Source organism: Oncorhynchus kisutch, linkage group LG15 (assembly GCF_002021735.2).
Source record: "Oncorhynchus kisutch isolate 150728-3 linkage group LG15, Okis_V2, whole genome shotgun sequence".
In the NCBI taxonomy this organism is placed as follows: Eukaryota; Metazoa; Chordata; class Actinopteri; order Salmoniformes; family Salmonidae; genus Oncorhynchus; species Oncorhynchus kisutch.
This window is the reverse complement of record NC_034188.2, coordinates 51283063-51427241: the sequence shown is the minus strand read 5'-3', so window position 1 is coordinate 51427241 and position 144179 is coordinate 51283063. Positions and strand designations below refer to the sequence as shown.

Here is a 144179-nt window from a genome sequence, read left to right as displayed (position 1 = left end):
GAAATGCTTACTTATAAGCCCTTAACCAACAGTGTAGACCTTACTGTGAAATGCTTACTTACAAGCCCTTAACCAACAGTGTAGACCTTACTGTGAAATGCTTACTTACAAGCCCTTAACCAACAGTGTAGACCTTACTGTGAAATGCTTACTTACAAGCCCTTAACCAACAGTGTAGACCTTACTGTGAAATGCTTACTTATAAGCCCTTAACCAACAGTGTAGACCTTACTGTGAAATGCTTACTTACAAGCCCTTAACCAACAGTGTAGACCTTACTGTGAAATGCTTACTTACAAGCCCTTAACCAACAGTGTAGACCTTACTGTGAAATGCTTACTTATAAGCCCTTAACCAACAGTGTAGACCTTACTGTGAAATGCTTACTTACAAGCCCTTAACCAACAGTGTAGACCTTACTGTGAAATGCTTACTTATAAGCCCTTAACCAACAGTGTAGACCTTACTGTGAAATGCTTACTTATAAGCCCTTAACCAACAGTGTAGACCTTACTGTGAAATGCTTACTTACATGCCCTTAACCAACAGTGTAGACCTTACTGTGAAATGCTTACTTACAAGCCCTTAACCAACAGTGTAGACCTTACTGTGAAATGCTTACTTATAAGCCCTTAACCAACAGTGTAGACCTTACTGTGAAATGCTTACTTACAAGCCCTTAACCAACAGTGTAGACCTTACTGTGAAATGCTTACTTATAAGCCCTTAACCAACAGTGTAGACCTTACTGTGAAATGCTTACTTACAAGCCCTTAACCAACAGTGTAGACCTTACTGTGAAATGCTTACTTACAAGCCCTTAACCAACAGTGTAGACCTTACTGTGAAATGCTTACTTACAAGCCCTTAACCAACAGTGTAGACCTTACTGTGAAATGCTTACTTACAAGCCCTTAACCAACAGTGTAGACCTTACTGTGAAATGCTTACTTACAAGCCCTTAACCAACAGTGTAGACCTTACTGTGAAATGCTTACTTACAAGCCCTTAACCAACAGTGTAGACCTTACTGTGAAATGCTTACTTACAAGCCCTTAACCAACAGTGTAGACCTTACTGTGAAATGCTTACTTACAAGCCCTTAACCAACAGTGCAGTTCAAGAAGAGTTAAGAAAATATTTACCAAATAATAAAAAGTAACAAAATAAAATAGCAATAACGAGGGGGGGGGGGGGGGGGGGGTCAATGTAATAGTCTGGTGGCTATTTGATGAATTGTTCAGCAATCCCAACTTCTCCATAGAGTTCATGTGTCACACTCTGTGTCCTTCCACACTAGCTGTCTGTTAAAGATAAACATGTTTTACCCTCCCTCCCTCCCACCACCCATTTTGTTTTGCCAACTTTTGCTTGATGTCAAGTAAAGTATTCCAAACATAGGTCATGTATTTTTGAGGGTTGGCACATGCAGCCTTCCCCTGAAAAACCCTTAAACATACATTTTGTGAAAGTAATAACGTAATAACAAGGTTGTGCATTTCAAAGAACATTAACATCTTTGAGTTTTCCATTACACCACAAAGGGTGCAGAGTCCTCGGTTGAGATGTAAAACAAGGTCTTGGATCAGACAGCGGCTCGTCAATTTGTTGCATTAGAGAGCTTAGGGCAAACGGCTGGAAATGCAAGAGATACGTTCTGACACAATCTTCTCTAGAGAGACATGGAGTTGACTTGGGACTACTGTTTCAGCTGCATTTCCCACAGTCCCTGCCAGCAATGCTTCAAACGCTGGAAAACCTTTTTCCGCTATGGTGGACAAAGAATAATAATTCATTAACCAGTCAATCAATCACAAGCAGTGTATATTACTGCTATATGTGTATGTGCTCTGCATAGGCTTGCTGATACACACAGTCATGTCTCTCTGTCTCTCTTTTGGTCTCTCTCGTCTGTTTGTAGGGAAGGTAACAAAGGTCATGCTCTGCCACTCAGGCCAGGGCCCGGTTTCTTCAAAAGCATCTCAAGGCTAAGTTAAATCTCAGAACCATAGGATCCCATGGTTCTAACGATGACCTTAACCTTAAGATGCTTTTGGGTGGCAGAGCATGACCTTTGTTACCTTCCCTACAAACAGACACTGTGGCATCGGCAGGAGACAAAAAACACAAAGTTCAATAGATGCTCTTTCATGTGCATGTGTGTCATTACACAGGTGTGTGTGTGTGTGTGTGTGTGTGCGTGCGTGCGTGTCTCTTTGTATGTGTGTGAATCTGCTTGCATGTTGTGTTCATGATTAACGTGACCCTAATGCGACTGACGTCAATCAATAAGACAGTGAAGAAATCAACCAAATCGGATCCATCGATCTTCCCCCTGTCAGTCTACATGAGACAAAACCTCCAGCAACCCTCTGTGCCTTTCCCTTCTCTGCATTGTGATACACATAATGATACGCCACACTGAGATGCACTCTGCACACTGGCAATGAATCTGATGAAGTTAAATCTCTCTCTCTCTCTCACTCTCTCTCTCTCTCTCTCTCTCAATTCAATTCAATTCAATTCAAGGGGCTTTATTGGCATGGGAAACATGTGTTAACATTGCCAAAGCAAGTGAGGTAGATAATATATAAAGTGAAATAAACAATAAAAATTAACAGTAAACATTACACATACAGAAGTTTCAAAACAATAAAGACATATGTCATATTATAAATACAGTGTTTTAACAATGTACAAATGGTAAAGGACACAAGATAAAATAAATAAGCATACATATGGGTTGTATTTACAATGGTGTGTGTTCTTCACTGGTTGCCCTTTTCTTGTGGCAACAGGTTACAAATCTTGCTGCTATGATGGCACACTGTGGAATTTCACCCAGTAGATATGGGAGTTTTTCAAAATTGGATTTGTTTTCGAATTCTTTGTGGATCTGTGTAATCTGAGGGAAATATGTTTCTCTAATATGGTCATACATTGGGCAGGAGGTTAGGAAGTGCAGCTCAGTTTCCACCTCATTTTGTGGGCAGTGTGCACATAGCCTGTCTTCTCTTGAGAGCCATGTCTGCCTACGGTGGCCTTTCTCAATAGCAAGGCTATGCTCACTGAGTCTGTACATAGTCAAAGCTTTCCTTCATTTTGGGTCAGTCACAGTGGTCAGGTATTCTGCCGCTGTGTACTCTCTGTGTAGGGCCAAATAGCATTCTAGTTTGCTCAGTTTTTTTGTTAATTCTTTCCAATGTGTCAAGTAATTAACTTTTTGTTTTCTCATGATTTGGTTGGGTCTAATTGTGCTGCTGTCCTGGGGCTCTGTAGGGTGTGTTTTTGTTTGTGAACAGAGCCCCAGGACCAGTTTGCTTAGGGGACTCTTCTCCAGGTTCATCTCTCTGTAGGTGATGGCTTTGTTGTGGAAGGTTTGGGAATCGCTTCCTTTTAGGTGGTTATAGAATTTAACGGCTCTTTTCTGGATTTTGATCATTCTCTCTCTCTCTCTCTCTCTCTCTCTCTCTCAACCCTTCCCCCTCAAACTTTTCCTATCTCAAAATTTCAAGCCAAGCTAAACTCTTTACATTGGCAATAAACCCAGAATCTGATAAGGAAATCTAATATTGCATTTTCTCTCGCCCTCTTCTTCCCTCTATTCTGTCCCTCGGGTTGGGTTAAATGCAGAAGGCACATTTAAGGTGAAGGCAGTCAGTTGTACAACTGACTAGGTATGCCGCTTAGGCTGTGTCTGATCTGCAGACATTCCCCAGCAGACGTAGCATGCATTGTGGTCAGGGATACAAGCAGAACATTAATTCTAGCCTGCAGGCTCTCAGCTGGGCCTTGTTCACTGTAGAGGCCTGCAACTGCCTGTGTGATGCATTACATCACTCTCACCCTGCATGACATCAGTGGCATAATCACTGAAGATGACTTCCAGGTTGTTACGGTAGATGAGAGTTTGTTCCCAACAACTTACCTGGCAGAATACAGGTTAAATTAATCAACAAATGGTGGGCACCGAGGGATAGGTTAGCACTGCAGTGCACATAACAATCACATTTGTTTTATACTTGCAAGATGTTATTGAGTTAAGTTGAAAAACCCTCCTTTTTCATATCCCACACATGTGCCAGTTATGAGTTTAACATACTCTAGCTGAAGGCTAGAGTACATTTGTCTGGTGCATTATGCCTTGACTCTATGCTATTGTGCCCAGAAACCTGCTCCTTTTACTCTCTGTTCCGAACATGCAAGACGGCCAGTTCTTATAGCCTTTAGCCGTACCCTTATCCTACTCCTCCTCTGGTGATGTAGAGGTTAATCCAGAACCTGCAGTGCCTAGCTCCACTCCTATTCCCCAGGCGCTCTCTTTTGATGACTTCTGTAACCACAATAGCCTTGGTTTCATGCATGTTAACATTAGAAGCCTACTCCCTAAATTAGCTTTATTCACTGCTTTAGCACATTCTGCCAACCCGAATGTCTTAACCGTGTCTGATTCCTTGCTTATGAAAACCACCAAAACCCCAGAAATTTCCATCTCTTACTATAACATTTTCCGCCAAGATAGAACTACCAAAGGGTGCGGCGTTGCAATCTACTGCAGAGATAGCCTGCAGAGTTCTGTCTTACTATCCAGGTCTGTACCAAAATAATTTGAGCTTCTACTTCTAAAAATTCACCTTTCCAGAAACAAGTCTCTCACCGTTGTTGCTTGCTATAGACCACCCTCTGTCCCCGGTTATGCCCTGGACACCATATGTGAATTGATTGCCCCCCATCTATCTTCTGAGCTCGTGCTTCTAGGTGACCTAAACTGGGACATGCTTAACACCATCATACAATCTAAGCTTGATGCCCTCAATCTCACAGAAATGATCAATGAACCTACCAGGTACAACCCCAAATCTGTAAACACGGGCACCCTCATAGATATCATCCTAACTAACTCGCCCTCCAGATATACCTCTGCTGTTTTCAACCATGATCTCAGCGATCACTGCCTCATTGCCTGCATCCGTAATGGGTCTGCGGTCAAACGACCACCCCTCATCACTGTCAAACGCTCCCTAAAACACTTCAGCAAACAGGCCTTTCTAATCGACTTGGCCGGGGTATCCTGGAATGACATTGACCTCCATCCCGTCAGTAGAGGATGCCTGGTTACTCTGTAAAAGTGCCTTCCTCACCATCTTAAATAAGCATGCTCCATTCAAGAAATGTAGAACCAGGAATACATATAGCCCTTGGTTCACTCCAGACCTGTCTGCCCTTGACCAGCACAAAAACATCCTGTGGCGTTCTGCATTAGCATCGAATAGCCCCCGTGATATGCAACTTTTCAGGGAAGTTAGGAACCAATATACACAGGCAGTTAGGAAAGCTAAGGCTAGCTTTTTCAAACAGAAATTTGCATCCTGTAGGACAAACTCTAAAAAGTTCTGGGACACTGTAAAGTCCATGGATAATAAGAGTACCTCCTCCCAGCTGCCCACTGTACTGAGGCTAGGAAACACTGTCACGTCCGATAAATCCACAATAATTGAGAATTTCAATAAGCATTTTTCAACAGCTGGCCATGCTTTCCACCTGGCTACCCCTACCCCGGTCAACAGCCCTGCGCTCCCCACAACAACTCGCCCAAACCTCCCCCACTTCTCCTTCACCCAAATCCAGATAGCTGATGTTCTGAAAGAGCTGCAGAATCTGGACCACGACAAATCAGCCGGGCTAGACAATCTGGACCCTCTCCTTCTAAAACGATCTGCAGAAATTGTTGCAACCCCTATTACTAGCCTGTTCAACCTCTCTTTCGTATCGCCTGAGATTCCCATAGATTGGATAGCTGCCGGGGTCATCCCCCCTTCAAAGGGGGAGACACTCTAGACCCAAACTGCTACAGACCTATATCTATTCCACCCTGCCTTTCTAAGGTCTTTGAAAGCCAAGTTAACAAACAGATTACCGACCATTTCGAATCTCACCGTACCTTCTCCGCTATGAAATCTGGTTTCAGAGCTGGTCATGGGTGCACCTCAGCCACGCTCAAGGTCCTAAACAATATCATAACCGCCATCGATAAGAGACATTACTGTGCACACGTATTCATCGACCTGGCTAAGGCTTTCGACTCTGTCAATCACAACATTCTTATTGGCAGACTCAACAGCCTTGGTTTCTCAAATGATTGCCTCGCTTGGTTCACCACCTACTTCTCCGATAGAGTTCAGTATGTCAAATCGGAGGGCCTGTTGTTCGGACCTCTGGCTGTCTCTATGGGGGTGCCACAGGGTTCAATTCTTGGGCCGACTCTCTTGTCTGTATATATCAATGATGTCGATCTCGCTGCTGGTGATTCTCTGATCCACTTCTACGCAGACGACATTCTGTATACCTCTGGCCCTTCTTTGGACACTGTGTTAACTAACCTCCAGATGAGCTTCAATGCCATACAACTCTCCTTCCGTGGCCTCCGACTGCTCATAAATGCAAGTAAAACTAAATGCATGCTCTTCAACCGTTCGCTGCCCGCACCTGCCCGCCCGTCCAGCATCACTACTCTAACTTAGAATATGGGGACAACTACAAATAGAGTAGGTGTCTGGTTAGACTGTAAACTCTCCTTCCAGACTCACATTAAACATCTCCAATCCAAAATTAAATCTAGAATTGGCTTCCTATTTCGAAACAAAGCATCCTTCACTCATGCTGCCAAACATACCCTCGTAAAACTGACCATCCTACCGATCCTCAACTTTGGCGATGTCATTTACAAAATAGCCTCAAACACTCTACTCAACAAATTGGATGCAGTCTATCACAGTGCCATCCGTTTTGTCACCAAAGCCACATATACTACCCACTACTGCGACCTGTATGCTCTCGTTGGCTGGCCCTCGCTTCATACTCGTGGCCAAACCCACTGGCTCCAGGTCCTCTACAAGTCTCTGCTAGGTAAGGCCCCACCTTATCTCAGCTCGCTGGTCACCATAGCATTATCCACCCGTAGCACGTGCTCCAGCAGGTATATCTCACTGGTCGCCCCCAAAGCCAATTCTTCCTTTGGCCGCCTCTCCTTCCAGTTCACTGTTGCAAATGACTGGAACGAACTGCAAAAATCTCTGAAGCTGGAGACTCTAACCTCCCTCACTCACTTTAAGCACCAGCTGTCAGATCAGCTCACTGATCACTGCACCTGTACATAACTCATCTGTAAATAGCCAATCCAATCTACCTCATCCCCATACTGTATTTATTTATTTATCTTGCTCCTTTGCACCCCAGTATCTCTACTTGCACATTAATCTTCTGCAGACCCTACCATTCCAGTGTTTAATTGCTATATTGTAATTACTTCGCCACCATGGCCTATTTATTGCCTTACCTCTCTTATCCTACCTCATTTGCACATGCTGTTTATAGATTTTTCTACTGTATCATTGATTGTATGTTTGTTTATTCCATGTGTAACTCTGTGTTGTTGTATGTGTCGAACTGCTTTGCTTTATCTTGGCCAGGTCGCAGTTGCAAATGAGAACTTGTTCTCAACTAGCCTACCTGGTTAAATAATGGTGAAATAAAAAATAAAATGCATTTTTAAAAGACCCCATGACCCCCCCCCCCCCCCCCCCACATCATCTGCAATGAGATCTCTCCCTATGATAGTGAGTAGGTCATTTAGTTCACCACCACTCCACAACAGCACACCCAGCAACCAGAGTCACTTTAAACATAAACCAGGAGTTCAGGAGGGCCACAGAATCATTACAAAAAGCGCAAGGACAGCTAGATGAATTGGAGGCCAAGGCTTCGATGCCTGTAGAAACAGGAACACTGTCCTCCCAGAGGAAGGGTCAATGAAAACATCGGCCTGCCTACCTGCACAGCCCTAGGCTCACAGCTAACCAGAGACAGGAGGAGGCTTGTGATTGGCTGAGACAAACACGCCCGCTTCACCACACTTCCCTCTCCACAGTCATATGATACAGCCTAGAGGACCTCTGCAGTTTTTGTCACTCCCACGCCTACTAATCTCTTTCCATTTCTATTATTCACATGAGAAATGAGCAGACAGAAATGTGTGTGTTAGAAATGTGATCGTCTAATGGAAATAGAAAGAACAAGAATGACAGACTATTACTCTCTCCATCCAACTTGTTTTCCCCTTTCTCTTCTTCCATGTCTCTCTCCCTCTATTTGCTCATTATCCAAAAAAAGAACAAAGCAGGAGGAATGAGAGAGAGAGAGAGTGAAGGAGATTGAACAATTGAAGGAAGAGAACTAGAGATTGAATACATAGCAGCACTCTTCCCCCAGCTGGAAATATCATGTGCTCATGACATGCATGTGCTCTGTCTAACTTTGGCTTTTACAAACAGCCGCCACAAAGTCAGTCAGCAGGTCTGTAATTAAGTCTTTATTTGTTGTAAACTTTGTTTGTACATTCTGGGGTGTATGTGTAGCTCTGATACCTGGCCCTGGAAAGCACAGAGTCTCCCGTCTCTTTCAGGGTGAGGCCACATGACCGGACGTGTTGTGATTGGTATTTGTATTGGCAACGTGGCAAAGTCAGATACTTCATACCCATTTTTCACGGCCCTTGTTAGGTGACCAGAGTGGTATACTAAGAAGCAAGCTAGATCTCCTCAAGCTTTAATAAAGCTATCCAGCTTCAGATAGCTTCACATTCTTCATCCGTACTAAGGCAGATATTGCTAGTCCTCCTTCCGCTAACTTTAGCAGGCTTGTAACTGCGAGTTCATGTCGCACGTGGCTAGTTGAATACCAAACTCTTCGTTAAGACAATCCTGAAATATCAACCCATGTGCGGGTCAGTGCCACCTTTTCTATTTGTCCCAAAATCAAAATGAAAGAAAAGTGATCTTGCAAATAAGGTACTTACTGTATTTTGATAGGAACGCAGACATCCAAAGTTATTATTAGTATGTTAAACAACAATGTAAGCAATACGGGTGCCAGCCGGAAAATGTGCTAGGGCGGAAAAAGTTTGTGCAAGTTCTTTACTGATTGGAGATGCGCAAATGTCTGCATATGTAACAGTATAACTTTAAACCGTCCCCTCGCCCATACCCGGGTGCGAACCAGGGACCCTCTGCACACATCAACAACAGTCACCCACGAAGCATCGTTACCCATCGCTCCACAAAAGCCACGGCCCTTGCAGAGCAAGGGGAATAACTACTTCAAGGTCTCAGAGCAGGTGACGTCACCAATTGAAACGCTAACTAGCCGTTTCACATCCGTTACACTCACCCTCCTTTTGACCTCCTCCTTTTCCGCAGCAACCAGTGATCCGGGTCAACAGCATCAATCTAACAGTATAACTTTAGACCGTCCCCTCGCCCATACCCGGCGCGAACCAGGGACCCTCTGCACACATCAACAACAGTCACCCTCGAAGCTTTGTTACCCATCGCTCCACAAAAGCAGAGCAAGGGGAACCACTACTTCAAGGTCTCAGAGCAAGTTACGTCACCGATTGAAACACTAACTAGCCGTTTCACATCCGTTACACATACTTGATCTGGTGAAGTGCTTGGGCTCTCTTCTTGTCAAAGAGAGAAGTTTGTCTGGCTCATTGAAGCCTCAAACATAAATTGTCCACAACAGTGAAATGGGTTACTTCTATGTGAATTAACGAGGAGGCGGAACACACCTCAATTCAAACTGTTTGAAAATAAAACTTGTTTGAAAATAATTGGAAATTGACAAGTTGAAACATAGATAATCGATCATTAGCAGGCATGGTTCAACGCCTTGGTTTGAGGGCAGCGCAGGTTAACTGTCCTGTCAAATAAAAATCACATGCTGGAACAGTGAGTGCATTCTGACATCAAGCGCATAAAAAAAAACTCATCCTGGGGGCGACCATTAGAGATATTTGGAGATAATCGACCTACCAGGGTGTTTACAAACGCTACAGGAACAAGAACATCCACATGTATTGATCACATTTGAATTAATACTGTATAACTTTTTTATCTAAAGCTGTATCCGTACATATTGGATGCAGTGATGACAATAGTGGTTATTTCCAGGAAAGCCAAAGTTCCAAAAGCTGGGCCTAAAATAGTGTATAAGAGATCACACAGAAGATTTTGCTGTCACTCTTATGTGGATGATGTTAAAAAAGATTTGTCGGTCTGATGTGATTAATAAAGAGCATCCAGAGGCTGCACTTGATGAATTTATGAAATTGCTTCTTCCAATTATTGATAAACATGCACCTGTTAAGAAACTGACTGTTAAAACTGTTAAGGCTCCGTGGAATTGATGATGAATTATGGTATGGTATGGTTGAAAGAGATGGTGGCAAAAGGTGTGGCTGATAAGTCTGGCTGCACATCTGACTGGCTGAGTTACTGAAAATTGAGAAATGATGTGACGAAACTGTATTATGAAGTCAAGATCATTGATATAAAGAATAATGGAGAATTTTTATATTAAATGAAATTATGGGTAGAAAGACAAATTCATCTTTCATCAAATCAGATGATTTATTCATCACAAAACCATTTGATATTGCCAATGATTTTAATGATTACTTCATTGGCAAAGTGGGCAAACGTAGGCAGGAAATGCCAACAACGAACAATCAGCCATTGTACTCATGCATCAAAAAACAAATAATGAAAGAAAAACATTGTTAAGTTAGAATTTTGTAAAGTTAGTGTGGGAGAGGTGGAAAAAAATAGTTTTATCAATCAATTATGACAAACCTGGCATTGACAACTAAGATGGAAAGTTACTGAGGTTGGTAGCTGACTCTATAGCCACTCCTACAGTATCTGCCATATCTTTAATCTGAGTCTAGAAGAAAGCCTTTGTCCTCAGGCCTGGAGGGAAGCCAAAGTAATTATGCTACCCAAGCATGGTAAAGCGGCTTTTACTGGTTCAAACAGCAGACGTATCATCTTGCTGCCAGCTCTTTGCAAACTGTTGGGGAAAAATGGTGTTTGATGAAATACAATGCTATTTCTATGTAAACAAATTAACAGACTTTCAGAATGCTTATAGAGAAGGGCACTCAACATGTACTGCACTGACACAATGACTGATGATTGTTTGAAAGAAATTGATAATAAGCAGATTGTGGGAGCTGTACAGTTAGGTTTCAGTGCAGCCTTTGATATTATTGACCAAAACCTGTTGATGAGAAAACGTACAGTACCAGTCAAAAAGTTTGGACACACCTACTCATGGCCTCCACAATCTACAATCACCCGACCTCAAACCAATTGAGATGGTTTGTGATGAGTTGGACCACAGAGTGAAGGAAAAGTAGCCAACAAGTGCTCAGAACTCCTTCAAGAGTGTTGGAAAAGCATTCCAGGTGAAGCTGGTTGAGAGAATTCCAAGAATGTGCAAAGCTATCATCAAGGCAAAGGGTGGCTACTTTGAAGAATCTAACATTTATTTTGATTACATTTTTTGGGGGGTTACTACATGATTCCATATGTGTTATTTCATAGTTTTGATGTCTTCACTTATTATTTTACAATGTAGAAAATAGTAAAAATAAAGAAATAACGAAAAACCCTTGAATGGTTAGGTTTGTCCAAACTTTTGACTGGTACTGTATGTATTATGGCTTATCCACCTGTGCAATATCGTGAATTCAGAGCCACCTATCTAAATATAATTCAGAGGGTTTTCTTTAATGGACGCTTCTCTAATGGCAAATGTTTAAAGTTTGGTGTACCATAAGGCATCTTTCTTTTCTATTTTTACCAATTACTTGCCACTGGCATTAAACAAGTCATGTGTGTCCATGTATGCTGATGATTCAACCATATACACATCAGCAACCACCGCTAATGAAGTGACTGAAACCCTGAAAAACTTGTAGTCTGTTTTGGGTGGCCAGTAATAAACTGGTCCTGAACATCTCTAAAACTAAAAACATTGTATTTGGTACAAATCATTCCCTAAGTTCTGGCTGTTGCACAAGTTGAGACTAAATTACTTGGCGTTACCTTAGATTGTAAACTGTCATGGTCAAAACATATAGATTCAATGGTTGTAAAGATGGGGAGAAGTCTAGCCATAATAAAGAGATGCTCTGCTTTTTTGACACCACAGAACACAAAGCAAGTCCTGCAGGCTCTAGTTTTATCTTATCTGGATTATTCTCCAGTCACATGGTCAAGTGCTGCAAAGAAAGACCTAGTTACGCTGCAGCGGGCCCAGAACAGAGCCACACGTCTTGCTCTTTATGTAATCAGAGGGCTAATATTAATACTATGCAGGCCAGTCACTCTTGAGTTGAGGAAAGACTGACTGTCACTTCTCGTTTTTATAAACAACATTAATGTGTTGGAAATTCCAAATTGTTTCCATAGTCAACTGACACACAGCACTGACACACACACACACACACAGCACTGACACACACACACACACACACACACACACAGCACTGACACACACACACACTCTTACCCCACCAGACATGCCACCAAGAGTCTTTTCACAATCCCCAGGTCCAGAGCAAACTACATGTTAATGTTTTTAAATGTGTGTGAACTGTAAAGTATTTTGTCTATAATGTCGGACCCCAGTAGGACCATTGGCGTCAGCTAATGGGGATCCTAATAAATCAAGCAAACTGTTAGACATACACCACCTGAATATTGATCTTCATTGGATTTTTCTTGAAGGTTAGGTGATTTCAAGTGATTAGTCCTACTATAAAAAGACACAGTAGTTCCCTCAAATTACAAAATGTTTGTGTTCTTACCTTGAAAGCAGTCTATGGACAAGGACACAGCAATCTATGATTTGGTTCCCCACTGCCATCAACCATTAATATTACATATGTCCTGTGCAGAGCCATGATGTATTGGTGACACTCCCCGGCATGTGTCACATCCAACTTTCCATCTGAGAACAGGGATCAATCCCTGCTTCCAACATTCCCACTGTTTCTAGCATTTGCCTGTCTCCCTATCTAATTCAATTACTGTCTGAATATAGTGTCAAACCACCTACAAAATATGTTTAATAAAATATTAGCCTACTTCAAATTTAATCCCCAAAAACATCTCAAATGAACTAAATCGTGGAATTCTGAGTGTTCATGTAATGTTCAACGCATCCTGAATACACCTGACCTGTGGATTAAAAATAAAACAAATCCCACCCTGGTCAGAGGCCTAAGCCATGTAACAAATATGTAGAATTGCAGTAAATGAGCTATAAAACAGTAACATTTTCCTGATGGAGGACCCCCAGTCCCCCCTCTAGTGGTGGTGCCAGGGAGCAATGAAATTCACATAGCAAATCTCACTCCAAGCTTTCTTAAAAAGTTGTCAGCCCTGTTTTTGCATTGTGGCCGTACACCTACAATCCATAGAAGATTTGGAACCTCTTACCCTAGCAATTTGACTGTTGAACTCATGGGTACACTGGCAGCAATGGCTTCCAGTCGACTTGAATGGGAACTGCCATTTATGGATTATATGTCTACAGTTGGTTGTGGCTGTCATTTCAAAATACGATCGTGTGAAAAACTTAGTTTGGAAAGCAAATGTTGTCATTACTAAATGTGCAATGTGCAATTTTTTTTTTTTACAAACACAAAAAAAACCATTTGATTAATAAAATATTTAATCAGGGCCTCCCGAGTGGCTCAGCAGTCTAAGGCACTGCATCACAGTGCTCGAGGTGTCACTACAGTCTCGTGTTCGATCCCAGGCTGTGTCACAGCCGGCCGTGACCGGGAGACGCATGACACGGCGCACAATTGGCCCAGCGTCGTCCGGGTTAGGGGAGGGTTTGGCTGGCCGGGATTTCCTTGTCCCATCACGCTCTAGTGACTCCTTGTGGCGGGCCGGGCGCCTACATGCTAACGTCAGTCGTCATTTGGACGGTGTTTCCTTCGACACATTGGTGTGGCTGGCTTCCGGGTTAAGCGAGCAGTGTGTCAAACTGGGGAGACAAAGGGGTAAAAATACACAAAAAATAAAACATATTTTTAATCAGTCGTCTTCCCCAGACGAAGGGGATGACGACACAATATTTGTGAGAGGGAGAGAATCTAATTTCATTGGTCCTCAACTTGTGGCTCAGACACATCATTCAAGATAAATGGTGTTAGCCCTGAGTTAAGGCGTCAGGATGCTTCAGTTCGGCTGGTGCCTAGCCGAACTCGGCTAGCTGAATGAACAAGCTAGAAAAATGAGAAAAAGCGGCAATAGTACTGTTGAGACACAGTAGACAGTATACACTTCCTCAAAACAGTCCGAATTAATCTAAGATAACTCTAGAAATGTGTTATTAATTTAGAAGTTTTGGCCGAGGAGATCTTAGTCGAGCAATTTTACATCTAAGTAATAAATGTGGATTAAAAAACGAGTCGACTCCCGTTGAATGACAACAAAGACTTTATTGGAGAATCCCTACTGTTGACCAATCACCGACGAAGTGGCGTAGACTTCAGCTCAGAACTTCTGCTTGCCTCCTGAAAAAAATGCTGTGTTTGCAAACAGCCCCCAAAAAAACTTGCCGAAGTCCAAAGCGAACAAAAACATCAAACAATATCGTCATAATACAGTATACGCACAAACTCTTTCGAACTGGTTCGGCTGTGAAGCATGCGGACGCCTTTAGCCTGTAACGGAACAGGTTCGTTCGGAAGGATTCGTCGCCATAAGAAGTTGAACTGGTTAAAAAAGTGATCCACTTTCGTGGTTTTTGTTATCGCGAGTTGAACTGAGACTTGACCAAAATGACCCCGCTAACTCCTCAAACCTGATTCGTAGCATAGGGCTCTAGGCATTTATAGGCGACGAGCAAACTTTAGAACGTAGGTTGAGAATTCACTCATTTGCAACACAAGAATACAAACATTATATGGTAAATACACCAAAGATGCAGACGACTGTTATATATGTGTGGACGACTTTTAACAACAGTGAACTGTTACTACTGTGCATGTACTTGGTTGGGGGTATAGGCTGACTTATTTGACTTCAAAACAGGAAATGCTGTACAAATATCCGCAGGTTTAGCTAAGACCCTCCATTCACTAAAAGTTCAGTTAAACCAACAGGATAGAACTAGAGTAGAGGGGGAGGGGGGGGGGGGGGGGGGGGGACCAGGTCCTCTCTGGTATGGAGAACATGTTGGTGTCACTGAGTGTACCTAGGCCTTTGGTCTATATAGGTTTCTAGGGGAGTTCTACGTTTCTTTAAGGGGATCTTTGGGACAGAGACTCAGAACGTCTTTATTGTCCCATTACGTCAGTAGGACAACTAAAGGCGTTTTTCTAGTGCGGATATGAAGTACTCAACAAATTTGTTCAAAATGTTTGCATATTAACCTGACAGTACAATATTTGGGCAGCAGCCAGCACATTCTGATTAATAGCAGATGCAACACATCAAGGTGGAAAGAATTTGAGCACGTGGAAGACTGGGAGGAGATATATTCTGCTGACCTAATCATTTATATCTAAACACACGTATATCTGGGTTATCATGATACAGATTGTTTGAGTGATTGTGCGTTACGGCAAAATTTAGGATTTCCGCCTAAAAAGACGTCCCAAAAGTATTTTTTTTTGGATGAGATGGCGATAAACAATAACTAGTAATGCTGCATAGTTCTGGAAAGTTTTGGAACTAAAAATAAATCACGCTGATGACAGGTAGCCCTTTGCTGGGGGAAAGGAGTTCCAATGACGGGCCTTACGCCCCTATGAGTCGATGTCTCTCATTAGCATAATACACAACTCCCCATCAAGATCCATCTGTTTAAGTTGGAGGTCTCAGTTTGTTTGCAAGGGCTGCGTCTCAATCCACCACATCCAAGACATGTCTCCTGCCTAGTATTTTGATGGTGGCCTAGAAAACAGGTTCCAATGACGGGCCCTAAGGGTAGTAGAGCTAGCTGGTGGTGGTGGGGAGGTGGAAGGTTGTCCAAAACTGTTGCTGAAAATCAGCAAGTGAGAGAACATGAGTAAATTGACGTCGGAATTACATCCCAAGGTTTCCGACCCGTTGGTTGAGAGAGAGGAAAGTGATAATTGCAAGAGTGAGCCCATGGGTTACAAAGCAGCGTATGGAATCTGCATTATCGTGCCGTGCTTAAAGGCTAAAGGGATATACGTAGGTGGATGACATTACGCACATGGCTAATAGGAAGAGGAGAAGAACGAGACTCTATGCTGATGACACGTTTGCATTCATTCCCGCTATGCCTGTATAAAAGGAAATAGACTGTATTGTAATGCTGCTTGATGAAGCTCAACAAGCATTCAGACCAGCCTTCCTGATTGAACTTTCCTGAACTACATTTGCGTGTAAACAGAATGAATGTCTATTTAACATCATGGTGGGCAGCACCTCTCTGCACCAAGCTCTCTGGTCCACATGTCTCCACGGTGATGTCGAGGGAGCTGAGCCAGGCTGTTATAACCACCAGCAGTATCCATGGTGATGTGTCCCATGGTTGTGTCCCAATCCAAAGGCACCTACAGTACCTTAGTAGATAGCACTTTCCCAGTAGGTAACTGCCATTTGGGACGGGATTCAAAGGCAGCGTCATGTGACAATGCATTCGCATTCTGCCCGAGCGCAAAATGTTTGTTTTCATTGTAGCCACTTTAGCAGCTTGAGCAACTCGGTCTAGCAATTCAGCAATCCCAAAATGGAAATATCTGACACAAATAACAAGTAAACATGTAACAGAATCAATCTCCTCGGTACCTGTTCATTAATTAAGTTGACACTGACCAGAATAAATTATCCTACGGTCTAAGGTCCTCCTCTCGCATATTGCTTAGTCTGCTGAGATGTCATTTTGGACAGACAAGCAAGCTTGAGTGCATGATAAAGGATAAGATTTTTGTTAGACAGCTAAATAAGATATTTTTCTGACGGTTTAAGAATGATTAATAGCTGGAACAGTGGTGTTTTACTGTGAAGCTAATATTGCATTCGAGCTGCTAATGTCTTTTCTCATGCACAAGAGCAGAGCAACTCTGTAGTTCATATTCTGTACATTAGGTCCCATTACGAAGGGAAGACAGACTCAACTGACTAAATTACTGGCAAATGATTCTCAAAAAAACAAAAGAACAAAAACAGGGTACTAGCTCTAAATTAGCCTCAACTGGCAGAGTTGCTCTGCTTTCGTTCATTAGTACTGACTGACAACAGTAGACGTTGATATAATCAATGCTGTCTTGTACTGTGACATGTTATTCATGTCCAGTCAAGGCCCTTTCTGTAAAAATATGCTTTGACTGAGCAGTCGTTTCCCAGAACAGTCCATTTCACAAAGTTATTCCTTATTCTTCTGGAAAATGTTCTCCCAAGCTGAGACTTGTGTCTCTCTCCCCCTCTTCTTCCCTCCCTGTGTTATGGGACAGCCTCCCTGGCGAAGGATAAATGGGATGCCGTCTTCAAAATTGCCGGAATGAAGGCACCTAAGAAAGTAGCATTTGAAGGTACCTTTAGATTGGAACATGCCAATTTTGACGTCCCGCCTAGAAATGGTGCCTCAAAAGGCAGCATCCTTGTCGATTTGGACACAGCCAGGATCTCATCTTTACCTTGGAACACCATCTCCGATGGTCTGGTCCGACAAATCACAAAGTAAGTGTGTGTGGGCATGTGTGTGTGTGTGAGCATGGGCATGTGTGTGTGTGTGAGCGTGGGCATGTGTGTGTGTGAGTGTGGGCATGTGTGTGTGTGAGAGTGGGCATGTGTGTGTGTGAGCGTGGGCATGTGTGTGTGTGAGCGTGGGCATGTGTGTGTGTGAGCATGGGCATGTGTGTGTGTGAGCGTGGGCATGTGTGTGTGTGTGTGAGCGTGGGCAGGGGGTCTGGGACTAACATGTTAGTTACATTTCCATCCATTCCATAATACTGGGGATAAAGGGCTGAGGAACTCATTTCTTCATGTGACCCACTGAGCCCGTTTCATATCCTGTCATTAGGCACGGTTAGGAAGGGATTCTGCTCAAAATGAAAAGAAGACAGACTCAACTGACTAAATGACTGGAAAATGATCCTCCATATCCTAGAACAAGAACAGGGCACTAACTCTAAATTAGCCTAAACTGAGACTGCTCTGGGAACCGACTGTTCAGTCAAAGCACATTTTTACAGAAAGGGCATTGACTGGACATTAATAAGATGTCACAGTACAAGACAACATTGATTTCTCAATGTCTACTGTTGTCAGTAAGTACTAGTGCACAAGAGCAGGGCAACTCTAAACATTCACTCTGTAAACATTTGCAGCCTCCACGTCCACGCAGACCTGTACAGGGCCTGGTGTGAAGGCTGATGCTGTAAAGAGGAGAGGTGTCAATACATGCAAGGTGAGTGACGACGCATAGTTGTCTGTGGAGTGCTTGTAGGGTGTTTGGTCGAGGAAGGAGACGTTGTTGCTTGTGTTAAGTCGGTTGAAAGACCATATGCAGATGTACCAGTCTCTCCAACTCTTTTGGTGGAAAGTTAGAGGGGTGTAGTGTGGAGTGTTAGCTCAGCAATGGGGTTAACTAGGTAGGGAAAGGGATGGGTCTGGGAGTGAGGGGCTCACCAGTGGCCCAGAGTGGGGTCAGCCTGTCTAAGCGGCCCTGTGTGGGAGTCGGCCAGCTACATAACCTGATCTGTCGTGATACCCGCATGCATACCGACATATTTACACACACACACACACGTTAATGTTTTTAAATGTATGTATGTAAAGTCTTTTGTCTATAATGTCGGACCCCATGGGAGAAAGTGATGTAAACGATGCCTCAGAAAAGAAATCACTTTTCACCTGATTATCTGGACATAAAAACCTGTCACCATGGAAACTACAGCCATGACCTTAAAGGTCATGGTTGACGTTGTGTTTTCTACAGACCCAAGATATTCATCTATATCAGGTTGACATACAGTATTAATGGATGCGTTTGCTGCGGGTTCATTCTGACTTAAATCTTACAGAATAAGGTTCATGAGCAGAAGAGAAGAAAAGGTTGTGAAAGTGCAGCACACACACATGCATGCCCTTCTCTCTCTCCAAGGAGATATGGTTGTGGATACAAGGGTGTGTTAAATTACACATGAGTTTATAGTCCTTTAAAAAGTGAGCACAGTGTTCCGTTGAATTTGGGAGCATTGGCCAGTGCTCTGGAATGTGTGGAATCGAGAAAAACAACTTCAAGTGCCAATGGATGTTCCCTTTCCCCAAACACATCATGACAAAACGGACTATGTGTGGATATCGTTAGGATGAACAGGTAGAAAATAGAAAGAGCAGCAGCCCATGCTCAAGAAGAAAAACACAAACATTAAAATTAGGACAGGATAGAAGATAATCCTCCTTAATGCCTAAAGTTGAAGTCGAAAGTTTACGTACACCTTAACCAAATACATTTAAGCTCAGTTTTTCACAATTCCTGACATTTAATCCCAGTAAAAAAAATCCCTGTTTTAGGTAGGATCACCACTTTATTTTAAGAATGTGAAATGTCAGAATAATAGTAGAGAGAATTATTTATTTCAGCTTTTATTTCTTTCATCACATTCCCAGTGGGTCAGAAGTTTACATACACTCAATTAGTATTTTGTAGCATTGCCTTTAACTTGTTTAACTTGGATCAAACGTTTCGGGTAGCCTTCCACAAGCTTCCCACAATAAGTTAGGTGAATTTTGGCCTATTCCTCTTGACAGAGCTGGTGTGACGGAGTCAGGTTTGTAGGCCTCCTTGCTTGTACACACTTTTTCAGTTTTGCACACAAATGTTCTATAGGATTGAGGTCAGGGCTTTGTGATGGCTACTCCAATGCCTTGACTTTGTTGTCCTTAAGCCATTTTGCCACAACTTTGGAAGTATGCTTGGGGTCATTGTCCATTTGGAAGACCCATTTGCAACCAAGTTTTAACTTCCTGACTGATGTCTTGAGATGTTGCCTCAATATATCCACATAATTTTCCTCCTCATGATGCCATCTATTTTGTGAAGTGCACCAGTCCCTCCTGCAGAAAAGCACCCCCACAACATGATGCTGCCTCCCCCATACTTCACGGTTGGGATGGTGTTCTTCGGCTTGCAATATTCTCCCTTTTTCCTCCAAACATAACGATGGTCATTATGGCCAAACATTTTTGTTTCATCAGACCACAGGACATTTCTCCAAAAAGTACGATCTTTGTCCCCATGTGTAGTTGCAAACCGTAGTCTGGCTTTTCTAAGGTGATTTTGGAGCAGTGGCTTCTTCCATGCTGAGTGGCCTTTCAGGTTATGTTGATATAGGACTTGTTTTACTGTGGATATAGATACTTTTGTACCTGTTTCCTCCAGCATCTTCACACGGTCCTTTGCTGTTGTTCTGGGATTGCTTTGCACTTTTCGCACCAAAGTACATTCATCTCTAGGAGGCAGAACAGAACGCGTCTCCTTCCTGAACAGTATGACGGCTGCGTGGTCCCATGGTATTTATACTTGCGTACTATTGTTTGTACAGATGAACGTGGTACCTTTAGGCGTTTGGAAATTGCTCCCAAGGATGAACCAGACTTCTGGAGGTCTCCAATTTATTTTCTGAGGTCTTGGCTGATTTCTTTTGATTTTCCCATGATGTCAAGCAAAGGGGCACTGAGTTTGAAGGTAGGCCTTGAAATACGTGCACAGGTACACCTCCAATTGACTCAAATGATGTCAATTAGCCTATCAGAAGCTTATAAAGCCATAACCAAATTTTCTGGAATTTTCCAAGCTATTTAAAGGCACAGTCAACTTAGTGTATGTAAACGTCTGACCCACTGGAATTGTGATACAGGGAATTATAAGTGAAATAATCTATCTGTAAATAATTGTTGGAAAAATGACTTGTGTCATGCACAAAGTAGATGTCCTAACTGACTTGCCAAAACTATAGTTTGTTAACAAGAAATGTGTGGAGTGGTTGAAAATCAAGTTTTAATGACTCCAACCTAAGTGTATGTAAACTTCCGACTTCAACTGTACATACTGTATTTTATACCATCTATTGCATCTTGCCTATGCCGCTCGGTCATTGCTCATCCATATATTTATATGTATATATTCTTATTCCATTTCTTTATTTAGATTTCTGTGTATTAGGTAGCTGTTGTGGAATTGTTAGATTACATGTTAGATATTGCTGCACTGTCAGAACTAGAAGCACAAGCATTTCGCTACACTGGGAATAACATCTGCTAACCATGTGTATGTTGACCCATAACATATGATTTGATTCATGAAAATAATCAGGGGTGAAAAGAGAATGAGAGGGTGGGTGGAAGGCAGAAAGACAAGGCTTGAATGAGCGGTTGAGAGCAAAAGAAAGAGAGAAAAGACCGGGGTTGGAGAAGGCGGTAGAATACCAGGTAGGGCCAGATGTCCAAGTGTTTCATAGTCCTCTCGGAAGCCCGTCTAAGGCCTCTGCCACTGCTTCACAAAAAACAGGAGGCACTCCAGCTATTTGACGTATGCAGGATGTTCATCAAAGTAGGATTCAGAGCCAAACGTCACATTTCCTGATTTGCACATCTCAGGGCCATAGCACATACTAGTGCCAGTGTTTTGTGTGCCTCCTCTCCATGCCTGCCCGTGAACAGAATTCCAATGCGTGACTGCTAGCACTTACTCTGGTTTGCGTGTCACTGTGTAGCGTTCATGTCAGTTCATAGTGACATCAAGACATACAATGGAATCATAACCCACTAGTGCTTACTAAACAGTGGTGCATGCATAGAATTAGGAATTTGAATATTAGAATGGACCTTGACCCTATCATAAGAAGGTTAAGGTCAGTCATTTTGGTCAGGGAGTTGGTCAACCATGGTTAGCCTATGCTCTGATAAGATAGCGTAAAATAAAATCATGATTTTGAAGTCTTTTTCTGCACTGTATGTTTATTAGCTAGCTAGCCAGACAGTTTTAGAGGAATGAGTACACACATTTTTTCAAATTAGCTGCCAATATGCCAACATTCCATTCTAACAATGCAGTCAATCCCCAGCAATACACTGTCTGAAATCAATTGATTATAGGACTTGGACAAGTTGTAAATGCAACAAGTGCTGATTTTGTATCATATAATAGCACTCACAGCTTTCTAAGAAAACAAAAACATTGACATGGTCTGTTAATATATATTTTAGAGGCTATATATACAGAAAATTGTTATAAAACTTGTATAAACTGTATGTGACAATCTTATATGTTGAGAATAATTATATTACACAGTGGTGTAAAGTAGTAAGTAAAAATACTTTAAAGTACTACTTAAGTAGTTTTTTGGGGGGTATCTGTACTTAATTTTACTTCACTACATTCCTAAAAATAAAAAGGTACTTTTTACTCCATACATTTTCCCTAACACCCAAAAGTACTTGTTACATTTTGAATACTTAGCAGGACAAGAAAATTGTCACACTTATCAAGAGAACATCTCTGGACATCATTACTGCATTTGATCTGGCGTAAATTATGTCTGAGTGTTGGAGTGTGCCTCTAGGCTATGTGTCAATTAAAATAACAAGAAAGTGATTTATACTTTTACTTTTGATACTTAAAGGAAAATTCCACCCCAAAACTATATTTTGTTATTTGTTTCATTAGTCCATTGTTAACATAGTCTCAAAATACAGAAATCATCCACGTTTGATTCATTTTGCATCCTATGATGGTGCGTTTTGAATCATATGTTGCAAAATGCATCACACGGGATGATTCCTGTATTTTGAAAGTGACATATCTTGAAAACTTGAGTGCTGACCAGCCAAACATTTTTGGAACTATGTCTACATACTACTCAAGTATGACAATTGATTCCTTTTTCCACCACTGCTTTTCCACCATTTCTGATATATCAGATGTCTTAGGTCTACTTTGATGATTATGTCTCTACTGCCATGCATTCTTACAGTTTTTCACTAAAACCCATTGGCTGAACAAAGTTCTCAGTTGCCTGGACTCATTTAGCTAATTATACAGTCTTTTGTCAACACCTTAAACCATTTCACATGGTAAAACACAATTTGCAGATCTCACTTAGTCTTTTCAGCAAAACTCTAAAAACATTCTCATTCTCCAAAACACATTCTGCACTCTGCACATGTCATCCATTCTGCACATGTCATCCATACTGGTAAACACAAGTGGCAACAATCAAATACAAATAGAGAAGACATGTCATTGATTGAACACGACCACTCAAAATTGATTAAACCCGTTTCAAATGATGCGACACAACCAATATAAGCCAGTTCAGAGAGCAAACAGGTTGTTGAAGGTGGGAAGGAGAAAGTCTGAGAATGGATAATGGAGAATGGATAGAAGAAACAATGTGAGAGGATGAGGACGAGTGCGTATGCAAGGTGGGCGACGAGGAGGAGGAGGGCAAGAAAGAGGAAGAGGAAGAGGAGGAAGAAGAGGAAGACAAAGAGTGGAAATATCTGATGAAATTCGAGCAACAGTTATAGACCATGTTCTTGTCCATGTACTGACAAAGAGGGAAGCAGGACTTAGAGTGCAACCCAATTTGAGCCGATTTTCTGTGTCCACCATAATAAGGACATTCAGAGAAGAGAACAGGTATAGGATACTACTGTCTTTTTGTAATTGCAAATTTACTGTATTACACTATATGCAGCTGTTTCAATAGACATGTGTAAAGTTAATCACTGTATGTATTGTACTGCATGAATATGTTTTGGAACTGCACAACTACTTTTTGTAGAATTGCAAGGCTGCCACATGCAGGTGGAAGGACAGCTATATTCACTCGGAAGCAATAGGCCGTTATAGTTGGCATGGTCCTTCAAGATAATGCAATACGACTCAGAGAAATCCAGGAACGAGTGATACAAGACAACACACACTTCCAGGGAATCGACAGTGTGAGCATTTCCACAATTGACCGTGTCCTCCATCGTAACAGGATGCGAATGAAACAAGTATACAGAGTACCTTTTGAGCGCAACTCACCAAGGGTGAAAGAACTGCGAGCTTAGTATGTGCAAGTAAGTGTACATTCAGAAACATTTACTGTAATCAAGATTGTCTACAGTACTAACACATACTATGTGAATGACATTACTCTTCAGTACATACAAGGTATGTGAATCAGAAGCCTAATTGTACTCTACAGTATAGCACTGTCTCTGTACGACTTAAATAAAGTATATTGTATTTCTACACCGACAATATTTGACTTGGAATCCTTGGACAGACCCCGTGAGTTCATCTTTGTCGATGAAGCAGGCTTCAATCTAACAAAGAGGAGAAGGAGAGGCCGAAACATGTTGTTGAAGTCCCTGGTCAACGAGGTGGCAATGTCACAATCTGTGCCGCTATTAGCAACCATGGTGTTCTACATCACCATGTTACACTCGGGCCATATAACACCCAGCACCTTCTAAGATTTATTGCCAATCCAAGAGATATTTTATTTGAGCAGCAGGTTCAAGAGCAGCAGGGTCAAGAGCTAAATGAGAATCCCATTCCCATCTATGAGATTGTCCCACACTATGTCAGTTTCCACTGAGCTGCTCAGGTAAGGGAATGGTTTAACATCAATGGGCAGTTTATGAACTTGTACCTCCCTCCATACTCGCCTTTCCTGAATCCGATTGAGGAGTTTTTCTCCTCTTGGAGATGGAAAGTGTATGATACCCAACCCTACACCAGAGTACATCGGCTGCAAGCCATGGATTTAGCCTGTGGTGATAGAAGTGAGGAATCGTGTCAGGGCTGGATATGGCACACAAGAAGCTTCTTCCCCCGTTGCCTCAGGAGGGACAATATTGCTTGTGATGTCGACGAAGTGCTCTGGCCTGACCCAGCCCAAAGACAAGAAGAAGCACATTGATCACATGTTTACTCCTTTGATTTTTGTCCCTTTTAGTATTGTATACTGTAGTACAGTGCATGGTAGGCTGTATACTGTAGTACAGTGCATTGTAGGCTGTCTACTGTAGTACAGTGCATTGTAGGCTGTATACTGTAGTACAGTGCATTGTAGGCTGTATACTGTAGTACAGTGCATTGTAGGCTGTATACTGTACAATGGACAACTTGTATGGCCCTGAACATTGTGCTTTCCATTTATTAACAGTACTTACTGCTTAATAGATTGATTGGTTGCAGGTTCATATCAACAAAGAATTACAGTATCTGTCACGTCCTGACCTTAGTTCCTTTTTTATAGCCCTATTTGAGTTTGGTCAGGGCGTGAGTTGGGGTGGACATTCTGTGTTGTTTTCTGTTTTGTGTTTTCTGCACCTGACAGGACTGTTTTGTTTTCGTTCATTCTCTTGTTATTTTGTTTTGTGTTCAGTTGAAATAAAATGACGAACACTTACCACGCTGCATATTGGTCCGATCCTTCCTACTCCTCCTCAGAAGAGGAGGAAAACCGTTACAGTATCACAGAGACAAAGGACAAGTTTGTGAGATGCAGGGTACAGTACTGTAAAAATAAGGGTACAAGGAGGAGGAAGAACAAAACAAAAAATTTGCAAAGAGCAAAGCAGAGTAGTAATTTCTCATACATTTTGAGCTACTATGATAGAACATGTTTTCGTTCATCAAAAGACAATGACGGAAAAATAGGAATATTTTTTTAGATTAAAAATGGACTTCTCCCTGAGAATTGTATGTTTTGAACAATGTGTTTTCTATTTTTCGGTGTATTGTTTACTGACTGCTTGAGAGCCGTGTTTGATTTTGAAAACGGGTAAAACTGTTCTGAGGCGAATGTTTCATTTTGCGAAAGGAGTCAGAGGTTATGTAAATAGTGCCTGAAGATGAGGTTTTGTGTTGAATGTTTTCAGAAAACGGAGCAAGGTTTCCGAAATTGCGTTTTAGCAATTGAGAAAAACTGTAATAGACTGGTTTGGATTTCTCCCTCACCAATATGGCTGCCATTTTCACCCCATTCTGGAACTTTGAGGATTTATGACATAACCCCTTTAGTAATTTAATAGGATCTTTATGGTTGCATTTGTTTATACGGACCCATGCACATGCGTACACACACACACAGAAACAGATGCACACACACCAACTACTTCATGCATTCTAATCCTATTCCAAGGCCATTAAACTGATGGTGATAATCCACCTTTAGCCACCTGCATCAAAAGTAGAGTATTGCATGATTACAGAAACACCTGCACTGACACTAACAGAGTACTAATAGTACTAACAGATTACTAATAACAGTCACTGTAGATGGACCTATGTCAAGTACACTTAAGTATTATTTTAATATCCAATGAAGGCCAATTCATTTGTTTACGTGGTTGGAAAACCTTAAAAACACCTTTCTCTGTTTTCCCAAACTGACAAAAATACTCCGCATATTGACAACCTATACCACTGATATTGTTCCTGAATGTCACTTCATCCATTGTGTACCAATATGGCAGGAATGCAGCATCCACACAGACTGTCTTTGAAGCTCTGTTTTTAAAAATATTTTTTTTTTACATGCGGGCAGTATTTCCTCAATAAAGACAGAAATGCAAAGTCATCACTCTAAATCCCTGTCTTTGAATCCAGATTGAAAGCGCCGAGACACAAGCACGCTAACATGCATGCAAACACACACCTCTGAATGAGCAAGCCCTAAAATAAGGATGAGTGTTTTCTTCCACAGTGCACCAACGGTTATGTGAGTAGAGAGAGAGTGAGAGTGAGAGAGAGAGAGAGAGAGAGAGAGAGAGAGAGAGAGAGAGAGAAAAAAAAAAGACAAAGAGAGAGCTGGACCATAGGTCCTAATCAACAGAAACCCACAAAGTGGTACTGAAACAGACAACAACAGAGATATTATGTCAACCCACAACTCACTGAGCCAAAACAGAAGAAAAATATCAGTAAAACAATATGTCCTCTTCCTCTCTCCCTCTGTAAAGAAAAAGGAGGCATTTCACAATGAAATTCCACACATTTGATGGGGACATTTTCCTATCTTACACTCTGAACGACAACAGCTTGGACATCTCTTTCCCCTGTTCCAATCTCCCTCTGCGGCCATGGCCTTGCTGTGTCTCTGTCATAACTCCTAAAGTCCCATCAAGTTTCAGGGGAGAGATGTTCCGTTTCCAGGGAAGATTTACTGTAGCACGGGACTTGAGTCTTCCACTGCATCAATCAGATACAGACACACTGCATCTATGGCTGCTGCCAGGGTTGGGGAATTTACTTTCGAAATGTAATCCGTTACAGTTACTAGTTACCGGTCCAAAATTGTAATCAGTAACGTAACTTTTGGATTACCCAATCTCATTAACGTAATCTGATTCAATCAGTTACTTTTCGATTACTTTCCCCTTAAGAGGCATTAGAAGAAGACAAAAATGTATGTTACCAATTGAACGACATCTATCGCAGGATAAATCAATGTTAAAGTTTACATAGCTGGCCATATATGGATGTTACGTTTTACTTTATGGGTTGGTTATGGAGGCATCTAAGCCCTAGCTTTTTACTACATACAATAAAATGATTAATTATATCTTTACACTAATATATAATGTATAAATCCAAAAATGCATGTAGCAACTACAGATTACCCCTTTAAATCTATCAAATATTTGCGAGTTTGAACGTGTCCTTTTTTAAAATCTGGATGAATTAGAATGAGCAATAAAAGCCCCACTTTTATTCCATAGGCTGGGATCCTTTTTTTCAATGCTGATGTGAATGTCATTGAGAAAACAGAGAAGTGTCAAAGATATTTAAAAGTAATCCTCGAAGAAATCATCTAGTTTTTCCAAAAGTATCTGTAATCTGATTACAATATTTTTAGCTGGTAACGTAATGGATTACAGTTACCGTTTTTTGTAATCCCTTACATGCAATCCGTTACTCCCCAACCCTGGCTGCTGCATGGGCAATGGAGCTGGGATATGTGATTTGTTACGTCACAGCACGGGTGTCAGATCACCTATGATGATCTACAAATAATTAGTGTCGCTCAGAGACAGACAGACAGACAGACAGACAGACAGACAGACAGACAGACAGACAGACAGACAGACAGACAGACAGACAGACAGACAGACAGACAGACAGACAGACAGACAGACAGATAGATAGATAGATAGATAGATAGATAGATAGATAGATAGATAGATAGATAGATAGATAGATAGATAGATAGATAGATAGATAGATAGATAGATAGATAGATAGATAGATAGATAGATAGATAGATAGATAGATAGATAGATAGATAGATAGATAGATAGATAGATAGATAGATAGATAGATAGATAGATAGATAGATAGATAGATAGATAGATAGATAGATAGATAGATAGATAGATAGATAGATAGATAGATAGATAGATAGATAGATAGATAGATAGATATAGATAGATAGATAGATAGATAGATAGATAGATAGATAGATAGATAGATAGATAGATAGATAGATAGATAGATAGATAGATAGATAGATAGATAGATAGATAGATAGATAGATAGACAGATAGACAGATAGACAGATAGACAGATCCAGGGTGCGTGTGTTGACCACAGATTAATAAACGGATGGGACTGGACACAGAGTTAGATGCTGAGGACAGTGACAGTACAAGTGAATGTCCTTTATGAGTGTGCTGCTGAACTGAAACTCTCGATTTAGGCTGTCACGGTACAGATGGTGCAGCCAAACAGAAAGAACACAAAACAATCCCTTCTGGGGTGTTATGAAAACACTTCCAATCTGATTGAAATTCCTCTACCTGGATTGAAGTTCATCACTGTCATCTTCATAACATCTATTCCCCAAGGACCTGAAGCTGGTAACAAGACATGACACAGTAATGTTGTCGGTGATATGTGATAACAGATGCGATAATGATTGGAACCAAAACCTGCATACAAATGGCTTTGCATGGTATGGTGTGCATGTAAGGTTGCCTGGCTACCCAAACTCGGCCAAACGCCATGCCCACGAATGCTTCTTCTCTGAAATGACTATGGATTTGAGTGCCTCCTCTGCAATATCTAGCACAGAAACACATTGTAACTGTTCTGATTGGTCCCAGAAACTGTTGGGTTGGGCCAGAGCCAGAACACACGTGGGTAAAGCGGCGTTTGGAAAATGTGTCATTGGCTTTGATACTGTGGGTTCGAGACGATCCAATCGCTTATGACTTTGTTTTGTACAACACCCCTCGTTTTGACGTCACCACAAACGACTTAAACGACGGCAGTCTCAGACTGAAGTAGGTAGCGAACACAGAGCAGCGGAACAACTCAGTTTGAGTCGTCAGGCAACGTGTAAGGTGGGTTACAGGGCGCTCGGTCGGAGGGTGAGAGTAAAACATCCCCTGACAACTCTCCCCCCGCACCGACTAGAAAGGAAACTCCTGCTATGAAATCAGGTTGCAATTCACAGCTGTGTTACATTAAAGTGAGAAAGAAAATGAATCACCGTAGGATAAGGGGAAATAAAAGCCGCTTGATGGCCAAGAAACAGAAAGGCTTTCCAGAAACATTACATTGCAAAACTCCCTGAGTAATCAGGCAAACATTGATCTTCCAGGAATTGCATCAGTGTTTGCCTGTAAATGGATGAAGAGGAGACCCAAGTTAGACCAATGAATAGTGACCTATGTAGGCGTGTGCATGTGTGTGTGTGTGAGTGTGAGTGTGTGAGCGTAAATGTGAGTGTGCATGTAGCAGTGGGGACCGGTGGGAGTAGCTATAGGAGGACCGGCTCATTGTAATGGCTGGAATGGAATTATTGGAACGGAGTCAAACGTGGTTTCCGTGTGTTTGATAACGTTCCAATTCTTCCATTCCAGCCATTACAACGAGACCGTCCTCCTATAGCTCCTCCCACCAGCCTCCACTGTCACGTTGGCACGTTTGAGAATGTGGTCTAATATCTAATATATGTGAATGTATTGAGTGAGCGAGAGAACGATTCTGAATGTATGAACAGATGCAGATTTTCCTCTAGGGGAGAACACCGACACTAAAAGCCTTCTGTACACAACAACAGGGAAAATTCACTCACTCACACACATACGTACCAAACACACACCCATGAGCTGTCTTTACCTCCCCTCCACCCACAATCACACATAAATATAACATAAAATTGGTCAATAAAATGCATGGGCGCAACTTTGGTTTAGAAGTGGGGGTGCATGTTTTAAAAAAATGCCCAGTCGGATAAACACTACAAACAGCCTACCCGACCGCTCGGAGGCATCTGCATGGTCCTAAAGCACAACCGTTGCCTCGTTTTGTATCACATTCCAATTATAAAACTGGGGGGGGGTCAAAAATGAAATTTCAGAATGTCACCAGTGAAAGCTGCGCCCCTAATAAAATGCGTCATTAGGCTTTGTAGTCAACTAACAGTTTGAGTTTCATCACAAAATCAAACAGACATCATCAGAACACTAGGCTGCATGGGGTATACTAGCTATTCCGGTAGTTTAGTTTCTGTGACAAGAGGCTTGACATCCAAACTTTTGTCGTCTCGCCCTGTCCTCTAGTGGACATGTTATGTACCTATAGCAGAATTAAATTGGCTTCACTTGAAAAATAGGAAATATGTATGTCCTGTTTTCCATAGAAATTCTCAGTTTTTGTCATGTGATTTTGTCAAAATCCTGCTAATCCTGAAAAGGCAACGCAGACTGCCCAAACCTAACTACAAAACCTAACATTTGTATTTAATATGTGCACTTATTATGATTATCTGTGTTGATTAAATCAAAATGAAATGAAAATAAAACACAAGGAATTAACCAAAATGATTTTTTTCTTATGTACATCCTCCTAATTAGTATTTGGTTTACAATTAAACTCATCTGTTCTTCAAACTGCTGCGGGATGAGAACTCACCAGAAGGTGGCATAAGAGAGCAGTACAACACAGTGCTCCTGACCAAGGCTTGCTTCTGAACTACCTGTATTTCCTTTTCCATGTGGAGGCAGTAATACACTATAGAGCATCTCTGTGACACTCAACAACGGGGCGCATTCAGCAGAACACAATGTTGGCCAACATTCAGATAGAAATGTATTATGTAGAACAAAAATGCCTCTCTGGAATGTAGAATAATATCATCTCTATTCAAATCAAATGTATTTATATAGCCCTTCTTACATCAGCTGATTTCTCAAAGTGCTGTACAGAAACCCAGCCTAAAACCCCAAACAGCAAGCAATGCAGGTGTAGAAGCACGGTGGCTAGGAAAAACTCCCTAGAAAGGCCAAAACCTAGGAAGAAACCTAGAGAGGAACCAGGCTATGAGGGGTGGCCAGTCCTCTTCTGGCTGTGCCGGGTGGAGATTATAACAGAACATGGCCAAGATGTTCAAATTTTCATAAATGACCAGCATGGTCAAATAATAATAATCACAGTAGTTGTCGAAGGTGCAGCAAGTCAGCACCTCAGGAGTAAATGTCAGTTGGCTTTTCATAGCCGATCATTAGGAGTATCTCTACCGCTCCTGCTGTCTCTAGAGAGTTGAAAACAGCAGGTCTGGGACAGGTAGTACGTCCGGTGAACAGGTCAGGGTTCCATAGCCGCAGGCAGAACAGTTGAAACTGGAGCAGCAGCACGGCCAGGAGGACTGGGGACAGCAAGGAGTCATCATGCCAGGTAGTCCTGAGGCATGGTCCTAGGGCTCAGGTCCTCCGAGAGAGAGAAAGAAAGAGAGAAAGAGAGAATTAGAGAGAGCATACTTAAATTCACACAGGACACCGGATAAGACAGGAGAAGTACTCCAGATATAACAAACTGACCCTAGCCCCCGACACAAACTACTGCAGCATAAATACTGGAGGCTGAGAAAGGAGGGGTCAGGAGACACTGTGGCCCCATCCGATGATACCCCCGGACAGGGCCAAACAGGAAGGATATAACCCCACCCACTTTGCCAAAGCACAGCCCCCACACCACTAGAGGGATATCTTCAACCACCAACTTACCATCCTGAGACAAGGCCGAGTATAGCCCACAAAGATCTCCGCCACGGCACAACCCAAGGGGGGGCGCCAATCCAGACAGAAAGATCACGTCAGTGACTCAATCCACTCAACGCACCCCTTCTAGGGACGGCACGAAAGAGCACCAGTAAGCCAGTGACTCTGCCCCTGTAATAGGGTTAGAGGCAGAGAATCATAGTGGAGAGAGGGGAACCGGCCAGGCAGAGACAGCAAGGGCGGTTCGTTGCTCCAGAGCCTTTCCGTTCACCTTCACACTTCTGGGCCAGACTACACTCAATCATATGACCCAATGAAGAGATGAGTCGTCAGTAAAGTCTTAAAGGTTGAGACCGAGTCTGCGTCTCTCACATGGGTAGGCAGACCATTCCATAAAAATTGAGCTCTATAGGAGAAAGCCCTGCCTCCAGCTGTTTGATTAGAAATTTTAGGGACAATTAGGAGGCCTGCATCTTGTAACCGTAGCGTACGTGTAGGTATGTACGGCAGGACCAAATCAGAAAGATAGGTAGGAGCAAGCCCATGTAATGCTTTGTAGGTTAGCAGTACAACCTTGAAATCAGCCCTTGCCTTAACAGGAAGCCAGTGTAGAGAGGCTAGCACTGGAGTAATATGATCACATCTTTTGGTTCTAGTCAGGATTCTAGCAGCTGTATTTAGCACTAACTGAAGTTTATTTAGTGCTTTATCTGGGTAGCCGGAAAGTAGAGCATTGCAGTAGTCTAACCTAGAAGTAACAAAAGCATGGACTACTTTTTCAGCATTATTTTTGGACAGAAAGTTTCTGATTTTTGCAATGTTACGTAGATAGAAAAAAACTGTCCTTGAAACAGTCTTGATATGTTCGTCAAAAGAGAGATTAGGGTCCAGAGTAACGCCGAGGTCCTTCAGTTTTATTTGAGACGACTGTACAAACATCAAGATTAATTGTCAGATTCAACAGAAGATATCTTTGTTTCTTGGTACCTACAACAAGCATCTCTGTTTTGTCCGAGTTTAAAAGTAAAAGGTTTGCAGCCATCCACTTCCTTATGTCTTAAACACAGGCTTCTAGCGAGGGCAATTTTGGGGCTTCACCATGTTTCATTGAAATGTACAGCTGTGTGTCATCAGCATAGCAGTGAAAGTTAACATTATGTTTCCGAATGACATCCCCAAGAGGTAAAATATATAGTGAAAACAATAGTGGCCCTAAAACAGAACCTCGAGGAACACCAAAATTTACAGTTTATCTGTCAGATGACAAACCATTCACAGAGACAAACTCATATCTTTCCGACAGATAAGATCTAAACCAGGCCAGAACTTGTCCGTGTAGACTAATTTGGGTTTCCAATCTCTCCAAAAGAATGTGGTGATCGATGGTATCAAAAGCAGCAATAAGGTCTAGGAGCACGAGGACAGGTGCAGAGCCTCAGTCTGACACCATTAAAAGGTAATTTACCACCTTCACAAGTGCAGTCTCAGTGCTATGATGGGATCTAAAACCAGACTGAAGCATTTCATATACATTGTTTGTCTTCAGGAAGGCAGTAAGTTGCTGCACAACAGCTTTTCTAAAATTATTGAGAGGAATGGAAGATTCGATATAGGTGACATTGATGATTGATTGATGATATGTCTATTAGTCTATTGATGACATGTCTATCAGAAACGTTCAGATAGAAATGTATTATGTAGAACATGGCCCAGGTAAGCGGGCCATGTTCCACATCTCTGTTGATGACATTTCTATCTGCAAAATCCCAAATGTTAGTGTACTGAGCATGGCCCAGGTAAGTGAAGAGGTGTGCTGAATAAGAAAGAAGGCCCATGTTAAAAATACCAAACCACAAAATATGGTTACACCCGCATGCTCGCGCACATGCACACGTACACGCACACGTACACACACACACACGTACACACACACACACGCACACTTATAGCTCCATTTCCTATACTGTTGGTGTGGTCCAAGCAAGCAAGGTTCCCAAGATCCTTTGCAGGACAAATTGTATTTCCTGGGGGAGTCTTGCCTAATATAGTGACGTCACATACACTACCGGTCAAGGTTTAAGAACACCTACTCATTCAAGGGTTTTTCTTTATTGTTACTATTTTCAACATTGAAGAATAATAGTGAAGACATCAAAACTATGAAATAACACATGGAATCATGTAGTAACCAAAAAGTATTAAACAAATTCTTTTCAAAAAAAGCCACCCTTTGCCTTGACAGCTTTGCACACTCTTGAGATTCTCTCAACCAGCTTCACCTGGAATGCTTTTCAAATCAGTCTTGAAGAAGTTCCCGCATGTGCTGAGCACTTGTTGGCTGCTTTTCCTTCCCTCTGAAGTCTGACTCATCCCAAACCATCTCAGTTTTGTTGAAGTCGGGGGATTGTGGAGGGCAGGTCATCTGATGCAGCACTCCATCACTCTCCTTCTTGGTAAAATAGCCCTACACATTCTGGAGGTGAAATGGGTCACTGTTCTGTTGAAAAACAAATGACAGTCCCACTAACCGCAAACCAGATGGGATTGCGTATCGCTGCAGAATGCTGTGGTAGTCATGCTGGTTAAGTGTGCCTTGAATTCAAAATAAATCACTAACAGTGTCACCAGCAAAGCGCCCCCACACCATAACACCTCCTCCTTCATGCTTTACGGTGGGAAATACACATGCGGAGATCATCCATTCACCCACACCGCGTCTCACAAAGACACAGAGGTTGGAATCAAAAGACTCCAATTTGGACTCCAGACCAAAGGACAGATTTCCCCCGGTCGAATGTCCATTCCTTGTGTTTCTTGGCACAAGCAAGTTTCTTATTATTATTGGTGTCCTTTAGTAGTGGTTTCTTTGCAGCAATTCGACCATAAAGGCCTGACACACACAGTCTCCTCTGAACAGTCGGTGTTGAGATGTGTCTGTTACGTGAACAATGTCAAATATTTATTTGGGCTGCAATAACTGAGGCTGGTAAATCTAATGAACTTCTCCAATGCAATAGAGGTAACTCTGAGTCTTCCTTTCCTGTGGCGGTCCTCATGAGAGCCAGTTTCATCATAGCGCTTGATGGTTTTTGCGACTGCACTTAAAGAAACTTAAAGTTCTTTCATTTTTCCAGATTGACTGACCTTCATGTCTTACAGTAATGATGGACTGTTGTTTCTCTTTGCTTATTTGAACTGCTCTTGCCAAAAATATGGACTTGGACTTTTACCAAATAGGGCTATCTTCTGTCTACCCCCCTTACCTTGTCACAACAAAAATTATTGGCTCAAACGCATTAAGAAAGAAAGAAATTCCACAAATGTACTTTTAACAAGGCACATCTGTTAATTGAAATGTATTCCAGATGAATACCTCATGAAGCTGGCTGAGAGAATGCCAAGAGTGTGCAAAGCTGTCATAAAGGAAAAGTGTGACTATTTGAAGAATCTCAAATATGAAATATTTTTTGATTTGTTTAATACTTTTTGGGTTACTACATGATAAAGAAAAACGGTAGTGTACTTAAAGGAGAACAAGGCTGTATGTGTTGTGTGTGTGCGAGTGTGTGTGCGTGCGTGAGTATGAAGTGGGAGGTGGGACGGCAGCTCATGGAAGCTCTCTTCCTGCTATTGATAACATTTCCCTGTCTACTGGAGCATTAAAAACTCTGTTCCCACTACACAGCCACCAGCAGTGAAATACACCATTATAAACACAAGCTATCAGGAAATGATTAAACTCACAAACACACCCATGGAAACAGACACAAGGCACATACACACACACACACGCACAAAGATGTTCTCACACCAAGTGTATGATGTAGGTTCAATTCAATTTCCATTGTAATTCATGTCAAATGTATAGAAATAGACAACAGCAGCTAGCTGACAGAAGAGAGCCTGCTGATGCTGAACTTTGACATCTGATCTACAGCCAAAACAAAGTTGTGAAAGCAGGAAGGAATCTCAGCTTGACAACAGGCAACAATGTAGGGCTGTGGCTGGGCCATAACATATCTGCAATGCTTGGACAATGTTTCCATTAGCCTACATGTTTTATTAGGCTATATATTATTATTCGTTTTGATGTCTTCACTATTATTCTACAATGTAGAAAATGGTAAAATAAAATAAAAACCCTGGAATGAGTACGTGTGTCCAAACTTTTGACTGGCACTGTATATTGGTACACTTGTTTCTAGTTACCGAAATGGCTTTGACAGAAATAAAATACAGATTTACACAGATTTATTTTATAAAGTAGCGTGTAGGCCTATGTGGTGAAAATATTGTCAGTGAGTATCAAAGGAAAAATCCACAGATATTAGTCTATTGTTGATACAGTCCCAACATATTTTGCATGGCAGCAGTCAAGTTTTCAAGATATTAGATTTTCAAGACGTAAAATGCAACATCATCACGATGCTGCTTTCTGCTAGTGACATTGTGTGTCTCAACAGTCAAACGATGTGGCAAGTGACACTGCTTGAAAGTCCGTTATCTTGAGACTGTATCAACAGGGGATTCATGGAAATATACCTAAAGATTGTTTTTGAATGGAGTTTTCCTTAAGCCTGAAGGCTGTGGAAAGTCCCTAAGGAAAGCCACATACCATGTACACCACTTCCTAATGGTCATGAGTGTCAGTCACAGAGTTGCTGACCTTGTAACCTATGACATCACGCTTTGTTTGGATTTCCCCATTGATCCCTGTGTCTAGCCTGTAGGCTTACACTATCAGGCATATCTCCTCTCTGGACTTTGCCTTATTGTCTCTCCATCACTCTGTCTGGTCTGTGTGCAAGTCTGTCTGTCGGTTTTTCTGTCTGTATTGTCCTGTAAGTATTGCACATGTGCCTACCTGTCTCTCTCTCTCTCTCTCTCTGTGGCTGCTGAGGTGTGAGGATGGACAGTGAGGCTGGTGACCCAGTCACTTCACAAGGCCCCTGCCCGCACCCATTGCTCCTGGAAAATGGTAGACGAGAGTGGCATGCTCTGTGGTGACAAAACACCTCTCTGTCTTTAATCCCACAGAGTGGAGCACTAATCCACAGGCCACAGGGTCACATTCTCTCACCTCCTCCTTCAACACATATACAGTGGCAAGAAAAAGCATGTGAACCCTTCGGAAATACCTGGATTTCTGCCTAAGTTAGTCATACAATTAATCTGATCTTCATCTAGGCCTCAACAATAGACAAACACAGGCTGCTTAAATTAGTAACACACAAACAGTTATACGTTTTCATGTCTTTATTATTTTTTATGTTTTAAATTTCACCTTTATTTAACCAGGTAGGCAAGTTGAGAACACGTTCTCATTTACAATTGCGACCTGGCCAAGATAAAGCAAAGCAGTTCGACACATACAACGACACAGAGTTACACATGGAGTAAAACAAACATACAGTCAATAATACAGTAGAAAAATAAGTATATATACAATGTGAGCAAATGAGGTGAGATAAGGGAGGCAAAGGCAAAAAAAAACACACATCCAAAAAAATTGTGGCGAAGTAATTACAATATAGCAAGTAAAACAATGGAATGGTAGATTTGCAGTGGAAGAATGTGCAAAGGAGCAAAATAAATAAATAAATACAGTTGGGTGGAGAGGTAGTTGTTTGGGCTAAATTATAGATGGGCTATGTACAGGTGCAGTAATCTGTGAGCTGCTCTGACAGCTGGTACTTAAAGCTAGTGAGGGAGATAAGTGTTTCCAGGTTCAGAGATTTTTGTAGTTCGGTTCAGTCATTGGCAGCAGAGAACTGGAAGGAGAGGCGACCAAAGGAAGAATTGGTTTTGGGGGTGACCAGAGAGATATACCTGCTGGACTGCGTGCTGCTATGGTGACCAGCGAGCTGATGTAACAGTATAACTTTAGTCCGTCCCCTCGCCCATACCCGGGCTCGAACCAGGGACCCTCTGCACACATCAACAACAGTCACCCACGAAGCATCGTTACCCATCGCTCCACAAAAGCCGCAGTCCTTGCAGAGCAAGGGGAACTACTACTTCAAGGTCTCAGAGCAAGTGACATCACAGATTGAAACGCTATTTAGCGCGCACCACCGCTAACTAGCTAGCCGTTTCACATCCGTTACACTGAGATAAGGGGGGACTTTACCTAGCAGGGTCTTGTAGATGACCTGGAGCCAGTGGGTTTGGCGACGAGTATGAAGCGAGGGCCAGCCAATGAGAGCGTACAGGTCGCAGTGGTGGGTAGAATATGGGGCTTTGGTGACAAAACGGATGGCACTGTGATAGACGGCATCCAATTTTGAGTAGGGTATTGGAGGCTATTTTGTAAATGACATCGCCGAAGTCGAGGATCGGTAGGATGGTCAGTTTTACAAGGGTATGTTTGGCAGCATGAGTGAAGGATGCTTTGTTGCGAAATAGGAAGCCAATTCTAGATTTAACTTTGAATTGGAGATGTTTGATGTGAGTCTGGAGGAGAGTTTACAGTCTAACCAGACACCTAGGTATTTGTAGTTGTCCACATATTCTAAGTTAGAACCGTCCAGAGTAGTGATCTTGGATGGGCTGGCAGGTGCAGGCAGCGATCGGTTGAAGAGCATGCATTTAGTTTTACTTGTATTTATTGAACACACCGTGTAAACATTCACAGTGCAGGGTGGGAAAAGTATGCGAACCCTTGGATTTAATAACGGTTTGACCCTCCGTTGGCAGCAATAACCTCAACCAAACGTTTTCTGTAGTTGCGGATCAGACCTGCACAACGGTCAGGAGGAATTTTGGATCATTCAGTTCAGCAATATTCTTGGGATGTCTGGTGTGAACTGCTAACTTGAGGTCATGCCACAGCATCTCAATCGGGTTGAGGTCAGGAGTCTGGTCAGAACTGGGCCACTCCAGAAGGCCTATTTTCTTCTGTTGAAGCCATTCTGTTGTTGATTTACTTCTGTGTTTTGGATCGTTATCCTGTTGCATCACCCAACATCTGTTGAGCTTCAATTGGCGGAAAGATAAGCCTAACATTCTCCTGCAAAATGTCTTGATAAACATGGGAATTCATTTTTCCGTCGATGATAGCAAGCTGTCCAGGCCCTGAAGCAGCCCCAAACCATGATGCTCCCTCCACCATACTTTACAGTTGGGTTGAGGATTTGATGTTGTGTGCTATGCCTTTTTTTCTCCGCACATAGTGTTGTGTGTTCCTTCCAAACAACTCAACTGTAGTTTCATCTGTCCACAGAATATTTTGCCAGTAGCGCTGTGGAACATCCAGGTGTACTTTTGCAAACTTCAGACGTGTAGCAATGTTTTGTTGGACAGCAGTGGCTTCTTCCTTGGTGTCCTCCATGAACACCATTCTTGTTTACATATCGTAGACTTGTCACTAGGGATGTTAGCATGTTCCAGAGATTTCTGTAAGTCTTTAGCTAACACTAGGATTCTTCTTAACCTCACTGAGCATTATGCGCTGTGCTCTTGCAGTCATCTTTGCAGGACGGCCACTCCTAGGGAGAGTAGCAACAGTGCCTGAAGGTACCACTATCATCTGTACAAACAATAGTATGAGTATATATTGACTTTGTTGTCCTTAAGCCATTTTGCCATGGTCATTATGGCCAAACAGTTCTATTTTTGTTTCATCAGACAAGAGGACATTTCTCCAAAAAGTACAATCTTTGTACCCATGTGCAGTTGCAAACCGTAGTCTGGCTTTTTTATGGCGGTTTTGGAGCAGTGGCTTCTTCCTTGCTGAGTGGCTTTTCAGGTTATGTCGATATAGGACTCGTTTGTGTGGTCCCATGGTGTTTATACTTGCATACTATTGTTTGTACAGATGATAGTGGTACCTTCAGGCGTTTGGAAATTGCTCCCAAGGATGAACCAGACATGTGGAGGTCTTTCCCATGATGTCAAGCAAAGAGAAACTGAGTTTGAAGGTAGGCCTTGAAATACATGCACAGGTACACCTCCAATTGACTCAAATGATGTCAATTATCCTATCAGAAGCTTCTAAAGCCATGACATAATTTTCTGCAATTTTCCAAGCTGTTTAAAGGCACAGTCAACTTAGTGTATGTAGACTTCTGACCCACTGGAATTGTGATACAGTGAATTATAAGTGAAATGATCTATCTGTAAACAATTGTTGGAAAAATGACTTGTCTCATGCACAAAGCAGATGTCCTAACCGACTTGCCAAAACTATAGTTTGTTAACAAGACATTTGTGGAGTGGTTGAAAAACGAGTTTTAATTACTCCAACCTAAGTGTATGTAAACTTCCGACTTCAACTGTAAGTATTTCTTAGCGATTACATTTATTTTTGATACTTAAGTATATATAAAACCAAATACTTTTAGACTTTTACTCAAGTAGTATTTTACTGGGTGACTTTCACTTTTTTTTACCTGAGTCATTTTCTATTAAGGTATCTTTACTTTTACTCAAGTATGAGAATTGGGTACTTGTTCCACCACTGCAACTACACATATGTTTGCTTCATCACAAAACTGAAGAGCAACGTCTGTTCAGCAATGTTCCCTCAATTCTTTCGTTTTTGGGGCCCTTGTGCAAATTTTAGGTCTTTTGTGAGCAGAAACTTGAACCATGTGAGAATTTTGTGCAATTTCTGGCGCACATTTACAGTGAACACTGAGGCTGTACCCTTACAGTTTAAGACAGTAGCCAATAGTCTATTGTGGCTATTTGAGCATAATGTCGGCCTCGTGGCCTACCAACAAAACACATAACATTTTCACATGGAAATAGCTTAGATTTCTATGATATAGCCTACAGTAGCCTATATGCGCTGTTCAATGCAGGCCTACATTGCATGATACTTATAAAACGTTTTTACATTATAAAGGGCTTGACATTAATTAATGATTTGTTTACTTAGTCTGTAACACATTGGGCCAAATAGATTACTGTAAATTGCTCTGTTGTATGATTTAAGAAACCACTTTACAAAAAATATATATTATTACCATACAGACAATTATGGTAATAGATGTAGGCTACCCCATTGCTGACCTATACTTATCTAGAACGGAGCTGATAACTCGCTAACTTGAAAAGAATGTCAACAACTGTGCACACAACCGGCTCTGATCTGAACTGTTCTGAATGACGTGTCCATGTGCACGTGTAACTGACAGGCTCGTTCATGGACAGGAGAGGGCGAGAGAGCAGAGAGAGAGAGAGAGAGGAGGAGGGGGGGGGGGGGTAGAGAGAGATGCTGGGGGAATTACCAGCGGAGAGACACGGGTGGAGAAATGGAGCGTACTTTTTGGTTATTGAGGGGGACCTACTCTGACTCCCGCAGGCAGAAGCGGTAGTTCTCTCCCAAGGACAAGCATATGTTTCCAAATTCCACCCTGGGTGGTGGACATATCTGGATATTAATTAGCTAAACATAAATGAAAATCGCCTGGAACGACAGCAAGGCAATCCCGGAAATAACAGACGTACCCTCAGCCGGTCACGTAGGCTGCGCTACTGGAGCTCTGCGTTCCAGATAGGTAAGTGTTCAACCAGCTGACAGATAGTGGGCTATATTTTGCCCGGGTTACTAGTATTCTGCGCTTTATTGAATTGATTTCAAAGTCATAGCTAAACTCACTCAAATAATCCAATATAGGCTATTTGTATCTTGGGAGGAATACATACACGTGTAGGCTATATTTCTAAGTTATAGGCTATGAATACCGGCTAAACACTAAGTAATACGAATGAATAACAAGGTGGAGTGGCATGTGTTCTTCAGAGTAGCTGCTCTCACAGTGTGCTTACCCCCTTCTTCGTGACGTGGGGAATTATTCTTACAGATATCCGTATCATTACGTTTTAATGTGTTATTGCCTGAAATATTTCATAAAAATGAAGACGCTTTACACAACCCATTTTTGTAAGCGACCCTTGCGTTGATATTTTCGAATTGAATTGGTGTAACAAATCAATTCCTATTTAACTACCCGAGCCACGATAGATCAATGTCTGAATGTAATATATGATTCGAATATTATATAAGAATATTTAAAGCAATTTTGACATATTTAAAGTTTGCCAATAAAATGTAGGCCACGTTACAAAAGATATTAGGCCTACAATTAAATGTGTCTAGCAAGTTTCGGGTCCCTTACAGGTTTCTTAATTTAGGGAGTGTGAATAGCCTAGGCCTGGTTTGAGAATTAGTCTGCTTTGTGTTTAGCTGGGCTATTTCGTCCCAAGCCTGTGGGCGATACGATTAGCCTACTTATTGTGGACTAACGGTAATCACAGTCAAGTAATTATTGTATTATTTTGTTTTAGAAACATCATCTCAAGCTTCAGAATATCAGAAAACATTTCAATAGAAGACAAATGTGAAAATATTTCAAGAAAAACCACGAATGAAAGAAACTGAGGCATATTCGGAGCTATTCGGACTTTTTAATATGAAACTTTCCAACGCTGCGGCACCGCTCCTCTCTCGCAGACTCGGCAGTTGTACTACACACCCTCTCGCACAGTGGCTCTGGTAAAAAATGAGGCGAGGACGTGGGCTACGTGCACATCCAGCACTAGACGAGATGAAATGGAGAGCTTGGAACACACGGACCTTTTAAATCCAAGCTCTTCCCACGGACATCGCAGTTTTTCAGCCTCGCATGAGAGAGTGACTAACGGTGAACACATATTCGGAGCTGCCGAGCATCACCCTTTCCAGACCAACATGGGACTAAATGGACTAAATAGATACTGCCCGGGCATGGCGCCTGTTGGGAGCGCCACGGCTGCGGAGTTACTGTCAGGTATGGCTTCCAAAGCAAGCTCTTCCGGAATCATGGTTTTAAAGAAGCAGCCGAATGCTGGGCTGCCGTTCTATAACGGCGGGATCGTGTCTCCGTCCGCAACCATTGAGGGCAGCCACAGTGGGGTATTGGCGCAAACTCCCAACGGTTGTCCTCTGCAAGTGAGGGGGGTGGGGGAGACACCGAATGGCCTTGCGCAACCTCTCGGAAACAGAGCACGCCTCCTGGAGAATGGGGACAGAGCACAACATGAGAAATGTGCTCTTCTAGTGAAGAGGGCCAATGGTGACCCGCAGGTCAAACCGCACCATCGGAAGCGGAGAGGCGGGGAGAACCGGGACATGGGTCTGGAGATGCCCAAAGGATGTGGCTTGTCAGCGGGGTCAGGTCTAGGATCTCTAGGTATGATGTTCTACGGACCAGGAGAGTCGATAACCCCGGACTGCAAACGGAGACTAGTGGCGGAGAGCGACATTCACAAAGCAGAGCCCTCCAAACCAGGCAAAGCGGTTCCGCTCGCTGCTAATGGCGACAACAGCGTCAACAATAACCTTAGCAACCACAACCACGGCGCCACCCCTCACCCCCCTTTGCCCGCCCCTCACAGCAACAAGCTGCACCACAATGTACACAAGGTGACACAGCTGAGCACAGGGTCCGTTCCAGACCAGACGTCCCCAGTAGAGTCCAACAGCATCCCGTCTCTACGGTTACAGGCCGGGGAGGGCTGGTCGGCGGAGCATATCGCCCAGAAGTACATCGTGCCTTGTATGAATTCCTACGGTATCTGTGTGAAGGACAGTTTCCTGGGGCCACGGCTGGGTGAGTCGGTGATGGGCGAGGTGGAGAGTCTGAATCGCAGTGGGAAGTTCCGGGGGGGTCAGCTGGTCAGCCAGAGGAGCATCCCTTCGCGGAGTATCCGTGGAGACCAGATCGCTTGGGTGGAGGGGCACGAGCCAGGGTGTGAGGGCATCGCCACGCTGATGGCACACATCGACGAGGCCGTGATGCACAGCGCTGCCAACGGGCAGCTGGGGGACTGTGTCATCAACGGGCGCACCAAGGTGAGTGAACAGGGAGGGCGGCGGGAGGACCGAGGTGGTGGGTTTGGGGACAGGAAGGGATGGCGTCATCAGTGGGAGCACCAAGAGGAGGGGAGACGGGGGGGGGGGGGGGGGGGAGCTGGGGAAGAGAAATGTAGAGAATTGTGGAAGGGAACAGTGTGAGCTGGGGACTCAATGTCAGCAAATGCCATATCCTGCTGAGAGGAGGATGAGGGGTGAGGAGGAGGGGAGGCTGACTGAAATAGAAAGGATTAGTACCAAAATCATCGTTTATATAATTCTATTCTATAGATAGGGGGTGATTAGCTACGGAGTCCCATTTTGATGACATCATCTATTGTGATGTTGAGCTGTCACTGTCATCTCACTGATAAAGGGTGAGTATGTAATCCCATCTGTTCTGCTCCCTGTCTGATTCATTGTGATAGGGCCACGCCCTCAGGTAAGTGGGGCCATAGCTGTCCTATATGCCCCTAACTTCTCCCATGCCACTGTGTATGCCAGTATGCCCCTATTGTCATGCCACTGTGTATGCCAGTATGCCCCTATTGTCATGCCACTGTGTATGCCAGTGTTTCACTAGATTCGAAGGCAACTCTTTCAATCTATATCTCTCACCCGTACACAAACAAGGTATTCTTGTGGCTTGGTTTGTTAAGAGTGTGTGTGTTTGGTTAGTTGGTGTCTGTTTGGATGGCTGTGTACAGTATGTTTGACTGTTTGCTCTCCTAGCCAATCGTAGCTATTTGTATGGCCATGTATGTATGCGCTTGTTTGGATTGTTTATGTCTTTGTGCGTTTTGAGAATGTGAATGTATGAAAGAGTGGTTATTTTTTTACCTTCCTTAGCATAGCATTAAACTTTGATTTTACAAGCTTAGACAATGGCCAGACATGACAAACAGGGTTGAACATTTGAATTGAACTCAGTGAATTCAGGAAGTAAACAAACAAACAAACAAAGACAAAAATAACATTTTCAAATGAGTAGTTTCTCCTTTTAGGTTTATTGAGAATTCACTAAAAAATAAAATGCCCTTTTCAATTGTTGAATTGGAATTTCAGTTTACTTCCTGAATTGACTGACTTCAATTAGAATTGACTTCAATTAGAATTTAGTCCAACGTTGATGACCAAAGAGTGGTAGTTGATTTTGCCCCATCCCTACAAGCCATACAGAGGCTTGTTGGCTGCAGTGCTGGAAGCTGTCAGTGACCTTGCTCAGTGACGCAGGTCTGGATATTTGAGCCAGGTTATGTCACGGTCCTACATCGGTCTCACCCACTCTCACTGCATTCCCCCAGGTTTCCACCCCACCCTGAACCAGTTTCACAGCCCACTCAGCCCTCTCCTAAAGCAGCGTTCAGACCTATCTAGTCCTTGGTTCAACTAGACTAGAGCATGGTTTGAGTCCTGCATAAGCCGCAATACATTATACTGAATATAACCCTATGTGTTTACTGTAAGTCGCTTTGATATAATCTGCTACCTTGTGACTATGTTAAATTAACATATTATCTCAGTTGTTCACTACTGCACCTTGACCCCAGGGTCTGCCTCTTACCAGTGGTGTTAGCCATTGCAGAACTGTCTAGACTCTGTCACGCCACATTTAGTCTAAGGAGGTTGGAGTGGAATATTTAATAGGAATATTTATAGTAGCAAAAGTAGTGGTGGTGGGGATAGTAGTCATTCTAGAAGTAGTAGAGGGGGTAGTTGTAATAGTTGTTGTAGTCTTAATAGTAGTAGTAGCTGTAATGTACTGTAGGGTAGTTATAGTTGTGGTAGTTGTAGTCTTAATAGTAGTAGTAGATGTAATGTACTGTAGGGTAGTAATAGTTGTGGTAGTTGTAGTCTTAATAGTAGTAGTAGCTGTAATGTACTGTAGGGTAGTAATAGTTGAGGTAGTTGTAGTCTTAATAGTAGCTGTAATGTACTGTAGGGTAGTAATAGTTGTGGTAGTTGTAGTCTTAATAGTAGTAGTAGCTGTAATGTACTGTAGGGTAGTAATAGTTGTGGTAGTTGTAGTCTTAATAGTAGTAGTAGCTGTAATGTACTGTAGGGTAGTAATAGTTGTTGTAGTCTTAATAGTAGTAGTAGCTGTAATGTACTGTAGGGTAGTAATAGTTGTGGTAGTTGTAGTCTTAATAGTAGTAGTAGCAGCTGTAATGTACTGTAGGGTAGTAATAGTTGAGGTAGTTGTAGTCTTAATAGTAGTAGTAGCTGTAATGTACTGTAGGGTAGTAATAGTTGTGGTAGTTGTAGTCTTAATAGTAGTAGTAGCTGTAATGTACTGTAGGGTAGTAATAGTTGAGGTAGTTGTAGACTCACTAGTGGTAGTAGTTAAGCAATTCCATGGTAAAGCAATTATGCTGAGACTAGAGGTCGACCGATTAGGATTTTTCAACGCCGATACCGATAATTGGAGGACCAAAAAAGCCCATACCGATTAATCGGACACTTTTTAATTTAAAGAAAAAGTGTAATAATGACAATTACAACAATACTGAATTAACACTTATTTTAACTTAATATAAAACATCAATAAAATCAATTTACCCCCAAATAAATAACGAAACATGTTCAATTTGGTTTAAATTATGTAAAAACACAGTGTTGGAGAAGAAAGTAATATGTGCCATGTAAAAAACTAACGTTTAAGTTCCTTGCTCAGAACATGAGAACATATGAAAGTTGGTGGTTCCTTTTAACATGAGACTTCAATATTCCAAGGTAAGAGGTTTTAGGTTGTAGTTAATATAGTATTTATAGGACTATTTCTCTCTATACCATTTGTATTTCATATACCTTTGACTATTGGATGTTCTTTTATTTATTATTATTTTTTTTAAATATATATTTTTATAGTATTATATACTATATATATACTGGCAATACTCAATCCCACTCCTCGCCCCTACCTGGGCTCGAACCAGGAACACATCGACAACAGCCACACTTGAAGCATCGTTACTCATCGCTCCACAAAAGCCGCGGCACTTGCAGCGCAAGGGGAATAACTACTCCAAATCTAAAAGCGAGTGACATTTGAAACAGTAATAGCGCACACCCAGCTAACTAGCTAGCCATTTCACATTGGTTACACCAGCCATTAGGCTGATAGGCTTGAAGTCATAAACAGCGCTGTGCTTGCGAAGAGCTGCTGGCAAAACGCATGAAGGTGCTGTTTGAATGAATGATTACGGGCCTGCTGCTGCTCAGTCAGACTGCTCTATCAAATCAGACTTAATTATAACATAATAACACACAGAAATATTAACCTTTGGTCATTAATATGATAGAATCCGGAAACTATCATTTCGAAAACAAAACGTTTATTTCAGTGAAATACCGAACCATTCTGTATTTTATCTAACGGGTGGCATCCCTAAGTCTAAATATTCTTGTTACATTGCACAACCTTCAATGTATGTCATAATTATGTAAAAATCTGGAAAATTAGTTCGTAATGAGCCAGGCAGCCCAAACTGTTGCATATACCCTGACTCTGCGTGCAAGGAATGCAAGAGAAATGACACAATTTCACCTGGTTAATATTGCCTGCTAAACTGGATTAGTAGTTATAACTAGTGATTATGATTGATTGTTTTTTACAAGATAAGTTTAATGCTAGCTAGCAATTTACCTTGGCTTCTACTGCATTCGCGTAACAGGCAGGCTACTCGTGGAGTGCAATGGTTAGAGCGTTGGACTAGTTAACTGTGCGGTTGCAAGATTTGGACCCCTGTCGTTCTGCCCCTGAACAAGGCAGTTAACCCACAGTTCCTAGGCAGTCATTGAAAATAAGAATGTGTTCTTAACTGACTTGCCTAGTTAAATAAAAGGTATAATTAAAAAAAAAAAAAAAAAAAAATCGTAAATCAGCGCCCAAAAATAACGATTTACGATTGTTATGAAGACCTGAAATCGGCCCTAATTAATCGGCCATTCCGATTAATCGGTCGACCTCTAGCTGAGACTCACATTTTCCCTTTAAAATGCATACCAAACAAAAACCATTGATTTCAAACTTTACTTAGAAACATTTTCATGCAGAAAGTTTTACAATGACGCATTACATGAAAAACTGTATCCGATACAAAGTTTGGTAACCGAAAGAAAACTGGGATTTTACCTTAGCTCTGTTATCAAGCTTTGCATCAGCACAGTTTTTCCTGTAAATGTGTTTTTATTGATTTACTGTGTAAATTGTTCAAAAGTAGTCTTTGAGCTTTGAAATCAATGTTTTTTAGGGTAGTAGTAAAAGTTGTAGCGTTAGAAGTAGTAGTAGCTTAAGGTAGGGTAGTAGTAAAAGTTGTAGCGTTAGAAGTAGTAGTAGCTTAAGGTAGGGTAGTAGTAAAAGTTGTAGCGTTAGAAGTAGTAGTAGCTTAAGGTAGGGTAGTAGTAAAAGTTGTAGCGTTAGAAGTAGTAGTAGCTTAAGGTAGGGTAGTAGTAATAGTTATAGCGTTAGAAGTAGTAGTAGCTGTAAGGTAGGGTAGTAGTAATAGTTGTAGCGTTAGAAGTAGTAGTAGCTTAAGGTAGGGTAGTAGTAATAGTTATAGCGTTAGAAGTAGTAGTAGCTGTAAGGTAAGGTAGGGTAGTAGTAATAGTTGTAGCGTTAGAAGTAGTAGTAGCTGTAAGGTAAGGTATGGTAGGGTAGGAGTAATAGTTGTAGCGTTAAAAGTAGTAGTAGCTGTAAGGTAAGGTAGGGTAGTAGTAATAGTTGTAGCGTTAGAAGTAGTAGTAGCTTAAGGTAGGGTAGTAGTAATAGTTGTAGCGTTAAAAGTAGTAGTAGCTGTAAGGTAGGGTAGGGTAGTAGTAATAGTTGTAGCGTTAGAAGTAGTAGTAGCTGTAAGGTAAGGTAGGGTAGTAGTAATAGTTGTAGCGTTAGAAGTAGTAGTAGCTGTAAGGTAAGGTAGGGTAGTAGTAATAGTTGTAGCGTTTGAAGTAGTAGTAGCTGTAAGGTAAGGTAGGGTAGTAGTAATAGTTGTAGCGTTAGAAGTAGTAGTAGCTGTAAGGTAAGGTAGGGTAGTAGTAATAGTTGTAGCGTTAGAATTAGTAGTAGCTGTAAGGTAGGGTAGGGTAGTAGTAATAGTTGTAGCGTTAGAAGTAGTAGTAGCTGTAAGGTAAGGTAGGGTAGTAGTAATAGTTGTAGCGTTAGAAGTAGTAGTAGCTGTAAGGTAAGGTAGGGTAGTAGTAAAAGTTGTATTGTTAGAAGTAGTAGTAGCTGTAAGGTAAGGTAGGGTAGGAGTAATAGTTGTAGCGTTAGAAGTAGTAGTAGCTGTAAGGTAGGGTAGTAGTAATAGTTGTAGCGTTAGAAGTAGTAGTAGCTGTAAGGTAAGGTAGGGTAGTAGTAATAGTTGTATTGTTAGAAGTAGTAGTAGCTGTAAGGTAAGGTAGGGTAGGAGTAATAGTTGTAGCGTTAGAAGTAGTAGTAGCTGTAAGGTAAGGTAGGGTAGGGTAGTAGTAATAGTTGTAGTGTTAGAAGTAGTAGTAGCTGTAAGGTAAGGTAGGGTAGTAGTAATAGTTGTAGCGTTAGAAGTAGTAGTAGCTGTAAGGTAAGGTAGGGTAGGGTAGTAGTAATAGTTGTATTGTTAGAAGTAGTAGTAGCTGTAAGGTAAGGTAGGGTAGGAGTAATAGTTGTAGCGTTAGAAGTAGTAGTAGCTGTAAGGTAAGGTAGGGTAGTAGTAATAGTTGTAGCGTTAGAAGTAGTAGTAGCTGTAAGGTAAGGTAGGGTAGTAGTAATAGTTGTAGCGTTAGAAGTAGTAGTAGCTGTAAGGTAAGGTAGGGTAGTAGTAATAGTTGTAGCGTTTGAAGTAGTAGTAGCTGTAAGGTAAGGTAGGGTAGTAGTAATAGTTGTAGCGTTAGAAGTAGTAGTAGCTGTAAGGTAAGGTAGGGTAGGGTAGTAGTAATAGTTGTATTGTTAGAAGTAGTAGTAGCTGTAAGGTAAGGTAGGGTAGGAGTAATAGTTGTAGCGTTAGAAGTAGTAGTAGCTGTAAGGTAGGGTAGGGTAGTAGTAATAGTTGTATTGTTAGAAGTAGTAGTAGCTGTAAGGTAAGGTAGGGTAGGAGTAATAGTTGTATTGTTAGAAGTAGTAGTAGCTGTAAGGTAAGGTAGGGTAGGAGTAATAGTTGTATTGTTAGAAGTAGTAGTAGCTGTAAGGTAGGGTAGGGTAGTAGTAATAGTTGTAGCGTTAGAAGTAGTAGTAGCTGTAAGGTAAGGTATGGTAGTAGTAATAGTTGTAGCGTTAGAAGTAGTAGTAGCTGTAAGGTAAGGTAGGGTAGTAGTAATAGTTGTAGCGTTAGAAGTAGTAGTAGCTGTAAGGTAAGGTAGGGTAGTAGTAATAGTTGTAGCGTTTGAAGTAGTAGTAGCTGTAAGGTAAGGTAGGGTAGTAGTAATATTTGTAGCGTTAGAAGTAGTAGTAGCTGTAAGGTAAGGTAGGGTAGTAGTAATAGTTGTATTGTTAGAAGTAGTAGTAGCTGTAAGGTAAGGTAGGGTAGGAGTAATAGTTGTAGCGTTAGAAGTAGTAGTAGCTGTAAGGTAAGGTAGGGTAGGGTAGTAGTAATAGTTGTAGTGTTAGAAGTAGTAGTAGCTGTAAGGTAAGGTAGGGTAGTAGTAATAGTTGTAGCGTTAGAAGTAGTAGTAGCTGTAAGGTAGGGTAGTAGTAATAGTTGTAGCGTTAGAAGTAGTAGTAGCTGTAAGGTAGGGTAGGGTAGTAGTAATAGTTGTAGCGTTAGAAGTAGTAGTAGCTATAAGGTAGGGTAGTAGTAATAGTTGTAGCGTTAGAAGTAGTAGTAGCTATAAGGTAGGGTAGTAGTAATAGTTGTAGCGTTAGAATTAGTAGTAGCTGTAAGGTAGGGTAGGGTAGTAGTAATAGTTGTAGCATTAGAAGTAGTAGTAGCTGTAAGGTAGGGTAGGGTAGTAGTAATAGTTGTAGCGTTAGAAGTAGTAGTAGCTGTAATGTAGGGTAGTAGTAATAGTTGTAGCGTTAGAAGCTGTAGCTGTAAGTTAAGGTAGGGTAGTAGTAGTGGTAGTTGTCATAGTGGTACTGCAGTAGTTGTGGATTTAGGCTAGCGTGCGAGCAGGGTACCAGTTCCAAGGTTGACGGTGTGTGTGTAAGTTAAGGTAGGGTAGTAGTAGTGGTAGTTGTCGTAGTGGTACTGCAGTAGTTGTGGATTTAGGCTAGCGTGCGAGCAGGGTACCAGTTCCAAGGTTGACGGTGTGTGTGTAAGTTAAGGTAGGGTAGTAGTAGTGGTAGTTGTCGTAGTGGTACTGCAGTAGTTGTGGATTTAGGCTAGCGTGCGAGCAGGGTACCAGTTCCAAGGTTGACGGTGTGTGTGTGTGTGCAGTAGAGATGTGAGGGGTATCAGCAGTACCAGTGTTCAGTGGGTAGGAGCTGTCAGAATACGTTTGGGATATACACCTCACCTGGGCTGCAGTCAATACCACCCGTGTGTGTGTGTGTGTACACTACATAATCAAACCATAGCTGTGAGGTGACCCAGTCGGCGAAGTAAAGAGAGACACCTTCCTCCCACAGTGATGTACTTTGTGTAATACCCAGACACCATGTGTTTTAACAGAGATGTCACTCTCCCAGACATCAGCCCTTCGCTCCTCTGTCATGGAACTGACTATTATGCTTCTAGGTCAAATGTTATGCTTGCTCTGCTCCATAAGTGTGGCAGGCAGGCAGCTGATGGTAAATGGGTTAGTTAAGTCAATGTTGCTACCTATACTGTATGTTTCACACCCAACTCCTCTAATCTAGCCTCGGCATACTGTGCCATCTTGAATGGAAAGAATGTTGTGTGTTAAATAGTGTAGTTGAATCAATCAATTGAGGGGGTGGGTGAGGCAAAGGTTAGACTGAGGAACAGAAAGGGAGGGAGGTGTGCTGCTAATTTACAAGGTGATTGTACCAGCAGTTCTATTCTCACTAATTTACAGTTGAAGTCGGAAGTTTACATACACCTTAGCCAAATACATTTAACCTCGGCTTTACACAATTCCTGACATTTAATCCGAATAAAAATTCCCAATTTTTAGGTCAGTTAGGATCACCACTTTTATTTTAAGAATGTGAAATTATTTCTTTCAGCTTTGTGAAATTATTTCTTTCAGCTTTTATTTCTTTCATCACATTCCCACTGGGTCAGAAGTTTACATACACTCAATTAGTATTTGGTAGCATTGCCTTTAAATTGTTTAACTTGGGTCAAATGTTTCATTTAGCCTTCCACAAGCTTCCCACAACAAGTTGGGTGAATTTTGGCCCATTCCTCCTGACAGACCTGGTGTACCTGAGTCAGGCTTGTAGGCCTCCTTGCTCGCAGATGCTTTTTCAGTTCTGCCCACAAATGTTCTATAGGATTGAGGTCAGGGCTTTGTGATGGCCACTCCAATACATCGACTTTGTTGTCCTTAAGCCATTTTGCCACAACTTTGGAAGTATGCATGGGGTCATTGTCCATTTGGAAGACCCATTTAACTTCCTGACTGAAGTCTTGAGACGTTGCTTCAATATATCCACATAATTTTCCTCCTCATGATGCCATCTATTTTGTGAAGTGCACCAGTCCCTCCTACAGCAAAGAACCCCCAGAACATGATGCTGCCACCTCGTGCTTCACGGTTGGGATGGTGTTCTTCGGCTTGCAAGCATCCCCTTTTTTCCTCCAAACATAACAATGGTCATTATGGCCAAAGAGTTCCATTTTTGTTTCATCAGACCAGAGGACATTTCTCCAAAAAGTATGATCTTTGTCCCAATGTGCAGTTGCAAACCGTAGTCTGGCTTTTTTTATGGGGGTTTTGGAGCAGTGGCTTCTTCCTTGCTGAGCGGCCTTTCAAGTTATGTTGATATAGGACTCGTTTTACTGTGGATATAGTTACTTTTGTACCTGTTTCCTCCAGCATCTTCACATGGTCCTTTGCTGTTGTTCTGGGATTGCTTTGCCCTTTTCGCACCAAAGTACGTTAATCTCTAGTAGAAAGAATGCATCTCCGTCCAGAGCGGTATGAGGGCTGCGTGGTCCCATGGTGTTTATACTTGCATACTATTGTTTGTACAAATGAATGTGGTATCTTCAGGCGTTTGGAAATTGCTCCCAAGGATGAACCAGACTTGTGGAGGTCTACAATTTTTTCTGAGGTCTTGGCTGATTTCTTTTGATTTTCCCATGATGTCAAGCAAAGTTTGAAGGTAGGCCTTGAATACATCCATAGGCACACCTCCAATTGACTCAAATGATGTCAATTAGCCTATCAGAAGCTTCTAAAGCCATGACATAATTTTCTGGAATTTTCCAAGCTGTTTAAAGGCACAGTTGTCTTAGTTTATATAAATTCTGACCCCCCAAAATTGTGATACAGTGAATTATAGATGAAATAATCTGTCTTTAAACATTTATTGTGCATGACACAAGTCATTTTTCCAATGTAGACTCTGCGATGCTGGCCTTTTAGGCAGAGTTCCTCTGTCCAGCGTCTGTTCTTTTGCCCATCTTTATCTTTTATTTTTATTGGCCAGTCTGAGATGTTACTTTTTCTTTGCAACTCTGCCTAGAAGGCCAGCATCCCGGAGTTGCCTCTTCACTGTTGACGTTGAGACTGGTGTTTTGCGGGTACTATTTAATGAATCTGAAAGTTGAGGACTTGTGAGGCGTCTGTTTCTCAAACGAGACATACTAATGTACTTGTCCTCTTGCTCAGTTGTGCACCGGGGCCTCCCACTCCTCTTTCTATTCTGGTTAGGGCCAGTTTGCGCTGTTCTGTGAGATCTTGTGTACGAGATCTTCAGTTTCTTGGCAATTTCTCGCTTGGAATAGCCTTCATTTCTCAGAACAAGAATATACTGACGAGTTTCAGCAGAAAGGTCTTTGTTTCTGGACATTTTGAACCTGTAATCGAACCCACAAATGCTGACGCTCCAGATACTCAACTAGTCTAAAGAAGGGCAGATGTATTGCTTCTTTAATCAGAACAACAGTTTTCAGCTGTGCTAACATAATTGCAAAGGATTTTCTAATGATCAATTAGCCTTTTAAAATGATAAACTTGGATTAGCTAACACAATGTGCCATTGGAACACAGGAGTGATGGTTGCTGATAATGGGCCTCTGTACGCCTATGTAGATATTCCATTCAAAATCAGCCGTTTCCAGCTACAATACTCATTTACGACATTAACAATGTCTACACAGTATTTCTGATCAATTTGATGTTTATTTCTGATCAATTTTAATGGACCAAAAAAATGTGCTTTTCTTTCAAAAACAAGAATTTCTATGTGACCCTGAACTTTTGAACGGTATTGCATAGAATAAAATAAAATAAGGTGCAAAATGCAGAAATAGTTTGCCTATTTTAGGTTTGCGACAAAACAAGCAATTTATAGTGTGGAGCATCATTGTACCATCTAAACCGCTGTGAAATATCTTTTCAGTAACCCAAAATATTGTATTTTTAGCTGTTTGAAGCTGGTGCACAAAACCTAAAGTTAAAAAAAACTCAATTTAAAAATAAATAACAATTAAATTAATTAAACTTAAGGGAAGCATAGAAATAGCGCACATAGAACATATCTACTGCTTCTTAGACCTGCTTTCAGTGAGAATGACAGATCTATAACTCACATTTCAATGTGAATTGAAACAGTTACATATTGTAGCTTTTAATAGTTTTTATTTATTGTTTTTTAAATCACAACAGAATCACAAAATATACATTTACCCCCTTTCCCCAATCTGAAACTTGCTTTCCTTTTCCTATGTCGATCTGTACGTAGCTCCAATCTGTATTAGCCTACAGTCTATATGGTTCAGTAAGTACCATGTCCCCCGCTTTGGTTTCTCTCTATAGTTGTATATTCTTTCCCTTGTCCTTCTTTCTCATTGTTCCCTCTCCCCCCCTTCTCTCTTTCTGTCCTCTCTCCCGCGTCTTATCAGCCCCTCTCTAGCTTGTCTGCCAACTATTTCCCCTCCGTTTCCTTGGTAACGGGGCCATACAGAGCATAGCACTGCAGTGTGTGTGTGTGAGAGAGAGAGAGAGAGAGAGAGAGAGAGAGAGAGAGTGTGTCCAGACTAATGCCACCAATAGCACCAGCTAGAGCTCAACCCAATGCGCACTCGGCAAACACACACCAGCTCGAGCTGCATCCAAGCACAACGCAGCAGCGCCGGTATATCACCAGAAAAGAGGCCGAGAGAAAGAGCGGCAGAGAGAGAGAGGGATGAATAGATCGGGGGAGAGAGAGAGAGTAGTAGATGAAGAGAAGGAAGAGGGAGATATGTTAGGTAGGGAGCGACGGAGGTGCTTATCGAAGGTGTGAGATGAGAGGAGGTATAGAGGGGTAGACGGAGCGCGATGCGGCAGCCGTATCGTAATGAGTGTCTGGTGCAGCGTGCCCTCAGATGCCCCTCCCAGAGAGCCAGCCACGCTGCTGCACACAGGATCAGCCAGGGTGATGCTAGCAACTAGCATTTTGCCTTGCACACACGGTGCAGTACCAAGCTAGCTGCTAAGACAAAGAGATATCTAAGACCAAATGATGAGAGCTTCATATAGGCTTTAAGGTACTGAGCGGATCACACTGCTTTCACTTTCTGTCCTTACCCATTCCGTTTACAGAAGGCTGAAGGATAATGTAACCATTGCACTTGAATGCAAAAATAGTTTTAAAGAGTATTTACTTTTCTCTGGGTGGCCTCTTAGGAGATTTTAGTGCTTGTTGTTTCTCCAGGGAGAATAGGCTTTGGATGGGCCTGGTTGGTGTGATCTCATCTTATTTTGGAGAATTGCACAGCAGGGGTTGATGACTCATACTGACTCTGAAGGCAGTCCGGGAATCTGCTTTGGTGTCCTATGCTAAACATTAACCCACCCACCTTTTTTTCAAGTGATTTTCACATACAGAGAGCACTGGCCAAATGCATTTCATCTTGGGTTTGACATGGTGTGTCACTGTTTGTCTCTGTGTTAGTGTGTGAATGCCTGTGCGTTAAAGATTGTGTTTGTTTGCGTGCAATCTCAAGATGTCGCTGACAGTAAGCCGGCTTGGTTGGGTATGTGTTTGCATGCAGGGTCACTGGTGGTTAGTGTGATGTTCTGATGTACAGGGCAGGGGAGACAGTGTAGGAACATTTTAAATAGAGAGTGTACATAGTGTAAATGACTGCTTTGCCATGTTACCGGGGGAAGCGCGCTCACACACACACACACCCTCAAGCCTGTGGTTAGTGTGACTCACGCAAGATGGGGGGGGGGGTACATCACCCGGCATGACTCAAGGCTGATCAGTTTTTTTTCTGCTCGACACTTGACATATTAACAAGTATACACTCAGCCACAGTGGAGGGAAAGTGATTTTAGTATGGAAACTGTGAGAAGATTAGAGAGGTGAGGAGAAAGATGGAAATATAATGAGATTTTAATGGATGAATATCCAATCGTTTCTGTCACTAGAAATAAACCTGTAACAGTGCACTCCTATTTTCCTCCAAGAATTCAGACAGGCATGGTGCATTACATCATCAACTCATGTCAGCTCAGCTGGTTATTCAGGCCCGAGACGGAAGGCTTACAGTAGGTCCACAGAGAGCCATAGAACCCAGTGAGGCTCCGTCGGTCCTTAGCTCAGCCTTACTGACTCATCAGGAAACACACAGGCCAGCTGAGCACACAGAGTTCACCTCAGTCTAACACGTGTCATATTTATCATGCGTCTGATCGACTCAGAATTTGCCAGCACCGCTCACCTCAGCCCAGTCCAGTATAACTCACACAGGCCTACTTTCAGCTAAGCTCAGCCTGGCAAATCCCCAGCCCATCCCAGCCCAGAATACACCAACCTATCCCAGTGCTAGCTAGTTAGCGTAGCACTACCCTGACGCCCACCCCTCTCTCCTGTCTGTCTGTGTGTCTGTCTCGCCAGCATCAGGCCCTGTATTTGTTCAGCCCTGCCCCCCTCCTGCCTCTGTCCTCAATGCCTCTTATCTGCTGGCAGCATGCTATGCCTGCGTGCTCAGCCATTTATTTTCCTTTCCAGGAACAGCCTGTTCTCTCTCTCTCTCTCTCTCTGGCCTTCATCTTGGCAGGCAGGCATGCGGGCTGAGACAGAAGGCAACGCTATTAGGGCATTAATGCTGGTGCCAGTGGTGCCCATTAGATTGGCAAGGAAGCGCAGAGAGATTGAAGAAGGCTGATATGATCGCGACACGTCGGGTCACGCTTGTCATCACGCTGTTTGACTGACTCGGAGGGCTGGGAGCATATGGAGAGGCAAGCGACTGGGATGCCGTTGTTGGGGGACGACGTTTGTGACATTCGTATGCCGGTTTGACTGCTCTGGTTTGGACTGTCTCATGTCTATGTGAGCGCTGGTGTACAATAACTTTGTTTTCAGCTGTGTGTGTGTGTGTGTGTGTGTGTGTGTGTCCTCCAGGCCAGGGCTGTGCTGTGGCACGGTACATGTTAATGGTTGTTAAGTAGGGTCATCAAGACTGCGACAGTTGCACATGCTCTCAGGCCAAGAAAGACGACTTGTAAAAGACTACACGCTAATACATACAGTGGGGTCAGTGCAAGCATCAAACATCTATTGGCTCGATGTCTACCTCTATAGTGCTTTTTCCCTTTTTGTTCCGTTTACATTTTTGTAAGGTTACTGAGTGAGGTTAGAGGACACGAGGTTACAGGATGTGACTATTAGCGACTAAAACGTTCTGGAAGCGCTTGACAACATATAAATGTTTACCAGCATTTCTCTGTGCCCCTGACACTGATTGCTTAGCAACAGAGCAGAGTGAATGGAGACGGTGGGATTTTTCATCGCAATCCCACATCAAGAGCTCTGCCACGGCGAAAGTCAGATCGCTTTGCAAGTGCCTTGGAAAGACCATTTCTTTCCCAGAATGCAACACCGCCACCCATGGTGCTGATGACGTCACATTTCCCAGAAGCAGCATGGCCCACTAGGGGATCTGACCCTGGCGTGAACACCGTTGACTAACTGTAAGCCTCGACCCCTCTCACCCCCCCCCCCCCCCCCCCCACACACACACACCCGTCTGTCAAAACACAATACATAAGATTTGAGCAGCCAGCCCTGTTCTGAGTGTTCTTACTGTACTGATTAGACTGTATATGTTCACTTGCCAAATCCTTAATCAAGTCTTACTTACAGCTCATGTCCTGTGTGTTATACACAACAATGTTATCAGTTGAATTATGTAGCCACGTTCAACAGTCCCAGTACAGTAAATCACTGTATTACGGTCATGGTCGGTCCTCTGACTCCTGGAGGGCCTTCAGATGAGCTCTGGCCTGTCTCTGGTGTGTGTGTACGTGCGTGCGTGCGTGCAGGACTTGTTGGAGGGTAGAGATCAGCGGGCTGGGGCTGGAGTCAGAGGTTAATGAACTCCCACAGCATGTGAGCGTCGTGCGGTAATGAGGCGAGACAATGGCGGGCCGGCAGGCTGGCCAGAGAGTCACACACACCGAAGGGGGGGGGGACACTTGTACTTTGGCCTGTATCACTCTTCCATAATGAGACTGAGCCAGATTTCATGGTTTGACTACAGATGGGCGTATTTGCGTGTCATTTTGGTTTCCTGTGACTGTTGGATCTGATTATTGAGGTGTGTGTTTGACACAGCTGCTCTTCACTGGTCAGTATGTAAAAAGGCTGACCGACACTGTGTTGGATTGTGTGGGTTTGAAAGTGAAGGATTTTGTCGTCACTTTCTATTGAAGCTTCTGGGCTTTTGCCACTTCAAGGGGTGACACTGAATGATACTATGTTCTCTCCCTGCTCGCTCCTCGTTGTTTGCTGATAACTGAGCCAATACTTGTGTAACCGAGCCTAGCTGGAGTGAAAGAGGAACGCAGTCCGCCGCTCTTCACCAGTGTTTACTCCTCCCCCTGGTACTCGGTGATGGGCTGGGAGAGGGAAAGAGAGAGAAGGGATCTATGGAGGGACGGAGGAGAGGAGAGGGACGGTTAAGACCGAGAGAAAAGAAGATATCGTTATTAAGAGAAGGGAAGACTAGGTGAGATGGAGAACAAAGGGAGGGCGGAGAGAAAAGACGGTTGAAGAGTGAGACGAGAGGAAGAGAGGAAGTTGAGAGTAAAACGAAGGGAGAAAAGGTTGTTGTTTTAGAGCCGGTGAGGGGATGAGGTGTACTGTACTCTCCAGGGTCTGATGAGTTCTGACCTGTATCGTGATAAAGTATCAGTGCCCGGTCGGAACACCACGTCACTGGGACCCTGAGGGCTCAGATTCCTACACACACACACAACACACACACACAACCCCAACCTGACCCAAATAACCTCCCCAGCAGAGATACAAAGGCTAGGAGACCGTAACATAAATAAATGTTTATGCTCTTCTCTGTGCATATTCTGACTTTAAGCATGAGGATAGCGTGCTATTGGAATAAATGTAGACATGTATCTACAGATTCGCCATATTCAGACCTTGGTGTGTTTCTGTAGAGCTGACTAAGACTTGTGGCCAGTTCTACGGACACTAGTCCTGGACTAAAAAGTAAGTTCAATTGAGAATCTTTTGAAAATGCTTTTTAGTCCAAGACTAGTGTTAATCTGTGTCCGTAGAACCGGCACAGGGGCGGCAGGTAGCCTAGCGGTTAGAGCGTTGGGCCAGTAACCGGAAGGTTGCTAGATCGAATCACTGAGCTGACAAGGTAAAAATATGTCGTTCTGCCCCTGAACACGGAGGTTAACGCACTGTTCCTAGGCCGTCATTGTAAATAAGAATGTGTTCTTAACTGACTTGCCTAGTTAAATAAAGGTAAACAATTCATTCAAATCTGTGTCTGGGAAACCACCCCTTGGTGTTCTAGAGGTGTTGGATCGGAGCCTTTTTGTTACGCAGTATTATTATTAGGATTAGTATTGAACAAGGTCGTTCACCGTGTGTGGTATTGGATTTGGACATGATGTGCTAATATGGCTACGTTTACACAGGCAGCCCAATTCTGATCATTTCCCCCCCCGCTAATGAGTCTTTTCGCCAATCACATCAGATCTTTTTCCAGAGCTGATCTGATTGGTCAAAAGACCAATTAGTGAAGAAGAAAACAAAAAATATCTGAATTGGGCTGCCTGTGTAAACGCAGCCTATGTGATACGTGGCGTTAGTGTCAGTGAGCTTTTCACATAGTTGCGTGCAGCAGAGGAATGTGTACTCCCAGGCCCATTCAGACACACACATCCCTAGAGAAGCACATGGACACGATGTGCTTTAACACAGCCTTGCCTAGCAGGGGGAAATGCCAGCCAGGGGCCATTGTTACTCTACTAATACTCAAAGGACTGTTTCCAGTCCAGTACAGATGAGGTTGGAACATTAGCTGAGTAGTTACATGCTCACTGTCCTGTCCTCCACAGGACCAGCTAGTTAAGAGTTTTGAAGTACCGTCTTGTGAAGACGATGGCCCATCTCTCTCTCCGCATTAAAGTTTTTAGAACAGTCAGGGTTTATAGTAATGTGTGACCCGTAATGTAGAATTGTAGCCGGCCGACACAGCAGTGTTTAAGTCACAGAGAAATCACTGGGACGCTGACTGTCTCTATACAGAACCACGGGACTGTGAGTGAGTACAGTAACCTATATGGTTCCCCATGGAGTGGAATTTCATCCCTACGAACAACCAGTGAAGGGGTTAAGTAACCGTACACACAGCAGAGCCTTACTACTGCCACTGCTCACCTCCTAAAGCCTCTTACCTGATTGGTGGGTAAAGGGTTCCGCCCACTGATGATATGGTACAGGCTCAATGGAATGGGGGTGGCAACATGGCTGCCATACCCGGCCATCATGGCTTAAAGGTACAGCGTTTAGTTTCACAGCGCAGTGCGTGCTTCACACCCAGTCTAGTGTCTTAAAGGGGAACTGTGCCTAACGTCTTAAAGGGGAAATGCACTTTCTGATTTGGCCTAGTTTTTTAGCTTGCTCCTCAAGAAATGCTGGCGGCCATGACAGAAGCCAAACGTGAGTTGGCTTATGGTGGGGTTTGATGTGGGTGTGTTTCTTGGGTGTGTCCTTGCCCCCACCAACACACACCATAGTGTACCACAGTATGAGTCATAATACCCATAAAACCTAGCAATCAAACAGGGAAATGGTTCCAATACTTCTTTCCACCGTACATTTTTTTGCCATAGGAGATTTTAGAAACACTTAAAAATAAGGGCTGTGTTTTGTGTAGGCTTACCCTGGCATGACGATTTGATAATCATGTAAATCTCTCTCGGACAAGTTGACTTTTATCAGTATATTCGGCTCTATTTACTCTCAGATTCGAAAATGCTAATTAGCATCAAAGTAGACATGCAAAACTACAAATCCCTGCAAGCTCCTGCATGTCATCTCTAGCTGACTATTCTGTTCCCCACTCAATCACAACAAACACTTCTCCTGCAGGTTGAGTTCAATAACTACAGGCAGATGTATGGTGAGATAGATATGCTAAACGGTGTTCTGATAACTTTCAAATGTGGTAACAGTTCCATGTAGAATGGTGGTCAACAACTCTTTTCTGAGTCAAGATCCCTTTCATTAGTCAACAAGCAAGCCGAGATCTACCGCTCAGATCTCTTTTAAATGTCACATTAACCTAATAAAAACAGTTCTGTAGGAATGAGATTTGCGCAGTACATTATCACAGCATATTAACTATATGCCTGCTAATATTGTTCTTCTCAGACCATATTATATTTCAAAATAAAAGATGTTTCCGACTTGAAATTCCGTGTTGGATGAAACGCACTGAATTCGGAAGTATGACATTTCCGAGTTCCCAGTTGTTTTGAACACAGCATTGGTCTCAGCGGAGGGAGAGAGCAGCAGAGGGGTCCGTCTTTCACAGTCCCTGCTCTCACCTTCCTTTCCCCTAGTGAGATTGACCAGAAAGAGGGGGCACCGTCTTCCACCTGATGGCGAAACTCGAGTCGCACCTCATCTGCCTCATGCACAAATTCATGTTGTTTCTGTGACCCCAAAGTTAAATATTCCTTGCTACTAAAATAGACACGAAGAGCTGCTGATAATAATAATAACACAGGGCTATCGATACACTTGACTACTCATTTCATTGCCGCTGCAGTGGAAGTAGGGAGAAGCACGTGGTATGTTTTGTAATAGTGTTGAATAAAAACTTAGTCCATGAACTCACTCATAAAAACTGCAGCACTTTGCTGTATTCTTTGACAGTCTCTCGTATCAAACTTTGCTGGGGTGGTGGAAGCTGTTGGCACGGTGATTTGGACTATCCGATTGGCCAGCGCAGTAGGCACACTCGATTTAGCCACAGATAACACTTTGCCTACCCGGTTCACAGGGCTTCTGAACAATAGCGCACCACAAATACAAAAAAAAAGGAACGCAAGCCTTTGATGTTGGCTTTTCTACAGAAATGTTTGGTGATCGACTAGGAATGCCTTGAAGATCGACCAGTCGATCGCCCGGTTTGTGACCACTGATGTAGAATAAACAACCCTTTACATAATACCATAGAAGCAGTGTCATCTTTCATTGTCATGCCCAGCTGATACAGACACTGTGCCTATCTGCATTTTGTCTGGTGGTAATGGGGCTACCTTGGCAAACATGTCAGAGTGGTCATACCTTCCTTTGTGGTGTCCCATATACAACAGGAGTTCCCTGACCCTGGTGGAGAATATACAGGTTGTCTTCCTCCCCATATCGACTGACACCAATTCAATAATTTAAAAAAAAGACAATACGTAAAAATTGTCTAGTTGTCTGCCCATCTGTCAGTCTGGACTTCATCTTGTTTCCATGTGCTGGCTCCATACATGTTTCTAGGAACACTGTTCAGTTAGGCCTTTACGATGGCATGTCCTTTCCATTTGAGTCGAGGGAGACTGGCAACAATAGAGGAGGTGTCCGAAGGTTACTGGTGTCACATTACACACTTTTATTCTTGTCTGACAAGCTGTGAAAATGCCAAGTGAACAGTGAATAAAATCATTTGGGGAGGTTGCTAAACCATTGCAATCACATTGCTGGTTATGATACCCACCTTTGCTCCTTCTGGTAGGTCCCAGCATCCATCCATGACCAGGGGATCAGTCGGGAACCCAGCTGTGCACTTTGTCTAACAGAAAAACAGGGTCAACGATTGTCATCATCCCTCATTTATAAACATTCTGGAAGCTAATTCTAAGCTTTACATTTGTAGACTGACTGGGTCCAGATTGGATTAGATTCAGACCGGTGACGCCGTTACACTATCCAACCAACTGTGACATGTTTTATAATGGTCCTGGGTTGGTTTAAGTTTGTTGCTGCCAGTTAGTACACAGTTGAGATGAGTTAGCTAGTTAGTACCAACATAGCTGCATCCAAAATGAATTTGTGCTCTAGACATGGCTTGTACTTCAGAGGCTAATGCGACTGTTCAGTGTAAATTACACTAATTTAGAGTGGCATGGAAATAGAATGGCATTGCTTAAGTAGGTAAATAAGTAGGAAACAACTTTGCCATAAGATGTCATTATGTTGCCATTAATGTTAGCAAAAGTTTGTCAAAAATAGCTAGCTAGCAATGCTAATGTTAGCTAGCTAATATACGGTGGTCGCCTAAATCTTAGTTAGCTGGCTAAACTTATACTGCATCGAAAGTCAATCTGGCAACATCACAATCATGATGATCGTGATGGTGATGTTATCGTGTTTCATAGGCAAAACCTACCTCAATACAACTCGGATAACGTTAGCTAGCTAGCTAGTTAGGTAGCTATCTAGCTAATGTCAGCTATGCTGGTGATAATAATAATATTTGACCTTTTATATAACTAGGCAAGTAAGTTAAGAACAAATTCTTATTTACAATGATGGCCTACACCAGCCAAACCCGGACGACGCTGGGCCAATTGTGCGCCGCCCTATGGGACTCCCAATCACGGCCGGTTGTGATACAGCCTGGATAGTGATAATGATTATCAAAATATACATAACCAGCAGTCTGTCTAGCTACCAGTATACTCACCACCACTGGTGACCAACGAAATCCAACCACCTATTCTGCATGATATAGGGTCCTTCGGCAGGGCATACAAACCATAGTGGTTAGCTGGGGGGGGATGTAACAACCGAGCCCCATTCAATAAAGAAAAGCGAAGTAGGCGGAGGTGCAATTTGCACCAAAAGGGGAGGTAATTTGTTGACATAATTGTATTCCAAACCCAACCTTCATTTGCTCGCACTGAGGTCCCAAACACCATTTTAGACGAGACTGACCTTATGATCATATTTACAATTTGTAGTCAATTTTGACACTAGAATAAATGTTTCTGACTCATATCGATGCAGTTTAAGGGAATTAGTTGTTTTTTTAGGGGCAGTCACTCTTTTAAGGGCAGTCTTGAGAGGTGTGTGTTCTTACTGTAACCGACTGTTAAACATCCCTGCCTTCTCTCCTCAGGCTATGGTGGCCTGTTACCCAGGTAACGGCACGGGGTACATCCGTCACGTGGACAACCCTAACGGTGACGGCCGCTGCATCACCTGCATTTACTATCTCAACAAGAACTGGGATGTCAAGGTACAATAGAAAATTGAGTCTCATACATCAAGAAATAAGTCTCTCATTGTTGCTGTTTGTTATAGACCCCCCCAGCCCCCAGCTGTGCCCTGGACACCATATGTGAATTGATTGCCCCCCATTTATCTTCAGAGTTTGTACAGTTAGGTGACTAACTAAACTGGCATATGCTTAACACCCCGGCCGTCCTGCAATCGAAGCAAGAAGCCCTCAATCTCACACAAATGATCTAGGAACCTACCAGGTACAACCCTAAATCCATAAACACGGGCACCATCATAGATGGCATCCTGACCAACCTGACCTCTAAATACACTTCCTCTATCTTCAACCAGGATCTTAGCAATCACTGCCTCATTGCCTGGGTCTGTCAAACGCTCCCTAAAACACTTCAGCGAGCAGGCCTTTCTAATCGACCTGGCCCGGGTATCGTGGAAGGATAAAGACCTCATCCCATCAGTAGAGGATGCCTGGTTATTCTTTAAAAAGTGCTCTCCTCATCATCTTAAATAAGCATGCCCCATTCAAAAAAATGTAGAACTAAGAACAGATAAAGCCCTTGGTTCACTCCAGACTTGACTGCCCTTGACCAGTACAAAAACATCCTGTGGCGTACTGCATTAGCATCAAATAGCCTCCGCGATATGCAACTTTTAAGGGAAGTTAGGAACCAATATACACAGTCAGTTAGGAAAGCAAACCGAAATTTGCATCCTGTAGCACAAACTCCAAAAAGTTTTGGGATACTGGAAAGTCCATGGAGAATAAGAGCACCTCCTCCCAGCTGTCCACTGCGCTGAGGCTAGGAAACAATGTCACCACCAATAAATCTACGATAATCGATCATTTCAATAAGCATTTTTTCTACGGATGGCCATGCTTTCCACCTGGTTACCCCTACCCCGACCAACAGCTCTGTACCCCCCACAGCAACTTGCCCAAGCCCCCCCCCCCCCCCCCCCCCCACTTCTCCTTCACCCAACTCCAGATAGCTGATGTTCTGAAAGAGCTACAAAACCTGGACCCCTACGAATCAGATGGGCTAGACAATTTGGACCCTCTCTTTCTAAAATTATCCGCCGCAATTGTTGCAACCCCTATTACTAGCCTGTTCAACCTCTCTTTCGTATCGTCTGAAATCCCTAAAGATTGGAAAGCTGCCCCCTATTTAAAGCGGGAGACACTCTAGACCCAAACTGTTACAAACCTATACCTATCCTGCCCTGCCTTTCTAAAGTCTTCGAAAGCCAAGTTAACAAACAGATCACCGACCATATAGAATCCCACCGTACCTTCTCCGCTATGCAATCTGGTTTCCGAACTGGTCATGGGTGCACCTCAGCCACGCTCAAGGTCCTAAACGATATCATAACCGCCATCGATAAAAGACAGTACAGTGCAGCCGTCTTCATCGACCTGGCCAAGGCTTTTGACTCTGTCAATCACCGCATTCTTATTGCCAGACTCAACAGTAGGTGAACTCGCCTGGTTCACCTACTGTCAAATCGGAGGGCCTGTTGTCCGGACATCTGGCAGTCTCTATTGGGGTGCCACAGGGTTCAATTCTCGGGCCGACTCTTTTCTCTGTATATATCAATGATGTCGCTCTTGCTGCTGGTGATTCTCTGATCCACCTCTACGCAGATGACACCATTCTGTATACTTCTGGCCCTTTTTTGGACACTGTGTTAACAAACCTCCAGACGAGCTTCAATGCCATACAACACTCCTTCTGTGGCCTCCAACTGCTCTTAAATGCAAGTAAAACTAAATACATACTCTTCAACCGATTGCTGCCCGCCCGCCTGACTAGCATCACTACTCTGGACGGTTCTGACTTAGAATATCTGGACAACTACAAATACCTAGGTGTCTGGTTATACTGTAAACCCTCCTTCCAGAATCACATTAAGAATCTCTAATCCAAAATTAAATCTAGAATCGGCTTCCTATTTTGCAATAAAGCCTCCTTCACTTTTGCTGCTAAACATACCCTCGTAAATCTGATCCTACCAATCCTAGACTTTGGCGATGTCATTTACAAAATAGCCTCCAACACTCTACTCAACAAATTGGATGTAGTCTATCACAGTGCCATCCGTTTTGTCACCAAAGCCTCATATACTACTCACCACTGCGACCTGTATGCTCTCGTTGGCTGGCACTCGCTTCATATTCGTCGCCAAACCCACTGGCTCCAGGTCATCTATAAGTCTTTGCTAGGTAAATCCCCGCTTTTTTTCAGCTCACTGGTCACCATAGCAACACCCACCCGTAGCACGCGCTCCAGCAGGTATATTTCACTGGTCATCCAAAAAGCCAACTCCTCCTTTGGCCGCCTCTCCTTCCAGTTCTCCGCTGCAAATGACTGGAACGAATTGCAAAAATCACTGAAGCTGGAGACCTAAATCTCCCTCACTAACTTTAAGCATCAGCTGTCAGAGCAGCTTACCGATCATTGCACCTGTACACAGCTCATCTGTAAAGGCCACCCAACTACCTCATTCCCATATTGTTATTTCTTTTTGCTTTTTTTCACCCCAGTATCTCTACTTGAACATCATCTGCACACCTATCACTCCAGTGTTAATGCTCAATTGTAATTATTTCGCCTCTATGGCCTTTTTATTGCCTTACCTCCCTAATCTTACTACATTTGCACACACTGTATATATATTATTTATATTATGTTATTGACTGTATGTTTGTTCATCCCATGTGTAACTCTGTGTTGTTTTTGTCGCACTGCTTTGCTTTATCTTGGCCAGGTCGCAGTTGTAAATGAGAACTTGTTCTCAACTGGCCTACTTGGTTAAAATACATCTGATATACTGTACTTTACAGTGCCACCAGCTTTTCCTGCCTCTCTAACCTCAAGGCTATGGATAAGACACTGTGCATCCAACAGGAAACCTATTTGTGTGTGTGGTCAGGTTCAAGGAGGTCTGCTGCAGATCTATCCAGAGGGGAAGAGTGTGGTGGCCAACATAGAACCGCTGTTTGACCGTCTGCTTATCTTCTGGTCCGACCGCAGGAACCCACACGAGGTTAAGCCAGCCTACGCTACACGGTGAGTAACCACTGTGACCACAGATGCAGCCACGCACCCAAGAAAGGGTATATACGGACACGCTTGGTGCCCAAATTGATGACGTATGTCGCGTAGCTGAGAGTCGAGGACGGATTGGCTTCAGTCAGTTCCGTCTGTCGTCCTGATGAGCCCTTCCCAGCCAGCTAATTTATGCATGTAGCTAGAAAGTTCAGTGAGAATTTTAAACTTGTCTGCCGAAGTTATGACTTGGGAGAGTGTTCCGAATCTTTTTTTGTAGACGTTAATGCCGTAGTTGCACATTTTCGGTGAAAACCATGCTTTACCTGTCAGCGTATCCAATATCAGGCCAGGATATCTAGCTACTTCCCTCTCCGCACTGCCATACAGCAGTGCTCGTCGAGCTGGGGCAAAGGACATTGTGTGCAACTCTCCCCGTTGAGCAGTAACGTTAGACTGTATCATGGTGACATCCAGATGGTTACTACCGAGGCAGTATTACAAGTTCTTCTTGTGTAGGCTGCTATTCTACTCTAAGTAAAATCAAGTGGGATGGAACAAATTGGCTACATGAACTCCCTCCAGCAACGTGGTACAGCTGCCGGATGGGAAGCAGCTACATAGCACCTCAATACAACACCGTTGCAATGGTCATTTGCACCTGCTTGTCGTCACGTTAGCTAATTGGCTTGTCACGGTGACATTCAGATGGTGACCAACACTACAAGTAATTTCTCCCTCGCCAATCAAAATCACTGTTGTTGCCAGCATAAATTAGCTAGTTCCGAAGGGCACATCAGGATGACTGACTGAACCTATCCACTCGACTCAGCTACGTGACATACGTCATCAGTTTGGGCACCAGGCGTTCCCGTATGGCCTCTCCCAACACACACACACACACACACACACACACACACACACACACGCACGCTGACATAGACTCACACTGGGTCAGATAGGTGACACAGTATGTACACTTACATAGTCACTGCATGCTCACTAAGACGCACTGTATTCAATCACACACACACACAATTAAAAACTGTAATATCTTGTGTTTCACCGAGTCGTCGTGGCCGAACGACGGCATGGATAAAATTCAGCTGGCAGGGTTTACGCTGAATCGGCAAGATAGAACAGATGCCTCCGGTAAGACGAGGGGTGGCGGTCTGTGTAGATTTGTAACAGCTGGTGCACAAAATCTAATATTAAGGAAGTCTCGAGGTTTTGGCCCCCTGAGGTAGAGAATCTCATGATAAGCTGTAGACCACGTAGCTGTCTATTTACCACCACAAACCGATGCTGGCACTAAGTCCACACTCAATGAGCTGTATAAGGCCATAAGCAAACAGGAAAACGCGCATCCAGAGGTGGCGCTCCTAGAGGCTGGGGACTTAAAGAAGTCAATAAAGAAGTGGTCCGATGACGCAGATGCTAAGCTACAGGACTGTTTTTCTAGCACAGACTGGAAAATGTTCCGGGATTCTTCCGATGGCATTGAGAAGTACACCACATCAGTCACTGGCTTCATCAATAAGTTTATTGATAGCGTCATCCCCACAGTGACCTTACGTACATACCCCCCCCGGAAGCCATGGATTACAGGCAACATGCTGGTTGGATGTGACGGGGCTTACAAACTATTACAGACTACAAAGGGAAGCACAGCCCGAGCTGTGACACGAGCTTACCAGAAGAGCTAAATTAATTATATGCTTTCTTTGAGGCAAGCAACACTGAAGCATGCATGAGAGTTTCAGCTGTTCCAGACGACTGTGTGATCACGCTCTCCGTGGCCGATGTGAGTAAGACCTTTTAAACAGGTCAACATTCAGATGGATTACCAGGACGTGTACTCAGAGCATGCGCTGACCAACTGTCAAGTGTCTTCACTGACATTTTCAACCTCTCCCTGACTGAGTTTGTAATACCAACATGTTTCAAGCAGACCACCATAGTCCCTGTGCCCAAGAACACTAAGGTAACCTGCCTAAATGACTACTTACCCGTAGCACTCACGTACGTAGCCATGAAATGCTTCGAAAAGCTGGTGATGGCTCACATCAACACCATTATCCCAGAAACCCTAGATCTACTCCAATTTGCATACCGCCCCAACAGATCCACAGATGATGCAATCTCTATTGCACTCCACACTGCCCTTTCCCACCTGGACAAAAGGAACACCTATGTGAGAATGCTTTTCATTGACTACAGCTCAGCGTTCAGCACCATAGTGCCCACAAAGCTCATCACTAAGCTAAGGATCCTGGGACTAAACACCTCCCTCTGCAACTGGATCCTGGACTTCCTGACGGGCCGCCCCCAGGTGGTAAGGGTAGGTAACAACACATCTACCACACTGATCCTCAACACGGGGGCCCCTCAGGGGTGCATGCTCAGTCCCCTCCTGTACTCCCTGTTCACCCATGACTACGTGGCCAAGCACGACTCCAACACCATCATTAAGTTTGCCAACGACACAACAGTGGTAGGCCTGATCACCAACAAAGATGAGACAGGTCATGAGACAGGTCAGAGACCTGGCCATGTGGAGCCATAATAACTACCTCTCCCTCAACGTGATCAAGACAAAGGAGATGACTGTGGACTACAGGAAAAAGAGGACAGAGCATGTCCCAATTCTCATTGACAGGGCTGTAGTGGAGCAGGTTGAGAGCTGTCAACATCACTAACAAACTATCATATTACCCCTAACGAAAATGAAAAATTAACAATAATAATCATGGTCCAAACACATCAACACCGTTGTGAAGAGGGCATGACGAATCTTATTTGGCATGGGTCCTCAGATCCTCAAAAGGTTCTACAGCTGCACCATCGAGAGCATCCTGTCTGGTTGCATCACTGCCTGGTATGGCAACTGCACGGCCTCCGACCATCTGGCACTACAGAGGGTAGTGCGTACGGCCCAGTACATCACCGGGACCAAGCTTCCTGCCATCCAGGATCTCCCTTCAGATGAAGGCCCTAAAAATGGCCACATACTCCAGCCACCCTAGTCATAGACTGTTTCTCTCTGCTACTGCATGGCAAGCGGTACCGGAGTCTAGGTACAAAAGGCTTCGTAACAGCTTCTACCCCCAAGGCATAAGACTCCTGGACAGCTAATCAAATGCCTACTCAGACTATTTGCATCCCTCCCTCCCCCCTCTTTTACACTGCTGCTACTCCTTATTATCTATGCATAATCGCTTTAACTCTACCTACATGTACATATTACCTCAATTACCTCAACTAACCCGTGCCCCCGCACATTGACTCTGTACCAGTACTCTCTCTATATAGCCTCGCTACTGTTATTTTACGGCTGCTCTTTAGCTATTCGTTTTTTAAAAACATTTTTTACTTATCCATTTTTTTACTGAACACTTATTTGTCTTAAAACTGCATGGTTGGTTAAGGGCTTGTAAGTTAGCATTTCACTGTATTTCACTGTGTATTTCACTGTGTGTCTACACCTGTTGTATTCGGCGCATGTGACAAATACATTTCATTTGGATGTGTGCCACATGGTTTGAACATAACCACATCCACTCACCACCCCCACACTTCTTCTCTCTGCCGAGCCCTTACAACCTCTAACCCACTTTACTTCCTTCACACACAGCACAGGACAGTATATGTTCACTAAAGGCTCCTAATGTTGTTGGGGAAACTTTGACCTGCTCTATTAAAGGGATACTTTGGATTTGTCAGATGAACTCATTGGATACCATTTTTATGTCTCGGTATCCAGTATGAAGGAAGTTAGAGGTAGCTTAGCGACTCAATGCTACTTAGCGTTAGCGCAATGACTGGCAGTCTATGGTATCTACTAGCATGCACTAACGCTAGTTAGCAACTTCCTTCAAAACTGCACGCAGAGACATAAGAATGGTTTCCGCGAGTTCATCGGACTCTGGAGAAGTAGATAAAAGGCTTTGTTGCCAAAATCCCGACGTATCCCTTTAACAGATTATAGATCCACTCTCATGCTGATGATCCACTGTTGAGAGAAGTATGAACTCAGCCAAAGCCTATTCAGACTCCTGCCTGATGTTGTGATCATGCACAAGATTGTTTTCATCTACGTGCTGAATCCTGGAATGCATTAGTCAGAAGAACACCACAAAAATGTGACACGTCATTGGCTTGATTCTAGTTCATTAGTTAGTCCTCTCCTCTCTGTCTGACAGCTGGGGGGTGAGGTGGGGCTCAGGACAGGAAGAACGTATTTCCTGACTGGGATTGGGTTCAGGGGTGGAGGGAGGGAGGGAGGAGGGCGGTAGGGGGGCAGTCGTCGGTTCAATTGCAGCTCTCGGGCTTGAGGGAGAGAGACAGGAATAAACAACACAACCCCACTGAGAAGCCTCACAGGAGAGGCAAGAACCCTCACTTAACCCTCCACTGCCAGAGGCAAGAACCCTCACTTAACCCTCCACTGCCAATACAGTATACTATGCATTTGGAAAGTATTCAGACCCCTTGACTTTTTCCACATTTTGTTACATTACAGCCTTATTCAAAAATGGATTAAATTGTTTTTTTTCCCTCATCAATCTACAAAAACGTTTTTTAAATTTTTTATGTTTGCTAATTTATAAAAGACGGAAATACAATATTTGCATAGGTATTCAGACCCTTTACTCAGTACTTTGTTGAAGCACATTTGGCAGTGATTACAGCCTCAAGTGTTCTTTGGTATGACGCAACAAGCTTGGCACACCAGTATTTGAGGAGTTTCTCCCATTCTTCTCTGCAGATCCTCTCAAGCTGTGTCAGGTTGGATGGGGAGCGTCGCTGCACAGCTATTTTCAGGTCTCGCCAGAGATGTTCGATCGGGTTGTAGTCCGGGCTCTGGCTGGGCCACTCAAGGACATTCAGAGACTTGTCCCGAAAGCCACTCCTGCGTTGTCTTGGCTGTGTGCTTAGGGTCATTGTCCTGTTGGAAGGTGAACCTTCGCACCCAGTCTGAGGTCCTGAGTGTTCTGAAACAGGTTTTCATCAAGGATCTCTTTGTACTTTGCTCCATTCATCTTTTCTTTGATCCCGAATAGTCCCTGATGCTGAAAAACATCCCCACAGCATGATGCTGCCACCACCATGCTTCATCATAGGGATGGTGCCAGGCTTCCTCCAGATGTGACTCTTGGCATTCAGGCCAAAGAGTTCAATCTTAGTTTCATCAGACCAGAGAATCTTGTTTCTCATAGTCTGAGAGTCCTTTAGGCGCCTTTTTGTAAACTCCAAGTGGGCTGTCATGTGCTTTTACTGAGGAGTGGCTTCCGTCTGGACACTCTACCATAAAGGCCTGTCAGATGGAGTGCTGTAGAGATGGTTATCCTTCTAGAAGATTATCCCATCTCCACTGAGGAACTCTGGAGCTCTGTTAACGTAACCATCATGTTCTTGGTCACCTCCCTGACCAAGGCCCTTCTCCCCCCGATTGCACAGTTTGGTCGGGCGGCTTAGCTCTAGGAAGAGTCTTGGTGGTTCCAAACTTCTTCCATTTAAGAATGATGGAGGCCACGGTGTTCTTGGGGACCATCAATGCTGCAGAAATGTTTTGGTCCCTTCCCCAGATCTGTGCCTCAACACAATCCTGTCTCGGAGCTCTGCGGACAATTCCTTCGATCTCATGGCTTGGTTTTTGATCTGACGTGCACTGTCAACTGTGGGACCTTATATAGACAGGTGTGTGCGTTTCCAAATCATGTCCAATCTATTGAATTTACCACCAATCAAGTTGTTGAAACATCTCAAGGATGATCAATGGAAACAGGAAGCACCTGGACTCAATTTCGAGTCTTACAGCAAAGGGTCTGATAACTTATGTAACTTTCTTTTTTTTTATACATTTGCAAAAATAAAAAATAAACTGTTTTCACTTCGTCTTTATGGGGTATTGTGTGAGATTGATGCGGGAAAAAATGTATTTAATCCATTAGAGAAGGCTGTAACGTAACAAAATGTGGAGAAAGTCAACGTGTCTGAATACTTTCCCAAATGCACTGTATAGCACAAGCCTCTCCTACTCTGTACTGTACTATACTGTACTGAATTGGTCTGTACTTGCTCCTGAGCTGAGAATCTGTGTTGTCAGTCTGATCAGATCTGTGTGTTACAGCTATGCCATCACTGTCTGGTACTTTGATGCCAAGGAGCGGGCCGAGGCCAAAGAGAAGTACAGATTGGGTGAGTTACAGTTCTGACTGTCTGACTTACATGTAATAGTGTGCCTGAAACGGTTTATGCACTTTGTACAGTCCACTTTTCAAACAGTATTTAGACTCGTCTCCTCTGCCATTTCTTGTTTCCATAGCAACCGGACAGAAAGGTGTTCAAGTGCCCGTCACTCAAAACAACAAAACCTAAATCCCGTCCAATCCCGTCCAACCCCCCCCCCCCCCCCCCCCCCCCCACGAGTGCTTTCTGGATGTGCATGTGCCTACCCGCGCTGCTATTGGACATTTTATTCTGAGGGGAGACGCTGTAAACCTAGCAGGCCCTGCCCACTCTGTCTCTTGTCAGTCGTCTGAAACAGCTCTTGATTGGCTGTGAGGAAATACGGCAGCATCTGATTGGGCGGTTGAGGGAAAGGGGGCGGAGATGGAACACGGTGGAATCAGTTGGTGAGAAGAGCGAGGCAGGGTCAGACTAACTCAGGTGGCGTAAGGGCCGAAGAGGATGAAGATGACTCATCTTCATCAGAGAAGTTTTAAAAAATAATTTGAGACAAGAAACCGATTGGACCGGCTCTTGTTTTTCAGTTTTTGCCCTTTCAATAATCATCGCTGTTTATATTATAATCAGAAAGCAATCTTCTCTGCTCAGCTCAGTCAAAAGATGAGGGCATTTTGTCCAATCAGAAAGCAGGCCTAAGGAGACAGGAGCACCCTCTGTATGGTCGGAGGAAAACGATTGCATCCGGTTTTCAGGGGAAATGGAAAGCGAGCCTGTGACGCGACTTCCACTTTTGGACGTTAGCAATCTTAACTCCTCCTCCAAATGTACTAGATTGGTTCAACAGTGCAGAAGAGAACCTCCCCCAACATTTTTTTTCTTTCTTCTCTACCATCAGGTTAGAACAGGACAGTTAGGGAAATGTGTTTGGAGGTCCTGACCATCACACACATCGTGACACATCCAGCATGTTGCCTCAGCTACATCCAGCCATCAATCAACAACGCGCCGTTAAAGAGGAAGTGACCTCACAGGAAATGATCCTTTACATATCATACAGCAGGGTGGCATTCAGCTTCTCCCAGCAGTCATGTTGCTGGAGAAACTGTTAGGGTTAGCCACCTGCCACCAGCGTACAGAGAAGACTGAAGACTCTCTTTAACGCAGAGAAGACTGAAGACTCTCTTTAACGCAGAGAAGACTGAAGACTCTTTAACCTAGAGAAGCATGAAGACTCTATTCAACTCGACTTTTAACTCGACTAGTCCAACAGATAAAGTGCTTTCACGGCCTCCTCAATAATGTTTGTTTGTTCGTGCGACAGCCAGTGAGAATCGAAGGGGTGTGCCATGTCGGGAACGCAATGTAACAATTCCAAGAACGTGTTTTTGTTTGTGAAACGTTTTGAAGGCGGCGCCGACGCAAAGCTCACACAGACACTTCCACAAAAACACTGGAACCTGTGCAAGCCGTCAGTGGGTCGGGTCGAAACAGGGTTTGCTGAATGTTTCTAGGGTGTATTTTGTTGACGTGTGTACGACTGTGTGCATCTGTGTACGTGCGTGAGGGAGTGTAAAGAAGATGTACTGTACAAGCAAACCTGTTTCTAGTACCTTAGTGGTCCCAATTGCACCTGTATGCCCCAACCCTACTGGTACCAAGACTAGAGGCTGCATCAGCACTATCAACATCACCTACAGTGCATTCTGGTCTACTCACACATACAATCGATTGGACACGGTTTACCACGACATCTGAATTTAACCTGACCCCAAACCCTCAGTCAACCTTGTTCAATTCCACAGAAGCAAACGTTAATGCACAGGAGGGTCTGTGTGAAAGACCAGAAGTCTCCACAAGAATAGTAAACAAACAGAAATTTGACCAACTGGGGACATTTTGTGAGTCCCCATAAGTATAGTTCTACGGGGTTAAGGTTTGAATTATGGTTAGGGGTTAAGGTTAGGTTTTGGGGTTATGGGTTAAGGTTAGGTTTTGGGGTTAGGGGAGGGAAAATAGGATTTTGAAAGGGAATCTGTTTTGTGTCCCCACAAGGCTAGTTAAACATGACTGTTTGTGCATGTGTGCACCCTGGCCTTGAATGGGGGTGAGGATGCGCTTGACTTTGTGTGTGTGTGTGTGTGTGTGTGTGTGTGTGTGTGTGTGTGTGTGTGTGTGTGTGTGTGTGTGTGTGTGTGTGTGTGTGTGTGTGTGTGTGTGTGTGTGTGTGTGTGTGTGTGTGTGTGTGTGTGTTACAGACTGGGTAAGAGAGAAGTAAAAAATATCACTTTTCAGAAATGCTATCTGTAAATGATAACAATGGAAATGTAGAAAATGCTTTTATGCTGTGGATAATATGGTTATTGAGATGCAATAGTAACAAACAATGAGAACAAAAAAAGTTGCCTAATTTTTTTTCTGAATTTTGCAGTATTTAATTAAAATGTGTTTTTGTATAAGAAGACTTGTTATTTTGCCTTCTTGAATATGGAGTACTGCTTTCTGATTCTGGACAGTCACTGATATCACACAGAGCATGGACCTTCACACTGTGGACGTTCAGGGGAATTATGGATGCTATTTACACACACACACACACACACTGAGGCCATACAGTAAGAAGTCCAATCTCTAACCACAATTCTGCAGCCATTTCCTCTCCCAGACCTGTCTCAGCAGGAGCAATGGAGGAAAGAACAGGGAGGTATAACGATGGAACGAATGGCAAGAGACAGAGAAACCGAGAGAGGAATACAAAACTGTGGTAAGGTTGGCAGATTGTATGTCACTAAAGAGTTGAGGAGATTACAATGTGGTCACACATTGCAATCGCACATTGTTTTGAAGAACGGAGTGAACTCGAGGGTTCCATTCCAAATGACACCCTATTCCCTATGCAGTGCACTATTTTTGACCAGTAGTGCACAAGGGAATAGGGTGCCATTTGGGACGTAGTCTATGAGATCCCCTTAATCTGCCCCTCCCCCTATACTAACCCCATACCTGCTCCTCCCTCTACTACCTCGTTTCATAACCCCAATGCTCGTAGCCTCAGCCCCCTTTATGTAACCATATCAGTATCACGTATCTACCAACACGGCTGCTACAGTATGTGCCAACATAAATCCACTCACACACACACACAAAGATGCACACATGGAGAGACACACACAGCGAGAGAGCGAGACACACACCCACACATCATTTGGAAGATTAACACAGCCACACAAACACACCAAGACAATGGTTCGAGTGCCTCTCACTTCTCGTCTGGAAAAAAAAACTTCATTCACATCCACTTATTTTTCTGCTCACTCCTGGAGCCAGTCCAGAAGTATATAGTCACCACACAAGCGCCTCTTCTGATAACCACAACTTCAACACCTCACTGCTCAGTGTTCAGGGCCCATCTCCCAAAGCATCTCAAGAGTAGGAGTGCTGATCTAGGATCAGTTTAGCCTTTAAGATCATATTCATGAGATTATAAACTCATCCTAGATCAGCACTCGTACTCTGAGGCACTTTGTGGATACTGGGGCCCAGACATCCAGACCAGCAGGCTTGCCTTGTTGAATGGACTGTTCCTGTTGGAATAGTACCGTGGTGTGTTGCCCTTCAATTATCACAGTATAAAACCATTTACTGTTTGCACTTCCATTTTAAAAGCGTGATCAGCATAAAGTAAAGCCTGGCATCTTCTCTTTCACAGAATTTAGCAGACGCTCTAATTCAGAGCGATTTACAGTGGTTTTGATACTGGTCCTCCGTGGGAATTGTAAGCCACAACCCTGGCATTGCAAGTGCCGTGCTCTACCAAGTGAGCCACACAGGACACCCATTTAGTCTAACCCAGGATGTTGACTGCTGAGAGGTCTAGGAGGTATGTTCTGTACTGGAGCACACTTCTGCCATTTTCTTCAACTAAAGAGGTTCTCCCACCTAAAGCTTTCACCAACTTCATATATTCATTCCATTTCTCTCGGTTTCTAATCAGATTTCCTCCCGTCCCTCCCTAGCCCTGAGCATTATTCAGGTAAACGCTAAAACTGATCTTAAAGCTGGTGTGTGTGTGTGTGTGTGTGTGTGTGCGTGTGTGTGTGTCCAGCATGGTCAGTAGTAGGGTGGCGTGACTGAGACCAGAGTGTCAGCTGCTCATCACATCAAAGGGTTGTTGGCCTTCCTGAAAGCCCCTTGTCAACACACACACACACACACACACACACCCTTGTTCCTGAGACCCCCCGTCTGCCTCCCCGTGCTCCTCACGCTAAACAATTGTCAGGTAGGGCGGGCATGGTCGGTCGGTGTCCCCAAGGACTGCAGGGAGACAAAGGGCCCACCGCACAGAGAGACCGACAGGAAGAGGTCCCCCACTTATCCTTACAGTCACACATGCACGCACACACACATCCAAAAGCAGCAGTAAGCTACACAGTCATTGACACATACAGCGCCTTCAGAAAGTGTTCAGACCCCTTTACTTTTTCAACAAAAAAAAGAATTGTGTTAAAACTATAATAATAAAACAAATATATCTTGATTAGAAAAGTATTCGACCCTGAATTACCTTTGGTAGGGATTACAGCTGTGAGTCTTTCTGGGTAAGTCTCGAAGATCTTTGCACACTTGGATTGTACAATATTTGCACATTATTCTTTTTTTAAATTCTTCAAGCTCTGTCAAGTTGGTCGTTGATCATTGCTAGACAGCCATTTTCAAGTTTTGCCATAGATTTTCAAGCCAACTGAAGTCGAAACTGTAACTAGGCCACTTAGAAACATTCAATGTCATCTTGGGAAGCAACTCCAGTGTATATTTGACCTTGTGTTATAGGTTATTGTCCTGCTGAAAGGTGAATTTGTGTCTGTTGGAAAGCAGACTGAACCGGGTTTTCCTCTACGACTTTGCCTGTGCTTAGCTCTATTCAGTTTATTTTTATCTTTAAAAAAGTCCCTAGTCCTTGCCCATAACAAGCACACCCATAACATGATGCAGCCACCACCATGATTTAAAATACATACATAACGCTTTTGTATTCAGGACATGAAGTTCATTTATTTTTTGCAGTTTTACTTTAGTGGCTTATTGCAAACAGAATGCATATTTTGGAATATTTGTATTCTGTACATGCTTCCTTCCTTGCACTGTCATTTTGGTTAGTATTGTGGAGTAACTACAATGTTGTAACTGTTTTAAAGTCACCATTGGCCTCATGGTTAAATCTCTGAAAGGTTTCCTTCCTCTCTGGCAACTTAGTTGTGAAGGATACCTTTGTCTTTGTAGTGATTGATACAACATCCAAAGTGTAATTAATAACATCACCATGCTCAAAGGAATATTCTATGTATTTTTTTTAGATACATCTACCAATGGTTGCGAGGCATTGGAAAACCTTCCTGGTCTTTGTGCTTGAGTCTGTGTTTGAAATGTACTGCTCGACTGAGGGACCTTACAGATAATGTGTGTGTGGGTTACAGAGATGAGGTAGTCATTCAAAAATCATGTTAAACACTATTACGGCACATCGAGTGAGTATATGCAATTTGTTACTCCTGGACTTATTTAGGCTTGCCATAACAAAGGGACTGAATAGTTATTGACTCAAGACATTTTGGCTTTTCATTTTTTATTAATTTGTTTTTTTTAAATTATAATAATAATACTGACATTATGGGTTATTGTGTGTAGACCAGTGACAAAACAATCTACATTTAATCAAGTTTAAATCCAGGCTGTAACAAAACAAAATGTGGAACAAGTAAAGGGGTGTGAATACTTTCTGAAGGCACTGTACATGGAGAACATTCACACAACTAACATCAACACCACTGTAACATATTTAGAGTCAGAGATTCTAAGCACATTTATAAAGCCTATCCAAACACAAACCAACTGGAAACTAAAGGGGCATTACTGTAGAGGCATAACTTTTTTTTGAAACATTGGAAATGTTGTTCAACAAAAACAAAAAAACACTGATAACCAAACTCAACACGTAACTTCTCACCAAAATGGTTGCCCACACGTGCGTAACAGCCGGGCACAGCAATAAAGCAGCACAGACTCTACACTGAACCTTCTAGAAAAAGTTGATAGCTTCACCGTGTCCAAGGGTTGTTTTTATACCTTTCACATGTGCCCCACTAATTCGGGTCCTAGGAGAAACCCTGACACACAAACAATTTCAAAACCTAAAACTGTTTCATTGGCCCTATGATCATGGAATCCGTTTTGTAGTCTAGCGATGCCCTCTGGTGGCTGAATGAGCTAAACACAAGGTGCAGGTAAAGTAGAAGGAGGTTAACAGGATGTGCCTAGAGAGGAAATCTGGTAGTAAAGGAGAAACAGTCTACGTTAAACATTTACAAAATAAAATACACATTTCATAAAGGAAGATTATGGCGCGGTTTATTTTACGATAACAAACGCTGGACGGCGCTACAACAGCATGTTGGCACGGGAGCACCGCCTCCTTTCCGTGTGTCGTTTGCAGTGTGAAAGTTCACAGGGCATGCAAAGGTCGTGTTGTGTTTTTAGCGAGCTATGGCTGCCTTGAGTTGGTTTACGTGCAGACAGCTGCCGCGGATTGCAAATCAGTTCGCCTGGGTTGTGAAGCACGTCAGGCCTCAGTACCTCGGGGGACTGCCGGTGAGGAGAGTCCACGGGTCGTCGCGGAAATGGGTGGCTGAGAAGGGGCCATGGGGCAAGGCTCGGATGCCAGAGTATCATCTTCTGACAGAACTCGATAAGGCGGATGCCTTGGTAAGTTCAAAGGGACGGTAAAGTCTTGCCATTCCAGAAAATGATGTGCGACTTGATTCGCCTTGTTGCTTTTCCAAATGACTTGAATGTACTCCAGCGTTACAGAAAGGATCTGTGTGCGGACATGAACCACCTTTCTAAATCACTGCTATTTTTGTTTTGCTCTGCAGATGCTGAAAAAGTCCCACGAAACTGGTAACTGCACATTTAGATTAGGAAGAGGTTCAAAGACCTAGGCTATTTATTGAATTACTTTGCTATGCATTTTGGTAGAATTCCTGTTGGCACAGTTAGACCAGTTATTGTAGCGAAAGAAGATAAACACAATATGCATGCATCTGTAGGCTACACATCTGAATCCAGAAACGTGAGCAATATGGGAAAAGCTCCTGACTGCAAACACTGGTAGGGTTAGAGAAAGAGGTGAGGGGTTGTTTTCAGACTGGGCTGTAAGCTCCGTGATGTTCTGTTCTAGGGTTCCTGTCTTGGTTCCGGAACGGACTCCTGGCCACCGGGATCGGGGTCATCGCTTTCGTCCAGAGTGATGTGGGACGAGAGGCAGGATATGGTAAGGAGACTAGGAGGGCCAGGGGTGTGGCTCTATATTCTATTGGAGCAAAGCATAATTATGAGAAAAGACCTTAAAGGTTACTGAAACACACCCATTATAAACACAAGTTACCTATTTTGGTCATCCTCCTCTCTCTCTCTCCCCACCCCCAGCCTTCTTCATCCTGGGTGGTGTGTGTGTATCGTTCGGCGGGGCGTCCTACGTGGGCAGCCTGTTTTCGCTGAGGAGGATGATGCTTCTCTCCCTGCCTGCCGTGCTGCTGAATGTTGCTGTGGTGAGCAGCGTCGCCCTCTTCTGGCTGTGTGCGGTATCTCTCTACATCGGACGCCTGGAGGTGGAGATTATACATGAGGAGGACGAGGACGATGACGGAGAGGAGTGTCCAGACTGTCGGGACCGCGCCAACCACTCCCATGGCAACCGGCACCACGGCAGCAACAAAGGCCAAGACAAGTAGAGAGTGTGAGTGGCAAAGGTGACGAGGTGTGTGTGTGAGTGAGTGAGAGAGGACTGAGAGGAAGTGTGTATGACATTCAAAGAGAGAGGGGGAATAAAGGGGATCAGTGAAAGGCATGATTGATTTGGATGGTGGTTGTTTGCTGACCTCTATTAATTTGTGTGGTTGGGTATGTTAAATTGCTGGGATAAAGAGTTCATTTTTAGTTCATAATATCAATGTTAGAATGTTTTTTTTAATTGTAGTTTTATTTTGCACAGGCACTCTGTGAGAGTGCCTCGTTTGAGTTGATTTACTCCTGATCATGTTTACTTTATGAATCAAAGTGCCCTGTACAATTCCCAAGCCATACTCTGAGCCAGCTCATGCTGTGTTCACCTAAATATGGTTTTGATTGATGTAAAAAAAAAAATTTATATCAGTTTATTCTATATTTATTACGAAGGAGTACTTGGATTCTCTGTAGTCATCCATGCTGGTGATGTAGAATGAGGAGATGTAGCCCATGTTGCAGTGTTGAATGGATGAACTAGCCCTATGTGAATTTGCGATATAATGTATAAATACTCTAATCAGCAATGGTCTATATTTGTGTAATCGATTTTCTCTGTGTGTAAAAGTCTGTGGGTCTTTCTTATGTGTTCTGTATTTTAGATAGAAAAGTTTATTTGAACTCAGGCTTTTGGTTTACATTTTTTTTCCCCAAAGGGTTTTGTGATTCAATATACTTTTGTCACAAAGCAAATGACGACAACAACAACAAATGGCAAAGTGCTATAAGTTTGAATAATTTTTATTTAAACATGTTCAATGCAATGTTGATAGTGGATTTCTATAGAGTAGTTTAGTATTAACGGTAAAGGATCGTTATTTCATACCTTTACTCAATCGAGGCTTGAAAGCTGCAGCCACAACGTAATCAAAATTATCACCCTGAACCTCTTGTCTTTTTGGAGAGATTTTAGTGAGAAACTATAACGTTTGTATGACCCGTGTGTTTGTGTGAGATGGACATTTACAGTGCATTTGGAAAGTATTCAGACCCCTTGACTTTTTCCACATTTTGTTACGTTACAGCCTTATTCTAAAATATATTTAAAAAATGTTAATCCCCCTCGTCAATCTACACAATACTCCATAATAACAAAGCAAAAACAGGTTTTTAGACATTTTTGCAAAAAATAGATAATTATTTTACACATTTGCATAAGCGTTCTGACCCTTTACTCAGTACTTTGTTGAATCACCTTTGGCAGCGATAACAGCCTTGAGTCTTCTTGGGTATGACGCTATAAGCTTTGCACACCTGTATTTGGGGAGTTTCTCCCATTGTTCTCTGCAGATCCGCTCAAGCTCTGTCAGGTTGGATGGGTAGCGTCGCTGCACAGCTATTTTCAGGTCTCTCCAGAGATGTTAGATCCAGGCTCTGGCTGGCCCACTCAAGGACATTCAGAGACTTGCCCCGAAGCCACTCCTGCATTGTCCTGGTTGAGTGCTTAGGGTCGTTGTCCTGTTGGAACCTTTGCCCCAGTCTGAGGTCCTGAGCACTCTGGAGCAGATTTTCATCAAGGATCTCTCTAGTTTGCTCCTTTCATCTTTCTGTCGATCCTGACTAGTCTCCCAGTGGTGCCAGGTTTCCTCCAGACGTGACGCTTGGCATTCAGGCCAAAGAGTTCAATCTTGGTTTCATCAGGCGAGAAAATCTTGTTTGTCATGGTCTGAGAGTCCTTTAGGTGCCTTTTGGCAAACTCCAAGTCAGCTGTCATGTACCTTTTACTGAGGAGTGGCTTCCATCTGGCCTGATTGGTAGAGTGCTGCAGAGTTGGTTATCCTTCTGGACGGTTCTCCCATCTCCACAGAGGAACTCTGGAGCTCTGTCAGAGTGACCATCGGGTTCTCGGTCACCTCCCTGACCAAGGCCCTTCTCCCCCGATTGCTCAGTTTGGCCGGGGGGACAGCTCTAGGAAGACTCTTGGTTGTTCCAAACTTCTTACGTTTAAGAATGATGGAGGCTAGTGTGTTTTTGGGGACCTTCAATGCTGCAGACAATTTTTGTGGTACCCTTCCCCAGATCTTTGCCTTGATACAATCCTGTCTCTAAGCTCTATGGACAATTCCTTCGACTTCATGGCTTGGTTTTTGCTCTTACATGCACTGCCAACTGTAACCTTATATAGACAGGTGTGTGCCTTTCCAATCAATTTAATTTAATTTAATTTACCCATCAAGTTGTAGAAACATCAAGGATGATCAATGGAAACAGGATGCACCTGAGATGAATTGAGTCTCGTAGCAAAAGGGTATGAATACTTATGAAAATAATTGTTTTCAGGTTTTGTTTTTTTGCACAAAAAAAATGTGAACTGTTTTTGCATTGTTATATTATGTGTAGATTGACGAGGAAATGTTAGCATTTATCAATTTTAGAATCAGGCTGTAACGTATCAAAATGTGGAGAAAAGTCATCAGGTTTGAATACTTTACGAATGCACTGTAGGTATGGTTATCCTCTAGCCTGATCCACCATCCTGACCTGACCGCTGCGCTACAGAACATTAGCATGCGAGACCTGGATGGTAGAACGCGGCGAGTTAGTCGCTAGAGATAATCTGTATGGAGTTGCAGTGTGATGTATTTGATTTCTGCATGGCCTTCAGTACAACTTACTGTATATCATTAGACTTCATGTATGAATGTGTACATAAACACAGTTCCAAAATCAAACTGGTGTTGTGTGTTTGACCCCTACGTGAAAAGACTAATGTATGTTTGTGGTTGATACTTAAAGGTGCTACGCAGGATTTCTTGAATTTTTCCATTGTAATTTCAGGAAAAGTATTTAATATATTTTGAGCTAATAGTGGAATGATTGTTTTTCCGCAATATTACTTACCCACCGGTATTGTGATATTCGCCTATTGATTTCTCCCTCCGGAGCGGAATCTGTTTTTGACTTTGTGGCTGTGTTAGCTAGTGGAAATCGCTCTGTAATTTCCTTGGTTGATAAAATTCTACACCGTTCGCTCAATTTCAGTTTATGTGCGAAAACAAGCACTGAATAGTGTAGGGAGTCATTGTACCATCTAAATTGCTGTGAAATTATATTTTCAACAAGATTTTTTTTTAAGCTGTTGGACCAAAACAACTTGCGCGTTGTAATTTCCTTTGTGTAGCACCTTTTTAAAGAGATCAGAATGTTGCACAATCAAATGTAGGCTTATCAGATGTGACACCATAGAAATGGAGTAAGAATATTAAACCAAAATGGCTGACATTCCCTTCATTTAAAACCGTGTTGTGTCGTTCGTTTCACTCAACCAAGCATTGATGCCATGTATTCCTCCCATCCTCCTCTCTGGGTACACTACACACAGAGCAGCACCTCAGTGCTGTCTGGATAACACCGGGAGGGTGACGATAGTGATCACTTAATAGGTTACTGCCCAGGTGTGGGTTATCTCTCTCATCCATTGATTCATTCACTGGAGAGGTGAGAAGGTTTGGGTCGAGGCATGAGCTGCTGAGACTCTCCTCTCTGTCCTGAGGTCAGATGCCCATCCGCTTTTTCGATTAATCCTACTTTTTCTCTCTCTACATCAGTCTGTGTCACTCAGGTAAACTCCAGTGCATCTAACCCTCCCTCTCCTCTTCTCTTTCCTTCTCTCTCTCTCTCCCCACCACTCCAACCCAGGCGTTTTGGCGCAGTTAGTTTCTCATGCAGGGTGTGTCGGTGCTGCATCCTGCCACCCTCCCACCTCCCCTCCTCGGCTGCGTCTGACTGCGCAGGCGGCTCTGCTTGGCATGCAGGCGGCTCCTGGGGCCTGGCGCGTCTAAAGGGCATGGCTACCCAGCAGCACGCGTCCACACTGACAAACACCCGGCCCATGGACTGACTCACAACACCATCACCAACCCACCTCACGGCACCATGGCAGGTTATAGATGAGCATATTACCCTCCACTCACAATCTGGACAGAATAGAGGAGGGGATGGGGCTGTGGCAGTGAAAGACTGAGTGGAACAGGCGGTGTGGATGGGGATGGAGAGACTGAAGGAGGGGGGTTAATAGTGTTAAAGGAGAGGAGAGGTGGTAAGTGTGGTGTAGTTGGGGAGAGGATGGAGGGAGGAGAGGGGATGTAAAGGTCTAGTAAAGGAACCTTCAGATCTCACTCATGTTTCCCCTAATGTTTTCAGTTTCAGTGTCAGGCCCATGTGCGAAGGTATTTCCCTAGAGACTGCCCTTCCACTCAGGGGCTGAGATAACAGAGCATTCGGGAGGTATTTTTACCCCTGGACTTTTTCAAATTGTACAGCCTTGTTCTAAAAATGATTAAATAAAATGTTTCCCCCACTCTACACACAATACCCCATAATGACAAAGCGAAAATAACTTCAATGGACTCTGTAAACTGGAAACCATATATCCTGAGGCTGCATTTATTGTAGCTGGGGATTTTAACAAAGCTAATCTGAAAACAAGGCTCCCTAAATTTTATCAGCATATATAATTCGCGACCAGGGCTGACAGCATTCTGGATCATTGCTACTCTAACTTCCGCGACGCATACAAACCCTCCCTCGCCCTCCTTTTGGCAAATCTGACCACGACTCCATTTTGTTGCTTCCAGCCTATAGACAGAAACTGAAACAGGAAACGCCCGTGCTCAGGTCTGTTCAACGCTGGTCCAACCAATCGGATTCCACACTTCAACATTGCTTCGATCACGTAGACTGGGATATGTTCCGGGTAACCTCAGACAACACATTGATGTATACACTGAATCGGTGAGCGAGTTTATTAGCAAGTGCATCGGTGATATTGTACCCACGGTGACCTTTAAAACCTTCCCCAACCAGAAACCGTGGATTGATGGCAGCATTCGCACAAAACTGAAAGCACGTACCACTGCTTTTAATCATGGCAAGGAGACCGGAAACATGACCGAATACAAACAGTGTAGTTATTCCCTTAGGAAGGCAATCAAACAAGCTAAGCGTCAGTATAGAGACAATGTAGAGTCACATTTCAACGGCTCAGACACAAGACGAATGTAGCAGGGTCTACAGTCAATCACGGATTACAAAAAGAAAACCAGCCCCATCACGGCCAACGTGAGTAAAACATTTAAACGTGTTAACCCTCGCAAGGCTGCCAGTCCAGAAAGCATCCTTAGCCGCGTACTCAGAGCATGAGCAGACCAGCTGGCTGGCGTGTTTACGGACATATTCATTCAATCAATCCCTATCCCAGTCTGCTGTTCCCAAATGCTTCAAGAGGGTCACCATTGTTCCTGTTCCCATGAAAGCTAAAGTAACTGAGCTAAACAACTATTGTCCCGTAGCACTCACTTCCGTCATCATGAAGTGCTTTGAGAGACTAGTCAAGGACCAAATCACCTCCACCCTACCTGATACCCTAGACTCACTCCAATTTGCTTACCGCTCCAATAGGTCCACAGACGACGCAATCACACTGCACACTGCCCTAACCCATCTGGACAAGAGGAATACCTATGTAAGAATGCTGTTCATCGATTACAGCTCAGCATTTAACACCATAGTACCCTCCAAACTCATCATTAAGCTCGAAACCCTGGGTCTCGACCCCGCCCTGTGTAACTGTATCCTGGAATTTGAAGGGCCACCCACAGGTGGTGAGGGTAGGAAACAACATCCTCAACACTGGGGCCCCGCAAGGGCGCGTTCTCAGCCCTCTCCTGTACTCCTTGTTCAACCATGACTGCGTGTCCATGCACGCCTCCAACTCAATCATCAAGTTTGCAGACGACACTACAGTGGTAGGCTTGATTACCAACAACGACGAATAATAGTGGAGATATGAAAACTATGAAGAAAACTATGAAATAACACATATGGAATCATGTTGTAACAAAAAAATGTTAAACAATTAGATCTTTGATTTTAGATTATTCAAAGTAGCCACCTTTTGCCTTGATGACAGCTTTGCACACTCTTGGCATTCTCTGGAATGCTTTTCCAACAGTCTTGAATGAGTTTCCACATATGCTGAGCACTTGTTGGCTGTTTTTCCTTCACTCTGCGGTCCAACTTATCTCAAAACATCTCAATTGGGTTGAGGTCGGGTGATTGTGGAGGCCAGGTCATCTGATGCAGCACTCCATATCTCTCCTTCTTGGTAAAATAGCCCTTACACAGCCTGGAGGTTTGTCATTTTCCAGTTGAAAAACAAATGACAGTCCCACTAAGCGCAAACAAAACGGGATGGCGTATCGCTGTAGAATGCTGTGGTAGCCATGCTGGTTACGAGTGCCTTAAATTCTAAATAAATCACAGAGTGTCACCAGCAACGCACCATCACACCTCCTCCTCCATGCTTCATGGTGGGAACCACACATGCAGAGATTATCCGTTCACCTACTCTGCGTCTCACAAAGATACAGCGGTTGGAACCAAAAATCTCAAATTTGGACTCAGACCAATGGACGGGTCTAATGTCTATTGCTTGTGTTTCTTGGTGTCCTTTAGTAGTGTTTTTTTTACAGCAATACGACCATGAAGGCCTGATTCACGCAGTCTCCTCTGAACAGTTGATGTTGAGATGTGTCTGTTACTTGAACTCTGTGAAGCATATATTTGGGCTGCAATCTGAGGTGCAGTTAATTGCCAGTTATTTGTTTCTGAGGCTGGTAACTCTAATAAACATAACCTCTGCAGCAGAGGTAAATCTGGGTCTTCATTTCCTGTGGCGTTCCTTGTGAGAGCCAGTTTCATCATAGCGCTTGATGGTTTTTGCGACTTGTCATAATATGGACTTGGTCTTTTACCAAATAGGGCTATCTTCTGTATACTGTGCCACTCCTACCTTGTCACAACACAACTGATTGTCTCAAATGCATTAAGAAGGAAAGAAATTCCACATTCCACATTATTGGAGTCCACCTGTCGTAAATTAAATTGATTGGAATTTGCCAAAAGGCATTTGCCAAAAGGCACCTAAAGGACTCTCAGACCATGAGAAACAAGATTCTCTGGTCTGATGAAACCAAATGTAACTATTTGGCCTGAATGCCAACAGTCACATCTGGAGGAAACCTGGCACCATCCCATGGCTTCGGGACAAGTCTCTGAATGTCCTTGAGTGGCCCAGCCAGAGCCCGGACTTGAACCCGATCGAACATCTCTGGAGAGACCTGACAGAGCTTGAGAGGACATGCAGAGAAGAATGGGAGAAACTTCCCAAACACAGGTGTGCCAAGCATACCCAAGAAGCTGTAATCACTGCCAAAAGTGCATCAATAAAGTACTGAGTAAAGGGTCTGAGTACTTATGTAAATGGGATATTTAAGTGTTTGCTTTGTCATTATGGGGTATTGTGTGTAGATTGATGAGATTATTATTATTTATTTTTTAAATCCATTTTAGAATAAGGCCGTAAAGTAAGAAAACGTGGAAAAAGTCCAGGGTTGTGAATACTTTCCGAATGCACAGTAAGCCTTCAAAGTCCCTGACAGACAGACAGCCAGGGCATGGAGTTGAGGAGAGATGCCCATGTCCCCCACAAACCCACAGTCCCTATCTGAGACGTAGAGACACGCCTTTACACCCACCATGGAACAGGAAGAACTCACACCTGAGAAAAGAAGAGATAGAGGAACCCGAGGTCATTTCTGAACTCTCTTTACACACACGCGTACACACAGCAGACGTGCACACACACACACGCGCACGGCAGGCACACACGCCCGCACACTCAAATGTTCTCCCCAACAACTGCTCTCGTTTAGTATGCGCTTCCTTTGGTCTTGAGGAGGAATGATCCTCACTCTAATGAACTGGGGCCTGCCACTAGAATGTAAAACAGGATTTAACCCGTCTTCAATGTCAGAGCCCCTCCCTAGGGCTGCCTGGAACAACACAACACCCGCTCTGAAACATACGCACGTACGACCCCTCGGTAACACACACACGCTAACATACGCACACACAGATACACCGGCCATTCAAACAACACACTCTATGCATACACACGGCCTCGGGCAGACAGACACAAATGCGCACACACACACACACACACACACACACACACACACACACACACACACACACACACACACACACACACACACACACACACACACACACCCCTTTGTCTATATCTTCCGAGCTATTATTTAGAGAGTTTCGGCTCATAAACCTGGATATATACTGTCTAATGGGCCTGTTCCATCTGCACCACATCAGGCCAGGGACACTCAAACCTGGTCCACAGGGACCAATTTGGATGATGGATTTTACAACAGGTACTTTTTCATTAATATTGTTGTGTGGGCCGGTGTACAGTACCAGTCAAAAGTTTGGACACACCTACTCATTCAAGGGTTTTTCTTTATTTGGACTATTTTCTACATTGTAGAATAATAGTGAAGACATCAAAACTATGAAATAACACATATGGAATCATGTAGTAACCAAAAAAGTGTTAAACAAATAGATTTTAGATTCTTCAAAGTTGCCACCCTTTGCCTTGATGACAGCTTTGCACACACTTGGCATTCTCTCAACCAGCTTCACCTGGAAAGCTTTTACAACAGTCTTGAAGGATCTCTCATATTTGCTGAGCACTTGTTGGCTGCTTTTCCTTCACTCTGCGGTCCACCACATCCCAAACCATCTCAATTGGGGTCGGGTGATTGTGGAGGCCAGGTCATCTGATGCAGCACTACATCACTCTTCTTCTTGGTAAAATAGCTCTTACACAGCCTGGAGGTGTGTTGGGTCATTGTCCAGTTGAAAAACAAATGATAGTCCCACTAAGTGCAAACCAGATGGGATGGCGTATAGCGGTAGCCATGCTGGTTAAGTGTGCCTTGAATTCTAAATGAATCCATGACATTGTCACCAACAAACCACCATCACACCTCCACCACCATGCTTCACGGTGGGAACCACACATGCGGAGATCATCCGTTCCCCTACTCTGAGTCTCACAAGGTGGTTGGAACCAAAAATCTCAAATTTGGACTCATGAGACCAAAGGACAGATTTCTACCGGTCTAATGTCCATTGCTCGTGTTTCTTCCCAAGCAAGTCTCTTCTTCTTATTGGTGTCCTTTAGTAGTTGTTTCTTTGCAGCAATTTGACCATGAAGAGGAAGTCTCCTCTGAACAGTTGATGTTTGTGATGTGTCTGTTACTTGAACTCTGTGAAGCATTTATTTGGGCTGCAATTTCTGAGGCTGGTAACTCCAATGAACTTATCCTCTACAGCAAAGGTAACTCTGGGTCTTCCTTTCCTGTGGCGGTCCTCATGAGAGCCAGTTTCATCATAGCGCTTGATGGTTTTTGCGACTGCACTTGAAGAAACTTTCAAAGTTCTTTATGTCTTAAAGTAATGATGGACTGCTGTTTCTCTTTGCTTATTTGATCTGTTCTTGCCATAATATGACTTGGTCTTTTACCAAATAGGGATATCTTCTGTATACCCACCTTACCTTGTCACAACACAACTGATTGGCTCAAACGCATTAAGAAGGAAAGAAAGTCCACAAATGAACCTTTACCAAGGCACACCTGTTAATTGAAATGCATTCTCGGTAACCACCTCATGAAGCTGGTTGAGAGAATGCCCAGAGTCTGCAAAGCTGTCATCAAGGCAAAGGGTGGCAACTTTGAAGAATCTCAAATATAAAATATACTTTCATTTGTTTAACACCTTTTTTGGTTACTACGTGATTCCACATGTGTTATTTCATAGTTTTGATGTCTTCCCTATTATTCTACAATGTAGAAAATAGTCCAAATAAAGAAAAACCCTTGAATGAGTAGGTGTGTCCAAACTTTTGACTGGTACTGTACATACTCAGCAATCACCATGTGACATCTTGAGACGGAGTTGAGACGACTTGAGACACTTAGGAGACCTTTCAAGACATATTAAGATACATTTTGAAGGCATGTTTTTCGAGCCAGGCAGTACCTCGGCCCACTCGTATCGACAGCCAGGCAGACACCAGAACAAGGATATCAGAAATGTTTCTTGTGCTCCTCTAATGAAATATTTTATTATCGTCATTAGTATGATAGTTTTTATACATTGGTTCATTTTAATTGGAAGATGAGAAGTGGATGGTATATTCACAGATATTTGAACAGAAACGGGTTAGAGTCACAGTAATGCTTAAGGGTTTTTATCTGGTCTTATTGTAGTAGAGCCAGTGGAATTAGAACCGACGCACAGACACCCCCCTGTATGCCAGATATGGTCTTGTCCAGCCGACATCCAACCCAGTCCATAAGCAACGCTTCATTTTTGACCAGGATAGCGATTTACGATCGGGGCATTTTAATCTCTCTTTTAATATCAGTTTGGGATGTCTTTCTTTTATGACCTCACAATATTTTGGATGGAATATCTGGTGATGAGTATAAAAATTAATATATTTTTATACGATTTAATATATGAATATTTGACCCCTGTTTTCCACCCCACCTCTAACGACCTAATATGGATGTTCCACTTTGAGAACAAAATGTTGGTTCTTTTTTTATTGACCACCAACTGTACTAAATCCCCACGGTCATATTTGAACGACCACATGTTTAATGACCATGTATTAAACTCCTGTGGTCTTTCTTTAAATTACCCTACATTCTGTAGGCCGTTTGTGGTAATTCATCTTGACCACTCTTGTATTTAATCCTTAATACACACAAGGAAATTCAAAAGATGAAGTGCTATGTGTTCATAACAAATTTCAGTAAGTGCTCGGGACAAATATTTTGAGAAAAAAGAAGATCTCCCCCCCCCCCCCCTCTCCCTAAACCCTTTATTTCTAATACATTTGTTGAGGGTTTCTGAATTAAACTGTGGCATTTCCCAAAGTATGTCCTCTACCAAGACAATCGTTCTTACACCTCTCCCACTTCCCCCTATGACAACAACATGACAATATAACAGGACTATGGCTTTCATCTCATACACAGCACAGCCCAGCGTCTTTAACAACACTTCATTCTGTAGGACTATTTTCCCAGTTTTTACAAGACTGAAAACATTACAAAGTGACCAGCCAGTAGAGGTATTGTACGTTCCCCCTCCCATACCTTTCTTCCCCAGACAGAACAGTCTCAGAGTGGAATGGAATGTCATCTGGGACTCTCTCACTCCTCTGTGCTTTCAGTGTTACAAACCCTCTTCAGCGGGGTTCCCTTTATGGAAGGAAGGAGTACCCGAGATGTGTTCGAATATTATTTTGGGCGTCCATGAGATCGGCTCAGACCTCGATATTTCCACTATTGTGTCAGAGTATAGTTTCTAACTCTGTTTAAGAGACGATTCAGTATTTCACACAAACAAGTGAAAAAATGTCATCCATTTTCCCCCCCCCTTTTTTTCTTTCTCCTTCAGTCACACAGACTCAGGAGCAGTTGTTATAATACTGAGGAAGGAGTAGTGAAGGTATGTCATGGCCCTGTCTCTATGTACAATATGGCTTTAGACATGGAACACTGCACAGTCATTTAACAGCAGCGGAGAGAGGATGTGGTAGAGCAGAGAGGGGGACAAAGCTTGGACAGCTAGTGGGGTAAAGTCAAGTGTCAAAGTCCACTTTGAGTGTCACCCATCCTGTCGCCTGTGTCGGACACCGTCTGACTCCCCAACGGAAGCAGTGCAAATGGTCCTTTCTTCAGTTTCCCAACCCCATATGTCCCAATGTCCTGCCCCCCATGTCTCTCTCTCTAGCCCCTCCTCTCTTTCAGTCCTCCTCGGACCCTGCGGCCCCCCTCAGTCCGTTCATACAGAAGGGGTTGAAGGGATTGTCCGAGGCGGAGAACCCACTGAAGGAGGGCAGGCCGGCCAGCCTCTGGAGGTGGGGGAAGAAGGCTGGGGGGCCCTTGTGGTGGTCGGCGCGCAGCCCCTCAGCACCGGGGTGGGAGGGGGGCAGCTCTGGGGGCGCATAGCGGATGGTACTGGGGGCGTACAGGCTCTGTGGCCCCTGGGGGCCGAGGGTCAGGGGGTGGAACAGCACCCGTCCTGCAGCACCCCCCGCTGCCAGTCTCTGCAACAGCTCAAAGTCAGGCCCGCCCACCCGGCCTCCAGACAACATTCCCCGCTCCTCACAGGGTAGAGGGGAGGAGCCGGACATGGGAGGAGACATGGCGGGGGAGGGCGGGGTGAAAATACCTTTGGGTGGGGCTTCACTGCTGGAGGAGGAGTCCGGGATAGGGGTCGGGGGACTGTCGCCGTTCAGGCTGCCGCAAGGGGTGTGTGTGTGCGAGGGTGGGGGTTGTGTGTGTGAGGAGGTGTGTGTGTGTGTCCAGCGACCCCCTGCAGCCAGTGCCTCATGTTCAGTCTTGATGTTGTGGGGACCAGAGAGAGGCGAGGACACTACACTCTTCAGGTGCTGGATTACCGCACGGCCGTTGTGCACCCCGCCACCCCTCACTGGGGTCTCCCCACCTCGTTTCGAAGGCCCCTCCTCTCGTTTGACCCTCGCGCTGTCTCCACCCTGCTCCCACGCTCTCTCCTCTCCCTCGCTCTCACTGCCCAGGTCTGAGGCGGCGGACACACTCCCCTCTCTCTGGCGGAACTCTTCCAGGCGACGCCGCGTTTCTGGGGGAGCGCCTTCAGAGTCAGACCGCAGCGGACGCTTCCTCCTGTCCCCTGATTGGACTCCGGGATTATAGATCTCTCTCAGTTTAGAGTCAGGGTCACCTTTACACACAGAGCTTTTCATTGGCTGTGGACCTGGAGACGGGGAAAAGAGTGAGATGTTTTTCATTAGGAAAAATGTGGATGTGTCATTACATTTGACGTTTTAGTCATTTAGCACACGCTCTTGTCCAGAGCAATTAGAGTTAAGTGCCTTGCTCAAAGGGCACATCGACAAATTGTTTACCTAGTGGTCTCGGGGAATCGAACCAGCAACCTTTTGATTACTGGCCCATTGCTATTAACCACTAGTCTACCTCCAATCCCATCAATTATGTTTGTGTGAATGATTCAATGTGTACCATAAATGTGTGAGTGATTGCGTGTGTGTGTGTGGTTCCCTACCCCGGGCTTGTGGTGTGAGTTCCGAAGGGGAGGAGCTGGCTTTCAGACGCTCCGCCCTCAGACTCTCTGGGAGCTGCAGCAGATCCAGGGGAGTGTCTGGGAGCTCTGTTCGACTGGGAGAGAGAGAGAGAGAGAGAAAGGGAGAGACAGTAAGTAAAAGACAAAGTCCCTTTTTACAGCTCTTAGTGTTGCAGCAAACCACTGTTTTTGTCCCCTGATTTAGCAAGATGGATGGAGGGAGTACTTTACAGAGAGCCCTAATATGGTCTAAGATTAAATTGTGTAAATTGTGTATCAACTTCCTTCCAACCATTACCCTCATCTATCAACAACAACCAGCCTCTTCTCCATGAATACCCCTCATCAGCTACCCCAAACCACAATGCTGTATCCAACAATCCCCCCCCCCCCCAATTGTACGCACACACACACACACACACCAGCCTCCCCTGCTCTCCCATAGCCAGCCTCGCTCCACTCAGGAGCCCACCCGTAAAGAACAGAGCCCAGACAGGATCAGGGGGGGGGGGGGAGCTGCTGCTGGAGAAGTTAATGAGCTCTTGTAATTACAGCACTAATTAACTAAAACACCATTCAGACCCAACATTCTGACATCCATTTGTTGTAATTATAAAGCGCTGCTCCAATTAGTATTGTAATTCAGCCTGTTCCCCCTTGTTTTTGTCCAACTCCTCTCTTGCTCTGTGCGTGCGTCTGTTTGTCTTGGAGTGTGCACGTGTGTCTGTTTGTCTTTGAGTGTGTATGTGTGTTTAGGAGCTGGGGGGTTGTGGGTCCAGAGACAGAGACAAAGGAAAATATAGAATTTCCTTGAATCCATGTGCGAATACTTGTATCATAGCGGTGTTGTAAATTAACATGATTGTAATCAAATGTATATACGGTCATTACAGTTTAAGTATATAAAAATGACAGTAGACTGAAGGAGTAGGATGCCTTGTCTAGGAGCGTAATGTGTTGTGCACCATGTTCGACCTGCTACCGTGGCGACGGGGCTGACCTGATGATGTAGTTGACCCAGATGACGTTGCGTTCGTGGGGGGCTTTGTGGTTGATGGAGACGGTGGCACAGGACTGGACCCACAGATAACCCCCTCTCCTCTGGAGCCAACGGTAGTACCCGGTCACCACCTGACCCTTCCTCAACACTGGGGGGGGGGGGGGGACAGAGAGACAGAGACACAGAGAGAGACAGAGAGACAGACAGACAGCCAGACAGACAGACAGAGTAAAGAGTGGGTTGGCATAGCACTACAGGACTTTAGCAGCAGAGGGCGCTGATTGCGAAATATGAACTTAGTCAAAAATGTTAGCAGTTCAAAGGGCACACACACACACACACACACACACACACACACACGGTGGGCAGTGACTCACAGTCCTCATGGCTCTGTCTGATGTTATCCAGGTCTTCCACGTGGATGAAGTGGTAGCAGGTGTGTCCCACCACCTCTGCCGGGCTCAGGTCCATGTACTCTGAGATCCTACAGGGAACAACGATGGTATTATCCACGTAAACACACAGATGCACATACACAGGCAAACAAACACATACCATCTTAACTGAATCAAATACACCCACATACAATACTACCAAATGTGCCCCCCGTGCAGACATCTGTCCCTGTGTGTCGTCGTGTTGCTGTGTCGTTGTGTTGCTGTGTCGTTGTGTGTCACTGTAGCTGTACCTGTTCTCGCAGTAGGTGACCTGCAGGTCCATGTTGACCCGGAAGACAAACATTTGGCTTTCCATGCGCACCTCGTTCAGCGTGGAGGGAGGGAGCGTGTGCGCAAGGGCCACCAAGCCCATTGGCCGACGCACCGAGCGGGCGGAGCCTGGCACCATGGCAGGGCGACAGCGGATTCGCCCGGTCACATGGATCACCTGACAGCAATAGAATAGTGTTTACAACAACTTGCATGGTTGTATATGTACAGTGTCTCTACTAAATGAATTGTGACGTGTACATTACTAGAGTTGCAAAATTCTTGTAACTTTTCAAAAATTCTTTGATTATCCAGAAACTCTGGTTGGAAGATTCCTGCGTTGACGAGGGAATAAACAGGAAATCTGGGAATCCTCCAACCAGCATTTCTGGAAAACCAGGGAATTTGGGGAAAGTTGCTGGAATTTTGCTACATATACATTATACATTACACACAGTCTTCATGATTTCTAGGAATGGAGAGTTGGATATCTCTATACATTACACACAGTCTTCATGATTTCTAGGAATGGAGAGTTGGATATCTCTATACATTACACACAGTCTTCATGATTTCTAGGAATGGAGAGTTGGATATCTCTATACATTACACACAGTCTTCATGATTTCCAGGAATGGAGAGTTTGATATCTCTATATATGTCTCTTACTCTGACCTTGTAGCCCGAGGACTTGACGTGGAGGCCTCTCTTGGTGAGGGTGGACTTCATACGGATGAAGAAGCCTCGGTCAGGCGGTTCGTTCCCTGGAGAGAGAGGGCTTGAAGGGGCTATGGAGCGAGACGGGGTGGGGGGTGGGGGGGGTGTCAGAGTTAACTCAGGAACAGTCACATTTGGACCACATCCGTCCAGGCCTACAGACGTGTACGTGAGACGTACCAGGCTCGGGGGTCCCGGCCAGGGAGGATGTGGAGGCAGAGCTGGAAGCGCTCTCGGGGGCCACGTGGCAGCCAGCCTCGGCCCTCAGGTGGGGCCTGATGCCCAGACGCTCAGCCATCTCCACATGGTCCGCTGGGTGGATGTAGTCAAACACACTGCTGCCCATCAACTCCACCTAAACACAATCAAATGTAGCGGTGAGGCAGGTTGCAGCGGAGCTCACGCATGTGTCACACACACACACCCCTGAGTCGGGGGCCAGACACAGATTACAGTAATACACCCATGACATCGGAAGGATCCAAATCTATCTGGTGATTAAAGTAAGCGAAGAGAGACCAGGGATACAGCATCTTTTGAAGGTCAGATTTGACTATTTGAATCGGTTCATTCATTCCCTATTAATTCATAGGCATGAGCGTATCCATCCCACTCCCAGAGAGGGATGAAGACCACTAACACCTCCCAGCCATCATCCTCCTGCATCATAGTGTCCTACTCTAAACATTTAAGGTGATAATAACAGCATTTAAGGCTCTGGCATCCATAAAAACACAATGAGAGCAGGTTAGATTCCATTCCATTTGATAAAGCGCCTGCCTGCTCCCGGCCTGCCTGCCTGCTCCCTGCTTGGCTGCCTGCTTGGCTGCCTGCTCCCTGCTTGGCTGCCTGCTCCCTGCTTGGCTGCCTGCTCCCTGCTTGGCTGCCTGCCTGCAGCCTCACACCCTTGTCTGTAGGACAAACCCATCTATTAAGGATTAGATCCATTTAGTGTGGGCTTTATGGGATTTCCAGCAGGCCTTCAAGGACATCACAGCCAGAGAGCTGAGCGAGGGAGCACAGATTAAGTGTGAACAAAGAGAAAAAAAGGAAGGCTAGCTCCTCTAAAGTGTAACAAAATAATCAGAGGGGAAGAGGAGGGGAGGGAAGAGGGATCGGCGGAGAGATAAAAGTTTGAAAACAGCCCGGTGTTAATGAGTTGCTCGAGCTAAACGAGACGTAAACGGACCCGAATCCCCTGGCAGAGACAGGAAGTCGGCCCTGGAGTACCCCAGGCTTCCCACAGTCCTTTAACCCTCCCTCAGTAAGGGGTAATACAGACGTCTGTGGTACTTTACCTGTCAGTCTACAGTCACAGGGATGAGAGAGAGAAAACTATTGGGGAAAGGAGGCAGCTGAAAAATAGCGGAAGAGAGAGAGAGAGTAGAGTGAAAGGAGAGCGAGGGAGACAGAGAAAGACACAGGTATAGTGTGTGAGGTGGGGGGGGGGGGGGGGGAGACCTGATATAAATAATAGCAGGGTGCTTTAATATGTATGAGGCATCCGGGCAGTCGTCCACAACACACTCTCAGCCCACTGCTGACGGATGGAAGAGGAGAGAGGGAGGGGGAGTGATGGGGGCTGCATACTAACCAGTCCAGGATCAATTCCCCCATCCTCCATCCTGCCATGTAGGAGGTAAGGGGGGGGGGGGGTTGAGTAGTAGGACCTGGGGTCCTGGGTTCAGAGCTGGCCTCTCCGGCCAGGAGAACCGGGGTGAGGGACATGATCACCTCCAGGTAGCAGGGGAGCGGACGGTGGGCTGTGCCCTTGGTCAAGGTGCCTGACCTGGGCTAAGCCTGTCTAAGAAACCCCACTGTCTGGAGAGGGGGCCCGTGGGTAAGCCGGGGCAGAGGGGTTAGGCTGGGGGGACAGGACAGGGCGGTCCACAGGGAGATCCATGTCCTCCAACAACAACCACCAGTTACATTTCCCTTCTCACTTGTTTTTCTTCTCTCTCGCTCTGTCTCTCCTCCCTGAGAGACAGGGATTTGTTCTATGAAAGTGTGCATGGCCTTTCTCCCACCTACGTCCCTCTCTCTTTTTGTCTTTCAGTTCTTCTCTCTCTCTGTCAGCTTCTAAACGTGGTAGTGTGTGTTTTGGAATTAAGGTAAATCTCGATTGTAATTTCGTTTTTTTAAGGCCGGTGGGTTTAGTTCTGTTTGAGGAGATTTGACTAGTGAGGCCATCTGTTTAATGAATAAGAATGGCCTTTGTTGTTTACCTATTCAGTCCCATGATGCCTTTCACTTCAACTGCACATTTAAGCTCTATTTGCATACCAAAATCCCCAGTGCGCTATTTCTTTCTCTCTATCCATTGCCATTTGGCTGTGTAGTCTCCTCACATCTGTTCAGATATATTTCATAATTAGATTTTAAGTTTGTGTTTACCAACAGTTAACAGGAGATATACCGAACTGTGACGTAAACAAACCGGTACGAACACACGCACTTGCAAATTCAAACACACACACACGCCACTACTAGGACAGTCCAAATCCAACTGGGGCGGACTCCCAATCACACCCAAATTCCCCCTTTTAAAATCCACTCAAATACCACCGCTACTGTAATATCCTCCCTTTTCTCTCTCTCTCATTCTGTATCCTCCATGTTTTTTTCGTCCAAACATATCTTATCACTCCCCTCCTCTCCTCCTCCTCCTCTCTCACTATCTCTATCTGTCTCCCCATCCCCCTTGGTGTTTTTTTCTCCTCCCCACAATCAATGGGGCTTTTAAGATGCCTATCGATTTGCTCCCCTAGACAGGCCCTGTGCGCAGGGGCGACACTTTGATTGCTGGGCCAGTAATTACTGTTATTATTTATGCATCTGGTCGAAATGGCAGGTCTTAACATTCACAGTACAAGGGGCCACAGGCAATCAACAGAGGTGAGCACCTGGAGGGGGGGGGGGGGGGAGAGAGAGAGAGGGGGGAAACTAGAGAGACAAGCACAAGAGAACAGTCAGACACACAAAGGTGGGAACACCCCCAAACACATTACAACATCTGATATGAAAAGAGAGATGATGGGAGTAGCCTGTATGAGTGACAATGTGAGTGACTGAGTGTCAGTGTGTGTGTGTGTACAGAAGGCCTTACCTGTGAGAGGCCCAGGTAGATGGAAACAGTCTCTGATATGTAGAGGAATCGTCCCTCTGAGCTTACCACAAACACAAAGCCGTCCAGAGACTGTGGAAGCAACACACACACGCACGCGCACGCGCACGCACGCACACACACACACACACACACACACACACACACACACACACACACACACACACACACACACACACACACACACACACAGCCAGACAGACAAATTAGAGCAATTAGTGTGTATTGAGCAAATTACAATGAGCTGCTGCCTGCCGCTGGAGAACCACCAACAACCAGCCCTTTGCCGCTCAGTCTCTCCCACCTCCCCCCCGTCCCCACCAACAGTCCTGTCTGGCTGGCCCCTCAGGTACACACGACACACTACTGGTAAACACCACCAGCCTGTTCAGAGAGTCAACAAGGCACATTAAACACAGAGCAGGCAGACACCAGCAGAGCCGTTTCAATCAGTGTTAATAACGGTAGGACGCCATGGTGTTTCCTGTTGTGTTGTGTCTGTCTGCTGACCAGAGACACCGGTAGATAGATAGGTAGGTAGGTAGGTAGATAGGTAGGTAGGTAGAGAGACAGGGAGTGGTGATTATTTTTTTTATTTTTTTTGACCTTTATTTAACCAGGCAAGTCAGTTAAGAACAAATTCTTATTTTCAATGACGGCCTAGGAACAGTGGGTTAACTGCCTGTTCAGGGGCAGAACGACAGATTTTGTACCTTGTCAGGGGGTTTGAACTTGCAACCTTCCAGTTACTAGTCAACGCTCTAACCACTAGGCTACTAGGCTACTAGGCTATGATAAGTGATAAGGTATACAGCCACCCTATTAGGAAGGACTCCTTCACAGAATAATATGTGTTGTAATAACAAGCTTCCACACAACTGAGTAGTGGTGTGCTGGGAAGCTCGGGCCACTTTGCCCCGATGAAAGATTGCTATTTTGGCGGCGGCGCTAAAGTGGCGGTAATTTATGCAACTGACACATTCAGTATGCAAATGCAGTGGCCGGGGGGTGGGGCGCGGCGAGCCCGGCTGAATGGCGGAGAAATAAAGTGCAATTATCAAGCTATTACTGACAGAGGTACGGCAAGAGGAAAGAATCCTAGCGTGTTCTGAAGCGCTAATTTGATTTCCATCAGTGACGTTCCCCCTCAGAACGTTCGGCGCAGACGGCAGTCTTTTGTCGTGGCATACCTCTCTCATTCAGGACATTCTATATACACCCCGCCTCTTTCACTTCTATCTTCTTTCCCTCCCTCTTTCTCGTTTCTGTACTCCACAGATATTTATTGGTGTTTGAAGGTCATTGATAGTTCTACCGCGGGGCGGCGTCGGCTGTTTAAAAAAAAACATGATTTTTTTTTTAACGAGTGTTGACTCGCCGGAGTGCAGACGGTGATCACGAGGAGACATCAGAGGGGGTTCACGCGTCTGTAAACGCAGGAGGAGAGTGACACAGAGAAGCAGCATCCCACTGTCCGACTGTCACGGGAATAAATATGGCTACCTTATCCCATGAACAATTACAGCACGTTATAACAGTAATCATATTTGCGTGGTTGAATATTTGATTATTGATGGAAAAACATTGAAATAGATTAAACATGGCAACAAACAAATGTTCAGAGAATGTGCCTCTTGAATAACCTGGCTAAACGTGTACAATTCTCAACTACTGTTTGTTCTCAATGTGAATAAAGGTTCATACCATAAATCCACTTGAGATGAAACACAGTGATTTTAAGAGGAGCCTGTGTGTGTGTGTCTGCGTGTGTGTGTGTGTGTGTGTGTCCGCGTCCATGTGTGTGTGATGTTTACCTGTAACAGGTGTGCTCCCAGGTGCTGTTCAAACATGTCAGTAGCCAGAGAGTGGGAGGAGCGTCGCACTGCAGGGACACAGATCACCACACAACAGATCACCACACAACAGATCAACACCCAACAGATCAACACCCAACAGATCAACACCCAACAGATCAACACAGATCAGAGACACAAGGCAGCTCGTTAATTTTAACAGATGCTTCATTGTTAGCCTGCAACTTGAAGTTATACTTTCAATCTTTTTTTGGAATAGTAGTGTAGTTGATTTAGCTGGTCCTTGGGAAATGGCTGTGTTTTTAACACACACGCGCACATGCGCACACACACACACACAGGCAATCCTTGCACACACACGCACACTCCACACAGCCTCACCACTCCTTATGCACCCCAAACACAAGCTATCACAGAAGCATTGCCATCAAAGTAGAGCTGTTTACAGAGGTAATTACAACTGACAGGAAGAGAGAAATAGAACAAAACGAGACGGAGAGAGAAACCGAGATAGACAGTGACAGAGAGGGAGAAAGATGGATGGAGATTATGTGTGTGTGTGTGTGTGTCACTGTGTAAGAGAGGGAGAGCGAGACAGAGAAAGAGAGGAGAGAGATGGGGGAAGAATCCACAAATCAAGTTTTTACCGTTTTATTTCATAAAGAGAGTGTGTGTGTGTGTGTGTGTGTGTGTGTGTGTGTGCGCGCGTGCACATATGTGGCTCTACCAGGTTTGTTTTTGAACACTGTGCTCTGAGCAGGCAGCGGCAGTGTGTGTGTTAATGTGTGTGTGCATGCGTGCGAGTGCGTGCGTGAGTGTGTGTAGGGATCACCAGACGTCCATGTGTCGTTGCAAGGCTTTGTGAAATCAATACACGTTATGACAGCAAAATTAAAGTGCTGTTCTGGGTTACAACTGAACACGGAGGTGGGGGGGGGCACACATCCACCCCCCATCCGTCTCTTTGCCGTGTCCCTGCCATCGGTCAGCCAACAGAACAGAAGGCATTCCAGTAGACTTGTACACACATACAAATCCCCCACCACACACACACACACACACACTCATAAATACACAGTTGCCGGACAAAGCCACAGTGCCATTGTGAGATTGGGGTCCCCTTGTGTGAAAGCGTAGGAATATCAATGAGGCTGGTCCATTCAAGTTGAAAGGGGGTCTGGGGCTGGGGACCTTACAGCCACAACTCAGAAGCTAACCCAGAGGGGGAGGGGACCCTGTCGCTCTGCCTGCCTGCCTGGACCCTAGTGGGGCTACGGGGAGAGGGCTGGTCCACTGGGGGTCTGGTACCAACCCCCATCATCATAACACACAGCATCTCATCCCCCCCCCCCCCCCCCCCCCCGTGGGTCCCTGGAGATGCTGCTGGTGATCAGTGGCGGTGAATACTGTCAGGGGGCCTGAGGAAATGGTGGGTGTGACATGAGGCCAGTGGGGCTGACGGATGAGTCTACACACAGATCCATTTACTACAGTCACTCCACCCGCCTGCCTGCCATGCCTGGGGTCACACAATTGGGTGGCCATGAAACCAAAAACAGCCTCAACAGGTTGTGTGTGTGTGTGTGTGTGTGTGTGTGTGTGTGTGTGTGTGTGTGTGTGTGTGTGTGTGTGTGTGTGTGTGTGTGTGTGTGTGTGTGTGTCATAGGAGAGCTCTTGGGATACTTTCTATCACATTGACTTTTCATTAGCTTGGCTAGATTTGCTCTCCGTGGTTTAATTTCATTTGAGAAATGGGATGAAGCGTCCACGTTAATTACAGTGTGACTCGCAGGTCAATGTCGCAGGTCAATGTTGGGGTCTTCCTGATGTTCTGCACTGATAGAAGAGAGACATTTGATTGCTTGATTTTTATGCGTCTGTTCGATACATCATTGAGTCCAAGTTCACTCATTCATCCCCACCTCTCTCTTTTTTTGAATTTTGAATTTCCCACCCCTTAGCTATCGACCTTTTAAACAAGTCATGAAGTTACCACTGGAATCAAATACAGTCAGGTCCAAAATGATTGGCACCCTTGAAAAAGATAAGCAAAAAAACGAGTAAACAAAAAATACAAATACTGAGCTATATTGTATGTATGCAAAACATTTGTTGACTATTATAGTATTTTATACCATTACAATTGCTCAGATAAATAGTTTAGTTTGAAGTCATATTTAGATTTTCTCAAAAACATATGGGTCTACATGAGTGGCAACCTGTTTTCTAATGCCGTTCAATACCTCACCATGCGAGGATAACGAACAAAGTATGAGCTCGGATAACATATAGCAGCTTAGTGGTTAGAGCGTTGGGCCTGTAACGGAAAGGTTGCTGGTTCGAATCCCCGAGCTGACAAGGTAAAAATCTGTTGTTCTGCCCCTGAACTAAGCAGTTAACCCACTGTTCACCAGTAGGCTGTCATTGTAAATAAGAATTTGTTCTTAACTGACTTGCCTCATAAAATAGTGCCTTCAGAAAGTATTCACAATTTGTTGTGTTTCAGCCTGAATTTAAAATGGATTAAATTAATTTTTGTGTCACACACAATAACCCATTATGTCAAAGTGGAATTATGTTTTTAGACATTTAAAAAAATATATATATGAAAAATGAAACGCCGAAACATTCAGTTTTCAACGCCTTTGGTTGGCAAGCCTAAATAAGTAAATAAGTAAATAATAAGTAAAAATGTGCTTAAAAAGTCACATAATAAGTTGCATACAAAGGATACAGGCGTCCTTCCTAAGTTGCAGGAGAGGAAGGAAACCGCTCGGGGATTTCACCATGAGGCCAATGGTGACTATAAAATAGTTACAGAGTTTAATGGCTGTGATAGGCGAACACTGAGGATGGATCAACCACATTGTATTTACTCCACAATTACTAACCTAATTGGTATAGTAAAAAAAAGGAAGCCTGTACAGAATAGAAATATTCCTAAACATGTATCTTGTTTGCAATACGGCACTAAAGTAAAACTGCCAAAATTGTGGCAGAGAAATTAACTTTATGTCTTGAATACAAAGCATTATGTTTGGGGCAAATCCAACACAACACATCACTGAGTACCACTCTTAATATTTTCAAGCATGGTGGTGGCTGCATCATGTTATGGGTATGCTGGTCATTGGCAAGTACTAGGGAGTTTTTTTGGATAAAAATGAACAGAATAGAGCTAAGCACAGGCAAAATCCTAGAGGAAAACCCCATTGTCTGCTTTACAACAGACAATGGGAGATATATTCATCTTTCAGCAGGACAATAACCTAAAACATGAGGCCAAATATACTGTATACTGGAGTTGCTTACCAAGACGTCATGAAATGTTCCTGAGTGGCCTAGTTACAGCTTAAATCGGCTTGAAGGTCTATGGCAAGACTTGAAAATGGCTGTCTAGCAATGATCAACAACCAACTTGAAGAAATTTGAAAAGATTGATGTGCAAATATTATCCAATCCAGGTGTCTAAAGCTCTTAAAGACTTAACCAGAAAGAGTCACCACTGTAATCAATGACAAAGGTGATTCTAACATGCATTGACTCAGGGGTGTGAATACTTACAGTATATTCAGAAAGTATTCAGACCCCTTGACTTTTTACACATTTTTTTACTATACAGCCTTATTCTAAAATGGATTACATTTTCTTTATCAATCTACACACAATACCCCATAATGACAAAGCGAAAACAGGTTTTTAGAAATGTTTGCAAATGTATACATAAAAAAAACTGAAATACCTTACTTATTTAAGTATTCAGACCCTTTGCTATGAAATTCAAAATTGAGCTCAGGTGCATCCTGTTTCCATTGATCATCCTTGAGATGTTTCTACAACTTGATTGGAGTCCACCTGTGGTAAATTCAATTGATTGGACATGATTTGGAAAGGCACACACCTGTCTAAATAAGGTCCCACAGTTGACAGTGCATGTCAGAACAAAAACCAAGCCATGAGAATGAATTGTCCGTAGAGCTCCGAGACATGATTGTGTCGAGGCACAGATCTGGAGAAGAGTACCAAAAAATTTCTGCAGCATTGCAGGTCCCCAACAACACAGTAGCTTTCATCATTCTTAGATGGAAAAGTTTGGAACCACCAAGACTCTTCCTAGAGCTGGCCGCCCGGTCTGAGCAAACTGAGCAATCGGGGGAGAATGGTGTTGGTCAGGGAGGTGACCAAGAACCCGATGGTCACTCTGACAGAGCTCCGGAGTTCCTCTGCGGGGATGGGAGAAACTTCCAGAAAGACAAAAATTCTGCAGCACTCCAGCAATCAGGCTTTTATGGTAGAGTGGCCAGACAGAAGCCACTCCTCAGTAAAAGGCACATGACAGCCCGCTTGGAGTTTACCCAAGAGGCACCTAAAGGACAGACCATAAGAAACAAGATTCTCGGGTCTGATAAAACCAAGATTGAACTCTTTGGCCTGAATGCCAAGCGTCACGTCTGGGAGACTAGTCAGGATCAAGGGAAAGATGAATGGAGCAAAGTACAAAGACATCCTTGATGAAAACCTGCTCCAGAACACTCAGGACCTCAGACTGGGTGCGAAGGTTCACCTTCCAACAGGACAATGACTCTAAGCACACAGCCAAGACAATGCAGCAGTGGCTTCCGGGACAAGTCTTTGAATGTCCTTGAGTGGCCCAGCCAGAGCCCAGACTTCAACTCGATCGCACATATGAAAATAGCCATGCAGCGACGCTCCCCATTCAACCTGACAGAGCTTGAGAGGATCTGCAGAGAAGAATGGGAGAAACTCCCCAAATACAGGTGGGCCAAGCTTGTAGCGTCATACCTAAGAAGACTCGAGGCTGTAATCACTGCCAAATGTGCTTCAACAAAGTACTGAGTAAAGAGTCTGAATACTGTGATACTGTATTTCCATTTGTTATTTTTAATACATTTGCTAACATTTCTAAAAAACCGTTTTTGCTTTGTCATTATGGGGTATTGTGTGTAGATTGATGAGGGAAAAAAACTATTTATCCATTTTAGAATAAGGTTGTAACATAACAAAATGTGGAAAGGTCAAGGGGTCTGAATATTTTCCAAATGCACCATACATAAATGAGAGATTTATGTATTTCATTTTCAACCATTTTGCTAAAGATTCCAAAAACATGTTTCCACTTTGTAATTTTATATTTATTTTATTTATTTCACCTTTATTTAACCAGGTAGGCAAGTTGAGAACAAGTTCTCATTTACAATTGCGACCTGGCCAAGATAAAGCAAAGCAGTTCGACACATACAACAACACAGAGTTACACATGGAGTAAAACAAACATACAGTCAATAATACAGTAGAAAAATAAGTCAATATACAATGTGACCAAATGAGGTGAGATAAGGGAGGTAAAGGCAAAAAAAAGGCCATGGTGACGAAATACAATATAGCAAGTAAAACACTGGAATGGTAGATTTTCAGTGGAAGAATGTGCAAAGTAGAGATAGAAATAATGGGGTGCAAGGAGCAAAACAAGTAAATAAATGAATACAGTAGGGGGAGAGGTAGTTGTTTGGGCTAAATTATAGATGGGCTATGTACAGGTGCAGTAATCTGTGAGCTGCTCTGACAGCTGGTGCTTAAGGCTAGTGAGGGAGATAAGTGTTTCCAGTTTCAGAGATTTTTGCAGTTCGTTCCAGTCATTGGCAGCAGAGAACTGGAAGGAGAGGCGGCCAAAGGAAGAATTGGTTTTGGGGGTGACCAGAGAGATATACCTGCTGGAGCCCGTGCTACTGGTGGGTGCTGCTATCGTGACCAGTGAGCTGAGATAAGGGGGGACTTTACCTAGCAGGGTCTTGTAGATGACCTGGAGCTAGTGGGTTTGGCGAAGAGTATGAAGCGAGGGCCAGCCAACGAGAGCGTACAGGTCGCAGTGGTGGGTAGTACAGTGCCTTGCGAAAGTATTCGGCCCCCTTGAACTTTGCGACCTTTTGCCACATTTCAGGCTTCAAACATAAAGATATAAAACTGTTTTTTTTGTGTGAAGAATCAACAACAAGTGGGACACAATCATGAAGTGGAACGACATTTATTGGATATTTCAAACTTTTTTAACAAATCAAAAACTAAAAAATTGGGCGTGCAAAATTATTCAGCCCCTTTACTTTCAGTGCAGCAAACTCTCTCCAGAAGTTCAGTGAGGACCTCTGAATGATCCAATGTTGACCAAAATGACTAATGATGATAAATACAATCCACCTGTGTGTAATCAAGTCTCCGTATAAATGCACCTGCACTGTGATAGTCTCAGAGGTCCGTTAAAAGCGCAGAGAGCATCATGAAGAACAAGGAACACACCAGGCAGGTCCGAGATACTGTTGTGAAGAAGTTTAAAGCCGGATTTGGATACAAACAGATTTCCCAAGCTTTAAAAATCCCAAGGAGCACTGTGCAAGCGATAATATTGAAATGGAAGGAGTATCAGACCACTGCAAATCTACCAAGACCTGGCCGTCCCTCTAAACTTTCAGCTCATACAAGGAGAAGACTGATCAGAGATGCAGCCAAGAGGTCCATGATCACTCTGGATGAACTGCAGAGATCTACAGCTGAGGTGGGAGACTCTGTCCATAGGACAACAATCAGTCGTATATTGCACAAATCTGGCCTTTATGGAAGAGTGGCAAGAAGAAAGCCATTTCTTAAAGATATCCATAAAAAGTGTTGTTTAAAGTTTTGCCACAAGTCACCTGGGAGACACACCAAACATGTGGAAGAAGGTGCTCTGGTCAGATGAAACCAAAATTGAACTTTTTGGCAACAATGCAAAACGTTATGTTTGGCGTAAAAGCAATACAGCTCATCACCCTGAACACACCATCCCCACTGTCAAACATGGTGGTGGCAGCATCATGGTTTGGGCCTGCTTTTCTTCAGCAGGGACAGGGAAGATGATTCAAATTGATGGGAAGATGGATGGAGCCAAATACAGGACCATTCTGGAAGAAAACCTGATGGAGTCTGCAAAAGACCTGAGACTGGGACGGAGATTTCTCTTCCAACAAGACAATGATCCAAAACATAAAGCAAAGTCTACAATGGAATGGTTCAAAAATAAACATATCCAGGTGTTAGAATGGCCAAGTCAAAGTCCAGACCTGAATCCAATCGAGAATCTGTGGAAAGAACTGAAAACTGCTGTTCACAAATGCTCTCCATCCAACCTCACTGAGCTCAAGCTGTTTTGCAAGGAGGAATGGGAAAAAATTTCAGTCTCTCGATGTGCAAAACTGATAGAGACATACCCCAAGCGACTTACAGCTGTAATCGCAGTAAAAGGTGGCGCTACAAAGTATTAACTTAAGGGGGCTGAATAATTTTGCACGCCCAATTTTTCAGTTTTTGATTTGTTAAAAAAGTTTGAAATATCCAATAAATGTCGTTCCACTTCATGATTGTGTCCCAATTGTTGTTGATTCTTCACAAAAAAATACAGATTTATATCTTTATGTTTGAAGCCTGAAATGTGGCAAAAGGTCGCAAAGTTCAAGGGGGCCGAATACTTTCGCAAGTCACTGTATATGGGGCTTTGGTGACAAAACGGATGGCACTGTGATAGACTGCATCCAATTTATTGAGTAGGGTATTGGAGGCTATTTTGTAAATGACATCGCCGAAGTCGAGGATTGGTAGGATGGTCAGTTTTACAAGGGTATGTTTGGCAGCATGAGTGAAGGATGCTTTGTTGCGAAATAGGAAGCCAATTCTAGATTTACATCTGGATTGGAGATGTAATGTGAGTCTGGAAGGAGAGTTTACAGTCTAACCAGACACCTAGGTATTTGTAGTTGTCCACATATCCTAAGTCAGAACCGTCCAGAGTAGTGATGTTGGACGGGCGGGCAGGTGCAGGCAGCGATCGGTTGAAGAGCATGCATTTAGTTTTACTTGTATTTAAGAGCAATTGGAGGCCACGGAAGGAGAGTTGTATGGCATTGAAGCTCGTCTGGAGGGTTGTTAACACAGTGTCCAAAGAAGGGCCAGAAGTATACAGAATGGTGTCATCTGCATAGAGGTGGATCAGAGACTCACCAGCAGCAAGAGCGACATCAATGATGTATACAGAGAAGAGAGCCAGTCCAAGAATTGAACCCTGTGGCACCCCCATAGAGACTGCCAGAGGCCCGGACAACAGGCCCCCCGATTTGACACACTGAACTCTATCAGAGAAGTTGTTGGTGAACCAGGCAAGGCAGTCATTTGAGAAACCAAGGCTATTGAGTCTGTCGATGAGGATGTGGTGATTGACAGAGTCAAAGGCCTTGGCCAGGTCAATGAATACGGCTGCACAGTATTGTTTCTTATCGATGGCGGTTAAGATATCGCTTAGGACCTTGAGCGTGGCTGAGGTGCACCCATGACCAGCTCTGAAACCAGATTGCATAGAGAAGAAAGGTATGGTGGGTATGTGGTATTGTGTGTCGATGGGTGAGACAAAACATTTACTTAATCCATTTTGAATTCAGGCAGTAACGCAAAATTTGAAATAAGTCAAGAGGTCTGAATACTTTCTGAAGGCACTGTATGATTAGAGATCTTAGACCCTTCCTCCGTACAGAATCTTTCCAGTTGATATTCTTCACCTGGTCTTATGGACGGCCCTCTTCAATTCAAACCACAGATTTTCAATGCAGTTCAAGGCCGGAGACTGAGATTACCATTGCACATTGTTGATTTTGTAGCCAATTAACCATTTCTTTGTGGATTTTGATGTGTGTTTGGGGTTATTGTCTTTGCTGGAATATCCAATAGTGGCCATGTTTCTAAAAGAGGCAACCAGGTTTTTGGCTAAAATGTCCTAGTTCTAGGTGAAGTTCATGATACCATTATAGCCTTAACATAGGTGCCAGGACTAGTGGAAGCAAAATAACCCCATAACATCAAAGATACACCACCATATTTTACAGTAGGTTTGAGGTACACATTTGGGAGGGATCTTAGACAATTCCACTGCTGTGCATTGCCAAAGGACTGTATTTTCATGTCATTTTACCATAGCATCGGTTCAAAGTGCCAATGCCGTTTAGCAAACTCTAGGCATTTACATTTGTTGGGCGACATGAAAATAGAGCTCTTTGGCCACGCACACCAGTGGAATTGTCTAAGATCCCTCCCAAATGTGTCCTCCAATCTCGTAAAAGATTTCAGAAAATGTCTCAGTGAAAGTTTTTGAAAACAGGCATGGCAATCATTTTTTCCCCTTATATTTTTGAGAGAAAAAAATATTTCTCTTTCTCTGAGCAATTGTTTAAAAATATTAGTTTTCCATTTTTTTCAGCATACACTATAGCTTATTGTATTATTTATTTGATACAGTCTTGTTTTTGCTCATCTTTATCAAGGGTGCCAATCATTTTGGACCTGACTTGTTTTATCTCTTTCTTTTTCTGTTTTTTACTCAAGTTTACATATGCTACTAATCTTTTCATATGGGAAACTCATCACACAGCAACTTGTTCCAATTCTGATGGTTATCCAAGAGTGTGTGTGTGTGTGTGTGTCTGTTACCCCTGTCGGAACAGACAGAGTTTGAGACGACAGACGGGAGAGAAAAAGCGGCCATAATCGCAACGTCCTTCTCCACCGCAATTATCCTCTCACTCTGCAATCCCTCGCTCCCTCCCTCGCTCGCTCCCTCCCTCGCTCCCTGTGTCTCTCTCTCTGTCGCTCCTTCTGCGGGCGACCATAATTTGAGTGCAATTAACTTCCCTTAAAAGCCATCGCCACTTTAAACGCTGGGAATTAGGGGAGAGGCTAGACATTGTGAAAGTGAAGGAGAGAGACAGAGGAGAGGTGATCAGGAGATGGTAAGACAGAGAGGGGAAAGAGCGAGAGAGATGACAGAGCGATAGAAAAGAGAGGCAGACTAAAAGTCAAGAGACAGCTAGACAGACAGAGAGAGAGAGAGAGAGAGAGAGAGAGAGAGAGACTTTTGTGTTGTCTATCAGTGTATTCAGTCATGAGAAGAACATCTCTACAACATTGTAAAACTGCTAACTACTGAGATGTTCCTGAAGATAGACAGGTTCATATTTGGCATTTCTACAGGGTGGAAGTCATATATGAAAGAGAGATTCTCTCAAAAGCTCAAATCACCTGTGCATATACAGTAGTCTTGAATAATACATTAAATGAAAGGTTCAGGACTATCGCACTCTACTGTGGGCCCAACCCCCACCACAGACACAATTTGTGAGAAAAAAAACATTTTACTTCACTGGTCCTCTCTCTTTCTACCTCTACTTCTTTTCCTCTTCCACCCCCCCCCCATCTCCAATTTAACGGCTTTATTGGCATGGGAAACATATGCTAACATTACCGAAGCAGGTGAACTAGATAATAAACAAAGGTGAAATTAACAATACAAATTAACAGTGAACATTACACTCACAAAAGTTCGAAAGAATTGAAGACGTTACAGGAAAAACAAATAAACATAAATGTGGGTTGTATTTTCAATGGTGTTTGTTCTTCAATGGTTGCCCTTTTCTTGTCGCAACAGGCCACAAATCTTGCTGCTGCGATGGCACGCTGTGGTATTTCACCCAGTAGATATGGGAGTTTATCAAAATTGGGTTTGTTTTTTTCGATTTCTTTGTGGATCTGTGTAATCTGAGGGAAATGTGTGTCTCTAATATGGTCATACATTTGGTAGGAGGTTAGGAAGTGCAGCTCAGTTTCCACCTCGTTTTGTGGGCAGTGTGCACATAGCCTTAGTCTTCTAGTCTTCTAGTCATAGTCTTCTCTTGAGAGCCAGGTCTGCCTACGATGGCCTTTCTCAACAGCAAGGCTATACTCACTGAGTCTGTACATAGTCAAAGCTTTCCTTAAGTTTGGGTCAGTCACCGTGGTCAGGTATTCTGCCACTGTGTACTCTCTGTTTAGAACCAAATAGCATTCTTGTTTGCTCAGTTTTTTTGTAAATTCTTTCCAATGTGTCAAGTAATTCTCTTTCTGTTTTCTTATGGTTTGGTTGGGTCTAATTGTGTTGCTGTTCTGGGGCTCTGTGGGGTCTGTTTGTGTTTGTGAACAGAGCCCCAGGACCAGCTTGCTTAGGGGACTCTTCTCCAGGTTCATCTCTCTGTAGGTGGTGGCTTTGTTATGGAAGGTTTGGGAATCGCTTCCTTTTAGGTGGTTGTGGAATTTAACGGCTCTTTTCTGGATTCTGATAATTAGCAGGTATCGGCCTAACTACTCTGCACGCATTATTTGGGGTTTTACGTTGTACATGTAGGATATTCTTGCAGCATTCTGCATGCAGAGTATCAATTTGGTGTTTGTCACATTTTGTGAATTCCAGACCAATGGGTTCTATAACTGATTCAAGTATTTTTTTGCCAGATCCTAATAGGTAAGTTTCATTTTATGTTCCTTTTGATGGCATAGAAGGCCCTTCTTGCCAAGTCTCTCAGATCATTCACAGCTTTGTGGAAATCACCTGTGGCGCTGATGTTTAGGCCAAAGTATGTATAGTTTTTTTGTGTGCTCTAGGGTAACGGTGTCTAGATGGAATTTGTATTCGTGGTCCTGGGAACTGGACCTTTTTTGGAACACCATTATTTTTGTCTTACAGAGATTTACTGTCAGGGCCCATGTCTGACAGAATCTGTGCAGATGTAGGTGCTGATGTATCTAGGTGCTGATGTAGGCCCTCCTTGATTGGGGACAGAAGCACCAGATCATCAGCAAACAGTAACACTGCAAAATTACTGCAGTAAAAAAAATTGTGTCACTTGGACGCAGTATTTGCAGCAATTACTGCAGATATACTGCACTCGACCTGCGGTTGTACTGCAGTGAGATGCAGTCATAGCGCACTCTGACTGCAATCGTTTTTTTCTCTCGAAAGGGCAGCGACCAGCCAAGCAGCCTCGCGCTATAGTAGACTAATAGCTGCCATAGATAGGTTATTTATCCTCAAATATCATCACATAGTACTTATCTTGGCTGCATCAAACCGGGACGAGCTGAGTAAGCTCGCTAGCGTTAGCTCGCGATGCTAATTGAGGCTGCAGTGCATGAGCTTTCTCATCCTACAGTTACAACTACCCGAGGCAATCGTATCAGATCCGACCCGGGCCTGTGTCATTGTTTAGAATTCTGGATCCGGAACCGCTCGGGTATCGGGTTACAGGTAGACGACCTCCAGTCCAGCATCACGCTCTACATTAACCTATGTGCGTGCGTCATACTCTCCCGTCTGCCGAAGGCTGATGTATAGAGGAGAATTACTTCTTTTCCCCCCAGAGGGAACTTCAGTATAGATTTCAGACATTAAAAATAGATCAATGGTTAGATGTACTGCATTACATACAGCAGTGTACGCAGTGAGATGTGTGGGTGGGGGGGGGGGGGGGGGGGGGGGGGGCTCCAGACTGCCATAGATGCATTTGTAAGGCTTTGTTAGAACATCTGCTTGAGCGGATTGAGCGCGTTTCCACAGGTGCACGAGCGCCAATTGAAGATTGATCGAAGCATTGAATAGATAGATGTGCTTTTCAATGAGATGTCCGCGTCTTGCCTCTTCCAAGGCCGCGCTCCTCGAGAAACATATTCACCAAACAATGGCAATAAAATCGCATACAGTAAAGCCTATGAGTCCTTCGAAGACTTTCTTGTAAAATAAGCGAGTGCATGGGCATATGAGAACTGGACCGCCATTGTTTGCTAGGTACATACTATCCATGTCTTCATATCTCATACGGTATCAAAGAGCTATCATGGGTTTCGTCCCATTTCAGGAGGACTTGCTGAGAGTAACAGGGACACACACACGGGTGCAGAAAAAATTATTACGCACACACTCAGACAAACACTTCTGTAACACACACACACGCACACACTCCTCACAGGTGCTCTTATAAAACACGCACGCACACACACACCTAATTGTAGTCGAGTTGTTTCCCCTCAGTAACAGTAGCAATTAGACAACCTTTATAATCACACTCTCCTCATTATATAGCTAATTCCTGTAATTACCGATAGCACCAATAGGCTCCTCCTTCCTTTGTGTATCATCTCTCTGTCTTTGTGTCTCTCTGTCTGCTTCTCGTTCTGTCTGTCTCTCTCACCCCCTCTCTCTGTCTCTTTGTCTGTCTGTCTCTCTCTCTACCTCTCTTTAGTTCTCTCTCTGTCTCCCACTCTCACCCTCTCTCTGTCTGTCTCTCTCACCCCCCCCCCCCCCCCCCTCTCTCTCTCTCTCTCTCTCTCTCTCTCTCTCTCTCTCTCTCATGAGGGGGAAGGTCAATCAGGTATAGGGAGATGTGTGTCGGTGCGGTGCACTGGGTGAGGCACTACATAGAATAGTATAGTGCTGTTACAATGCTGATACACCTACAGTAGAATTTTCAAATTGCTTTTGTTTGCAGCGTCGGTGACTGAGTTTTCCCAGTTATTCCAGGCTAAGATCATTGGCTAAGGTAAGGTACGGGTGAGAGCTCACCTTTGCTGCAGTGGTTCTCTCCCTCCAGCAGGGGGCACCAGGGCGGGTCTCCCTGGCTGGCGAAGGTGCACATGTGCAAGTAGCTGATGGTGAGACGGATGACCGAGGCCTTGTCCAGCTGGCTGGTGATGGCCCCGGGGAGAGGAAGCATCTTGGCCAGCTCAAAGAACTCAAAGTTCTCCTTGCCGCGACGGGAACGAGCGGCATTACGAGACTTCTCCTTCCGCAGGTTCTGCAAACTGGAGGAGGAGAGGAATGACAGGAAGCAGAAGGTAGAGGGGAACTGTGGGTGAAAAGGGTGTGTGGTTCATGCCAAAACTGCACTGATAAGGAATCCTAACTGACCGCAGAACGACCACCAGTGGGCTTGGTCGTGTACGCTGACGCTGACCCGAGAATAGTCATTTAAAAGGTATATAATGACACCCGCGATGTCAGTGAACCAATCTCAATTCCAACCGTCTCCAGCAGATTGTCTGTCTGTGTAATTACAGACAGAAAGTGCTCTATCTACCAGGGTCTATTCCCCTGTCACACTGGTATACACATGACTATTACACAGCACAGCTAGAACCTCTGCTTCCAACACACACACACGCGCACACGCACACACACACACACACACACACACACTAGCATCCACACTCTCTCGCTCTTTCTCTGTCTCACACACAGCCATGCGACTGGCTGGCGGATGCTGGGCTGCAGCGGTGATTGAGGGATCAATTGGAGGGGGAGGGGCCGTGTGGCAGTGGGGGCCCAGGGCCCAGGTAGCCTGTCTCTCTGATTGGGTATCGACTCCCCTCAATGGGGCCTGAGTGGTAGAATTATGTTGTCACGGCGACTCCACAGTTTGTGTCTGTGGTAGAATAAAGAAACAGCATTTCTCCCCCGTGTCTGTGACATCGATTCTCATTCCGGGCCTGCAGACTGCCTGCCACGGGAGGGAGGGTGTGTGTGTGTGTGTGTGTGTGTGTATGTGTGTGTGTGTGTGTGTGTGTGAGTGAGAGTGAGAGAGGGCAATAAAGAGAGAGAGAAATTGAGAAAATAAAATGTGTGTGTACGCATGTTTCCGTGTGTGTGTATGTGTGTACGTTTGTGTGCTATTGCATGCATGTGTGTGGTTTTTGTCCTTATCAGCCAACATGTCGGTGTTTCCCCGGTCGGTCTGTGTTCTCCAGGGTGTGTAAACAGCTGTGTTTGGAAAAGCTCTGTCCTCCACAGCGTCTCATTATTATACGAGCTCAACTCACCTGAGAGGACAATCGATACTCACTTATTGATTCTGCTTAGTTTTTATATCCGCCTATAAATGACCGTCCCATTAATAATTCCAGCCAAATGTACGTAATCTCCCACTAAGGGAAAGGGATTAACAGCCATGACAGCCAAGGCTACAGAGCAATAAGCATTTTACTATACAGTACAGAGTGTGTGAGAGGGGCTGTGTGGGTGTGATAGTTTAGAATATGAGTAAGTGTTTGTGTGTGTTAGCACTCGCTATGCAATGCTATTATGTGTGTGTGTGTGTGTATTTCTCACCAGGGCAGGGTGGGGGGTTTGGCCAGTAGTCCCTGTAGGAAGTCCCACTCCACGCTCACACACTTTCCCTCGCTGACGAACGGCATGGTCGCCATCCTCCAATCACATGCAGCCGCCACCTCTAACGGAGGCTGCGATTGGCCGAGGCTGTGACAGGCTCAGACCCCCTGCAGGAGTGAGGAAGCGAGAGAGAGAGAGAGAGAGAGAGAGAGAGGGGGGGATTATTGTTAGTTAGGTATGCCTGTGTAACCGATGTGAAATGGCTAGCGAGTTGGCGGGGTGCGCGCTAATAGCGTTTCAATCGGTGACGTCACTCGCTCTGTGACCTTGAAGTAGTTGCTCCCCTTGCCCTGCAAGGGCCACGGCTTTTGTGGAGCGATGGGTGACGATGCTTCGAGGGTGGCTGTTGTCGATGTGTACAGAGGGTCCCTGGTTGGAGCCCAGGTCGGGGCGAGGAGAGGGACGGAAGCTATACTGTTACACGTCTCTATAAAAGCTTTGAAGAATGTCCACTGTGCTATAAAAAAAGCCATTCAGTACAGAAGTCTCACTCCGGTTAGCAAAGACAGGGCAAAGCAGAGAGTTGAAGACCCCCCTGCCTCCCCCACACACTCACCCTCTAGCTCCCAGTTCCACCAGCGGTGCCAGTTGGCTGGCCTCCCTCTCCCCTCCCCCTCTCTGCCTCTGTGCTCTGGTGACCTTTAAAAGGTCAACGTGGCCTGCAGCAGCATGGTGTCCTGCCCTGCGGCCAGGGCTGACCTCTCTACCACGGGGTCAACAGTACCAGGGGAGGGGAACCAGGCTGGGCTGGGTAGAATCGGATCAGGCTGGGGTAGGGAGCTGGGATATGTAGAACCAGACCGGGCCGGCCGAGCCATCACGTTACGTTGAGATTTCAATTAAATGGCTTTCTATTTAAACTTGGCAATCCAGAACTATAATTTCGCATAATTTGGTGAGATGTTTCCTTAGTCTACACTTTCTAGTGCATTTAACATGACTGTGACCACACATGCTGTACCTTCCAATTCCCAACCCGGCATCACATCACTGTAGAATCTCTAGCCGACACACCATCCCTGAGCCGTGTGTAACAATGGCATTTTACATCACCCTCCCCAACCTTGCTAGCTGTGTACATCGCATTGTGTGCTGGGGAAATAAAAGTCACACAATGTATCTTCCACTCATCTCTCACACACGCACACGCACACGCACACGCACACACACACACACACACACACACACACACACACACACACACACACACACACACACACACACACACACACACACACACACCCGCTCTGTCCCATACCTGTATGTTTATCTCTTAATTGACCCAATCTGTCCTTATCTAATCTGTGTCTCTATCGACCGGGGCGTCTCTATCTCTATAGACAGAAGGCCGGCAGCACATCAGTGGCGGCGCGGGCCGTAATGGACGGGGCCTCGGCGCTAATTATTCAATCAGCTTCATAACCTTGTCGCAGGTTGGGAGGCTACTAATGCACTCCCCCCAAACCGGACCGCGCCGAACGCTCTCTTACAGTGCCGCGGGCAGCAAGCTGTCCGTCAACCGTGTCATCTGTGGAGGTTTATTGATAAGCAACAAAAGATTATTCAGATATAAAACATACTGTTGATGAGGCTCTTACAGTAGCTCTGCCAAAACAGCATGACTTTGGTATACAGGCCGCAAAAGTGTTATGGTGTGTGCATGCGTACGTGTGCTTCACCTGTGTGTGGGACATGTGCGTGCCTCCGTGTGTGTATCTCTGTGTGATCCCCTCATGCTGTGGCTGCCCTGCTCTCTGCTCTGCGGCTGGCTCTCGTGTAGACAGCACAGGGCTGGGAGGGAGGGCGTTCGCCGCTCAGAGCCTCTCCGTCGGGTTGGTCGGCCGGCGAGTTAGTTCGTTTGGCCGCTCCGCTGTCTGTTTTCAGCGGGGGGACGTTTAATTAGAGCCTCCAGCTGTCAGAGGTTCGTTAGAGCGCTCCGACTCTCCCCACGGAGCACTGACTGGGGGAGTCGGGCAAATGAACACATTTAAGGCAAACAGCACGCAGACAATTGCCTGCTGGAATGCCACTGGCTCCCCAGGCTGCAGGGAAATGGCTGTTGTATGCCTCACAGTTCTCCCCTAGAGCCCCACAGATGACCTGGCCAAGGCCTGGGGGGGAGCTGGGTCTAAATACCAGCTAAGACCCCCACCCACCTAACTGTACACCTCAGGGACACAGTCAGCCCTGGTAATGTCAGTTGGAATAGGATGGAATAAAATAGAATGGAAGTGAATTGAGTAGAATGTTTGGAATGCTCGTTAAAAAAGTACTAAACAAATGAGTGTGTTGCCCGGGTAACGTTGGCCTGTGCACTGATACAGTTAGGCTTTGACACTGGGAAAGACAACAGCCGCACACACCTCTCCTCATCTTCCCGTTTCCCGTTTCCTTTCTACGCCTCTTACCACGGTGAAACACTGTCTGTTTGAAAAGGTTTACTATACGGTATGACTGGTCCCTCAACCACCTGACAGGACAGCTGGTTCCCCATCTCACAGAAGGAGAGAGAGAGAGAGAGAGAGAGAGAGAGAGAGAGAGAGAGAGAGAGAAAGAGAAAGAGAAAGAGAAAGAGAAAGAGAAAGAGAAAGAGAAAGAGAAAGAGAAAGAGAAAGAGAAAGAGAAAGAAAGAGAAAGAGAGAAAGAGAGCGAGAGAGAGAAAGAGAAAGAGAAAGAGAGAAAGAGAAAGAGAAAGAGAGAGAGAGAGAAAGAGAAAGAGAAAGAGAAAGAGAGAGAGCGAGAGCGAGAGCGAGGGACCGTAGAGGTGTGAAAACGTCCAAACCATACAGGGGCAAAAAACTCATCCATATCAATTATGTAGACCAGCGCAGTATTTGACTTGTAGAAGTTGAAATATTTTCTTTCAGTGGAGGACATTATCACATAGGTGAACGGACCTTGATGATTGGCTGGAGTGTCCATAAAGAGGTAGCTGGCCCAGTATTCTGGCCTCCTGTAGGTAGATGTTTCTCTATTTACTTTTGACTCGACTACTGATCAATCCACAGCTACACTGGATCGTTGGATGTGATGATTTCTCTCCCTCTCTCGCCTCTCTCTCTGCCTATACTTTTCTCTCGCCTCTCTCTCTAAGGTTCGGTATTCCGGTCCTCAGCCGGCAAGCCACCTCCACATTGAAGCATCGGCTGCGTCTGACCTTGACTCATTCCTGGCCCAAGGTTCTCTCCAACTCTCAAGGGCTTAAGCACTTCCCTCCGCCCACTGCACCCCTCCCTGTCCTCCCCAACCCCCAACCGGGTCATTAATTATCTAATGGAATCAATATGCTGTTAGATTAGACCAGAGTGACCCTGCCCACCCCCAGGTATCGTCACGGCAATGAGGAGGGAAGGAGGGATGGAACGGAACGAAGGGAGCGGCCACGAGGGAACAAGAGCAGTTTGGGTTAACCATTCATTCCTAAAACAGGCCCTACCTATAGCTGAGTGACCCCAGAAACAAGAGGTCTACTGTAGGACCTTCCAGAGAGAAGGATGAATGGAGAGGAGAGGGGTGGATGGAGAGAGATGGAGAGATAAAGAGAGAGAAGGATCGGTGGAGAAAACGAGAGAAGGGAGATAGAGAGCGGGGTGGATAGAGAGAGCAGAACGAGGAGAGGGAAGTTTGCTCGTGTTTACCTCCACTAATCGATAGCTCTCTCCCTCCTCTTATTTCATAGGGCCTCAGTAGGCTTTCTTTGATGTCCTAGTCCTCACGGACACGGTGCAACAGAAAATCCATGCTTTTCAATGATGATGATCCACCGTGCGGCTGGAGCGCTGAGATAGCATGGTAGTACTGCATGTGAACACTGTCGATACACCACAGACCCACTTGAACAGTTCTACATGAAAGTAGTAGCCCTGAGAGCCGGTAGATTCATATCAGAGAGGGGAATAAAGCAGAGAAATAAGATTTCTTATGCATACAATTACATTAGAGCTATATAGATATGCAGAAGTATTGGGAAAGGCTTTATAAATGTAACGATATAAAGTTGAAGCAAAACTTAGGAGTCAGAACTGCGACAAATTCACCCATAGATGTCCTAACCGTTTCGAAAGGAAAAGGGAAAGGACTTAAAGGTAGAGAGAGAGAGATGCATAATGTTTCTGTACCTGATTATTATTATTATTTATCTGGAAACAGTTAAGGAGACAGTAAATCCACTTCCCTCGGGCAGCGAGAACATCACCACTGACCTCTAAATAACCACATGCCATAGCCCAGCACACGGGGTAATGCGCAGGTTGACTCATAACCCCGCAGGGCGTGTTTAGGGTCATGAAATATTGTGTGGGTGAAGGGCGGGCGGGTGGCGAGCGGGTTGAATGAAAAGAAGAAAAAAAAAGGCATAAAAAAAATATCCATAAATGTATAATTATTGTGCAATTCATGTCTATAGGCTGCATTGAAGTTTTTCGTTCATCATTTTTATCTGGCATTAGTGCAATAAGCCTAAGCTTTACGGCCTAACTGCTGGTGTACGCCGGATACACACCAATCACCAAATGCTTGTGGGATCCTGGGGAGAAAAAGATACACGGGAACTGTTCAGAGCATTTTCTATATTGGCGGGTTGGAGGTCAGGTTGGGGGTCGGGTGCGGGCCTCAGATTTTCACTTTATTACATATAGTCGGACGGTTGCAGATGGGTTATTCGCACATGCGGGTGGGTGCGGGTGAACAAACAGCTGAACCGTGCATCACTAGCACACAGGGTCACACACACACACACACACAAGTGCTGACACATTAACATAGAAATACATTTAAATAGAAGTACATGTATACACACATCAGAGAGTTCAGTCCAGTATCAGTGGCTTACAAGGGTTGCATAAGCTGTGTAGGTGAGTTCCAGTGCAGAATGGATTTCAGTGCACCTGCCCTGTACCTGGTTAAGCACATGCATGTCTATTCACCTTGTCTGTTCTTTCTTGGCAGGTGTACCACTCTGCATTTCTGTGGGGACAGTATGTGAGAGTGAGCGAGAATATTTACGTCCTTTTTCAGTGTGTACATACTGCAGCCTTGTCATTTTATATACTGCGCAATATTTTAAAGAGAGTGTGTTTTGAATATCCTCAGTGTACATTTATTACTGAACAAAAAATGTAAACACAACATGTGAAGTGTTGGTCCCGTGTTTCATGAGCTGATTTCTCTCAAGGTTTGTGGACAAATTTGTTTACACCCCTGTTAGTGAGCATTATCCTTTGCCAAGATAATCCATGACAGGTGTGGCATATCAAGAAGCTGATTAAACAACATGGTCATTACACAGGTGCACCTTGTGCTGGGGACAATAAAAGGCCACTCTAAAAGGTGCAGTTTTGTTACACTAAACAATGCCACAGATGTCTAAAGTTTAGAGGAAGTGTGAAATTGACATGCTGACTACAGGAATGTCCACCAGATTTGTGCCAGATAATTTACTGTTAATTTCTCTACCATTAGCTGCCTTCAACATCATTTTAGAGAATTTGGCAGTATGTCCAACCGGCCTCACAACTGCAGAGCACGTGTAACCACACCAGCCCAGTACCTCCACAACTGGCTTCTTCACCTGCGGAATTGTCTGAAACCAGCCATCTAGACAGATGATGACACTTAGAAGTATTTCTGTTTGTACTAAAGACCTTTTGTGGGGAAATGCTAATTCTAATTGGCTGGTCCTGGCTCCCCAGTGGGTGGGCCTATGCCCTCCCAGGGCCACCGATGGCTGTGCTTCTGCCCAGTCATAGGAAATCCATAGGTTAGGCCCTAATAAATTTGTTTCAATTGACGGATTTCCTGATATGATCTGTAACTCAGTCAAATGGTTGAAATTGTTGCATGTAGCGTGTATATATTTTTTCAGTATACAGGTAAATACTATTCGTATTGAGTGATTCCTCACAAAACCCCCAAAATACCATGATTTGGGGGATTTTTACTTAGTGTAATCCATAGAATGGTCCTTTGGAGGATGGATTGTTGATGTTTATTAGAAATGTGCATTTAAAAGCATAATTGAGAAATAATTGATCATAGTTTATGACATTTTGGCCTTTAAGACTCCATAGTGTTTCATCTGAAGGTGCTGCAAATATGAGTAGTATTTTATTTTATTTTAAATTTTAACAATCATTTATGAATATTGAAAAATATGAACATGAATATTTAAATATAAATTTCCAGAATGGGATCTCTGCTAGTTTTAAAGTTATTTTATAGAGAGAAATTGGCATATTAGGCAATGTAACCAATCACAGCATTCATTTTACTTGTATCATTGAACAATTTTCACATTCACTCTTTTGGTAATGCTTACATAGGGTATGTTTGTAAATTCACTCTGGAGTGCCAGAGTGCGTTCAGGGTGCGCTCTGGGCATTTGTAATTTCAGAGCTTTGTCAGATTGCCTGTTTGTAAATTGGACGCTTTGGCCGGGGAGTAAGGTTGATCCGAGTGTTCCCGGCCTCCCAACGCCAGTCAAACACCCAAGCTAACTGGCTAAAGTTGGCTAGCTTACTAGCTACTTCCAGACACAAATGAGAGAACACCTCACTCTGACCATTTTACTCGCCATAGCAGAGCTGGTTAGGCTGTTTTCATGTTGCGACTGTGCTCCTGGCAAAAAAAAGATACAAATGTGCCTTTGTTAACTGACACCGGCCATATTAAACGAGTGTTGCGCGTTGGTAAATTCATCAGTTATTCTGCGCTCTGGCACACTCAGACGAGAGTGCTCTGAAATCGGAGTGGAATTTACAAACGCACCCAAATTGGATCAGAACTCAAAGAAGCAGAGATCCCACTTTGGAACTTTGATATGTTCGTAGAAGAGTATATTATGTTCAACAAATGTATATACAAACATTTGCCCATTTTCTTTAATGCTGTGTTTATATCTTTAAATATTCATAAATGAATGTAAAAAAAAAAAAGTATTTGAAATCAAAATACTACTCATATAACATTCAAGCTTCATATTACACCAACATTGCTTTGTAGCCTCTACAGATGAAACATTATGGAGTCTTACAGGAGGCCTGGGTAAGGCCAAAATGTCATAAATATGTCAACTTTGATCAATTATTTTCTCAATTATGCTTTTAGGTACAAATGTCAAATATATGGATTACATCCCCCAAATCATGGTCTTTTTTTGTCTGGTTTTCGTGAGGAATCCCTCTATTAGTATATAAATACCGGAACCAAATGCTTCTAAATACGGCTAGATTTTCATCCAAATGGGGTGACAGATTTTCATGCAAATAATTCAAATATATGCACAAAAACAAAAATTGCGCATTTTCCCACCAGATATGTGTTTCCATCAAATGGACTTGTTGTGGATAAAAGCCTGTGCGTGATGACGAAGTGCACATGAAAATAACTTTTGCGGTTAAAATTGAACTGAAAAAAACTGAAAACAAGTTAAATGTGTTTCCATCACATTTTCAACTCTACTGATAGTTTTGTCACAAACAAAATTGTTATAGAACGCAGTTGTGTCCACTCTGTTCTTGGCACGTGTTGCAGGTATAGTTTACTACATGATGAGGTTATGATGGACAAAATGGCAGCCAAGCACAGATCATCATGTCCCCAGAATAAGACCCTCGATATTTATTGGACAGGAGCATCAAGCTCGTCACCGTGCACTTTCACCACCCTGTGAAGTTCATCGCAACTTATTTCATCTGTAGCCGAGTAAACTGCAGCTTTCCCCAGTCCTATCGGGAGCCTGACGGGAGCCTGGGAGAACCACACAACATATCGTTGCATGACTCCAAGTTTACTTCGATGATACTTACATCAATATTAGCACATAAAAGGCGTTTCCACCGCCATTTCACAGATAATTAATTTGACAGATCCCACCTTGTCTCGCGCATTTCATTTTGTCATTTACATACATTTTGTGTATGTACACTCTCGGGGAAAAAAGGTGCTACCTAGAACCTAAAAGGGTTCTAGCTGTAACCGAAAATAAGCTTCTCCTATGGGGACAGCCACATAACTCTTTTGAAACCCTGTACAGTGTAACTGCCAAAGTAAAGGAAACACCAGCATAAAGTGTCTTAGTAGGGCGTTGGACCACCACGAACCAGAACAGCTTCAATGCACCTTGGCATAGATTCTACTAGTGTCTGGAACTCTATTGGAGGGATGCGACACCCTTCTTCCATTCCCATAATTTTGTGTTTTGTTGATGGTGGAAGAAAACGCTGTCTCAAGCACCGCCCCCAGAATCTCCTATAAGTGTTCAATAAGGTTGAGATCTGGTGACTGACACGGCCATGGTATATGGTTTACAATGTTTTCACGCTCATTAAACCGTTCAGTGACCACTCGTGCCCCTGTGGATTGGGGGGCATTGTCATCCTATGGGGACATATCCATGGTAGCCAAAATAATGACCAGCCCAGCATTTTCATACATGACCCTAAGCATGATGGGATGTTAATTGCTTAACTAACTCAGGAACCACACCTGTGTGGAAGCACCTGCTTTCAATAAACTTTGTGTTCTTCATTTACTCCCGTGTTTCTATGATTTTGGCAATTACCTGTATGTATCCATGTCCGTGTGTATGTTGATATACATGTGTGTGTGTGTGTGTGTGTGTGAATGTGTGTATCTATGTGTGCTTGTGTATGTGTGTGCGTGCGTCTGTCCGTGTGTGTATGTATGTGTGTGTGTCTGCGTCCGTCCGTGTGTGTGTGTGTGTGTGTAAATCTTCGGGCCGCCGGCTCCCGGCAGGGCAGTGTGTGAATGACAGCACGGGTTATGTAAGGAGCCACAGCGGGACAGAGTGGACAGCCTGACCGGAGATCAGGTCAGCAGAGTGTGACACTAAACACATCTCACTGACACTGAGCTGACACCCTCTTGTCACTGACGCAGCCGATATCTGTCCCACTCGCACACTTCTCTCGCTCGCTCGTTGTGTGTGTGTGTGTGTGTGTCAACAGTCAGACACCTCTGTGTGTGAGTTTGTCTGTCTGTCCTCTTGGACGGTGAATCGACATTCAAACAAACGAGGACGTCTACCCGTCGGTCTTTTCTGGGCCCTGAAGAAAGTCTTCAGAAAAGGACATTTCAATGACTATCTGGCGGTCTTCAAACATGCCTTTCCCCCCATCCACAGCTACCGACGCCATCCCGATGTCAACCTGTCAGACCTAGAATTGTTCCAGACGTCTCCGACCCTCAATGTGACTGTTGCCTCTCAGACCCCCGTTCACTGAAATAAGGTTGGTCCATTGACATGTTATTCAACAGAGCTAAATATGTCACGGCCCGGGTTGCCCAGGACGATCCCTTCACCCAAGCGTGCCTCCATAGCGTGGATTTGATTATTTTTAAGTCATTTTGCGAGCTCGACTGCGTATTCTCGCTATGCCAGAAAAGGACACGGTCCAGAATGTCAAATCCACAAAACAGATAGATGGAAACAAATCAAAGAAGAAAAGTTCTGGTTTGAACACGGTCACGCGGTCAACGAGGACTAACATTAGCTATTACTGATTGACGGGACCACGATGCGCATCTTCTCCTATCAGAGCCTACAGGGGAACGATTGGCTTTAGAAGCAGCCCGCGTCTGTGAGACCAATCGCGTCCGGAGCGGTTTTCAAATCTTTGCGGTGACACAGACACAACCGCCACAGCCGGAAAACATCTTCTGAAATCAACACTTTTCATGTGGTCTATAAAAGTGCTCGTGTGTTACTGGGTGGAGGGATTTCTCCTTGCAGCTGCAGTGACTGAGCAGGTGGAGCCCTGCAGACGGTGGCGATGGTGGGATCATGTGCTGTTACACCTCACAACACACTCACACAGCACAGAAACATTCCATTACCGGTCACAGACAACACACTCACACAGCACAGAAACATTCCATTACCGGTCACAGACAACACACTCACACAGCACAGAAACATTCCATTACCGTCGACAGACAACACACTCACACAGCACAGAAACATTCCATCACCGTCGACAGACAACACACTCACACAGCACAGAAACATTCCATTACCGGTCACAGACAACACACTCACACAGCACAGAAACATTCCATTACCGGTCACAGACAACACACTCACACAGCACAGAAACATTCCATTACCGTCGACAGACAACACACTCACACAGCACAGAAACATTCCATTACCGGTCACAGACAACACACTCACACAGCACAGAAACATTCCATTACCGGTCACAGAAACATTCCATTACCGTCGACAGACAACACACTCACACAGCACAGAAACATTCCATTACCGTCGACAGACAACACACTCACACAGCACAGAAACATTCCATTACCGTCGACAGACAACACACTCACACAGCACAGAAACATTCCATCGCCGTCGACAGACAACACACTCACACAGCACAGAAACATTCCATTACCGTCGACAGACAACACACTCACACAGCACAGAAACATTCCATCGCCGTCGACAGACAACACACTCACACAGCACAGAAACATTCCATTACCGGTCACAGACAACACACTCACACAGCACAGAAACATTCCATTACCGTCGACAGACAACACACTCACACAGCACAGAAACATTCCATCGCCGTCGACAGACAACACACTCACACAGCACAGAAACATTCCATTACCGGTCACAGACAACACACTCACACAGCACAGAAACATTCCATTACCGTCGACAGACAACACACTCACACAGCACAGAAACATTCCATTACTGGTCACAGACAACACACTCACACAGCACAGAAACATTCCATCACCGTCGACAGACAACACACTCACACAGCACAGAAACATTCCATCGCCGTCGACAGACAACACACTCACACAGCACAGAAACATTCCATCACCGTCGACAGACAACACACTCACACAGCACAGAAACATTCCATTGCCGTCGACAGACAACACACTCACACAGCACAGAAACATTCCATTACCGTCCACAGACAACACACTCACACACACACACACACACACACACACACACGCACACACACACACACACACACACACACACACACACACACACACACACACACACACACACACACACACACACACACACACACACACATTTTTTTGTTAATGTCTTTCCTAAGTCACTCTTCTGTCCTCCCTTTTACATAGTTGTGCGGGGTCTCTACAAACACACTGCTAACAGAGCCAAAGACGAACAACATAGTCAAGCATAACATACCTGATGATCCCTGTTCTTTTGATTGGCGTCATCATATAATAACATTGGTGATATTTGCTATTTATCACTAGGCACCAGATTACACAGGCATTTTGTAACAGTCATTTACCCAATTATGGCCACCTGCTGTTAGTGGCCTAAAGCACTACAATCATCTGTCCAGCCAACTGGGCTTTTCTCTCGTTCCTTTACAGCAGCTGACTAATACTATTCTGAACGAGCGACAGTGGACAGGAAATGACTATATTTATATATAGAAAAAACAATAATGGCTTTAATGATAATAATAGATGTTGACCTTTCAGTGCGCTGGCAGAAATAAACAACTTAGGAAGCAAGTACTTTTCTTATGTCTGTTATGGAAACAACTTTTATCCAGTTTACTTTAGAGAGTTAGGGTAAATACATAGACAATACATCCAGTCCTGAGCAGACAAAAAAAACCAAAGCAGATATTTACACATATATTTATATCCAATGTGATCTCCAGACAGAAAATATCACATTTCCATCCAATTCTAAATCTAAAATACACTATTTCACATTTCTTGTAACTATATTGTAACTTGTAAGGTAAATTGAACTAATGATACACACTGATATTTTCCCAGACGCTATTAATCTAGTTCAAAGGTGAATATTTACCGGTAAATGAGGTGTTGTTATGGCTCGGACACGTTTTTTTAAGAGCAGAGGACTATCATGTGTCAGCACGTATGACATCTTCTAAACTTTGCTTAGAAATGAGGAGAGTAGACGACGTACAGAAAGTGAGACTTCCCCTAAAACGCTCGGAAACAAGTAACTGTCATTGTTCAATAAACGTGACATCTTAAATACACTCTCAAACTGACATAACCATCTAAGTACATGACACTCACATGACTGTTGGAATGTCATCCAGTTTCTACAACATCAAATCAACTTCATCAAACAGTGGAAGTGTGTGTGTGTGTGTGTGTGTGTGTGTGCGTGTGTGTGTGTGCGTGTGTACACTGACCAGAACTTGTTCCAGGATGGCCTCACCTGATGGGCATTTCCAGCGTTGACTCCCCTTCTCTGAGTGGACGTACTTTTTCCTCTTCGTCCTCTATCCTTCAGACTCCTGTGCCCCCCAAAATGGCCCGGCTGGGGTCCCCTGCTCCCAAACGCACTGGGGGTGGGCTGGGCTGAGAGGCTGGACCGACTGGAGGCAATCCCCTCACGCTCACAAAAGACCTGGACACGCAGGCAGGCGGACCCACCGCGGAATCCGTTGCAAGTGTGTGTGTGTGTGTGTGTGTGTGTACGCAAGTGGTGCTAGCTGGTGGAGAAGAGAGGCTATGCTGGCTCAGGATCACTTCACTAACACTCTGCTCCCTCTGCCACTTCTTAGAGATGGACTAGGATTAGGAGACAGCCAGCGTGAGATTCTCTCTCCCTCGCTCTCTCGCCGGCATGCTCCCTCTCGCTCTCACTCCTCCTCTCTCTCTCTCTCTCTCTCTCTTCGCTGAGCTTCTTTCTTTTAATTTCCTCTTGGGAAAGCTGCGCACACCGGTTGTCTCTCTCTTCACCCTCTCTCACTCTCTCTTCCCCCTCAGTCGCTAGTAAATATAAAAGGCATGGTTGTACAACTCTTGCTTCGGTCTCTCTCTCCCTCGCTTTTCCTCTCTCTCTCTTGCTCGCTCGCTCTCACCCACTGTCTCTTGCTTTCGTTTACCCCCTCCTCCCGCAGCCCCTCACTTTCTTTCTCTGTCAAAGCTGCCTTTCAAATGCTGATTAGCAGGGAGAGTAAAAGACAAGCAAAAGAGAGAGAGAGGGAGAGAGGGAGAGAAGGAAGGAAAGGAGGGAGAGAGAGGGAGGGTGTGTGTAACTGAAGCAAGTGGGAGATTCCATCACATACAAACACATTGTAAACTGTTTTCCTGGTCTTATACAAAGTCTATCCAACAAATACGTCCACATTACGCACCCAAGTGAGCATCTGCAAAACAATCACACAGAGGGTGCACGTGAACAAGCATTTACACGCACACACACACGCACGCGCAGGCGCACCAACAGATTGACGCACAGACACACACACACAGACTCACACGCCCAAACACACACAAATGCGCACACCCACACACAAGCATGTGCATACATGAGCAAATAATCGCATTCAGAGACTCACTCAAGTACTCTCCCGCCAACCTCCCTCCCTTCCTCCACCCTCGGTCCCCCCTTCCCCCTCTCCTCTGTTCGTTCCCCTTGCCCTCAAACACTACTCAGAATATTGATACATCCCCCCCTCCTTTTTTCTCTCTCCATCTCTCTCCCTCCATCACTCACTTTCTCCACTGAATACTGATAGGCTGTCTACTCCGTGGTCTGGGTCTCAAATCTCCCCCTCTCTCGCTCTCTCTTCCCCGCTCTCTCTCTCTCTCTCTCTCTTCCCAGCTCTCTCTCTTCCCCGCTCTCTCCCTCCCTCTCTCTCTCTCCCTCTCTCCCTCTCTCTCTCTCTCTTCCCAGCTCTCTCTCTTCCCCGCTCTCTCCCTCCTTCTCTCTCTCTCCCTCTCTCCCTCCCTCTCTCTCCCTCTCTCCCTCCCTCTCTCCCTCCCTCTCTCTCTCTCCCTCTCCCTCCCTCTCTCTCCCTCCCTCTCTCTCCCTCTCTCCCTCACAGCACTCACCCAAAAAAAGAAAAGCAGCTACATAAAGGGAAATAGCTGGAGTTAATGCATTGAGGTGGACATAAAATCAGATAAGTACCATTTTAGATTATGTCAAGCTAAAAATGGGCTTAACATTGTGCGACGGAAAGGGACAGAAGGGAGAAGAAAAGTGCTACTTTGGTACCCGGGCGGGCGACGGAAACGAGCTGACTCGTAGCAACAAAAAGAGAGGCGTGTGAAAAGTTCAGGCAAATGAAGACGCATTCAGTGTTTTGGTCTCCCTGGCTCATTGATGTGAAGGCAGCCACGACCACGAATGAAAGAGCGAGAGACAGAGAGAGAGAGAGAGAGAGAGGGGCCAGTAAAGTCCTCAAACACCCCCAGTGGACCCCCACCCCTCAGCAGTTTAAAACAGCCGACAGCCCAGCCACTAGAACAAAAACAACGCTGAGCACGGGAGTAAAAAGTTCCCCCACTCAAAAGAAGAAGCCCAAAGCGAGAGAAGGGCCTTTTGGGGGTTGTGTTTGTGTGTGTCTACTCCTCTCTTCTGTCTGTTTCAGAAGAAATCCGCTGTGAGACGGAGAGACAGAGTGGGTGATTTTGCCCTCCAAGCCTTCCTGCAACGCCCTTGAAGGAGTGACTCACGGGGACGTATGTCTGTCTCCATATATAATCATCGTACACAGGTTTCAGAATACAGGTCTGTACAGAGTCGCCAGGCACTCCCATATCAAAACAAGGAACCCCCTTGTGTCTTAAAAATATCACCTTGGGAACAGTCATGAGCACAAGTATCAACATTGCCTTAGGGCACCCCCAGGAGTTAGTTATTCAGACTTCAATGACCCATATCAAAGATGGTGAATAAATGAAGATGTCCCACTCTGTTTACACTGGAAAAACTTTTCAGTTCCGGTACGCTTAACGTACCTATGGCTCTCCCATAGTCACCAATGCATTGGCAGCTAGGTCGGGTCTGGTCTGCTTATTAGTTCATTGACTGTGTATGAACCAGACATTTTTTGGGGAGTGGGACGTCTCGCTTCGTCTTTCGTCTCTGCCCATATGATCACTGATATTGATGTGTGTGACCCTATTGGATGCTAAGAGAGACCCGCCCCTATACCCTCTGAGCTCACTTGGCTCCGCCCAGCACGCTCAAAAAATATTCTGGGGAAATAGATTAGAAAAAGCTCTTGCGAAATATTATATTTGACTTATAATACAAATGTGTCATTATTTTTTAATAACAAGAAGTGAAGAACCTTAATGTGAAGTGTTACATTCCTCAAATCTGTTCCCAGTGCCAAAAAAACAAACAAAAAACAGATGTGCTGTTATCCGCTGTGACTATAGAACAAAACCGTAAAATACAACGATGGCGTTAACGACTGTAAGAGCCCTATAAAATACATTGCACCAGGTGGCATATAGCAAAATAACAATACGCTTTCTATTTTATCCCTGGCCTGTATGCAATATGCATGAGGGAACATGGAAGACAGAATCTGCTTCATGGAAATGATTCCAAATCGTTCAGAAGGTATTCTTAGAGGACATGTATCCATTAAGCCGCCTTTTTCCCCCTTTGTTGAGTGAGCTGCTCTACATTTCATTGAGATGTGTATCTGTCTCGCCCACTGTCTCGTTGATCTCCTGTTCTCCATTCAACAGTGACCCGTTGCTCTCCGCCACACAGTCCTTCACTTCTCTAGTCTTAAAAGTAATTACCACTTTCATTTACTGTCCTCGTTTGTGCTAGCCTGAGTGGCTCGTAGTAGGCGCCTGGATATTTGGGTGTGTGTGCATGCCTGTGTATGATTGTGCATGTGTGTGTGTGCATGCCTGTGTATGATTGTGCATGTGTGTGTGCATTGGCGTATGGTTAACCTCCCCTTGGTCCAATTACTCCAGAACCAAACACTTCTGGTTCCCTCCTCCTCTTTAAATCCCTCACCCCTCCCACCCCACCATCCCCAGTGACAGATCACACAGCCCCAGCCCCATATACCTCCTTGGCCAGATCGCACCCCAACCGACCCTCCCCTTCTAACCCGTTCTACCCCCTCCTCTCCCCCTCAGCCCTCCTCAGCCCCAGGTGAGCTGACGACACCAGGAGGGCAGAAACACCAGGCGCATATTAATCCATCGATCTGAATATTAACAAACCTCAGCATCCTAATGAGCTAAAAACACCGAGCCAAGTCAAACAGGGCCAGACTCACACACGCAGGCACACACTGTCCTATAACAGTGTGGTGGAGTGAAAGCCCGATCCTCTGACCCACTGCGCACATGCCGAGTATCCCGTCCAAGATAAACGTGTTGCCTTTTTACTTTTCACTCAATTAAGACACCTCTACTTTCCCACGTCCTTCTCCTCTATCCCCTCCTGTTGCTTCCTTTGGTTTTCTTTTTATCTTCTCTACACTCCCTCAGTTCAGGCATCCTCTTCCCTATTCTCCCCCTCTCTCTCTCTCCCTCCCTCCCTCGCTGTATCTCCCGATCTCCCACTCATCCCCGACCCTCTCCCTCCCTACTCTCTCTAGATTACCCCATCTTACGCTCCCCATCTCGCTCTACCTCCCTCCCTTCTATCTCTCTATCTCTCCCTTTCTCTCGGTCTCACCTACTCGATATTCCACCCTTGTTCTCCTGCAGTCTCCAGCACAACTTTTTGACCCAGTTCCTCTCTCCTCCCTGGCCCTCTGATCAAAGCCTGCAGGACGGCATTGCCTTGGGCGGAGGACAGAGAGATTGGGGGGGGGGGGGGGTGAAGAAATCTGAGGAGAAGAGAGGGGGAAGAGGAAGAGAGGGATCGAGGAGGGATAGAAGGCACGGGAGGGAAGGAACGGAGGGATCACAAGGACGGGAGAGGAGCCAGGTGCCCTAACCAGCCCAAGGACAAAAGCTCTTCCTGCTGGCTGATCACAAGTGTGTGTGTGTGTGTGTGTGTGTGTGTGTGTGTGTGTGTGTGTGTGTGTGTGTGTGTGTGTGTGTGTGTGTGTGTGTGTGTGTGTGTGTGTGTGTGTGTGTGTGTGCGTGCGTGCGGGTCCTGTCACTACTGCCATTCTTGCTGAGGTAAATGAAGTACGACAGGCTCGACGTTAATAGACGTGATAAGAAATGCTAACGGTGGTAATTCATGACCAGTCTCACTACGCCAACAACCAAAGTAAAACCTAGAAACGAACACTCTGCACTAACACGGTCACGTTTCACTCAGGACCCTTTTTAAATACGCCCGAAATAATGTTCAAAATTCCAACGCAATAACAGAAGGCTATTACTGAACGCCGAAAAGCCGTCGGTACGTCACTTTCCATTCCGTCTCAACCATTTACCTGTATATCTGAGTGAGCGTGTGTGTGCATATGTCCGCGCCCGTCCGTGCGTGTGTACGCGGGTGTGTGCCGCTGCGTCCTACGGTGCTGGCCTTTGTCTGGGGCTGTGGTTGAGGCTAGCAGCAGAGCTCTCCCTACTGGCCCGGTGGGTCGCTATGTTGGTGGGTTGAGGAGAGGCAGGAACACTAGCCCATTTGTACCCAGAGCGGAGTGGCTTGTACTTTAACATTCCCCGCGCATCCCGACAAAGAGCACTAATTATAAATAAATTAGGGACACGACACGGTGTGCCACAGGGGGACCAGCCAGAGGAGCCAGAGAAAAGAGAGACCGATAGAAAGAGAGAGAGAGATAGAAAGAGAGAGAGAGAGAGAGAGAGAGAGAGAGAGAGAGAGAGAGAGAGAGAGAGAGAGAGAGAGAGAGAAAACAGATAAGAAAATAGAGGGATGGAGCATGGGGAGATGTGGGGCTGTAGTGAGGCGAATGTAAGTGAGATGATATACAAGGCTGGAATGTTCAATGTAAACCTTCACAAACAGCGTACGGGGGAAAAACAACCAGATGGGGATGATTTGGACAACAGAATGTATTTGAACTGAAGTCGAAACTGATCAAGTTGAAACCCTGAAAATAAAACACAATAATTGTATTATTGCTTGTCGATTTTAAAATTGTAAATAGTATAAATGTACCTAAAGAAGCATATAACCATAACTCACGACATACACTTTCCAAGCATTTACTACCTGTCTGTCAAGCTTATCTGGGATGACTTTCAACCCAAAAAAACGCATGACTGCGTGCACGTGATTGTGTGTGTGTGTGTGTGTTTGTGTTTGTGTGTGTGTGTGTGTTTGTCCGGGCACACGCGTGTGTGTGTGTGTGTGTGTGTGTGTGTGTGTGTGAGCGTGCATGAGTGGTTGTGTGCACAGGAAGAAACTAACCACTATCTAAATGGATCACACTTCAAGAGTCTCCAACCTCTGAAGATGCCGTGGGCCTGCTGAAAGCCAGGGGGAGATGGGGGAGACGCTAGACTCAAGGTTACGTCCTGAAATTTAGCAGATGACAGTTAGAACAGCAGGGCTCTGTGCATTAGTTCAAGGGAGAAATAATACTCGTTTTTACTGGGCAGGGGCATTGCGCTGTGATGTGAATGCTTCAAATGATAGAATGACTGGCTTGGGTGTTTAAACAAACAGACATTTTATCCTCTTGGATGTCTCACGAAACAACTGCTCTCTGTCTCATCTTGCAGACGGGGCTGCAAGGCACGGGTCAAAGGTGACCACCCTGTGACACAGACAGATAGTCAACTACGTGACCTGCGATTGGCCCCTGACCCCACGACCTCCCACCGACAACACTGTCGCCATGGCCACTGAGCCGCAGACAAACATGATGCCTGTGAATGAGCCGAGGGGTGGGGGTGGGGGCAGATTGGGCTGTGGAAGCGGAGCAAGGGGATAGGGAAGCCTTTAGGATGGGGGGAGAGAGGTGGAGACAAGGAGGGTGTAGGGGTGAAAGAGTGTCTGTCCCAGACACACACGCATGCACGTGTACACACACACACACACCGTGTTTCATCATGTATGTTAGTAGCAGCACCATCATCCTCATCAAAGCCCATAAAACAGTCTCGTCTCTGAGAGAGGGGGAAGAGGAGAAAAATGAGAGAAAAAGAAACAGCTTGTTGAATTAGCATTCCTGCAGCGGAGTGGCTGTCTGTTCGCCTCTGGCGGCAGCGGAGAGAGGAGGACACTCTCTAGTGTCCTCACTTTCTCGCTCTCTTTTTCTGCCTCTCTCTTTCTCTCTCTTCCCCCTCTCTCTCTCTATTTACCTATTTCTATCGAGAACTCTTTGCCTTGTCTCTCTGTCTCTCTCTCTCTCTCTTCCTGCCTCTTTCTGTCTTTCTCTAATCAGCCAGCGTTGTTCAGTTGGGAGAGCCGTGGGCGAATAGGATGCCTCAAGCCACGGTCGCTGGCTGTGTGTGTGTGTGTGTGTGTGTGTGTGTGTGTGTGTGTGTGTGTGTGTGTGTGTGTGTGTGTGTGTGTGTGTGTGTGTGTGTGTGTGTGTGTGTGTGTGTGTGTACGTGTGACATTGTGGCTGCCTTGAGTGGTATTAACATGGATCTGTCTATCAGACAGTGCCAGAACTAATCAATAGATATTCAAATTTACTGACACATACTGCTAGAGCACGTTTAGGTGACAGACATACAGACACGCACACACATACAGAATGGTGCTCTTTTGCCGTACAATAACGCTCTACATGTTGTTCCACAGAGAACAAGTGTAAAATATGACGTTTTGTAGGTCACTGTACCAAGGTCGAGGACTCATAATACTGTAATAGGAAATCACTGTATTTCATTCATAAAGCACTTTTCCCAATCCCCAAAAATATTACATTTGTATTTAAATTAGATTATTAAGATAGAATGAAAGCTTCCCTAAAGCGGACTTCAGCCCTGCTTCAACAAAAAAAACATTTGAATTATGTGCCTCGGCTTCTAAACGGTAAAAATCATACAATTGAATGTGCAAATCATAAAGATGAATGTGCAAACAGTAGCTGAACTAAAGGAAAACAAGTACACACTGTAAGGAGTAGTCAAAAAGCAGGCACAAATGCATTAAAACAAACGAATAGTCTATTAACAAAGCTCTAAATAGTGCCTTCGGAGCATATTAGCGTTGGAATAATGAGACACTCGTGGCTCATCCATCCATCGACCTATTAATACACAAGAACAAAAAGACATCTGCCGAGGGGCTTCCTCCTGTCACTTCCACATTTTTATACGACATATTAGAGCAGATACGCTAACACTTTACTTTAATGGTACCTAATATACAAATCCCACAGATGATTATGCCAATACACATCCCTGCTCTTTCTCTCTTTCCCTTTGTCTCTCTCTCTATGCTTCTTCTTCTTTCTTCCTCTCTCTCTCTCTCTCTCTCTCTCTCTCTTTTTCCCTTTGTCTCTCTATCTATGCTTCTTCCTCTCTCTCTCTCTCTCTCTCTTTTTCCCTTTGTCTCTCTATCTATGCTTCTTCCTCTCTCTCTCTCTCACCCTCTCTCTCTCTTTGCTTCTTCTTTCTTCCTCTTTCTTCCTCTCTCTCTCTCTCTCTCTCTCACGCTCTCTCTCGCCCTCTCTCTTGCCCTCTCTCTCTCTCTCTTTCTCTCTCTCTCTCTTCCTCTCTCTCTGTTTGCTTCTTCTTCCTCTCCCTCTCTCTCTCTCTCTCTCTCTCTCTCTCTTTCTCTCTCTCTCTCCCTAGGTCTCTCTCCCTAGCTCTCTCTCTAGGACTGGTCACTCCTGTATTCCCAATGTCATCTGCAATCAGCCATCTTAAATTGATTAATTACACTGGTCTCAGCACAGCTTGATGGACAATCTAACATCCATCCACATACACTCTCAAGAAGACCCCCCCCCCAGCACCCCCACCCCTTATATGCCCGGTGAGGTCCCCGTCTCCCCTGGTCTCACCTGGTCCACGAGGCCTCGCTAATTGGACATCGATTGGGGGGCCCTCCGATCTTCCTCGAATATATGGCTCATGCTAATTGAAGAATTAACTTGGTTGTGACTTCAACCTGTAGGGGGAAGAGATAGAGACACAGACAAAATGCTTCAGCTTAAAGAAATACGATAACAAACACGGCAAGGGAGCGTCCTGGCAAACCATGGCTAACACATTCACATGCATGAGTGCACCCACGTACCACGCTGTACACATACAATTGAAATCAGTTGAAGTCGGAAGTTTACATACACTTAAGTTGGAGTCATTAAAACTAATTTTTCAACCACTCCACAAATTTCTTGTTGACAAACTATAGTTTTGGCAAGTCGGTTAGGACATCTACGTTGTGTATGAAACAAGTAATTTTTCCAACAATTGTTTACAGACAGATTATTTCACTTATAATTCACTGTATCACAATTCCAGAGGGTCAGAAGTTTACATACACTAAGTTGACTGTGCCTTTAAACAGCTTGGAAAATTTCTGAAAATTATGTAATGGCTTTAGAAGCTTCTGATTGGCTAATTGATATCATTTGAGTTAATTGGAGGTGTACCTGTGGATGTATTTCAAGGCCTACCTTCAAACTCAGTGCCTCTGCTTGACATCATGGGAAAATCAAAAGAAATCAGCCAAGACCTCAGATTAAAAGAACTGTAGACCTCCACAAGTCTGGTTCATCCTTGGGAGCAATTTCCAAACGCCTGAAGTTACCACGTTCATCTGTACAAACAATAGTACGCAAGTATAAACACAATGGTACCATGCAGCCGTCATACCGCTCAGGAAGGAGACGCGTACTGTCTCCTAGAGATGAACGTACTCTGTTGCGAAAAGTGCAAATCAATCCCAGAACAACAGCAAAGGACCTTGTGAAGATGCTGGAGGAAACAGGTACAAAAGTATCTATATCCACAGTAAAACTAGTCCTATATCGACATAACCTGAGAGTCTGCTCAGCAAGGAAGAAGCCACTGCTCGAAAACCGCCATAAAAAAAGCCAGACTATGGTTTGCAACTGCACATGGGGACAAAGATCATACTTTTTGGAGAAATGTCCTCTGGTTTGATGAAACAAAAATAGAACTGTTTGGCTATAATGACCATCGTTATGTTTGGATGAAAAGGGGAGAATATTGCAAGTCGAAGAACACCATCCCAACCGTGAAGCACGGGGGTGGCAGCATCATGTTGTGGGGGTGCTTTGCTGCAGAAGGGACTGGTGCACTTCACAAAATAGATGGCATCATGAAGAGGAAAATTACGTGGCTATATTGAAGCAACATCTCAAGGCATCAGTCAGGAAGTTAAAGCTTGGTCGCAAATGGGTCTTCCAGATGGTCATTGACCCCAAGCATACTTCCAAATTTGTGGCAAAATGGCTTAAGGACAACAAAGTCAAGGTATTGGAGTGGCCATCACAAAGCCCTGACCTCAATCCTATGGAAAATATGTGGGCAGAACTGAAAAAGCGTGTGGGAGCAAGGAGGCCTACAAACCTGATTCGGTTACACCAGCTCTGTCAGGAGGAATGGGCCAAAATTCACCCAAATTATTGTGGGAAGGTTGTGGAAGGCAACCCAAAACGGTTGACCCAAGTTAAAAAATGTAAAGGCAATACTACCAAATACTAATTGAGTGTATGTAAACTTGAGTGTATGAAAGAAAGAAAAGCTGAAATAGATCATTCTCTCTACTATTATTCTGACATTTCACATTCTTAAAATAAAGTGTTATTTTTACTGGGATTAAATGTCAGGAATTGGGAAAAACGGAGTTTAAATGTAGTTGTCTAAGGTGTATGTAAACTTCTGACTTTTAGACAGTGAAAACGCTGAAAGGCAAAAATACACACACTCACACCAGAGTCAAAACACAGTTCCTAACCGTTACAAATTGGTTTACAGAAACCTTTATCACAAGAGTCTTCGCATAAGATAATAACTCTAATAACACAAGAGAACCATTCTGGGAACCTATACTTCCAAGCTGAGCAGTCCACCCTGATACTCCCATCTCCCCTGCACTGCACTGCACTACGCACGCACTACGCACGCGCGCGTGCGCACGCACGCACGCACGCAACATAGCGTTGCTGTGAGTCCATCTGAAATCATGATGGATTACAACTTCCCAAAGCAATCCCTCCATCTGCCACCGTCATTTAGCTAAAGGCATCCAACTGCCCTGGCCAATACAGGTCTTCCCTCTGTCTCTCTCTGGACTGGGCTCAGTCTCCAAGACCACAGTTCCTAACCATCAGGGCCTGTATTCACAAAGCATCTCACAATAGGAGTGCTGATCTAGGATCAAATTTAGCCTTGTAGATCACAAAGAGTGAAATTTATGGGTCCTGATCCTAGATCAGCACTCCTACTCTGAGATGCTTTGTGAGCACGGGCCCAGCTCCCTGGCTAATACAGATCCTCCCTCTCTCTGTTGTCTGTCTCCAGGTAAACTGTTCCTAACTATCACATCATCACATCATCAACCCAGGAACAGGGCCTTAAACACAGAGACATCTAGACCAGACCAGTTCCTGAATAGCTACAGTACCCTCCTGTAGGTTTTTCTTTCTCCAACCCCAGTTGTAACTAACCCGATTCACCTTATCAAGCGGCTGATTATTAGAATCAAGTGCGCTAGATTAGAGTTGGAGTGTAAAACCTACAGGACGGTAGCTCTCCAGGAACGGGTTTGGAAAGCCCTGATCTAGACACATCTCAATGAATGGACTATACATGACAAGCTATACATGACCATTTTTCAACAAAAAAAAAGAATGCAAAGGCCTTTTATTGTTAATGAATAATAATAATCATAGGTATATTTTAAATAGAGCGTTTCATACAGAATGACAAAGTCGCTTTAAAAAAGAATACAATCAAAAAAATGTCTTTCACCTCTACATGATGATACGGTTCAGTAATGGAGTAGCTTAAGTGGAGGAGGTGCCAATGGACCAGCCAGGGAGTGAGAAACATTCGTCAGACAGGCAGGCCTAGAGCTCTTCATCAGGCTCCATCAGGCTCATCAAGAATAATACTAATAATTATTATGATTATTTATTACATTTGTAAAGTTTTATTTTCTCCATTATACTGTGATAATCTCAAAGTGCCTAAAAAAAGGTTAAATAAATAGCTAGATCAATAGTGCCTTAGGGAAAGAATTCAGACCCCTTGACTTTTTCCACATTTTGTTACGTTACAGCCTCATTCAAAAACGGATTAAATAAAAATCCTCAGCAATGTACACCAATACCCCATAATGACAAAGCCCAATAGTTTTTTTGAAAGTTTAGAAATGTATGTTTTTTAAAGAACAGAAATACCTTATTTGCTTAAGTATTCAGAGCCTTTGCTATGAGACTCGAAATTGAACTCAGGCGCATCCTGTTTTGATTGATCATCCTTGAGATGTTTCTACAACTTGAATGGAGTCCACCTGTGGTCAATTCAATTGATTGGACATGATTTGGAAAGGCACACCTGTCTATATAAAGTCCCACAGTTGAGTTCGAAGGTCCCACCAAGCCATGAGGTCGAAGGAATTGTCCATAGAGCTCTGAGACAGGATTATGTCGAGGCATAGATCTGGGGAAAGGTACCAAAACATTTCTGCAGCATTGAAGGTCCCCAAGAACACAGTGGCCTCCAACATTCTTAAATGGAAGAACTTTGGGCCCACCAAGACTCTTCCTAGAGCTGGCTGCCCGGCCAAACTGAGCAATCGGGGGAGAAAGGACAACCATCTCTGCAGCACTCCACCAATCAGGCCTTTATGGTAGAGTGGCCAGGCGGAAGCCATTCCTCAGTAAAAGAGGCACGAAAGCCCGCTTGGAGTTTGCCAAAAGGCACCTACAAACTCTCAGACCATGAAAAACAAGATTCTCTGGTCTGATGAAACCAAGATTGAAGAACGTTTTGTCCTGAATGCCAAGCATCACTTCTGGAGGAAACCTGCCACCATCCATACGGTGAAGCATGGTGGAGCCAGCATCATGCTGTGGGGATGTTTTTCAGCGGCAAGGACTGAGAGACTAGTCAGGATCGAGGGAAAGATAAAAGGAGCAAAGTACAGAGATATCTTTGATGAAAACCTTCTCCAGAGCGCTCAGGACCTTGGACTGGGCGAAGGTTCACCTTGCAACAGGACAACGACCCTAAGCACACAGCCAAGACAATGCAGGAGTGGCTTCGGGACTACCTAGGCGTCCTCAGGGCACCATGACAACCAATACTTACAAAGTCATCTTTATTTTTAATATTTTTTTAAATAGATGAAATTTCTTTGGCTGAGAATGTAAGCTCTATAACGTTGAGACAGCATCCATTGGCTAGAATTTTGCATATAGAATGTATGACACAAACAATCATGTTGAAATATAATTCTAAAATCTTCAGAATTCTGAGATTTTTGGCCATAATAAAGAATTCAAGTCAACATTCCAATCTCATTATGACTCAACAATTAGACTTGGCTACAACCATAGAATTCAGGAATTAGACTTGGCTACAAGAAGTTCCAACCCAAAGAAAACAACCAGCATATCCATTCACCACACCATAACTTCTCAAGTGTTTACCTTATTAAATCTTCATAACTGGACAGAAATCGCAGAGGAGAGGTGACACTGAAACAGGTGAGTCAGAGAATAATCATGTGTAAAAAGTGTTTGACTTCTAAGGAAATCAGTGAAATTAGGCCCACTTATTAGCATTTAAGAAATGATACGAATTAGCTTGAGGGTAACTGAAGTTGGAAAACAGGCATGGCCAGACAGTTTTATGAAAATTACAGGAAAAATCATTTAAAAAAAATAAGGAATACATGTTTCTCAATATAGATCGAGTCAGTGAGACGGAGAAAAAGATGACTGAAAGTGAGGAGATGGAGAAAGGCAACAAGATGAGGACAGAACGAGAGAAAGAAAGACAAAGAGAAATGGATGGGCTGCTCAGAATGAGAAAGGAGATTGAGACTTGTAACAAGGTAGACCACAACCGATGGAAGCTGGAGAGAGAGGTGTTGGAGAAAGTCAACAAGGTGAGGATGGAACCAGAGAAAGAAAGAATAAGGCTAATTGAAGAGCTGCTGAGGCAGATAAGGGAGACTGAGGCTTCTATTGAGGTACACCGAAACCAACAGAAGCAAGAGAGAGAGTTGTTTGAGAAACAGAGAGAAAGCGTAGTGTCAGACAGAAAGAAGATGGAGCTCAAGATGGCAAAGCTGAAGGTGCAGAACATACTGAACTTGGCCGAGATAGGAGAGGTGACAGTGGAGAGTACTAAGCTGTTAGCTGAGAATGAAAGGAAGAGAGAGATGTTGGAGAAACAGAGAGAAAGCTTAGAGGCAGAGAAAGAAAATCTAGAAGTCAATATGACAAAGGTGACGATGCAGAACATACTGCACTTGGCCAAGATAGGGAAGTTGACCGTGGAAAACACGAGGCTGTTAGCAGAGAATGAAAGGCAGCGAGACGTGTTGGACAAACACAGAGAAAGTGCAGCAGCCGACAGACAAGCGTTGGTGGACAAGATGTCAAAGGTGAACATGTCCTTGGCCAAGTTATGGAGGTTGAGAGTGGAGAACAAGAAGAGACTGTTAGCTGAGAATGAAAGGGTGGTGAAGGAGAGGGTGAGAGAGAGGAATGGATGGAACCTCATAAGAAATGGTTTGAAGACAGATTTGGCCAAAGCAGACCTGGAGAGGAATCAGACCTTAGTAGGCTGGGAGGAGGACAGGGGGAGATGGGCCAAGGCCAAGGCTGGCCTACAAAGAATCTGGGATCAACAGGGGGAAAGATGGATGAAGGAGAAGGAGGAGATTAAGAGAAGGAGCACACAGGCAGCAGAGGAGTGGATGATTGAACTGAGAGAAAAGGAGAGAGCGATAGAGGCCCTGGAAAGAGAAAAGATGAGGATTCTTTGCCTGCATGGACAAGAGAAGAAGGGATGGGAGATGGAAAAGAGAGCGATGGAAAAGGAGAAGTTGGAGATTGCAGGGGAGCGGGAGAGAACGAATAGTGAAATTGAGAAAATGCAAAGTGAGAAAGACAGATGTGCAATAGAGAAGAAAGATATGGTGGAGAGGATGAAAGAGGCATACATTAAGCTGTACCAGATGCAGACTGCCCTGCGGTTCGGAGAGCAAGAGCAGCCACAGGTACAGTACTCCATTTAACCAGTCACACTTCAGGGCGGTCACAAGTCACCTCCTAATTGTTATACTATCAGATTCAATAGATTAAGTTGACTGCATGCTAGAGAATGACTAATAATAATATCTCAGGTCACTGATTAACATGTATGGACTTTCTCTTTCAGAAGGAATCTAAAACTGCCCAGAGAGTCAGGGCAAAGCTAGAGAAGAAGAAGAGGAAAGAAAGAGAGATGTTGGAGAAGAACAAAGTGAAAGAGCTGCTCAGAGCTAGAAAAGCAGAGAGTAAGGAAGAAGTGAAGAAGAAAAAGGAGAGGGTGAAGGCCCACCTGGACGAGGTGGCAAGGAACTATAACGAAAAGAAACAGGGGGCGAAAGAAAGAGAAAATCTGTTGAAAAAGGCACACATCCCAGACCTCAAACTGAAGAAGTCAGAAT

The 144179-nt window shown here is 44.2% G+C and overlaps 3 protein-coding genes and 1 long non-coding RNA gene across 4 annotated transcripts; 2 read left to right on the top strand and 2 right to left on the bottom strand.

Annotated features, from left to right (window-relative positions):
- Nucleotides 1-41120: 41120 nt before the first annotated feature.
- Nucleotides 41121-76040, top strand: LOC109905429 (uncharacterized). Its single transcript, XM_020502791.2, has 6 exons — nucleotides 41121-41410; nucleotides 42201-43746; nucleotides 64221-64340; nucleotides 67274-67410; nucleotides 73523-73590; nucleotides 73718-76040. The coding sequence occupies exons 2-6, from the start codon at nucleotides 42466-42468 to the stop codon at nucleotides 73768-73770; spliced, it is 1659 nt and encodes a 552-aa protein (XP_020358380.1). The 5' UTR covers nucleotides 41121-41410; nucleotides 42201-42465; the 3' UTR covers nucleotides 73771-76040.
- Nucleotides 76041-79582: 3542 nt separating this feature from the next.
- LOC109905428 (transmembrane protein 160-like) lies at nucleotides 79583-81947 on the top strand. Its single transcript, XM_020502790.2, has 4 exons — nucleotides 79583-80340; nucleotides 80511-80535; nucleotides 80816-80908; nucleotides 81064-81947. Exons 1-4 carry the CDS (start codon nucleotides 80122-80124, stop codon nucleotides 81366-81368), a joined length of 642 nt encoding a protein of 213 aa, XP_020358379.1. The 5' UTR covers nucleotides 79583-80121; the 3' UTR covers nucleotides 81369-81947.
- LOC116353618 (uncharacterized) lies at nucleotides 80154-81136 on the bottom strand. Its single transcript, XR_004203095.1, has 2 exons — nucleotides 81023-81136; nucleotides 80154-80947 (listed from the first exon to the last, which is right to left on the bottom strand). It is a non-coding gene; the product is annotated as an uncharacterized LOC116353618 (long non-coding RNA).
- A 9305-nt stretch (nucleotides 81948-91252) lies between the features above and the next one.
- LOC109904766 (neuronal PAS domain-containing protein 1) lies at nucleotides 91253-129836 on the bottom strand. The gene is made up of 12 exons (XM_031790472.1): nucleotides 129093-129836; nucleotides 116789-116955; nucleotides 115247-115485; nucleotides 101788-101855; nucleotides 99956-100045; nucleotides 97030-97204; nucleotides 96808-96920; nucleotides 96114-96310; nucleotides 95803-95909; nucleotides 95426-95573; nucleotides 94408-94520; nucleotides 91253-94098 (listed from the first exon to the last, which is right to left on the bottom strand). The coding sequence occupies exons 2-12, from the start codon at nucleotides 116881-116883 to the stop codon at nucleotides 93107-93109; spliced, it is 2337 nt and encodes a 778-aa protein (XP_031646332.1). The 5' UTR covers nucleotides 116884-116955; nucleotides 129093-129836; the 3' UTR covers nucleotides 91253-93106.
- Nucleotides 129837-144179: the final 14343 nt, after the last annotated feature.

Bases quoted from the DNA above. Each gene is read 5' to 3' on its own strand.
- LOC109905429 (XM_020502791.2), top strand. From the start codon at position 42,466: ATGGAGAGCTTGGAACACACGGACCTTTTAAATCCAAGCTCTTCCCAC. The intron at 67,411-73,522 runs GTGAGTAACCAC...TGTGTGTTACAG, and splicing joins AAGCCAGCCTACGCTACACG to CTATGCCATCACTGTCTGGT. The intron at 73,591-73,717 runs GTGAGTTACAGT...TTGTTTCCATAG, and splicing joins CAAAGAGAAGTACAGATTGG to CAACCGGACAGAAAGGTGTT.
- LOC109905428 (XM_020502790.2), top strand. From the start codon at position 80,122: ATGGCTGCCTTGAGTTGGTTTACGTGCAGACAGCTGCCGCGGATTGCA. The intron at 80,341-80,510 runs GTAAGTTCAAAG...TTTGCTCTGCAG, and splicing joins TCGATAAGGCGGATGCCTTG to ATGCTGAAAAAGTCCCACGA. The intron at 80,536-80,815 runs GTAACTGCACAT...GTTCTGTTCTAG, and splicing joins GAAAAAGTCCCACGAAACTG to GGTTCCTGTCTTGGTTCCGG.
- LOC109904766 (XM_031790472.1), bottom strand. From the start codon at position 116,883: ATGGCGACCATGCCGTTCGTCAGCGAGGGAAAGTGTGTGAGCGTGGAG. The intron at 115,486-116,788 runs GTGAGAAATACA...CTCCTCCTCCAG, and splicing joins AAACCCCCCACCCTGCCCTG to TTTGCAGAACCTGCGGAAGG. The intron at 101,856-115,246 runs GTGAGCTCTCAC...GTGTCCCTGCAG, and splicing joins AGAGAACCACTGCAGCAAAG to TGCGACGCTCCTCCCACTCT.